Source organism: Protomyctophum bolini (genome assembly GCF_963924005.1).
Source record: "Protomyctophum bolini genome assembly, chromosome: 18".
Taxonomy (NCBI): Eukaryota; Metazoa; Chordata; class Actinopteri; order Myctophiformes; family Myctophidae; genus Protomyctophum; species Protomyctophum bolini.
In genome coordinates this window covers 13,779,396-13,923,574 of record NC_137879.1, presented here as the reverse complement: position 1 = coordinate 13,923,574, position 144,179 = coordinate 13,779,396, and the positions used below count along the sequence as shown (strand labels likewise).

The 144,179-nt window shown below is 42.0% G+C and overlaps 1 protein-coding gene across 1 annotated transcript; it reads right to left on the bottom strand.

Moving 5' to 3' along the window:
* Nucleotides 1-34,669: 34,669 nt before the first annotated feature.
* Nucleotides 34,670-138,875, bottom strand: LOC308333530 (GDNF family receptor alpha-1-like; the record flags this gene model as incomplete). Its single annotated transcript, XM_080789990.1, has 10 exons — nucleotides 34,670-34,804; nucleotides 37,594-37,784; nucleotides 40,352-40,486; nucleotides 47,604-47,713; nucleotides 52,475-52,647; nucleotides 53,343-53,521; nucleotides 83,530-83,613; nucleotides 84,129-84,452; nucleotides 85,184-85,292; nucleotides 138,816-138,875. The coding sequence occupies 10 exons, from the start codon at nucleotides 138,873-138,875 to the stop codon at nucleotides 34,670-34,672; spliced, it is 1,500 nt and encodes a 499-aa protein (XP_080646116.1).
* Nucleotides 138,876-144,179: the final 5,304 nt, after the last annotated feature.

Genomic DNA, 144,179 nt, shown 5'->3' with positions numbered 1-144,179 from the left:
ATTTGAACTTTTCAAGGCTAGAATAAAAAATAAAAACTCAAAAGCACCCGGAGACATCTGCTGAATGCCCAAAGGTGCCGTGGCGTAATGGTGTGGAGAGCTTGGCCCGATGCCTCTGCTACAGTCAGTTGGCCGGTTCAAGTCCCATGTCATGACATCAAGGTGCTGGAGGACCATCGGGAGTTCCTCCTACAGCTCAATGCTGCAGTAATTTGAACTTTTCAAGGCTAGAATAAAAAATAAAAACTCAAAAGCACCCGGAGACATCTGCTGAATGCCCAAAGGTGCCGTGGCGTAATGGTGTGGAGCGCTTGGCCCGTTGCCTCTGCTACAGTCAGTTGGCCGGTTCAAGTCATATGTCATGACATCAAGGTGCTGGAGGACCCCTGAAGAACATTTTCAATGTCCATCTAAATTCTAAAAGGATGGTTAAATATGAGTTCCCGGTAATTCCTTACATGCCAGTGTGGCGCAGGTGATAAACCGGGGGTTTGTAAACAGGACATTCAGGGTTCAAGTCCCCTGAAGAACATTTTCAATGTCCATCTAAATTCTAAAAGGCTGGTTAAATATGAGTTCCCGGTAATTCCTTACATGCCAGTGTGGCGCAGGTGATAAACCGGGGGTTTGTAAACAGGACATTCAGGGTTCAAGTCCCCTGAAGAACATTTTCAATGTCCATCTAAATTCTAAAAGGCTGGTTAAATATGAGTTCCCGGTTATACCTTACATGCCAGTGTGGCGCAGGTGATAAACCGGGGGTTTGTAAACAGGACATTCAGGGTTCAAGTCCCCTGAAGAACCTTTTCAATGTCCATCTAAATTCTAAAAGGCTGGTTAAATATGAGTTCCCGGTTATACCTTACATGCCAGTGTGGCGCAGGTGATAAACCGGGGGTTTGTAAACAGGACATTCAGGGTTCAAGTCCCCTGAAGAACCTTTTCAATGTCCATCTAAATTCTAAAAGGCTTGTTAAATATGAGTTCCCGGTTATACCTTACATGCCAGTGTGGCGCAGGTGATAAACCGGGGGTTTGTAAACAGGACATTCAGGGTTCAAGTCCCCTGAAGAACATTTTCAATGTCCATCTAAATTCTAAAAGGATGGTTAAATATGAGTTCCCGGTTATACCTTACATGCCAGTGTGGCGCAGGTGATAAACAGGGGGTTTGTAAACAGGACATTCAGGGTTCAAGTCCCCTGAAGAACCTTTTCAATGTCCATCTAAATTCTAAAAGGCTTGTTAAATATGAGTTCCCGGTTATACCTTACATGCCAGTGTGGCGCAGGTGATAAACCGGGGGTTTGTAAACAGGACATTCAGGGTTCAAGTCCCCTGAAGAACATTTTCAATGTCCATCTAAATTCTAAAAGGCTTGTTAAATATGAGTTCCCGGTTATACCTTACATGCCAGTGTGGCGCAGGTGATAAACCGGGGGTTTGTAAACAGGACATTCAGGGTTCAAGTCCCCTGAAGAACATTTTCAATGTCCATCTAAATTCTAAAAGGCTGGTTAAATATGAGTTCCCGGTAATTCCTTACATGCCAGTGTGGCGCAGGTGATAAACCGGGGGTTTGTAAACAGGACATTCAGGGTTCAAGTCCCCTGAAGAACATTTTCAATGTCCATCTAAATTCTAAAAGGATGGTTAAATATGAGTTCCCGGTAATTCCTTACATGCCAGTGTGGCGCAGGTGATAAACCGGGGGTTTGTAAACAGGACATTCAGGGTTCAAGTCCCCTGAAGAACATTTTCAATGTCCATCTAAATTCTAATTAAAAATTTACACTGATTTCCAGAAGGACAACTTTAAAGCAGCCCAGAAATTCACCATGTTTGTGTGCCTCAATGGCCCAATGGATAAGTCAAATGATATCCGTACTCCTAGTAGAAGTGTGCCGGTTCGAACCCGACTCACTCCTAGTAGGCGGTGATGGTTCAAATCACTGACACCTAGAGTTGGAGTGGCCCAGTGGATAAATCAGATGATATCCATAGAATACCTAGTACAAGTATGCTGGTTCAAATCACCAACACCTAGAGTAGGAGGAGAGTAGGGGGCAGGTAGGAGGAGAGTAGGGGTCAGGTAGGAGGAGAGTAGGGGTCAGGTAGGAGGAGAGTAGGGTTCCGTTAGGAGGAGAGCAGGGTGGTCAGGTAGGAGGAGAGTAGAGGTCAGGCAGGAGGAGAGTATGGGTGAGGTAGGAGGAGAGTAAGGTTCAGGTAGGAGGAGAGCAGGGTGGTCAGGTAGGAGGAGAGTAGGAAGACAGTAGGGGTCAGGTAGGAAGAGAGTAGGGGTCAGGTAGGAAGGGGAGGGGCCAGTCAGGGAGAGAGTAGGAAGGAGAGGGGTCAGGCAGGAGTAGAGTCGGAAGGGGAGGGGTCAGGCAGGAGGATAGTAGGAAGGGGAGGGGCCAGGCAGGAGGAGAGTATGAAGGGGAGGGGCCAGGCAGGGGGATAGTAGGAAGGGGAGGGGCCAGGCATAGGGATAGTAGGAAGGGGAGGGGCCAGGAAGGGGAGGGGCCAGGCAGGGATAGGGGAGGGGCCAGGCATTAGGAGAGTAGGAAGGGGACGGGCCAGGCAGGAGGAGAGTAGGAAGGGGACGGGCCAGGCAGGGGGACAGTAGGAAGGGGAGGGGCCAGGCAGGAGGAGAGTAGGAAGGGGAGGGGCCAGGCAGAAGGAGAGTAGGAAGTGGAGGGGCCAGGCAGGGGGAGAGTAGGAAGTGGAGGGGCTAGGCAGGGGGAGAGTAGGAAGTGGAGGGGCTAGGCAGGGGGAGAGTAGGAAGGGGAGGGGCCAGGCAGGGGGAGAGTGGGGAGGACCCAGGCAGGGGGAGAGTAGGAAGGGGAGGGGCCCAGCAGGGGGAGAGTAGGAAGGGGAGGGGCCAGGCATGGGGAGAGTAGGAAGGGGAGGGGCCAGGCAGGGGGAGAGTAGGAGGGGAGGGGCCAGGCAGGGGGAGAGTAGGAAGGGGAGGGGCCAGGCAGGGGGAGAGTAGGAAGGGGAGGGGCCAGGCAGGGGGAGAGTAGGAAGGGGAGGGGCCAGGCAGGGGGAGAGTAGGAAGGGGAGGGGCCAGGCAGGGGGAGAGTAGGAAGGGGAGGGGCCAGGCAGGGGGAGAGAAGCCAAAGGGGGTCTTCCTGATTTTTTTTATAATTTTCAAATTTCAAGTAGTAGTAGTAGTAGTAGTAGTAGGGACAGTAGTTTTCCTACTACTACTACTACTACTACTACTACTACTACTAGAAATTTGAAAATTATAAAAAAAATCAGGAAGACCCCCTTTGGCTTCTCTCCCCCTGCCTGGCCCCTCCCCTTCCTACTCTCCCCCTGCCTGGCCTGGCCCCTCCCCTTCCTACTCTCCCCCTGCCTGGCCCCTCCCCATACTCCTGCCTGGGTCCTCCACACTCTCCCCCTGCCTGGCCCCTCCCCATACTCCTGCCTGGGTCCTCCCCACTCTCCCCCTGCCTGGCCCCTCCCCTTCCTACTCTCCCCCTGCCTGGCCCCTTCACTTCCTACTCTCCCCCTGCCTGGCCCCTCCACTTCCTACTCTTCCCCCTGCCTGGCCCCTCCCCTTCCTACTCTCCCCCTGCCTGGCCCCTCCCCTTCCTACTCTCCCCCTGCCTGGCCCCTCCCCTTCCTACTCTCCCCCTGCCTGGCCCCTCCCCTTCCTACTCTCCCCCTGCCTGGCCCCTCCCCTTCCTACTCTCCCCCTGCCTGGCCCCTCCCCTTCCTACTCTCCCCATGCCTGGCCCCTCCCCTTCCTACTCTCCCCCTGCCTAGCCCCTCCACTTCCTACTCTCCCCCTGCCTGGCCCCTCCACTTCCTACTCTCCTTCTGCCTGGCCCCTCCCCTTCCTACTCTCCTCCTGCCTGGCCCCTCCCCTTCCTACTGTCCCCCTGCCTGGCCCGTCCCCTTCCTACTCTCCTCCTGCCTGGCCCGTCCCCTTCCTACTCTCCTAATGCCTGGCCCCTCCCCTATCCCTGCCTGGCCCCTCCCCTTCCTGGCCCCTCCCCTTCCTGGCCCCTCCCCTTCCTACTATCCCTATGCCTGGCCCCTCCCCTTCCTACTATCCCCCTGCCTGGCCCCTCCCCTTCATACTCTCCTCCTGCCTGGCCCCTCCCCTTCCTACTATCCTCCTGCCTGACCCCTCCCCTTCCGACTCTACTCCTGCCTGACCCCTCTCCTTCCTACTCTCTCCCTGCCTGGCCCCTCCCCTTCCTACCTGACCCCTACTCTCTTCCTACCTGACCCCTACTGTCTTCCTACTCTCCTCCTACCTGACCACCCTGCTCTCCTCCTACCTGAACCTTACTCTCCTCCTACCTCACCCATACTCTCCTCCTGCCTGACCTCTACTCTCCTCCTACCTGACCACCCTGCTCTCCTCCTAACGGAACCCTACTCTCCTCCTACCTGACCCCTACTCTCCTCCTACCTGCCCCCTACTCTCCTCCTACTCTAGGTGTTGGTGATTTGAACCAGCATACTTGTACTAGGTATTCTATGGATATCATCTGATTTATCCACTGGGCCACTCCAACTCTAGGTGTCAGTGATTTGAACCATCACCGCCTACTAGGAGTGAGTCGGGTTCGAACCGGCACACTTCTACTAGGAGTACGGATATCATTTGACTTATCCATTGGGCCATTGAGGCACACAAACATGGTGAATTTCTGGGCTGCTTTAAAGTTGTCCTTCTGGAAATCAGTGTGTAAATTTTTAATTAGAATTTAGATGGACATTGAAAATGTTCTTCAGGGGACTTGAACCCTGAATGTCCTGTTTACAAACCCCCGGTTTATCACCTGCGCCACACTGGCATGTAAGGAATTACCGGGAACTCATATTTAACCATCCTTTTAGAATTTAGATGGACATTGAAAATGTTCTTCAGGGGACTTGAACCCTGAATGTCCTGTTTACAAACCCCCGGTTTATCACCTGCGCCACACTGGCATGTAAGGAATTACCGGGAACTCATATTTAACCAGCCTTTTAGAATTTAGATGGACATTGAAAATGTTCTTCAGGGGACTTGAACCCTGAATGTCCTGTTTACAAACCCCCGGTTTATCACCTGCGCCACACTGGCATGTAAGGTATAACCGGGAACTCATATTTAACAAGCCTTTTAGAATTTAGATGGACATTGAAAAGGTTCTTCAGGGGACTTGAACCCTGAATGTCCTGTTTACAAACCCCCTGTTTATCACCTGCGCCACACTGGCATGTAAGGTATAACCGGGAACTCATATTTAACCATCCTTTTTGAATTTAGATGGACATTGAAAATGTTCTTCAGGGGACTTGAACCCTGAATGTCCTGTTTACAAACCCCCGGTTTATCACCTGCGCCACACTGGCATGTAAGGTATAACCGGGAACTCATATTTAACAAGCCTTTTAGAATTTAGATGGACATTGAAAAGGTTCTTCAGGGGACTTGAACCCTGAATGTCCTGTTTACAAACCCCCGGTTTATCACCTGCGCCACACTGGCATGTAAGGTATAACCGGGAACTCATATTTAACCAGCCTTTTAGAATTTAGATGGACATTGAAAAGGTTCTTCAGGGGACTTGAACCCTGAATGTCCTGTTTACAAACCCCCGGTTTATCACCTGCGCCACACTGGCATGTAAGGTATAACCGGGAACTCATATTTAACCAGCCTTTTAGAATTTAGATGGACATTGAAAATGTTCTTCAGGGGACTTGAACCCTGAATGTCCTGTTTACAAACCCCCGGTTTATCACCTGCGCCACACTGGCATGTAAGGAGTTACCGGGAACTCATATTTAACCAGCCTTTTAGAATTTAGATGGACATTGAAAATGTTCTTCAGGGGACTTGAACCCTGAATGTCCTGTTTACAAACCCCCGGTTTATCACCTGCGCCACACTGGCATGTAAGGAATTACCGGGAACTCATATTTAACCATCCTTTTAGAATTTAGATGGACATTGAAAATGTTCTTCAGGGGTCCTCCAGCACCTTGATGTCATGACATATGACTTGAACCGGCCAACTGACTGTAGCAGAGGCAACGGGCCAAGCGCTCCACACCATTACGCCACGGCACCTTTGGGCATTCAGCAGATGTCTCCGGGTGCTTTTGAGTTTTTATTTTTTATTCTAGCCTTGAAAAGTTCAAATTACTGCAGCATTGAGCTGTAGGAGGAACTCCCGATGGTCCTCCAGCACCTTGATGTCATGACATGGGACTTGAACCGGCCAACTGACTGTAGCAGAGGCAACGGGCCAAGCGCTCCACACCATTACACCACGGCACCTTTGGGCATTCAGCAGATGTCTCCGGGTGCTTTTGAGTTTTTATTTTTTATTCTAGCCTTGAAAAGTTCAAATTACTGCAGCATTGAGCTGTAGGAGGAACTCCCGATGGTCCTCCAGCACCTTGATGTCATGACATGGGACTTGAACCGGCCAACTGACTGTAGCAGAGGCATCGGGCCAAGCTCTCCACACCATTACGCCACGGCACCTTTGGGCATTCAGCAGATGTCTCCGGGTGCTTTTGAGTTTTTATTTTTTATTCTAGCCTTGAAAAGTTCAAATTACTGCAGCATTGAGCTGTAGGAGGAACAGGCCTTGAACATGGAATGTCTGTACTGAAACCCATTTAATTTAATCATTTAATGATTTCAAAGATTATTTTTCAGGCAAACATGTCCACCCTAAGATGAACCTAAGTAGGCTAGGATGGGGTTGGTAGGTTTAAGTATGTAGGACTAGTAGCATGCCAAAGTTTGTGCTATTGCCATAGAGAATGCATTGGGCTTTTAAGTTAAATAACTCAGAAACTACAAAACATTTCAAAGTAAAAACTTCCAGGATGTGTCTCCACAGTAAGGCGAAAAATAAAAAGTGTGAATGGAGTTTCTAGGTGAATGTGATTTTTGAGTGCCTATAAAGCTGCCATTGAGCCCCATGTTAAATGTCTCAAATTTGAAAGCACTATATTTCTAAAACTATGACACATTTCAAAGATTCCTTTTCAGGAAAACATGTCCACCCTAAGATGAACCTAAGTAGGCTAGAATGGGGTTTGTAGGTTTAAGTATGTAATGCCCATAGTCCAAATCCATACGGCATACTATAGCGCGCCGTTTTTCATCATTTTTGAGGATTTGAAAAAAATGACGAAATGACAAAAACGATGGGTTATAGCCCATGTTTTTTTAAATTTTGAAAAAAAAAAGTTAGCCTCGTTTCTCATCATTTTGGACCGTGGGCTATAGCCCATATCGTACGGCATACTATAGCGCGCCGTTTTTCATCATTTTTGAAGATTTGAAAAAAATGACGAAATGACAAAAACGATGGGTTATAGCCCATGTTTTTTGAATTTTTGAAAAAAAAAGTTAGCCTCGTTTCTCATCATTTTGGACCGTGGGCTATAGCCCATATCGTACGGCATACTATAGCGCGCCGTTTTTCATCATTTTTGAAGATTTGAAAAAAATGACGAAATGACAAAAACGATGGGTTATAGCCCATGTTTTTTGAATTTTTGAAAAAAAAAGTTAGCCTCGTTTCTCATCATTTTGGACCGTGGGCTATAGCCCATATCGTACGGCATACTATAGCGCGCCGTTTTTCATTCTTTTTGAGGATTTGAAAAAAATGACGAAATGACAAAAACGATGGGTTATAGCCCATGTTTTTTGAAATTTTGAAAAAAAAAGTTAGCCTCGTTTCTCATCATTTTGGACCGTGGGCTATAGCCCATATCGTACGGCATACTATAGCGCGCCGTTTTTCATCATTTTTGAGGATTTGAAAAAAATGACGAAATGACAAAAACGATGGGTTATAGCCCATGTTTTTTGAAATTTTGAAAAAAAAAGTTAGCCTCGTTTCTCATCATTTTGGACCGTGGGCTATAGCCCATATCGTACGGCATACTATAGTGCGCCGTTTTTCATCATTTTTGAGGATTTGAAAAAAATGACGAAACGACAAAAACGATGGGTTATAGCCCATGTTTTTTGAAATTTTGAAAAAACAAGTTAGCCTCGTTTCTCATCATTTTGGACCGTGGGCTATAGCCCATATCGTACGGCATACTATAGCGCGCCGTTTTTCATCATTTTTGAGGATTTGAAAAAAATGACGAAACGACAAAAACGATGGGTTATAGCCCATGTTTTTTGAAATTTTGAAAAAAAAAGTTAGCCTCGTTTCTCATCATTTTGGACCGTGGGCTATAGCCCATATCGTACGGCATACTATAGCGCGCCGTTTTTCATCATTTTTGAGAATTTGAAAAAAATGGCGAAATGACAAAAACGATGGGTTATAGCCCATGTTTTTTGAAATTTTGAAAAAAAAAGTTAGCCTCGTTTCTCATCATTTTGGACCGTGGGCTATAGCCCATATCGTACGGCATACTATAGCGCGCCGTTTTTCATCATTTTTGAAGATTTGAAAAAAATGACGAAATGACAAAAACGATGGGTTATAGCCCATGTTTTTTGAAATTTTGAAAAAAAAAAAATAGCCTCGTTTCTCATCATTTTGGACCGTGGGCTATAGCCCATATCGTACGGCATACTATAGCGCGCCGTTTTTCATCATTTTTGAGGATTTGAAAAAAATGACAAAATGACAAAAACGATGGGTTATAGCCCATGTTTTTTGAAATTTTGAAAAAAAAAGTTAGCCTCGTTTCTCATCATTTTGGACCGTGGGCTATAGCCCATAACGTACGGCATACTATAGCGTGCCGTTTTTCATCATTTTTGAGGATTTGAAAAAAATGACGAAATGACAAAAACGATGGGTTATAGCCCATGTTTTTTGAAATTTTGAAAAAAAAAGTTAGCCTCGTTTCTCATCATTTTGGACCGTGGGCTATAGCCCATATCGTACGGCATACTATAGCGCGCCGTTTTTCATCATTTTTGAGGATTTGAAAAAAATGACGAAATGACAAAAACGATGGGTTATAGCCCATGTTTTTTGAAATTTTGAAAAAAAAAAGTTAGCCTCGTTTCTCATCATTTTGGACCGTGGGCTATAGCCCATATCGTACGGCATACTATAGCGCGCCGTTTTTCATCATTTTTGAAGATTTGAAAAAAATGACGAAATGACAAAAACGATGGGTTATAGCCCATGTTTTTTGAAATTTTGAAAAAAAAGTTAGCCTCGTTTCTAATCATTTTGGACCGTGGGCTATAGCCCATATCGTACGGCATACTATAGCGCGCCGTTTTTCATCATTTTTGAGGATTTGAAAAAAATGACGAAATGACAAAAACGATGGGTTATAGCCCATGTTTTTTGAAATTTTGAAAAAAAAAGTTTGCCTCGTTTCTCATCATTTTGGACCGTGGGCTATAGCCCATATCGTACGGCATACTATAGCGCGCCGTTTTTCATCATTTTTGAGGATTTGAAAAAAATGACGAAATGACAAAAACGATGGGTTATAGCCCATGTTTTTTGAAATTTTGAAAAAAAAAGTTAGCCTCGTTTCTCATCATTTTGGACCGTGGGCTATAGCCCATATCGTACGGCATACTATTGCGCGCCGTTTTTCATCATTTTTGAGGATTTGAAAAAAATGACGAAATGACAAAAACGATGGGTTATAGCCCATGTTTTTTTAAATTTTGAAAAAAAAAATTAGCCTCGTTTCTCATCATTTTGGACCATGGGCTATAGCCCATATCGTACGGCATACTATAGCGCGCCGTTTTTCATCATTTTTGAAGATTTGAAAAAAATGACGAAATGACAAAAACGATAGGTTATAGCCCATGTTTTTTGAAATTTTGAAAAAAAAAGTTAGCCTTGTTTCTCATCATTTTGGACCATGGGCTATAGCCCATATCGTACGGCATACTATAGCGCGCCGTTTTTCATCATTTTTGAAGATTTGAAAAAAATGACGAAATGACAAAAACGATGGGTTATAGCCCATGTTTTTTGAAATTTTGAAAAAAAAAGTTAGCCTCGTTTCTCATCATTTTGGACCATGGGCTATAGCCCATATCGTACGGCATACTATAGCGCGCCGTTTTTCATCATTTTTCAGGATTTGAAAAAAATGACGAAATGACAAAAACGATGGGTTATAGCCCATGTTTTTTGAAATTTTGAAAAAAAAAGTTAGCCTCGTTTCTCATCATTTTGGACCGTGGGCTATAGCCCATATCGTACGGCATACTATTGCGCGCCGTTTTTCATCATTTTTGAGGATTTGAAAAAAATGACGAAATGACAAAAACGATGGGTTATAGCCCATGTTTTTTTAAATTTTGAAAAAAAAAATTAGCCTCGTTTCTCATCATTTTGGACCATGGGCTATAGCCCATATCGTACGGCATACTATAGCGCGCCGTTTTTCATCATTTTTGAAGATTTGAAAAAAATGACGAAATGACAAAAACGATAGGTTATAGCCCATGTTTTTTGAAATTTTGAAAAAAAAAGTTAGCCTTGTTTCTCATCATTTTGGACCATGGGCTATAGCCCATATCGTACGGCATACTATAGCGCGCCGTTTTTCATCATTTTTGAAGATTTGAAAAAAATGACGAAATGACAAAAACGATGGGTTATAGCCCATGTTTTTTGAAATTTTGAAAAAAAAAGTTAGCCTCGTTTCTCATCATTTTGGACCATGGGCTATAGCCCATATCGTACGGCATACTATAGCGCGCCGTTTTTCATCATTTTTCAGGATTTGAAAAAAAATGACAAAATGACAAAAACCGATGGGTTATAGCCCATGTTTTTTGAAATTTTGGAAAAAAAAGTTAGCCTCGTTTCTCATCATTTTGGACCATGGGCTATAGCCCATATCGTACGCCATACTATAGCGCGCCGTTTTTCATCATTTTTGAGGATTTGAAAAAAATGACGAAATGACAAAAACGATGGGTTATAGCCCATGTTTTTTGAAATTTTGAAAAAAAAAGTTAGCCTCGTTTCTCATCATTTTGGACCATGGGCTATAGCCCATATCGTACGGCACACTATAGCGCGCCGTTTTTAATCATTTTTGAGGATTTGAAAAAAATGACGAAATGACAAAAACGATGGGTTATAGCCCATGTTTTTTGAAATTTTGAAAAAAAAAGTTAGCCTCGTTTCTCATAATTTTGGACCATGGGCTATAGCCCATATCGTACGGCATACTATAGCGCGCCGTTTTTCATTATTTTTGAGGATTTGAAAAAAATGACGAAATGACAAAAACGATGGGTTATAGCCCATGTTTTTTGAAACGTTGAAAAAAAAAGTTATCCTCGTTTCTCATCATTTTGGACCATGGGCTATAGCCCATATCGTACGGCATACTATAGCGCGCCGTTTTTCATCATTTTTGAGGATTTGAAAAAAATGACAAAATGACAAAAACGATGGGTTATAGCCCATGTTTTTTGAAATTTTGAAAAAAAAAGTTAGCCTCGTTTCTCATCATTTTGGACCATGGGCTATAGCCCATATCGTACGGCATACTATAGCGCGCCGTTTTTCATCATTTTTGACGATTTGAAAAAAATGACGAAATGACAAAAACGATGGGTTATAGCCCATGTTTTTGAAATTTTGAAAAAAAAAGTTAGCCTCGTTTCTCATCATTTTGGACCATGGGCTATAGCCCATATCGTACGGCATACTATAACGCGCCGTTTTTCATCATTTTTCAGGATTTGAAAAAAAATGACAAAATGACAAAAACCGATGGGTTATAGCCCATGTTTTTTGAAATTTTGAAAAAAAAAGTTAGCCTCGTTTCTCATCATTTTGGACCATGGGCTATAGCCCATATCGTACGGCATACTATAGCGCGCCGTTTTTCAACATTTTTGAGGATTTGAAAAAAATGACGAAATGACAAAAACGATGGGTTATAGCCCATGTTTTTTGAAATTTTGAAAAAAAAAGTTAGCCTCGTTTCTCATCATTTTGGACCATGGGCTATAGCCCATATCGTACGGCATACTATAGCGCGCCGTTTTTCATCATTTTTGAGGATTTGAAAAAAATGACGAAATGACAAAAACGATGGGTTATAGCCCATGTTTTTGAAATTTTGAAAACAAAAGTTAGCCTCGTTTCTCATCATTTTGGATCATGGGCTATAGCCCATATCGTACGGCATACTATAGCGCGCCGTTTTTCATCATTTTTGAGGATTTGAAAAAAATGACGAAATGACAAAAACGATGGGTTATAGCCCATGTTTTTTGAAATTTTGAAAAAAAAAGTTAGCCTCGTTTCTCATCATTTTGGACCGTGGGCTATAGCCCATATCGTACGGCATACTATAGTGCGCCGTTTTTCATCATTTTTGAGGATTTGAAAAAAATGACGAAACGACAAAAACGATGGGTTATAGCCCATGTTTTTTGAAATTTTGAAAAAACAAGTTAGCCTCGTTTCTCATCATTTTGGACCGTGGGCTATAGCCCATATCGTACGGCATACTATAGCGCGCCGTTTTTCATCATTTTTGAGGATTTGAAAAAAATGACGAAACGACAAAAACGATGGGTTATAGCCCATGTTTTTTGAAATTTTGAAAAAAAAAGTTAGCCTCGTTTCTCATCATTTTGGACCGTGGGCTATAGCCCATATCGTACGGCATACTATAGCGCGCCGTTTTTCATCATTTTTGAGGATTTGAAAAAAATGACGAAACGACAAAAACGATGGGTTATAGCCCATGTTTTTTGAAATTTTGAAAAAAAAAGTTAGCCTCGTTTCTCATCATTTTGGACCATGGGCTATAGCCCATATCGTACGGCATACTATAGCGCGCCGTTTTTCATCATTTTTGACGATTTGAAAAAAATGACGAAATGACAAAAACGATGGGTTATAGCCCATGTTTTTGAAATTTTGAAAAAAAAAGTTAGCCTCGTTTCTCATCATTTTGGACCATGGGCTATAGCCCATATCGTACGGCATACTATAGCGCGCCGTTTTTCATCATTTTTCAGGATTTGAAAAAAAATGACAAAATGACAAAAACCGATGGGTTATAGCCCATGTTTTTTGAAATTTTGGAAAAAAAAGTTAGCCTCGTTTCTCATCATTTTGGACCATGGGCTATAGCCCATATCGTACGCCATACTATAGCGCGCCGTTTTTCATCATTTTTGAGGATTTGAAAAAAATGACGAAATGACAAAAACGATGGGTTATAGCCCATGTTTTTTGAAATTTTGAAAAAAAAAGTTAGCCTCGTTTCTCATCATTTTGGACCATGGGCTAAAGCCCATATCGTACGGCACACTATAGCGCGCCGTTTTTAATCATTTTTGAGGATTTGAAAAAAATGACGAAATGACAAAAACGATGGGTTATAGCCCATGTTTTTTGAAATTTTGAAAAAAAAAGTTAGCCTCGTTTCTCATAATTTTGGACCATGGGCTATAGCCCATATCGTACGGCATACTATAGCGCGCCGTTTTTCATTATTTTTGAGGATTTGAAAAAAATGACGAAATGACAAAAACGATGGGTTATAGCCCATGTTTTTTGAAACGTTGAAAAAAAAAGTTATCCTCGTTTCTCATCATTTTGGACCATGGGCTATAGCCCATATCGTACGGCATACTATAGCGCGCCGTTTTTCATCATTTTTGAGGATTTGAAAAAAATGACAAAATGACAAAAACGATGGGTTATAGCCCATGTTTTTTGAAATTTTGAAAAAAAAAGTTAGCCTCGTTTCTCATCATTTTGGACCATGGGCTATAGCCCATATCGTACGGCATACTATAGCGCGCCGTTTTTCATCATTTTTGACGATTTGAAAAAAATGACGAAATGACAAAAACGATGGGTTATAGCCCATGTTTTTGAAATTTTGAAAAAAAAAGTTAGCCTCGTTTCTCATCATTTTGGACCATGGGCTATAGCCCATATCGTACGGCATACTATAACGCGCCGTTTTTCATCATTTTTCAGGATTTGAAAAAAAATGACAAAATGACAAAAACCGATGGGTTATAGCCCATGTTTTTTGAAATTTTGAAAAAAAAAGTTAGCCTCGTTTCTCATCATTTTGGACCATGGGCTATAGCCCATATCGTACGGCATACTATAGCGCGCCGTTTTTCAACATTTTTGAGGATTTGAAAAAAATGACGAAATGACAAAAACGATGGGTTATAGCCCATGTTTTTTGAAATTTTGAAAAAAAAAGTTAGCCTCGTTTCTCATCATTTTGGACCATGGGCTATAGCCCATATCGTACGGCATACTATAGCGCGCCGTTTTTCATCATTTTTGAGGATTTGAAAAAAATGACGAAATGACAAAAACGATGGGTTATAGCCCATGTTTTTGAAATTTTGAAAACAAAAGTTAGCCTCGTTTCTCATCATTTTGGATCATGGGCTATAGCCCATATCGTACGGCATACTATAGCGCGCCGTTTTTCATCATTTTTGAGGATTTGAAAAAAATGACGAAATGACAAAAACGATGGGTTATAGCCCATGTTTTTTGAAATTTTGAAAAAAAAAGTTAGCCTCGTTTCTCATCATTTTGGACCATGGGCTATAGCCCATATCGTACGGCATACTATAGCGCGCCGTTTTTCATCATTTTTGAGGATTTGAAAAAAATGACGAAATGACAAAAACGATGGGTTATAGCCCATGTTTTTTGAAATTTTGAAAAAAAAAGTTAGCCTCGTTTCTCATCATTTTGGACCATGGGCTATAGCCCATATCGTACGGCATACTATAGCGCGCCGTTTTTCATTATTTTTGAGGATTTGAAAAAAATGACGAAATGACAAAAACGATGGGTTATAGCCCATGTTTTTGAAATTTTGAAAAAAATAGTTTGCCTCGTTTCTCATCATTTTGGACCATGGGCTATAGCCCATATCGTACGGCATACTATAGCGCGCAGTTTTTCAACATTTTTGAGGATTTGAAAAAAATGACGAAATGACAAAAACGATGGGTTATAGCCCATGTTTTTTGAAATTTTGAAAAAAAAAAGTTAGCCTCGTTTCTCTTCATTTTGGACCATGGGCTATAGCCCATATCGTACGGCATACTATAGCGCGCCGTTTTTCATCATTTTTGAGGATTTGAAAAAAATGACAAAATGACAAAAACGATGGGTTATAGCCCATGTTTTTTGAAATTTTGAAAAAAAAAGTTAGCCTCGTTTCTCATCATTTTGGACCATGGGCTATAGCCCATATCGTACGGCATACTATAGCGCGCCGTTTTTCATCATTTTTGAGGATTTGAAAAAAATGACGAAATGACAAAAACAATGGGTTATAGCCCATGTTTTTGAAATTTTGAAAAAAAAAGTTAGCCTCGTTTCTCATCATTTTGGACCATGGGCTATAGCCCATATCGTACGGCATACTATAGCGCGCCGTTTTTCATTATTTTTGAGGATTTGAAAAAAATGACGAAATGACAAAAACGATGGGTTATAGCCCATGTTTTTTGAAACGTTGAAAAAAAAAGTTATCCTCGTTTCTCATCATTTTGGACCATGGGCTATAGCCCATATCGTACGGCATACTATAGCGCGCCGTTTTTCATCATTTTTGAGGATTTGAAAAAAATGACAAAATGACAAAAACGATGGGTTATAGCCCATGTTTTTTGAAATTTTGAAAAAAAAAGTTAGCCTCGTTTCTCATCATTTTGGACCATGGGCTATAGCCCATATCGTACGGCATACTATAGCGCGCCGTTTTTCATCATTTTTGACGATTTGAAAAAAATGACGAAATGACAAAAACGATGGGTTATAGCCCATGTTTTTGAAATTTTGAAAAAAAAAGTTAGCCTCGTTTCTCATCATTTTGGACCATGGGCTATAGCCCATATCGTACGGCATACTATAGCGCGCCGTTTTTCATCATTTTTCAGGATTTGAAAAAAAATGACAAAATGACAAAAACCGATGGGTTATAGCCCATGTTTTTTGAAATTTTGAAAAAAAAAGTTAGCCTCGTTTCTCATCATTTTGGACAATGGGCTATAGCCCATATCGTACGGCATACTATAGCGCGACGTTTTTCAACATTTTTGAGGATTTGAAAAAAATGACGAAATGACAAAAACGATGGGTTATAGCCCATGTTTTTTGAACTTTTGAAAAAAAAAGTTAGCCTCGTTTCTCATCATTTTGGACCATGGGCTATAGCCCATATCGTACGGCATACTATAGCGCGCCGTTTTTCATCATTTTTGAGGATTTGAAAAAAAAGACGAAATGACAAAAACGATGGGTTATAGCCCATGTTTTTGAAATTTTGAAAACAAAAGTTAGCCTCGTTTCTCATCATTTTGGATCATGGGCTATAGCCCATATCGTACGGCATACTATAGCGCGCCGTTTTTCATCATTTTTGAGGATTTGAAAAAAATGACAAAATGACAAAAACGATGGGTTATAGCCCATGTTTTTTGAAATTTTGAAAAAAAAAGTTAGCCTCGTTTCTCATCATTTTGGACCATGGGCTATAGCCCATATCGTACGGCATACTATAGCGCGCCGTTTTTCATCATTTTTGACGATTTGAAAAAAATGACGAAATGACAAAAACGATGGGTTATAGCCCATGTTTTTGAAATTTTGAAAAAAAAAGTTAGCCTCGTTTCTCATCATTTTGGACCATGGGCTATAGCCCATATCGTACGGCATACTATAGCGCGCCGTTTTTCATCATTTTTCAGGATTTGAAAAAAAATGACAAAATGACAAAAACCGATGGGTTATAGCCCATGTTTTTTGAAATTTTGAAAAAAAAAGTTAGCCTCGTTTCTCATCATTTTGGACCATGGGCTATAGCCCATATCGTACGGCATACTATAGCGCGCCGTTTTTCAACATTTTTGAGGATTTGAAAAAAATGACGAAATGACAAAAACGATGGGTTATAGCCCATGTTTTTTGAAATTTTGAAAAAAAAAGTTAGCCTCGTTTCTCATCATTTTGGACCATGGGCTATAGCCCATATCGTACGGCATACTATAGCGCGCCGTTTTTCATCATTTTTGAGGATTTGAAAAAAATGACGAAATGACAAAAACGATGGGTTATAGCCCATGTTTTTGAAATTTTGAAAACAAAAGTTAGCCTCGTTTCTCATCATTTTGGATCATGGGCTATAGCCCATATCGTACGGCATACTATAGCGCGCCGTTTTTCAACATTTTTGAGGATTTGAAAAAAATGACGAAATGACAAAAACGATGGGTTATAGCCCATGTTTTTTGAAATTTTGAAAAAAAAAAGTTAGCCTCGTTTCTCTTCATTTTGGACCATGGGCTATAGCCCATATCGTACGGCATACTATAGCGCGCCGTTTTTCATCATTTTTGAGGATTTGAAAAAAATGACAAAATGACAAAAACGATAGGTTATAGCCCATGTTTTTTGAAATTTTGAAAAAAAAAGTTAGCCTCGTTTCTTATCATTTTGGACCATGGGCTATAGCCCATATCGTACGGCATACTATAGCGCGCCGTTTTTCATCATTTTTGAGGATTTGAAAAAAATGACGAAATGACAAAAACGATGGGTTATAGCCCATGTTTTTGAAATTTTGAAAAAAAAAGTTAGCCTCGTTTCTCATCATTTTGGACCATGGGCTATAGCCCATATCGTACGGCATACTATAGCGCGCCGTTTTTCATTATTTTTGAGGATTTGAAAAAAATGACGAAATGACAAAAACGATGGGTTATAGCCCATGTTTTTTGAAACGTTGAAAAAAAAAGTTATCCTCGTTTCTCATCATTTTGGACCATGGGCTATAGCCCATATCGTACGGCATACTATAGCGCGCCGTTTTTCATCATTTTTGAGGATTTGAAAAAAATGACAAAATGACAAAAACGATGGGTTATAGCCCATGTTTTTTGAAATTTTGAAAAAAAAAGTTAGCCTCGTTTCTCATCATTTTGGACCATGGGCTATAGCCCATATCGTACGGCATACTATAGCGCGCCGTTTTTCATCATTTTTGACGATTTGAAAAAAATGACGAAATGACAAAAACGATGGGTTATAGCCCATGTTTTTGAAATTTTGAAAAAAAAAGTTAGCCTCGTTTCTCATCATTTTGGACCATGGGCTATAGCCCATATCGTACGGCATACTATAGCGCGCCGTTTTTCATCATTTTTCAGGATTTGAAAAAAAATGACAAAATGACAAAAACCGATGGGTTATAGCCCATGTTTTTTGAAATTTTGAAAAAAAAAGTTAGCCTCGTTTCTCATCATTTTGGACCATGGGCTATAGCCCATATCGTACGGCATACTATAGCGCGACGTTTTTCAACATTTTTGAGGATTTGAAAAAAATGACGAAATGACAAAAACGATGGGTTATAGCCCATGTTTTTTGAAATTTTGAAAAAAAAAGTTAGCCTCGTTTCTCATCATTTTGGACCATGGGCTATAGCCCATATCGTACGGCATACTATAGCGCGCCGTTTTTCATCATTTTTGAGGATTTGAAAAAAAAGACGAAATGACAAAAACGATGGGTTATAGCCCATGTTTTTGAAATTTTGAAAACAAAAGTTAGCCTCGTTTCTCATCATTTTGGATCATGGGCTATAGCCCATATCGTACGGCATACTATAGCGCGCCGTTTTTCATCATTTTTGAGGATTTGAAAAAAATGACGAAATGACAAAAACGATGGGTTATAGCCCATGTTTTTTGAAATTTTGAAAAAAAAAGTTAGCCTCGTTTCTCATCATTTTGGACCATGGGCTATAGCCCATATCGTACGGCATACTATAGCGCGCCGTTTTTCATTATTTTTGAGGATTTGAAAAAAATGACGAAATGACAAAAACGATGGGTTATAGCCCATGTTTTTGAAATTTTGAAAAAAAAAGTTAGCCTCGTTTCTCATCATTTTGGACCATGGGCTATAGCCCATATCGTACGGCATACTATAGCGCGCAGTTTTTCAACATTTTTGAGGATTTGAAAAAAATGACGAAATGACAAAAACGATGGGTTATAGCCCATGTTTTTTGAAATTTTGAAAAAAAAAAGTTAGCCTCGTTTCTCTTCATTTTGGACCATGGGCTATAGCCCATATCGTACGGCATACTATAGCGCGCCGTTTTTCATCATTTTTGAGGATTTGAAAAAAATGACAAAATGACAAAAACGATGGGTTATAGCCCATGTTTTTTGAAATTTTGAAAAAAAAAGTTAGCCTCGTTTCTCATCATTTTGGACCATGGGCTATAGCCCATATCGTACGGCATACTATAGCGCGCCGTTTTTCATCATTTTTGAGGATTTGAAAAAAATGACGAAATGACAAAAACGATGGGTTATAGCCCATGTTTTTGAAATTTTGAAAAAAAAAGTTAGCCTCGTTTCTCATCATTTTGGACCATGGGCTATAGCCCATATCGTACGGCATACTATAGCGCGCCGTTTTTCATTATTTTTGAGGATTTGAAAAAAATGACGAAATGACAAAAACGATGGGTTATAGCCCATGTTTTTTGAAACGTTGAAAAAAAAAGTTATCCTCGTTTCTCATCATTTTGGACCATGGGCTATAGCCCATATCGTACGGCATACTATAGCGCGCCGTTTTTCATCATTTTTGAGGATTTGAAAAAAATGACAAAATTACAAAAACGATGGGTTATAGCCCATGTTTTTTGAAATTTTGAAAAAAAAAGTTAGCCTCGTTTCTCATCATTTTGGACCATGGGCTATAGCCCATATCGTACGGCATACTATAGCGCGCCGTTTTTCATCATTTTTGACGATTTGAAAAAAATGACGAAATGACAAAAACGATGGGTTATAGCCCATGTTTTTGAAATTTTGAAAAAAAAAGTTAGCCTCGTTTCTCATCATTTTGGACCATGGGCTATAGCCCATATCGTACGGCATACTATAGCGCGCCGTTTTTCATCATTTTTCAGGATTTTAAAAAAAATGACAAAATGACAAAAACCGATGGGTTATAGCCCATGTTTTTTGAAATTTTGAAAAAAAAAGTTAGCCTCGTTTCTCATCATTTTGGACCATGGGCTATAGCCCATATCGTACGGCATACTATAGCGCGACGTTTTTCAACATTTTTGAGGATTTGAAAAAAATGACGAAATGACAAAAACGATGGGTTATAGCCCATGTTTTTTGAAATTTTGAAAAAAAAAGTTAGCCTCGTTTCTCATCATTTTGGACCATGGGCTATAGCCCATATCGTACGGCATACTATAGCGCGCCGTTTTTCATCATTTTTGAGGATTTGAAAAAAAAGACGAAATGACAAAAACGATGGGTTATAGCCCATGTTTTTGAAATTTTGAAAACAAAAGTTAGCCTCGTTTCTCATCATTTTGGATCATGGGCTATAGCCCATATCGTACGGCATACTATAGCGCGCCGTTTTTCATCATTTTTGAGGATTTGAAAAAAATGACGAAATGACAAAAACGATGGGTTATAGCCCATGTTTTTGAAATGTTGGAAAAAAAAGTTAGCCTCGTTTCTCTTCATTTTGGACCATGGGCTATAGCCCATATCGTACGGCATACTATAGCGCGTCGTTTTTCATCATTTTTGAGGATTTGAAAAAAATGACAAAATGACAAAAACGATGGGTTATAGCCCATGTTTTTTGAAATTTTGAAAAAAAAAGTTAGCCTCGTTTCTCATCATTTTGGACCATGGGCTATAGCCCATATCATACGGCATACTATAGCGCGCCGTTTTTCATCATTTTTGACGATTTGAAAAAAATGACGAAATGACAAAAACGATGGGTTATAGCCCATGTTTTTGAAATTTTGAAAAAAAAAGTTAGCCTCGTTTCTCATCATTTTGGACCATGGGCTATAGCCCATATCGTATTATAGATTAGTTTCAGGTGGGGTAATCTAAACACAGCATCTTAACACTGGTTGTCAAGCTATTTAGTATTTTTTGCAGTTTCCCTGCTTGAAAGGGATGGCACAGACCATATGGAGATTGTTACTGGGTTTCACTCATACAATGACCACACAGTTTCCTTCTTTTTACTCTTCTTTACTTTGTAGTTGAGTACAGTTGTACAGGTATTGTGTAAGTCAGTTAGTGGGTAAGTCAGGTAAGGTGAAAAACCTTAAAGGGAAAATAAAAAAGAACTAATGTAAGTATAATGCACATTCAATCAATACACATACTTTACATGTTCTAAACACCTAAATATCATTTTTACTTAAGTGTCTCTTAATCAACTCATTTCTAAATCAATTCATTTTTTGCTCAATTCGTTTCTAAACAGTTTTTAAACATAATAAACTCATGAAATGTAAATTAAATAAACTGAATTAATTAGCATCATTGAAACGTTTTTATCAATCAATAATCAATTCAAATGTATTTTAAATCAAATGATCATGTTCATTGTTCATGTCCAATTGGCCATCATGTTTCCTTTAACTTCAACTCAAGTCATCATAAACAACAACAAACAATAACAAGTGTCCATGAACTGGCATGCAACTGGCATGATCTGTCACAGATATACAGTTCTCTCACCGGCTGTCTCTCCAGCATTTATATGGCTGCACCGTTCTGCTCTGCTGTTTGTGTGTGTTGCTCCTGTTTGGATGCACACTGCTGTTTCTCATGGAGGTTTGTGTGTTTCCTGTGTTTGGCCAACGCCCTACTCTCAGGTGCAGTGAATGCACTGATGCTGATTAGTGAGGCAATTGGGGAGTGAGTGAGTGAGTGACAATCAGCAGAGTGTCAGTGGCAATGATTGTCAGTCCAGATTTAACCCTTTGCTCTCCATTTCTCCAAGTTGACTTCACACTGGTGAAATAGTGAATTTCATATTTAATGTGAACATACAACAGGACTAAGGTTAGCAGGTTACAGCGCTGTAGGGCTTCGAACCCTATATCCAGGCAGAAGCTTGGATAGTACACTACCAGCGCTTTCTTTTGCTTTGCAACACCATGGTCCAAATTCACAACGGCGTTTACGATGATAACATGACGTGACGTGCTAGCGGAATTTACGTGGATTTCCCACATTTTAATTTGGAATTCAAGGAAATGGCCGTGAACTTGACGCTCACGTAGGTTGGTCGGAAACTCCGTCAAATCCTCTTTAGGTGGCGTAGACATTTGCGGAGGCATACACTTGCGTATAGATTTATTCAGAAGGCTTTAGTCTTCATGCTGAATCAATAAATTGTTCCCAAATCTCAGATAAAATATGTATGCATGTGTCCCCAACATATTGGTCGATCAGCACATAAAGAAATGATAGCCTATATAATAAATGATGAGAAACGAGGCTAACTTTTTTTTTCAAAATTTCAAAAAACATGGGCTATAACCCATCGTTTTTTTCATTTTTTCATTTTTGTCAAATCATCAAAAATGATGAAAAACGGCGTGCTATAGTATGCCGTACGATATGGGCTATAGCCCATGGTCCAAAATGAAGAGAAACGAGGCTAACTTTTCTTTTCAAAATTTAAAAAAACATGGGATATAACCCATCTTTTTTTTCATTTTTGTCAAATCATCAAAAATGATGAAAAACAGCGCGCTATAGTATGCCGTACGATATGGGCTATAGCCCATGGTCCAAAATGATGAGAAACGAGGCTAACTTTTTTTTTCAAAATTTCAAAAAACATGGGCTATAACCCATCGTTTTTTTCATTTTTTCATTTTTGTCAAATCATCAAAAATGATGAAAAACGGCGTGCTATAGTATGCCATACGATATGGGCTATAGCCCATGGTCCAAAATGAAGAGAAACGAGGCTAACTTTTTTTTCCAAAATTTCAAAAAACATGGCCTATAACCCATCGTTTTTTTCATTTTTTCATTTTTGTCAAATCATCAAAAATGATGAAAAACGGCGCGCTATAGTATGCCGTACGATATGGGCTATAGCCCATGGTCCAAAATGATGAGAAACGAGGCTAACTTTTTTTTTTCAAAATTTCAAAAAACATGGGTTATAGCCCATCGTTTTTTGAAATTTTGAAAAAAAAAGTTTGCCTACGGATATCATTTGACTTATCCACTGGGCCATTGAGGCACACAAACATGGTGAATTTCTGGGCTGCTTTAAAGTTGTCCTTCTGGAAATCAGTGTGTAAAGCAAAGTGTCACAGTTTTGACCAGGATTTGAACCCTGGACCTGTGGCTCTCAATGACAGCCTCTCATCACAGTGAGCTAACTGCTGGATACTACTACAAAGCTTTTTTGTTTGTTTTCTTCTTCTGAAATCGGTCTTGAACGTAAAGATATGAGTCAGGTTCGAACCGGCACACTTCTACTAGGTATACTACGGATATCATTTGACTTATCCACTGGGCCATTGAGGCACACAAACATGGTGAATTTCTGGGCTGCTTTAAAGTTGTCCTTCTGGAAATCAGTGTGTAAAGCAAAGTGTCACAGTTTTGACCAGGATTTGAACCCTGGACCTGTGGCTCTCAATGACAGCCTCTCATCACAGTGAGCTAGCTAGGAGGATCCGGAACAATTCTCTCTGTTTTACCCCTGCCCTTATTGGCCGCCCAAAAGCATGCAGGCTCCCATTGGCCCGTGAGTTCCAACCTCTCGGCCAACGGGAGATTGCCCCTGTGTTTCGATCGCGTTGCCACGTCTGCCCGTATCAAGCCTGGCTTCGTCCACTGAAAACGTTTTTATTTCGGGAACATTTTTCTGATTTTATTTGACTTGATTATGTTGTTCTTATTTGCTTGTTGTACTGTCCTGTTTTAATTATGATTGATTTTATTGTGTCACTGTACAGCACTTTGTAACATTGTTAAGAAAGGTGCTTTATAAATAAAATGTACTTACTTACTTACACAAGGCAGGTCGCTGGTTTCCGTGGCAAAACATGGCAACGACCCAGTGCGTCTCACAATGTTGTGATTTCTCTGCATGCATGCAATTAAAATGAATGACCATTAGGTGTCGTCAATGCACAGCGTCTGATCAATAGTTGAAATGTCAATTTTGATTGATTGATTGATTGAAATATTTATTAACAGTTTGCAGAATTACAGTAGGCCTACATTTCAAGCACAAACTCAATACAAAGACTGTTAACTGTGAGTGGACGACCCAATTAAGCCTTACACTTGTTTACCAAAAGGGCATTGTTCAATTCATCAAAACATTTAGAGACAAACAAATAGACACTTAAATCAAATGTAAAATTCTACAGTGTAAAGACACCAATTTAATTATAAATGTCAATAAAGTTGAATATCTAAGAATATCAATTTAAAATGTATTATCCAATACAAATTTCCTTACCATTTTTAATGTTTTAGTTTTGTATTGCTATTTTTATTTGCTAATTGTAGATTGACCTACTTTTTGTTTCTGGCATTCCGCTGCTTGTTATTTTTTATTTTATTTTCATGTGAAGTACTTTGAGTTGCATTTTATGTATGAAAGCTACTCATGGACAATTAGGCAGGCAGGCAAACAGCTACTCATAGACAGGCAGACAGACAGCTACTCATGGACAATTAGGCAGGCAGGCAGACAGCTACTCAGACAGGCAGACAGACAGCTACTCATGGACAATTGGACAGGCAGGCAGGCAGACAGACAGCTACTCATAGACAGGCAGGCAGACAGCTACTCATAGACAGGCAGACAGTAAGACAGCTACTCATTGACAGACAGACAAATAACTACTCATGGACAGACAGACAGACAGGCAGGCAGGCAGGCAGGCAAAGAGCTACTCATGTTATGTTATTATAACAGCTACTCATGTTATGTGCAATAATTTGTGCAGTTATGGAAACAGCTCTTTGTGTTTATGCAAGAAAATGTAACACATTTATTTATTTACATATTGTGTGCATGCACATTGTACTTTGATACATTTTGCGAAAATAAAGCAATTGAAAGAGAGAAATTATCAAGTATCATTAATGTCGTAATTTTATCTACTGGCCCCTGGCCCCTTGCCATTTTTGTAATGTGGCCCACAGGTAAATCTATTTGAGTATCCCTGGTGTAGTCCACCATTGTGTGTGTGTGTGAATGGGTTGAATGTATCAGCAACACATGTGTGGTGGTTGTATTTGGTCTACAAGGCTACCATCTCTTGTGTATGTATGTCCAACCAGTAGGACCACTACTATGGTTGACGTGCATGAAGCTCAAAATGCAGTTGATCTTCTGTCTTCTGTTCTAGCTCAACAGAAGACATTATGGATCGGCAGCTTTGACCTCACAAAATGTGATGAGGTCATATTTGGGCAAGTGGCTACGGCCGAATGTACCCCAACGAGTGATATTCGTGCAAAACGAATGCTTGGAATGGGTTCAGAATCCGACCAGAGCTAGAATAACCCTGCATGCTACTTAAAGCATCATTCAAGTTTGAAGTCTTTGCCTTCTATAGGTTTTCAATGGTCCCAACGTTCAACCCCTGAATTTACCATCATCCACAATTCATATACAATCAATTAGGATGACCATAAACCTTAAACGATTACTATTGCAATTTATTTTGGGTCACCCCCTTTTTTAGCTTAGATTGACTGGCCTATAACATTAGTAGCGGCTGGCAGAAAAGGGTTCATGAAAACCCTGACACTAGAGCAGGGAAATGGCCCAGTCTGTTCACAAACGGCGAGTTTCTGTTCTATTCTAGAGCGAAGAGTCCAGTAAATGCCAGAGAGAGAGAGATTACGTTAATTGTCCGTCATGTTAACAAAGGCTGCCCTATTTGTCTTTTTTCTCCGTGGCCATGAGTCAGAGCCCATTGACCATGGAAAAGAAAAGCCATTTGCGGTGGAATTCCATGTGTGTCCATGTCTCTGTGGCAAGAAGTTTAACCCCCCAGCATAGCTGATGAAAGAAAATGGCCCTTGACTAATGGACCAGTCAATGGTCCCTGAGATGGAATGTCAGCCAGAGTGACAACCGCTAAAATATGTTGAGGTTTTCTGACTCTTAACAGACAGCCTAACAGTGCCCAAATGAAATGTCAACAGACTGGCTACAAAATCGTGTGTGTGTGTGTGTGTGTGTGTGTGTGTGTGTGTCTGTGTGTGTGTGTCTGTGTGTGTGTGTGTGTGTGTGTGTGTGTGTGTGTGTGTGTGTGTGTCGTTTGAAAGCACTATATTTCTAAAACTATGAAACATTTCAAAGTTAATAATAATACTAAGGGAAACATGATGAGAAATGACTAATGAACAAAGTAAAAGAATATGGAAATGAAATGTATAATGAATATTATATGAATATTACAACCCATATCACACAGGAAAGTGTATTTATGAAACTAATAATAAAACGATCAGCTTAAATACTAAAATAGACGTGATATACATGATGTATAAAAAATGTAGGTAGGCACTGGCTGTGAATTGCGAAATTGCGGAAAAATGCGAAAAAAACGATTTCGGCAATATTTCGGCTATTTCCGCAATTTTTCAAAAAAATTCAAAATTCAAAATTCCGCAATTTCCGCAATTTTGGAAATTTTGGAAAAAAAAGTTATCCTCGTTTCTCATCATTTTGGACCATGGGCTATAGCCTATATCGTACGGCATATTATAGCGCGCCGTTTTTCATCATTTTTGATGATTTGACAAAAATGAAAAAATGAAAAAAAACGATGGGTTATAGCCCATGTTTTTTGAAATTTTGAAAAAAAAAGTTATCCTCGTTTCTCATCATTTTGGACCATGGGCTATAGCCTATATCGTACGGCATACTATAGCGCGCCATTTTTCATAATTTTTGATGATTTGACAAAAATGAAAAAAAGAAAAAAAATGATGGGTTATATTGAAGCGTGCACCTACACACGCACAGGCGCACATGCGTATGCACACCTGGACCTGTAAATGAACAACACAAAAACTAAGGCACTGGTGTCGGACTTCTGGTTTACCGGAACGGGGTTCAACTCCCTGCAGTGCCCTGCTCAATTTGTTGTATTTACCGGAAAGGATGGGAAACATTAGCAAATTGTGGAGTGTTAGAAAAAAAAGGATGGGTTATAGCCCATGTTTTTTCATTTTTTTGAAAAATTGCGGAAATTGCGGAATTTGGAATTTTGAATTTTTCCGCAATTTTCCGCAATTTCGCAATTTTTCAATTGCGACTGTAAAAGACGAAACGGAAGTGGCGAGGATGCTCCACTTCCGCTGTATCCGGATACTCATGAGACCTTTTTCGTTAGCCCAGACCTTAGAGACTGTATGATGAAGCTTTTGGAAATCGCGGAGGCAACAGTCTGGTAACGCGAGACTAGTGTAGATGGGACAAGGAGCAAACCAAGTACAGAGCCAAAGGTCAAGGTTACCAAGTATTAAGTGGTTAAAGGTCTGAAAATGCATATTACAACATGTATCCACATATTATTAATAGAAAGTTATATTAACAAACAAACATTAATTTACACTGATGACACTGATGACAGTCTATATGAACCTATCTATTAAATATGAAAAAGTTCTTTATAACGTTCTTTATAATGACATGTCTAAAAACATATAGCCTTTTCTTATGTTTTTTGAGGGGGGGGGGATGAAAGATTTTGGAACAGTTCTAATGCCCCAAAATAGCGGGAGGGAGGTTTAAAACAGTGGTATTGTATGCATACATAGCACAAAAATGTGGCAATTTTCATCCAGTTTGCGTTTTCCTGTGACACATCTAATAAATCTCAAGCCGTATGTGTGTAGGACAAGCATTCCATCACGCTCCAAAATAGACAAGTCACACTCTGGGTGAGACAATGGACGCGTCACCCCCCCGCCGGCCGTCTGTCCGTCCGGCACTGTCCTCTGAGGCCAGCGTCCTTGTCCTGCGGTGTCACTGACGTGTGATGATGTGCTCTGACTGACAATAATGCTGCGTTGTCTCTGCCTGCCAGGCAGGCACAGTTTGTTGCAGTAGCGAATGCAGGAATTACAAGTTGGCCAGGCGAAAAGCTGACAGACATTTGCATGTCTATATGGGAGGGTCACACCGCACGGAATGGGCACGTCCGTGAATGGGCGAGGGGGCCAATGGACGAGCAACATGCTGCCCCATTGTTCTAAGTTTCGGGGATTTCGTGTCTCTCTTTTTTTTGTCGGTCTGCAAAGGAGAGGCGAGATGGAGACTTGGCCAGAGACGACGGCCTGGTCTGGCCTTATTGTGAATAGGCCTCTGCTTCGTTGACTAAAACTATGACGAAAGATGTTCGTCGACTACCTTTTTTCACTGATGAAAACTAAATAAAACTAAGCTATATGATGACTAAAACTATTTTTATCTTAGGGAGGGACTAGTGGAGAAGAGACCCAGTAGAACTAAAAGACAAAGTCATTTTATGTTTGGTTGCGCTCGCATGTTGCACTCTAAAAATAGCAGATCTACAAGCTCACAACGAACGTGTCGCCCTGGGTTGTGAGCTTGTAGATTGGCTACTTTCAGCATGCAACCAAGTGTAAATCAGGCATTACGACGCAATGCATCAAGGTCTGCCAAAATACATTTTAGTCGACTATAAATCACATGATATTTTGTCAAATAAAACTAGACAAACATTAAAACATTTCAGAAATTCAGATGACTAATGGCTAAATGAAATCTTATTCAAAAGACTATATGACTAAATTAACTCAATCAAAATATGCTGTCAAAAACAACACTATAACCGACACCTGTTGTATGGCCTAAACCTAAAGCAACACACTAGCTGTAGCCAGACCTTGGCAGACAGGCGCGGCCGTTTTATGCTGTCTGCCGGCGTCTTTTCCGGGTTTTTAGACAGCTGGTTGATGGAAAAGAAGCTCCACCTGATGTCTGGATAAGGAGCTGTGCTGAATCCTTGGTGAGGAAGGGTCTAATCCTTCGAATGTTAGAGTGTAAACCCTCAGGATCGAGTTACCGCTGTATGTGTACATTGAATGAGAGCTGACCAAGGTTCTTGGCTTATAATATAAACTAGAGGCGCTATATGCCAGCTATTAATTTCAATGGAAGTTGCTCAGTGACGTTTGAACCACCCAGGAGAACGCTCTACTCCATGTACATGCCTGAATCGATCCAGGAACGTGTTAAACCCATCTGCTGTTGTCATTGTATGATGTGTCGCAGTGTCAACAATAGCCGATATGAAGCTCACAATACGTGTTATCCCTGTCCCTGATGTGATGCATTAAGCTTGTATATCGGGCTATTATCAGGGCCAGAAACAGCTTCTGGTAAATGCCTTGTCATCTGTTGTTTGCCGTAAATACAAAAATCACACCTTTGAGTAAGGGAATGACATTTTAATTCCAGATGGAAATGGTATCAATAATATTGAATGAACAATGTTTTTCATAATAATGACAGTCTTATTTGCTATGCTGGGGGTTGTACAGCCAACAGTATATCATCGTTTGTGTTATTGATGCTACAATCTTGACTAGGAATCTAAACCAAACAATTATACTCTTGTGTACAAAACCAGGTGTAATGATTTTTCTACATGAGGATTGTATAGTGTAGCAATAGCCGACTTCTTCATGTGATGAAACTTTATCAAACTATTGTTATACATTTTTTCCAATGAAAGACCAATTTAGATACAAATAGGACTGTACATGGACTTTTATTAGACACCACATTACACATTCACGAAGGATGTTCAAAAATTCATAAATATTATCATTTACACGTGTAGTGTATTGTTTCAGTGAATTCCTCCAAAGTGGGTGTGTATATCTTGGTCCATGTTTAAATTTTCTATGCCGTTTCCATCTTATTAGCATGTTCTCTGACTTAACACTATTAGCCACTCGCACATTCTTTTACACATTGAAACACCTGTCTGTTTAGTCAGCAGCCCCATTAAGTCTCTTTCCTGACCAACCCCAACCACTGTGGTCAGAGGCCCCTTTTCCACTGGGGTTGAACCGGTTCCGTCCGTCCGTCCCCTCCTCCAAATTTTGAACCAGTTTAGAGTGTTTCCACTGAAATTGAATTGGTTACGAGTTGGAACCAAATATACCTCTGAAATGGGAACCAAAGTGGGCGTGTCACTATCTTAAAGGTTGAAAGATGCAGATGTGATCTTTGGTGGTAAAAGCAAGCGGAACATCATCATAAAAAATAAAATAAAAGAGAAACTGTAAATGCCATTGAAGATTGAATTTCCCCTGTGAAGTGGACACTTCGACCAGTTATATTTGACAGATTGCTGACCGAGCCTGAAATCAAACCAGGGGCAACTGAGGACTCGTCCACGAAGTGTCCATTTCACGGTTACACACCATGCAAGGTCTCTAATCATTCATCTATGCCACCCCCGTTTTCCATGGTTCTGCTTTAACCCATTTTGGGGCGGGAACCCCTTTTGGTGTTAGCATTATGTTATGCTTTAGCTATTGAAAAATAGCAGATCTACAAGCTCATAGCACACCACTCGGTGGCGCGCTATGAGCTTGTAGATCTGCTATTTTTTTTAATCAAAGAACGACTGACATAGAAACATAGCTTTTTCAGAAAACTGTCAGGATGTAGAAGACATTTTTTGAATCTGATCTCAGGTCAGAATGGGTTAAACTGATGTGGACTGGTTCGCAGCCGGTTCCATGAAAGCACCACGGTTCCAAGAATCTAGAATGGAATTAGTTGTAGAACCACGTTATTTTTGGTGGAAAAGGGGCCTATAGAGAACTGAACGTGAGTCACAAACTAACTAACTTTGGGGGCAGTGGTGGAAAGTAAAGTATAGTTACTCAAGTAGTGTACTCGAGTACAATTTTGAGGTAATTTACTTGAGGCCTACAGTATGTCCATTTTTCAAGACTGCAATTTTTGAAAGATTGACAAAAAAGTTTGGACAATCTGAATTAAAGTTTTACTCTAAGTTTTACCCGGATTAGCAAAGCTCTCCCCTCCTACCAGAGTCAGAAAGCTGTTAAACCAATATACTTTGTCTTACAAAGAATTTGCCAAAATAGCAGATCTACAAGTTCACAACATAGACTGGCCATTTTCACTATTACTTTAAATGTATTGATTTCTTTATTTTTCAAATGTTTACCTATAATGGCATAAACCCAACATAACGGCGCCGGGTTCAAAGTGGTTAAGTTAAGTTGAGTCTGGAACAGGACATATCACACTGTCAGAGCTGGTATGTGGACCTCATGTCTGCTATACAATTACTGTAATACAAGTGGTTCTCAAACCTTTTAATTCCAAGCATCACCATAACTCTGAGTGTACAGATTGGAACACAATGAACCCGTATAAGGGTCCATTTGGTTACATTTGTACACGCAGACCTGTCCATTTGGAGTCCCCTCAAGTAAACCAGAGGCACCCTGGACCTCACTATGAGAACCACAATAATGCATTACTTTATAGGCTACAGTACAATGGAATCACTGTTCATCAAAAAATGATAATGAAGGTCAAAATTATGTTGATTTCGTAAAATATAGGAATCATTAATCGGACCGTTAATGGAACCGGGATCGTTTAAATCCTAAAGGATCCCAAACCAAAGCTAATACATGTTTTCGGTGCTGGGTTATTGTTGCAGAGGAGCTAGGTTATTGTTGCAGAGGTACTAGGTTATTGTTGCAGAGGTACTGGGTTATTGTTGCAGAGGAAAAAAAAGCTTTGTGTTTCCAGCTTGTGAAAACATTAATAATGCCGCCAAAAATATAATCACATAACAAAAAGAACCATCACCCATTGATTGACTGTACATCACATGTTACATCATACAGTAGTTACACTGGAGAAAGCTGGCACAGAGCAGCGACAATAATAATATAACTTCCTCATAAAACACAATTAACAATTATGTTACAAGCTAAAGACGGCGTACTATGTTAGAGAACAGTACAATAACATGTAGTCATATGTACAAAACATTTTTCAAGAGGTGCATTGGAAAAATAAAAGAAAAAAAGGTTAATGCTACCTTTCACTGGGTCATTTTCTTCAGGATTTGTTAGAGGAGCATTATGTTTGAGATAAAGATCTTTACTTTTCTATGGTGCAAACATGTCACAGCGGTGGTTTTCAAACATTGTGTGCCATCATGTAGACACACCGATGGACTAGTCAAAATCTTAAAGCAGCACTATGTAACCTTTTAGCAACTATAGCGTATTATGTCCCACAAAATTATAAAGTTACATCTTTAAGCAATAACAACCAGTAAGGGCGAGAAGCGACCGCAGGAACTAAAGCATGAAAACTTACCCTGTGAGCTTGGAGGTCTGCTGTTCTTGCCCGTTTTCTGTGCGCAACATCTATGCGTGATCAAGGAGCCGTGATCATACAGGAAGCACTCCCTCTGCGACTGGAGGTGGAGTTTTAGAGACAAATGCTTTGAGAATTGCTATTATTGTTTACACACAAGTTGACAACATAATTAAACCAAGGTATATATTTCAAGAGTGTGAGATCACAGTAAACATCCATCTTAAACCTTCTTCTGCATTTTTACACGTCACTGCTGTGACCACTGTAACAGTGCATCTAATGAGCGGTCGGTTTCTTTTGCGCCAGAACTGCGCGCGCCTACAGGTTCTTGTCAGTGATATGTTGTCTGGAAATGCGTCAATAGGGGAGACAATGAGTTACATCCTGGCATTTGTCAAGGCATCGAGGCAGAACTGCCAGTCAAAGGGAAGACTGGCCAATCACAGTCCTCACCGGACATGCTTGCAGAGAGACTCTTGGGTTTGTCTTGAAAGTGGCCACTGATACCCCAAACTACATAGTGCTGCTTTAAGTCACACCGTTTTTTATTGTGAATATGTATGCTGATGTTTTTTGTAGAATAGAAATGTGCCGCTGTATTGGGAAATAAGTGTGCGCGAAGCACTGATATAGTAAATCAAAACAATAACGCATAACCTGTTGTGTATATATTGCAATAATAGTATCCTCTCATAATTGGTACTCAATAATGCTCATAATAATATCGCGCCATTTCTTCCTCAGCACTTCTAACTTGTACGTTGGCAGCAATGGGAAGCATCTGCAATCTTGTTCTTGTTACACTGACACTTTGGTTTTATATAGTGTAAATATGATATACTGTATCTGATCCACCTGGGTGACGGCAGACTGCTGGGCAAGCGCTGGCGCTTTGGCATGGGGGGTCAGATCAACATATGGAATGAATTCTGTACTGGCCATATATGGAGCGTGTCTCGAGTGTACAGGGTTTGATGAGGTCAGATCAACATATGGAATGTCAGAAAAGGTCAGCTCTAAGGGTGATCTAAGGGTGGCAGCGGGGGGGCAATGTGGAAATAGAAGCCATTGTTCTTGCATTAATGAAATAAATACTAGTCACACCGATGATGTCACTGGTATGGGCAGGTTTCTGAACTGTCCACAACCCTCTTCTGAGATGAGTGGTAATCCGAGTAGACATGAGAAATAGTGCCACAGTATAATGAGCATTATTGAGGACCAAGTATATGAAGACATTGAAAATGGGCGAAGCATCTGTATCATTTCAGCTATATATCGTACATATTGTTTTCTTCAGAAAACTCAGTAACAGTAGTTCTCAACATTAGCAGATATACAAGCTCACAGTCCGTCACGCTTAGCGTCGCGCTGCGAGCTTGTACATCTGCTACTTTTGAAGATTATTGAAAAATCTTGAAAGGTTTAAATTTAAAGAAAAATCTTCTGTTGAAGGTGGCCCCCCGCCAGAAAACATTTTCAGATGTGGGTCAAATACTTGGCACGAACAAAAGTTTGAGAACTACTGATTTAGAATGCATTCGTAGAATCGCCCCTCAGAACTTAAAGGGTAAAAGGGAAAAACAAGTCAATGATTCATTGTGAAGTCTGCCTTGCTTAACTCTCTGCTCAGTTCAGACGAAGGTATCACTTCCAGACGGGCTACAGTTCAGCAGAGGTCTGGTGTAGTACTGTATTGTATGTGGATCAGGATGCACTGCTTGCAGTCAAGATGTGCACAGAGTCATCCTGAAATTCCAAGGAATTTCCCCCGTAGATTCCTCGCGTCCACTGCTTAGGTCAACCGCAGAGCACAATAGTGTTCCAAATAGTTCACTACGGAGTTGACTTTAGAAGTTCCCCCAATGTCACTTTTCCACCAAAAAAACAAACAAAAAACAAGCCTCGCAGGGGTCTGCGTCTCTGAAGATGCCTTCCTGTGTAATCTGCCTGCAACAGATCGGATATAGGTATAAGCCCGTGAGAGGCCACAAAAAAAGCATCCTTGAATTTGAGCCTGTTTTTTTTGGCTTCCTTATCTCCGCCACCGTCTTGCCTGCCTGCCTCGTTCCCCCCTCGTTCCCCCCCCCCCCCCCATATCCCAGGGTGTCAGGCACATGTCCAAGAATTTCAGATGAGTCAAATCATTGTTGGGAGTAAAAAGTGGAGGTGTTTTTCTTTAAATCCATGATGTGTCTGGAAAGATCTACAAAGGCCTGGGGATCTTAAAATCCTTTTACAACGATGGTTCCCCCCATGTGGGGTCGGTTCCATTCCTATTCTCCCTGTACACCTAAATCTCTTCGCGAAAACCACCGATCTACAAGCTCATGCCGTGTTTGTAGCTTGTAGATCGGTTGTTCTTTCAGAACGTGTCCCCCCCCCCCCCCCCCCCCCCCTCCACCCAGAATAGGGGCGCTAGTTAAATTGATTTGTGTAAATTAGGGAAACAATATCATGGACGTGAAGGTGAAGGTTAGGGAGAACATCAGAGTAGAGGAGCGCAGCGAGAAGAGATCCGCCGGGGAATTCCTCGCCAGGTTGTTGGAATTACTGGGATCGTCCGCTTGAGGATCCTGAAGTAGGTAAAAGATACCAACATTTAGTGATGATGGTAGTTTGGATAGACCGTAATGTCTTTATAATGGCATACTGTCAGTGTTGTCTCTGGACGCTTTCAATCCCTTACAGAACTTGTGAAATGAAAAATAAGTTTTTCACACTTTTTAGACCATATCCAGAGTCATCATATGAGCATACCGGTACCTAACAATGGATGCCAAAACAATGGGAACATTTCCATTTTTGTGGGTTTTTCAAATTTTTAATTACTTCCTTTGAACGAAAACGTGATGCATGATGACGTGTCGAGCGTCACATGAATAAAAATGAATCTTGATTTCATTCCCCTGTTTTAATCCCATCTCTGCACATCCTTCCAAACACAGCTGCTTCTGAATACAGAACTACTCCTGATTTAATCCCATCTCTGCACATCCTTCCAAACACAGCTGCTTCTGAATACAGAACTACTCCTGATTTTAATCCCATTTAAGATGACATCCAGACAATTTATTACTCCTTTTAAACTTCAGCAGCACGCTAAAATATGTATCTGTAAAACATTATAGGTTAGAAATAAGACACAAGTTTTGCTGCCTATCTATCAACAAACAATGCACGCCTCGCGCATGTAGCAGAGCTACGTCCCATAGCCTGGAAGCAGGCGACGTTCTGACGTTCTATGTCAACAAAGAAACGACAATGAGTGGATCCTTATGGGAGGCACGCGCATTGTTCCTCACGATGGGAAGAACGTAGGCGCTGTCTAGCAGCCTAGGCAGCACGGAAGGCTAGTGTTGAGCTTCGGCTGCATGGTATTGATAGAACCCTTACTACATGCCATTTGACGGGTATGGCGACCTCCGGGATTAAATGTTAACCCGTCATCTGACGGGTTGCGAGGCGTTTTAGCGTGCATCGTGTTAAGAGTGAAACTACAAAGTAAAATGCTCCAAATAGCCATAGCACCCTGTCTTTAAGTTTCTTTTTTTTCTTTCTAGCCCATTTTTCTCCCCAATTTCATAGTTATGCCAATGAATTCCGCCCCCACACACATTCTGTATTCTGTGACAAACGCCCGGCGTCCCTCCATTGAACACGGTATGTGTATGTAATTGCGTTCATATAGACAAGGCCGGATGCACCACGGTGGATTCAAACCCCCAGACTCTCTGGTGGTGGCAATCAACCATACACATATTGAATACCAAATAAATATCAGCAGTTGCAAAAAAAAAGTTGTTATGATTTAACAGAATGTAGGCTACATAAAGAACAGTACATCAATAGACCAACACGATCTAAAAGAACAATGATAATTCTTACCACACAAAGACCACTGTCCATGGTTTGATTGGACTTCAGTTTCTGGGCCTAGAAAGAAAGAAAGAAAAATCAAACAAAATAAATCATAGGGTTTTTTATATGGTGGATGCATACGTACAGTATAGTAGAGTAATGTGTACAGTATAAGGTAACCTTTTCTCTTTGGCTTTGATGCCAAACTCAGTGAGTTGTGAACATTCCATTTATTTATTGTGAGAAAGTCACCGCGTACATAGAGGCAAATGAAATTTATGATAATACGCTCTTTCACACAGACCTCTCCTAGCTAAGAGCAATGTGCACCTCACATATTGATCGTGTGTGTGTGTGTGTGTGTGTGTGTGTGTGTTTGTTCAATCAGCTTTGTGACAGTTAAATAAATTAAATTGCCCCCCGCCTCCCCACCAACCATCTCTTTGACACACACACACACACACACACACACACACACACACACACACACACACACACACACACACACACACACACACACACACACACACACACACACACACACAGATGGGGAGATGGGGTTCAGGGGGATGATAAACCGACTCTGGAGCACTTGGGGGACATGATACACAATAACCCACACAAAGAATGGTTCCTGAGCAGAAATACTTGGACCTGGATAGTGAAAGAATGATTAATGGCTTCTCTAGCTCCCCTTTTTCCTGGGAGAATCTCTTCTGCACTGATAAATCATATTATCACTATTAAAAGCCAATATGATAAATAGCCGTCCTTATAAAGAGTGTGATATCATCTAATTTAAACAAAATAATATATAAGGCCTATTGTATTTATCAGAGAGTGGGGGGATTGTTTGGTTAAGGCCATAAAGTTTGGCCGACACGAGCGTGCCCCCCGACCCCCCAGAGTCTATTCAAATCAAGTCATTTACTGCACAGTGCAAGCAGAAACAGTACTTTTTACAGTACAGGATCATGACTATTAGGGCCAATACAATCTGAAATCTCCTGGTTCGGACATTGACTGACTGATTGATTGACTACTTTATTAACACATTGCGAACATTACAGCAGGAAAGTACATTTATTATTAATGCTATACTTTTAGGTATCAACACGTAATAAAAACCAATGTTATTTATTTAATTATCTTATATACATTATATCCACTCTGGTATCTTGTGTACACACCCTGTATTTATTTCTCTCTCTTGCACACACCACACACCCCACACCCCTCATGAAGAGATCTCGTTAAGAAGAAGTCCTTAACGCTATATGGACCAAGCTAACTGGCAACTGACAATAACTAACGAACGGCAGTTTGCGCCGGTTACAATGCCTTTTTTTGTGGTGAAAAAAAAAGCATCCGCGTTGGAGATAAATCAATAATAGTGGTGGATCTCGAAAGATGAGTAAAAACGCTGGCAGTAAAGTGAGTTAATAATGACTTAATAATCAGTTAGTTGATGTGTAAAGACTAACATAAAGCAGTAAAACCTCACCTGTAAGTTGCCACAGAAGTGGTAGAGCGGGTCGGCCTGTGCGTCCAGGCTGTTGGAGGAGAAGGAGTCCTGCAGGGTCTTGCTGCTTCTGTCTCCAGCCTTCTGAGCTGTGCCCACCGTGGGCTGGATGGGGGGCTGCGGCTGCCACACGCCTACATCAGTGCCATTTCCAAAGGCCTGAATGGCATTTCCTGCACACGCACACACACACACGCACACGCACACAAAATTAATTCATGGAGTTTCGGCTATAGACAGATGAAAACACATTCAACAAAGCTATTTGTCTAAAGACGAATAGCGAAAATAGACGATCTCTCCACAAGCTCACAATTTGCCGTGAGCGTGTAGATACGGGGGAGTGTATTTTGTGCTTAATGTTTGCCTAAAATACAAGTAGACCAGTGTTCCCCAAACCTTTGTAGCCTCTCCCCACCCGGGACCCAAACTACTGAAAATAGCAGATCTCCAAGCTATAGTCTGGGAGGGAAGCTTATAAAAGTGTATGCAAACAAGCCACTTGACTAGGGGGCGAGCACAACTTATTTGTCATGGGCTTTGAAAATCGTATGCCCATAATTTTTTGTACATGAAATCCCAGCTTATAGGCATTTTAAGTTCCCGGCAGCCATCGTGGATGCCATCTTGACAATCATGCCTTTCCAGAAGTATTTTTATACAAAAGGTTTAGTATGTGATTTAGCACAGTAATTCGCAAACTTATCAGGCCACGACCCCCCAAAATAATGACAAATTAAATGGGGACCCCACACCCTGACAAGCACTTCTAGGAGTTGTTGAATGTAGGAGTTGAGGCAATACATTTTGTGTTTGACTTGGTTCCACAGATACATATTGTGAAAATAGCCGATCTACAAGTCACAATGCCTCGAAACACAAGGCGCTGTGAGCTTGTAGCCCGGCTATTTTCCCAATTTTTGCCGCTTTCGTCCCAGTAGCTACCCTCAATCAGTCCCACTAGGGAAAAACCAGGGGCACACAATCCGTTGGAACTATTCCAGAACTACTCTGCCAGGGCTGGGAGGTACACTTCTGGCACATGGAGGGACTAGCACAAGACAGTTCATTCAGGAGTGGTGGACTGAGTAGTTCTGTAATCAAAATCAGCTGTGTTTGAAGAACGTGCAGCCAAGGGAATCAAACAGGTGAATGAAATCAAGATTAATTTAGTTTGATAAGAGTTTATGTATGTCATCACGTAGGACATTTTCGTTCACAGGACATAATTAAAATTAAAAATCCAAATTCAAAAATCATCAAATTCACCTAGAGTAGAGAAGGCCCCTGTGTCGTCCTCCCAAAGGAGTAACACCTCTGGCTATACTATGATCAAAGAAAGGTTTTAGTAATGTGTCACCACATTGTGGAATCAGGGGTGGTATGTCACGTTTACTATTATGATATATGATATGTCCGTATTCGACAGTCCAATATTTCCGTAACAGAACCCAGCTCATGTTGACTTTTGTCAACTATTTTCTTCATCTATGGATTCTCCATTCTTCTTAATACAAGGAAAAATAACTAAACTACTGTCCATGATTTCGAGGCTTCACAGGGTGAGTAATTGATAGGAAAACAAATTAAGTCATTTTAGGAGTGAAGTCTTTCTTTTAAGTTTCAGTTTAACTCTCATTGAAACCAGGAACCAGGAAATCATGTGATCGCAAAAATCAGCTGCTGTCCGCTCCCAGCAGACAAATTAATTATTCTTTTGGCGCAAAAAAGAAATGTGTATTGTCATTATTTTTATTTGTCAACTCGGCTGTTAGCTTTTCCCGAGGCGTACAGGTCTTTAAATAAATACGTTTTGAAACGTCTATGGAAAAATGAATGAGGGAATCCTCGCGGGTGTCCTCGCAGAGGGCAAGATTGCGACGCTCTTATTTGCTAACCTTTTAAGTACCGGTAGTCAGAATATGAGAAAGCCCTGCATTCCCTGTGCGACTGCGAAAAAAATCCCTAAAATCCTTTCGGTAGTTAGAGCCCGTTGAAAATGGAACAGGAAGAAAGATATGAGCGTTTTAGAAAATCCTTTACCCAGGAAGTGGATGGACATAAAAGGTTTCTGACCGACACCAACGATATGCTCAAGTACAGGCCCGCTGGGGTGAAAACTTTAAACTTTAAATTATCACTTTAAATGAGAAGGCCCGCTTTGAGTGGGCCTGCTCACGTGAAAGTATTACAATCTCAAAATTGCACAGTAAATGTACTTAGTTTACGTGACATTATGTCCGATTGATTCACTTCCTGTACATGTATTTAATGATCATCATCGACGTGCACTGTCCTGGAAATAAACAAATAAAGTCAAGTATAGTTACTTAGCGCCCACATCTCTCCACTGGTGACATCAAAAAGGTATTTGAACACTATGTAAACCTCAAATGCCCCACAGTGTCTGTGTTCAATATTTGAATGTGTTTTTAAGATAGAAATCCATTCATTATCTCAATTATGCATGAAAGCCCCCGGAGCACGAGGGGAAGTGAAGGGGGAAGGAATAAAACAACAACATTCATCAAATAAATGAAGGACTCATGTTTACAGTTATCTTATATTTATCGCTGAATTTTACCCTCCGGGGTCAATAAGGTGAAATCTAATCCAATGGGATTACAATTTACAGTTCATTTCAATAATTTGAATAATTGCCCTCGGGCCTTAATGGGTTATTGAACCTGATATTTTCGCTACGAACGAGAGACTTGAAGGGGGTTATATTGTGACTCACGCAGACATCGGTTGCTGGTGAAGAACTCTGCAAACTTGTCGCACTCTGCCTTGCTGTTGCCGGCGTTGCTGCAGTCGCACCAGGGTGACACGTGGATGGACGGCGAGCGCACATAGTTGGGGGTGATCACCGTACCTGGAGGAACAAACAAGAGTAGAAAATACACTCTATATTATTATTTCAGGCAATGACTAATGTGGCTGCTGTGCCATTGGAATGAAATTGGGCCGCTTATTTTCATCCTTCATACAGTAGGTGTTACCAATGATATGAATTATGGCTCTGTTCCATTCTGGTTGAACAGAGTCAGGGTGCTGATATTGTGCATGCTGACTCAATGGAAACACTCTGCTATACCAGTGGGTCTCAAAGTGTGGTCCAGGGACCCTCGTGGTTCCTTGAGGAGGTTCCAAATGGCCCGGGTGTCTAACTGTGTGTGACCATTGCGGGGCCGAGTATTTTTCAGAGTTTGGAAGCGCTCGTTATCAGTAAAGCAACATCCTGCTGCCTCCTGCATTATGTGCAAATTAAAAACGGGTAGTACGCAGGGCCGTTGAGTGATATCCAAAAGCCACTTCCAAACTCCAACACTAGGGTCAGACTCTCATTGGCTTAGGGGGAAGTCAATTATGACTAGGTCGCTAATAAAAAACGAGCCAGTTTGTCAGGAAATAGCACATAAAATATATACGGTGGATTTTCTTATGAAACAAACACTGCAGATATTAAGATTCAAGCTTTTCGTACAGCTGCAATGTTGGTGAGTTTGATGTACTTGTTTAATACAATCAGATATGACTTGGATGAATGGGCTGTCAATGGGAAATTGCACGGTTTGCACCTAGTTACCACCTTGCTGGCAAGATGGAAGCAGTCTGCATATGGTCAATAGGCCCATGGCCTATTGTGTTTGCTGGAGCGCACAGTCAAGCTGAAGGCACCGCGAAGGTATCAAACCCCAGTCTCGAAACTTTACTCCTGCAACACCCAAACACCCTGAGGGCTCCTAGTTTGAGGACGATAAAACTGGTGCTTTCAATCAAATCTCATGTCAACACATTCCCACGTAAGGTGAGCCCAAAGCACTGCCGTGGATGTGACATTGCTTGTGTAGTTTCTAATGACAACGAGTACGTCTGACTCATGGTAGTTCTCACAGAGTTACTTGAAGTCACACAAGATAAAGCAGTATTTTACAGTCCAATATTTCCATAACAGAACTCCGCTTAGGGGTGAATTTAGAGGTGCAACCGTTAATTTATTTAAACAATAATGACAATGAATCGTCAATGGATAATTTAATAAAATTATGTATTCCTGTCCTTAACGACTGCAACTGGTCCAGAACGCTGCTGCTCGTCTATTGACTGGTACCAAAAAGAGAGAACACATAACACCTGTGTTGGCCTCCCTTCACTGGCTCCCGGTTTCTTTTAGAATAGATTTTAAAGTCCTCTCATTTACTCTTAAATGTTTAAATGGGCTGGCCCCCGAGTATCTCTCAGAGCTTGTGAAACCCTACACCCCGGCTAGAACGCTGCGCTCCGCTAGCTGATCAGGTACTGCTAGAGGGCCCAATAACCAAGAAGAGCACTAGGGGGCGCACGCTCTTTTGCGGCAGCAGCTCCCAGGCTCTGGAAGAGCTTGCCCCTTTATATTCAATCTGCCCCGTCTATTCATGTTTTTAAGTCTCACCTTAAGACTCATTTTTTCTCCCTGGCTTTTATCCCTCCTGTCTCCTGAGTCCATTTAATGTTTGCTTTATCTTAGCTTTTTTGTGCGCTTATTTTAACTTTTCATGCTTATATTTGCTCCCTGCATCATGTCATCATTTCTTGTTTGCATTTTGTGTTCTCTTGCTTGTCTCTGTTTTGCCACTGATCTGTACAGCACTTTGGTCAACCTTGGTTGTTTTAAAACCGTATATAATTTGATTTGAATCATCATATACGAGTTATGATGCTACTGAGCTTTATTCTAATTATTATTATCTGTCATATTGTACGTATTAAATTATGAAGTATTATTCACAAACTGGGTATCAGGAATCACACCTGCTGAGGGTTTTTGTGCTATACATTTTAGCATAACGTTTGACTGTACGGCCTGCACTGTTAATAAGCACGCTGATAAAGCATTCAATCAATCACTAAGTGAACTAAAAATACGCTAGATACGGTAAGTTTAAACTGCATACATGAATCTATGAATCTATGCTGAGATTGCTGATCTGACAGTGATTAATCTGTTCTGAAGTAAACCTCATGGGGGGAAAAAAAACTAATTATGATTAAGATGACCTACAGCTCGTTTAGTAATGGATTAATATTATCAGTAGATCTTGTGTCCCCAAAACATGGCAGGTAATTTGTGCTGGAATTCTTCCTCTACAAAATGATACACGACAGATTGACAGATTGAACAGTTATAATATAGGCCTACACATTATTCTGTTTTAGTTTAGTTTATTTTGGTCATTGAGAGAAAAATAAACACATTAATACAAAAAAAAGACACAACACAATAAACAAAGCACACACACACACACGCACACGCACACGCACACGCACACGCACACACACACACACACACACACACACACACACACACACACACACACACACACACACAATCCTTCTCGACTGGCCTACTTGGAAGTTGGAAATACCTGCCCCACCCACATATTATGTCTGTGTCCCTTTTATGCCCATATGGAGTTCTTTGTCAGGCATGCCTGCACCCCCTGCAGTGGTGTGGAACGCGTGTGTTGAATTTGAAGTCGGTGGGGTGAATGGTTCTCCAGTTGCGTGCAAGCCGTGCATTACACACAGACAGACAGACGTACAGAAACTTGGTGCATTTATAGATAGATAATATCCATCACAATTCTCTCTTTTTTGTGTTATCCTTTAAGCTTTGATGTCTGACTGTACCTCGTGCTGTACTTTTCTGACTAGTAAGGTATTCTATGCAATCAATCAATAGGATAGCAGTATTCAAGTGTCCCGCATTCCAGTATCATTTATTTTATTGTATTACTGTCTTTTTTTAAACATCAGCAACAGTGAGCAATTCACCCTTTGTTAAATCCCGCCCGTGGTTCTGGTTCTGCCCCACTTCGCACCCATTGGTTGCTGTTTCGTGGTTGGACAAAAATCCTCTCTCACCTTCCACTACCATTGAAATAACAGGTTTTTCAGTTGCTTCGTATTGATATTCTGTGCATTCAATTCTTATTTTAAACTTCATGTCAGTAAAAAGGAACATCACAGGTGCAGCATGGTGACTGGGCATATCATGTTTGTTTTTAGTTTTTTCCTAAAATTCAACATTTGGAACCAGGGCGGAACAAGGCAGAAAGAGCCTGCTGGTTAGTCAGTCAGGTACCAATCAGAAGGCTGACAAAGGGTGAATTGTTCAGTAGAGAGGCTTATATAATGCCATACTTTATTTTGCTATTTTTGGGGGGTTCTGTGAGGTCGCTACATGAACTATTTACTTTTTCATTTACACATGAGGGCAATACTTTATTCACTCTTCACAAAAGTTGAGCTGATAATCCATGAGGCAAGGGAATAACTTGGGAAATTGTTTCTGCTTGGGAAACAGTGGTCTATACCAGTGGTTCCCAAACCTTTCAGGTCGAGACCCAAAAAGTAGATTAGTGAAGTGTTACTAGTGAAAAGTGCACAACGCGTCGTGAGCTTGTATATCAGCTATTGTCTACTACTTCTTAAACATTTTATATATATGTGACACAGGCCAGCACTTTGGTCCTCAACTCGATTTTTACAGATTACAGATTATTACAGATTATTAAAGTACAGAATGTAAGCTTTCATATGATGTATCATTCAATGAAATTGGACAATAATTTAAGGAGATATGACCATCTAAAACTTGTTGAAACAGAAAGCAGATACAGATGCAAAGTAGTTAATTTGGCCTGCAAAGATTCATCAGAATTTAGCACCTCTGGAATGGGTGTGACAATAGATGCTTGTCCACACCCCTAATGTCTTGCATAATCACTCCCCCACCCACTAACCACTCCCCCACTAGGTTACCTGTCAATGACAGTTGAGTGGACACTTAGGTGTCACACTTAAGTACATGTTGTTTTACTTGAGTTAAAATAAAGAAATGTAGGACTGAAGTTGTTTAGTGTATGTTTTGTAATAATACAATCTAAAAAGTAACTAGTAGGCTAACTGAGTTTTCAATGGATATATGCTATGTAGTTTTAGACAAATGCTTTTACATTGTGTGCACTGAAACAAAGGGCAGAAGAATGAGATCTTACACCTGGCTTTCATAAACAAAAACTTTTATTTGTCCAAAGTTTGAAAATACAACATGCACAATAAAGTGGCCATAATAATGGTAATAAAAGGTACAATAAAAGTATGCACAATAAAGTGGCACTATTTTCAATAACATAATATATTGGCCTATATAAAATAAAGTGGCTGGTATTTTGTTGAATAAAAAAGAAAAATGTGTGAACATTACTCTGTGTAAACTTTTCACAAGCAGCACTATTTAAAAAGAAAATACAAGTAGCTGGCAATGTCTTTGCATGTTTCAAGTGTGGAAACGATTCACAAGCAGCACTATTTTCAACAACAAAAAATAAAGTGTCTTTGTTCAATCACAGTGCAACTCAAAAAAATAGCTGAACTACAAGATTGTAGGGTGGCACTTGGTACTGTGCTATGCTATACTCACTTCACACGGGTGTGATTATTTAGCATACATTTACAAATTATGATTAAAAAAATAGCTGAACTACAAGCTACAATGACAAAATGTAACAAGCATTTGTTGTAAGTGTTGTAATGCGAATAAAACAAATAAAACAATTACATACCATCTTCCATGGCAGCCTTGTAGAGACGCCACACTGAGGCTTTGGTTACATCACTTGAAAGCAACTTCAAACTGTAGTCTCTGTGTCCAGGGTGTCGTCCAGGCAGAGAGATGGCATGGATTTCTGCATAGTTTGTGATGAATGTCAAGATCCGTTTTATGTCATCACTAGACAGAAACTTCTTGTGTGTTCTGGGACCTTTCTTCTTCTGGCGTGAAGATATACCATTCTCCTTGTAGTGTTTCACAAGGGCTTGGAGAAGGGTTTTGCTGATCCTGGACAAAACGACATAAACACTTTGTTACAAACTAACCCAACAAAATAATGGTAGGAAATACGCAAATGCCTATGGTACAGTGTACAGCCTGGTTTCTATTTACTGTGCAAGGCTACATCCGTTCTAAAGCCCGCCCATTGTATCCGCTAATAATTTCCACGCATACATACACGCACACAAACTGTTTCCGTATCCTCTCCATACCGGATGTTTTACTGGTTAACAGCAGTATTATTTAACAGGGCACAATAGTGATCCTCTGTCCGCACAGAGTTGAGCAGCGCTTACTGCCACATAGTGAGCCATACATACATACTGGCGTTATTCTCACACACACACACACACACACAGTTACAGTAACAATAAATAAGTATCAATAGCATAGATTAGACTGTAACTCACCCATAAAGAAAGAGAAATGTAGCACGGCAAACCACGACGGTGTTAACCATGTACGTGGAGCGGGTGATCTTTCGCTTCCCGTTGTATTGCTTTGTGCATTGTGTCAATTCGGAGTCATTCATGCACGTCTTTATAATTCCCAAGAGAAACATGTCTTTCTGATCCTTCGACAAGGCTGCCATTTCCATCCGTGTATCGCAAATCATTTCTGGGTCAAGTTTTTTACTGCAAGACAAAGGCTCATGCTCTGAATTCTCCTTTCGTCTTTCTTGGCATCGGCAATTAAAGTTTCGTATTTTCTCAAGTTCTACTGGTCGGTCGGTGTCCACTGCAACATTCTCGATTTCTGGTAACTGTAACAGCGATGCAATGCCTACATGCACCCCTCCGGGAGCAGCGTTTCCACCCGTCTCCTCGTCCTGGTCATCCTCGTTGTTGTCAGAACACACGCTTGTGTTGACTCGATCAAAAAATATGTCGTCGTCGTCGTCGTCATCTCCATCGGATTCATCCTCCGACTGACACCCAGGGCCGTGTATAAAAGCCATAATGAAATCATTCAGAATGTCATCATCTGCTCCTCCATTCAATGCATGGACCAGACGCGCTGTTGCATTAGAGTTACTAGCCATCTCGAGTTGAATAATAACTGATGCTGTGTTTACAAACACACAAGTGACACAGCTGTCAGAAACAGCTGTACTTATGGGCGACGCCCAGAACGTGAAACCTGAGGACAAAGACATTCCTGAGACCAATCGGAACAGTCATGCAAATCTTCGGAGATCACTTCCCCGCCCCCAAACTGCGTTAGATTTCCCCCAAAAAACAAGCCTACTTTGACATATAAATGTATACGTTTAATTTGCCCAAATGAACAATCTGTTGGAATAAAAACCTTCTTCAACATTCAAACTGTCTTAATATGAAAAAAAAAGAAAATCACATTAAAAAAAAAAACGATTTAATTTCAACCATTTAGACCATTTCATTCTGGCGAGTTGAGGCACTTTTGGCTGGCACCTGTCACATAAAAATTGGTCCGAGTCACAGGTACCCCCCCCCCCCCCCCAGAGAGGACGTATAGGGCCTGAGTCCTACTCCTCCTCCCAGCCAACACTCCCCACTGACAGGTGGTTACCCCCTTAGAAAGCATAGACATATTTTGACAGCAGGAATTGCCTGTCATAATTTGACCCCCCTGTATTAGGATGTATGAGGATGTTGATATTCATTCACCCACAAATGGGTCCCAACCCACTGCTTGGGTAATCCTTATTGAATGGTAACTTACCAATGAGTCCAGAGTAGGATCCAAAGTGATACACTTTCTTCGTTCCCGATCCGATCCAGATACTGAAGTGAATACCGATACCGGTGTTGTGATATTGTGTTGTGTTTATAGCTACTAGCTATATATCGTATTGTGTTTGACTCCTGACAAATGTGCACTTTCAGTTCGGGCAACTCGAAAGCAAACTCCACATGCCCCAACATTTTAATTACCTGCCATAATGTCAACCCCTTACACCTGTGTCGGATCGGTGGTTACGGTTAGAATGGCATATTCGCCATATATGACCCGATATGACAAATAAGAGCCGATACAGATACTTTTCCGATAACGATACAGTATCTACAGTACACATCTCTAGTCCACTCCAGAGTAAGCCAGCAGCAGACTGTATTGGATGGTAACTTACCAATGAGTCCAGAGTAAGCCAGCAGACAGTCAGCATAGCTGTCTTTCAGACAGCCTGATATGGAGCGAACCTCCGGTTGACAGTTGCTCAGAAAGTCTGCAAGTCTTGACCTAAAATAGAGATAAACATAAAAAGATAGTAATTGACATGTTTTACAAATATGGGTGTCCCACAGTACACCCCCAGCAGTCCTTAGACTGGAGCGGGTGCATTTTGAATTGAGCGCTGAGTGGATTTTAAAATGGATCAGAACAGCTTCCGGAGCAAGCACTGTCCTCCGCTCCGAGCCGCTCAGTGCACACGGCACACACTTAAAAAGGAACAACCTGCGCTCTCGCAAAACCAAGTGGACGTGGTTATGAACCAGTACTTAACCGTGTCAAGTTTAGTATCTGCTTCAGTATCAAAGACGCATGCCGATATCAATCGCCTGTTAGTTAAAGTGAGAAAGCTAGTGAACGCAGTGTCGCAGTGTTTAGATTATAAACAGAAGAACATGTTTAATCACCAGCAACACTTTTTAAACACAAATGTTTATGCTCTGAAGGCCTTCAGGCAATAATGCTGTCTAATTAGCCAATTTCAGCAAAACAGCTTTTTTTTTTTTTTCCTGAGCGAGAGTATCAGAGCGGAGTGCCCGTTGCACAAATGAAGGTGAGCACTGAGTGAGCGGAGACCGTAATTCCTATCATTATCATTGGCATTTTAATAGTGTAACTTAGGTCTAGAGTCTAGTCTACACGTCTAGTCTAGGCATGTGAATCTCGTCTCATCTCACGATTCGATACGCATCTCGATGCACTGCCAGCGATACGATACATTAGAGATACATGGAATCCCCTGGCGATACGATGCGATACGATTCTCCCTCTTCCCGATGCGATGCGATGCGATAACCATTTAGTTCAAATCAATGCGATACGATGCGATTCACCCCTCTACCGATACGATTTGATGGCGATTCATCACAATAGAAAGGATTTATATTAAAGCTCTATTAATTTCCCAAAACATGTAAAAATGCATTACATTTAAATTCAAAGCAATTTATTGTTTTACTGTAGGTTAGTATTATAGCTCTGCATCTCAAACAACCCAACTTATAGAATTCTGTAAGTAAACAAAGGGTCTGCTCTCTGCTGGTTATTGTGGAATTGTTAGATTACTAATAATCATAGGCTATAGTATAATTATTATATCTCAAAGGTCAATTTGAGGTTTTGAGTATAGAGGTTTCAAGAGATTAAAATGTAATAGCCTATCGTTCATCAATTAATGTTACCAACATATAAATAGAAAAGAAACAAATAAACAAAACAAAAATTACAGGTCACACTTGTAGTGCTGTCAAACAAGTCTATGTCTAGTTTAATCTGCAACAGTTTTATAATATAATTGCCTATATGGGGGTCCCTACTTGATCTCTCACTCTCAGCTAAGTGGTCCTTGGCTTGACCTGAAAAACATTGAAGACCCTGGCCTGCATGTATTATTAACGTTATAAATACATAGCAGATGTACAAGCTCACAACGCGTCTCATCCACGCCCCGCTGTGAGCTTGTGGATCTGCAATTTTAGGCGTGCGACACCGTCTTGCTGCAGAATATAAATAAGGCTTCTATCCCAGAGAACAGCAGGGGAAAGCTGGACAGTGGAAAGTTGCTGTGGCGTTGTTGTTGTTGTACACGTGTGTGCAGACTGAAGAAGCTTTCTTTAATTACAAATTGATAATGATCGCGACGCAGATTTGCGTCGGATAATCAGCAAGCACAGCTGTGGAGTGTGGCTCATTACCAGCAGTCCAGCACGCAGCGCTACAGTGAAAAGTCAACTGATCGACGGACAAAGCTACTCGGACAGCTATTTTATAAAGCTAAAGAGTAAAGGTGGTGCTTCTTGTTTAATGCGTGGGGCTCACTTCTGTTAGTCGCGGGTGCTATTATAGTCTGAGTCTGTCTGTTCTCAACGTGTCTCCTCTGCGGGAAGCACCCTCTGCACCGTCGTACGGTAGCTTCTGTTCACTGACTGTGGGCGCGTTCGGAAATACCACACCGGAGCACACTCTCCTATTAGTTTGCATTGCACAGTGGGCTCAGTGCGCTATTTCCGAACGCGCCCTGTGTCTGCGCTGCGACTCGCGAGAGGCCTTTTTTTTTCTTCCTTTCTGATGGTACGTTGAATGCGCCTCGGAAACACAGGATAGGGTGAAATTTACCATGAAAAAACAGTGCAACCACGGATTTTACCGATACAAGCACTCCGCGAACGATCCATCGAGATTTCACCCGTCAATTCTACCGACACACAGTGAATGAACCGATTCACTCGCATCGCGCACGTCATAATCGATGTATCGATACGTATCGATTATTTTCCACATGCCTAGTCTAGTCTACACACCTAAGTTACACTATTACAATGCCAATGATACTTACCGTAGATAGACTGACGGGTGTCAGTTGTTTGTAGGCTATATGTATTATTTTTTGTTGTTTTATGTTGTGATGTTTTATTTGGAGTCGACCCAGGAAGACTAGTGACCGTGGCAGCGGAAGCTAATTGGGATTCAAATAAAGAATAAAGGGTCAAAGCGGTGCTAATCATTTCTGACTAAATGCATACAAGTGAGTGTGTGCATAGTACTACGTGTGTGCACGGCGTGCACACACGTAGTACTATGCACACACTGCACTGTGCACTGCACGTGCATGAGAGTGGAGTACAATGTAGAAAGACAAATTCCAATAGCTCTGTGCAAATGGACAAGGAAGTCTTTTCTTTTCTTTGGAGTCAAATCAATATTTCTCTCTCTCCCTTGAGCTTGTTCAGTGGATAATAAACAAGAGTTTGATAATGAAAACATCAATTATAACTCCCTGCATGCTGGCTCCAGTATTTGTCAAATTATAAACTTTTAAAGGGGATGGGAGAGGTCCTTAGTCTCTCGCGACATACTGTCTATTCCAGATGGTTCTCAAAGTGAGGTCCGGGGACCAAAAAGAGCCAATTTCTAAAGTGTTGTCAAGTAACATATATTACTTTAGGGCGGCGGTGACTCAGGGGTAGAGTTAGGCTCCCCTAGAGTTGGTGTCGAAGTGTCCTTGAGAAAGACACTGAACCCCTAATTGCTCCTGATGTGCTGGTTGGTGCCTTGATGGTTTCCGCTGCCATCGGTGTATGAATGGGTGAATGTAATGCACAATCTATATAAAGCACCTTGGATAAAGGCGCTATATAAATGCACCATTTACTTTCAGTAATATTATTACTTTTTTCCAGTAAATAGTTACTTTTACATTTTGAGTAAGAATTATTGACTTGAACCTTGACTTTAGTGGTGTCGTCTCCACCACAGACACATTGGTAGGCGTCATCATTGTATAAGGGGGCAGATAGAAGAAACCTCTTATCTCCATAGTTACAACCGACCAAATAAAAGCCTACAACTTTTTTCTCAAAATTAACTTTTTTTTAAATACCTTTTGCAATGAGTCTGCATGGGTGGACACATGTATAATCATAATAATTAATGTTGTATGTGTATCTGTAAACCGTTCAGAATGTGGATGAATTGATCTCAAAATGAGGTTTGCCTCAAATAGGATAAACCACACGATACAAGCTTCTGTAATGACCAGGACTTTAATAATGACCGTCTGTCCAGCAGTAATCGAGGGTGTGTATTGCGTGCGTACGTGCAGATAAAGTGATAAAGGCTGTTCGGTTCCCCAATAAAAAGCCGGAGGAAATCTCTTTTGGAAATTACCATGAGAGGCGGACGCCATTCAACGCCATTTGCATTTGAACAGCATGTAATTATTGGAGAGTGCAACAACATTCACATGTGGGTGAAGGTGGGTGTTCCACAAGTGCAGTCGGCCCGCTAGATAACCAGCTGCATTATACAGTAGCTGCATATCCCATTCTGATCGTCCTGCTGATGTGTGTGTGTGCGTACACTGTAGGTAGGAAACAACAAATAACAAATGAGTGACTTATCTATTAGCTGCTGCTTCAATCTGGCATATTATTGTACAAAATTACACCCAGTGTGAAGTGAAGTAAGCGCTGCGCCGCTGCCTATTACCGATGGGTTCATTTAATTGAGCAGCATTATGTGAACCACAGGAACAATATTAAATCTCTTTACATTCCAGCTCGAGATCGTCTTTGGACGTCTTTTTTAATATATATTGCTTACGCTTCACAACTCTGTTCTGCAGTGAAAAGTGAAAAGAGTAAGTGAAAAGTCTGCTGTCAACGGGAACAGAGTTTTTAGAGTCCTAATATCTCAGATTCTTCTTGCAATGACAGGCTGCTTTTTTTGATCAAACCAAGCTTTTTTGCGGCTCATTTCTATAAATGATTACAAAATGTATGATTTGGTTGAATTAAATAACATTTGCGGGACTTGATACATAGTGATTTGCTGTTTCTCCGTTTCCGAGAGAAACTGCTTTCAAAATAAGGTGGTTCCCCGTTTAAATGAATGGTGGCGTTGAAGGGTTAGCTTGAAGACCAGTTTTTGTGGTCAACAGTGCAAATTCTGATTTAGTTTTAGTCATAGTCTTTTGAATAAAATTCCATTTAGTTTTAGTCGACTAAATATCGTGTGATTTTAATGCAATGTTGTGATCTTGTAGAACTTTCCAGAACACCCGAGCACAACCAAAACATAAAATGCCTCTACTACTCTTCTACTGAAACTCTTCTCCATCTCCACCCATTTTAGTTTAGTTTTTATTTGTTGACACCATTGCCAATATATGTATATATTTAAATTAGTTCTCGTCAGTAAAACAAAAGGTAGTCGACGCACATTGTGCGTTATAGTTTAGTAGCCATATAGCCTACAGCTGTAGAAGTGTACCTGCAGATGTAGTTGGTCTTGCATGAGTTCTGCACCGTCATACAGTTGGGCGTGTCTTTGTCCTCGTAGGAGCAGATGGGGACGATGGTCTGCCGCCTGCGCTCTGCGCACGCAGACAGGTCCCCCGGTGGACACGAGCAGAACAGCATGCCATAGCTGTGTTTAGGAGGGACCTTTCGAACACGCACACACGCACACACACACACACACACACACACACACACACACACACACACACACAAAAACTATAAGTCAAGGTCAAGGCTATAATAGTTTTGGAATTGTCATTTTAGTTTAGTTTTAGTATTTATTTATTTTCTAATTCATTTAAGTTTTTAGAGCCGATTTGCTATAGTTTTTATCCTTAAAAATGCTAATAGTTTTAGTAAGATTGGTATGTCGGTATTAGTTTTGTATACTTCCACCTTGAAATCTTGTTTGAAATGACCATGCAAACCTGCCTAGCAGCGCCTACTGATGATGTCACTGGTAGACAGGTTTCTGAACTATCCAATAGCCCACCAATGAGACACAGAGTGAGTAGACAGAAATGGTGCCAGAAATAGTGCCAAAATTGTAGACTGTAGCTAGTTGGTTGGTCTACTATTTTTTGACAAGCGACACCGGTGTACAACTAATTATGAATCAGTATGAATCATAAAGATGCCAGTTGGTATTATGTAACCTGACTCCAGGATCCAAATGGAAAAAATAATAATGAATGGAGAAAAAAATCAGATTGGAGCGTGTGTGTGTGTGTGTGTGTGTGTGTGTGTGTGTGTTTAAGTTCACTTAAATGTCTCTTCTGAGGGAGCGGGGGGTCCCAAATACATATGATTTTGGGGGTCCTGAGAACCACTGTATTTACCTTGTCAAAGAACTGCCGCAGGGCCTTGTGGCACTTGCGTTTGTTGCAGACCTCGGAGGCGGACACCCGGGTGGTGCAGGGGTTAATGTAGGCAGAGCGGTACTTCTTACACGTGTCGTTCAGGTTGCACGCCTTCGCTGCGTTCAGACAGCTGTTCTCCTTGTTGGAGGGAGGCTCTCCTAAAAGGGAGGGAGAGAGAGAAATGTATTAGGTACACTATAGTACTGTTTCCCAATCAGTGGGTCGGGACCAACATTGGGTCGCAGACCAATTTGTATTGGCTGCGACTTGCGAGTAAATAATCGGTGCTAAACTAATGCTAGTTCCTTTCATTAACTTATGTCATACGTACTCGCTATACTGCTTCTGAGATCTTGATAGGTGGTGAAACTGGTGGATCTGTGTCTGCAAAGGAACACAACATGTCAACCTGCTGCATCTCCTCACTGTAAACAGTGGTGACCTTTCAGACTGCAGGTTGTACACAGATCTGCGCCAGCAGCACCGCCTCCTAATCTACTCAGACCGACGCTGGTTGTGTAGTTATCCTTTCTTCCTTGCTCTCCTTGCACTCTAATTACTCCCAACACTTATCCTGTCAGTGCCTGACAAATGTTCAGGCCACTTGCTCCGACTTTGCGCTTTTGTAAGTCGCTGTGGACGAGGGCACTAAATTGGAAACGCAAATTCAAACAAGTTGTTCTTGTTCCACCTCTGTTCTCTTCGTGTCATGCCTACAATAGCAAAGATGAAAATTGGCTAATATGGCTGGAGGGCGGGTGGGCGGACCACACTATCATGGTCATGTCAGCATGACATGTCGTCGCCATTACTCCGACGGTGCGTTGATTACCAACCCTGTCTCTAACTCTAACTGCACGCAAAGCCACGCTGTCAGACTAATGATCAGCAGTGTACAGTAACTAAGTACACTTAAGTACTGTACTTAAGTATAATTTTAAGGTATTTGTACCATACTTCAGTATTTTCAATTTCCAATACTTTTTTCTTCTACTCTAGAGGTAAATATTGTATTTTTACTCCACTACATTTATTTTAAAACATTAGTTAATAGTTACTTTGTAGATTTTAATTATTATTACAAAATATTTAGAGAGAGAGTGTGTGTGTGTGTGTGTGTGTGTGTGTGTGTGAGACGTGTGCATATGTTTCAAGGCTCTGACTGGCTGCTGTCCTTCCATTTTTGTCACGGTTCGAGTCAAGACAGTGTAGGAGGACCCAAGTGCAAGATGAGAGGCAGAGGCAGCTCGGTTCAAATGAAGATATTTATTATCAAGCCTGATGAGCAGGCAGTCAAAACATAGAATAAGGAGTACAAGGGGAAACACTAAACTGGGAAAACTAGGGGATCTGAAATACAGGGCAAACGAGGAGTCAAGGAACAAGATACTATCACAAATACTCACAGTGACAAATAATAACGAACCAACGGAGAACTGAAAACACAAGGGCATATAAATAGACATGGACTGACTAGACACAGGTGAAATACAACAGACAAATCAACACAGGGATTGGCTGGGAGAGTAACAGGACACAGGTGGGGAACACTACACTAATCACAGGGTTAGACAAGGCAGGTAAACATGGGCAACACAGGAAACCAAGAGACACTAGATACTACAAAATAAGGTTCACAGTGCAAGGCAAAACTAAGACACGAGGAAAATACAAAACATCAAGATCACAGGAAGACAACAGAAAGGTAAAACAATAACAAAAACCAAGAACAGGGTACACAAGAAAACATGACACGTCACAGAACGTGACAGTGCCTCCCCCTCAAGGGATGGCTTCCAGACATCCCTAAACACAGCCCAATACATCGAGCAGGGTGGGTGGTGGGGGTCTGGAAGGAGGGGCACTGGGACACGGGACCAGGGGCTAGAAAAAAAAACTGGGGCACAGGACCAAACACTGACTGGCAGGGACTGGGCAGGGCAAAACAGTCAAAACACAGAAACAACTACACAAGCAATCACACAGACAGGCAGGCGGGCAAACACACAGACAAGCACACAGACACCAGGTGGGGCAAACCGAGGGACAGACAGATCAACTGACAGACAGTCAAACAGGCGGACAAACAAGCAGTCAGACATAACAGGGGGGTAAACAGGTTAGCAGGGGGACTAAAGGACTGGGGGGTAGACAGACGCACAAGTAGACTGGCATACACGCTCGCAGACATACAGACAGGGAGACAGGCAGATAAACACATAGGGAGATCTGCTAACAGGGTTGTAGGAGGACCAACTACAGCCTTGGCCACAGGACTGGGCGTTCTGGAGTGGAACTGGGGGGCCCTAACAGACTGGGGACACAGAAACTGGGGTACCTGAGAACAAGGAGACGTGGGCATAGGGAGAGTAGAACGGGGGTCAGGTGGCTGGAAAGTAGTGTCAGGGGCCAGCGGCTGGAGTGCAGTCCCGAGGTTCTGCTGCTGTAGTGCAAGCCCGGGCTCTGACAACCGATGGTCAGGCCCGGGGTCAAGCAGCAGGGGTTCCTCCTCATCTTCGGCCATGACAAAGGGTGACAGTTCACAAAGTTCGACGGGTGAGTCAGCAGGGGAAGCTGACAAGGGAATTGGCATGGTGTGGGCGAGGACCGCCAACGTGGTTTCAGACGGACCGACGGCGGGGACAGCCGAGGGGGGGTCCGGCAGGACGTCGGCGGGGACAGCCGAGGGGGGGTCCGGCAGGACGTCGGCGGGGACAGCCGACGGGGGTTCAGGTGGGACTGCAGGCGGAGGAGCTGGGGCTGCGGACCAAGGAGCTGGGGCTGCAGGTTGAAGAACTGGGGCTGCAGGTCGAGGAACTCGGGCTGCAGACAGGGCTGCAGGTCGAGGAACTGGGGCTGCAGGTCGAGGAACTGGGGCTGCAGACAGGGCTGCAGGTCGAGGAACTGGGGCTGCAGACAGGACTGCAGGTCGAGGAAATGGGGCTGCAGACGGGGCTGCAGGTCGAGGAGAGCCGGGCAACGGAGTGCCGGGCGGCGGAGTGCCGGGCGGCGGAGAGCCGGGCGGCGGAGTGCCGGGCGGCGGAGAGCCGGGCGGCGGAGTGCCGGGCGGCGGAGAGCCGGGCAACGGAGTGCCGGGCGGCGGAGAGCCGGGCGGCGGAGAGCCGGGCGGCGGAGAGCCGGGCAACGGAGTGCCGGGCGGCGGAGAGCCGGGCAACGGAGCGCCGGGCAACGGAGTGCCGGGCGGCGGAGAGCCGGGCGGCGGAGAGCCGGGCGGCGGAGTGCCGGGCGGCGGAGTGCCGGGCGGCGGAGTGCCGGGCGGCGGAGAGCCGGGCGGCGGAGTGCCGGGCGGCGGAGTGCCGGGCGGCGGAGAGCCGGGCGGCGGAGTGCCGGGCGGCGGAGTGCCGGGCGGCGGAGTGATGGGAGGCGGGAAAACTGGAGTGACTGCCTCCTGGGGACCAGGAAACAGAGCACCACGGCTCTCCCATCTGAAGAAAGCCAAATACTTGGCAAATACACAGTCACCCCTCCAATATTTATGAAGGGACTCTAGGAAGTCGGAGTCTTCATAAAACACCTCCCTAGTTACACCAAAATCCTTCCAGGTAAAGGGTAAGCAGGGCTGTTGAACAGGCTGGGAAGGAGGGTGGATCTCTGGCTGAAGAGCAGGGGGACAAGTGGGCTGACGGCTTGCAGACCGGAGGCTGGTAGGTGCATTGGACATGGCAGCCCACATTCCCTTTACAATGCCATCAAGCTTGCCTGCTAGGTCTGGACGGGAGTAGGCCACCCGGAGAGCTTGCTTCAGAGCCTCGATCTTCTGTTCAGCACTGGTTGATGGACGATTGCAAAACTCCATAATAGAGACCATCGACTGAAGAACCTTGGTGAAATCATCCTCCTCTGCCTTATCTGCTGGGTCCATGTTGGTTGGTTCGTTCTGTCACGGTTCGAGTCAAGACAGTGTAGGAGGACCCAAGTGCAAGATGAGAGGCAGAGGCAGCTCGGTTCAAATGAAGATATTTATTATCAAGCCTGATGAGCAGGCAGTCAAAACATATAATAAGGAGTACAAGGGGAAACACTAAACTGGGAAAACTAGGGGATCTGAAATACAGGGCAAACGAGGAGTCAAGGAACAAGATACTATCACAAATACTCACAGTGACAAATAATAACGAACCAACGGAGAACTGAAAACACAAGGGCATATAAATAGACATGGACTGACTAGACACAGGTGAAATACAACAGACAAATCAACACAGGGATTGGCTGGGAGAGTAACAGGACACAGGTGGGGAACACTACACTAATCACAGGGTTAGACAAGGCAGGTAAACATGGGCAACACAGGAAACCAAGAGACACTAGATACTACAAAATAAGGTTCACAGTGCAAGGCAAAACTAAGACACGAGGAAAATACAAAACATCAAGATCACAGGAAGACAACAGAAAGGTAAAACAATAACAAAAACCAAGAACAGGGTACACAAGAAAACATGACACGTCACAGAACGTGACAATTTTGTCCTCATCATGTCTCACCTCCACACATCTGTCCTGTCCCTGACACCGTGCCCCCGCACGCACGCACACACACACACACACACACACACACACACACACACACACACACACACACACACACACACACAACACACACACACACACACACACACACACACACACACACACACACACACACACACACACACACACACAAATTAAAATGTTTAAGTGTTTGGCAATCTTTAGCCCCAAGTCAGGAGCTAAAATAAAGTGAGTTCGTAGATCAGCTTTTCTCAGTATGTGACAAGTATAAACTAGACATAACTCCAACCCCTAAAGCACCTTGAAAGAATCCATGGTCCCCAGCTAAATTATGAACCAAATGGACCCTTTAACTCTTGAGAGTGTAAAATGAGTCCATTTGGTTTCATTTTACGCTTTCAAGAGTTAAATTGTTAAACATATGCATTACTGTATTTACAAGAAGTATACACATTTAGGAGATGTAAAATAAATATTATTCCGACATTTGCCTATTATCACTCACACACACTATGGTACCAACGTCAAAACAGCATGGAATTGTGCCTCAAATCCTATCCAAAAAGAACAACATACTTTGTTGTCATTCTTTAGGTTGGGGCTGAGAGGCTAAACCTCAATGGTGGTCTGTATGTGGCTCAAATGCCAAATACATTACCTTAAAGGTAATTAACCTCTAACATGTTTAATCCTAACCCCAACCTGAATACCCAAACCTCTCAAGTTACGTATAGTGTGTGCACGCACGCAAACACGCGCACACACACACACAATCATAATAATATAACCAAGTGTGAATGTGAAGATCAAGTGTATGTATGTTTATTGTGTACATTCCTGAGAGTTTGTGTGTGTGTGCGTGCACGAGAGAGAGAGAGAGAAGGATAGAGCGAGATCATACAAAAGCATTGCAAACATGTCAGATGATGTCACACAGCATTTTGTCTGTCACGACATCATATACTGTAGCAATAGCAGCATCTAACATATCTTCAAATACTGTGACGTTACCATATTATCCACCACAATTTAAACACAAATACATTTGCCTTTTTGTCTGATATCCTCTAAATGATGACCTTAGCTACATTTCAACCCATAATCTAATAACAACGCTCATTACTGCACCAAATCAAATCATGAGAGAACTCAATATCACCCCTCACATCTGCCAGTAACTGTGGCCCTGTGGTGCAAAGGGCTTTTATCACTGGCACAGTGAGAGAGAGGATTTTTTGTTTAAAATAAACAATATATAATATATATTTTAAATATAGTAAAATAAAGTGTATAAGTATATAAGCTTACACCTGCATGGGACAACCAGCAGCACCAGTACCGTAGAAATGCATGACAGACAGGTGCGTCCATGCAGCTCTATATCCGCTTTCTGCAGTTAGGAGACAGCCCCTAATTGTTAAAAGACAGTTATTAAATCGGAGTGACTTGTGGTTTCTAAAAGTCTGGTGAGGTCCGGAGGGCATTAGGTTTCACATCACATACTGTACATTACAGGTCGTATACAGTATGCCATGGTCACCACATCATAATTAAGGGGGAAAGGTTAATTGTCGCTGTACGTTTGCACATACTGTACCTGCAATTTGAACCCATCCCATCTATTAACCACTTAAACCCTATATACTTAGTTGACCGGATTCCCCCCGGGCTCCATTTGCTGACTATTCAAAAAGAGAAGATATACAGTACAAGCTCATTGCACGTCACTTCATGCATTTGTCTATAGAGAGAAAATAATGTATTGTGAAAATAAGCATCGTATTTGGACAACAAAGTTAAAGTGCCACTTCATCCCTTTTGCAACCAGATCTTATTTGAATGATGCTTGGGAGACAAGCAACACTTTCCTGGGGTTTTTACGTGGGTAATATGAGTTTTTAGATATTTTTGTATTTCAAAGTATCCATGGGCTCCATGATGTCATGGACACTGGGCTCACTTCCTTCCTGGACTACAATTCCCATAATGCTTTGATCCACTGCTCCTCCTTGTGGATAGGGGGAGGGCTGTTTTACTGAGACAACATGTAGTCCAGGAAATAAGTGAGCCCAGTGTCCATGACATCATGGAGCCCATGGACACTTTGAAAGACTGAAATATCTAAAAACACATATTACCCATATATAAATCCCCCAGGAAAGTGTTTCTTGTCTCATTAAAATAAGCAAAAGGGGTGAAGTGGCCCTTTAATCTAAGGAACAACTGTGTACTTTAATCTGTAAAAAAAAAAGAAAAAATAAAGATGGCTGTCCGTAGCCAAAAACATACATACATACATTTGGGTGTCCTTGACAAGTTTTAGAAACCCTGCCCGAACCCACTGCTACCTAGATAACATATAAAGTACAACTTCCTTATTATCGTCAATGGATGTTTCTTCATGAATTAATGCCATGTTTGATCATCACAAAAATGGCAATCTGCAAGCTCACAATGTGTGCTACGATACGCTGCATTGTGAGCTTGCAGATCTGTTGTTTGCAGGGATACCTGCATATTTAATGGCATAAAACCGTGCATATTTTCTTACGTTTCTGCATATTTCACAACTCACAAATTTCTGCATAGTTTCAACTTTTCGCATACGGTAATTATTTCGCAACTTTCCTGAAATGTCACTGCATAAAATCACGTAAAAACCTGCATATTTCATGACGAAGCATTTTTCTGGAGGGTCTAAGCTTCTGATGCAAGCCTATATGTTCCATCTAACATGTATGGGAGTGGTGGTAAATGGCCTATAGCCCTCAGTGGCACATAGACGCCTGTGAAAGAGCATATATTACTGCCAATAAGCGGAGTTTCACGACTCGAGTTTCACCGACGTGTTATGAGCGAGGCGGACATCACAATGGGGGACCATAAGCATCTCATATTCTCTGTATTAGCAAGCACACCACCTGAGGACACAATCATCATTAGTCTCTTAGGATTAGGATTCCCATCAAGCCATTATGTCCGAGTGAAACATAGCCGATCTACAAGCTCACAACGCATAACGGCCGTGACACGCTGTGAGCTTGTAGATCGGAAGCCAAGTATTTAACTCAGGTTTTTTTTCGGGCTGCCCGTCGGCGTGTCTGAAAAGGTTTTTTGTGTCAGGCTGATTTTTTTAACAGGTCACGGGGTCAGATTCCGCAGTGCTCGCCAGCCGTTGTTGTTGTCACCTGTCACTTATCCTGGGTATCAAAGCTTGGCCCCGGTGGCCTGGCTTCGGGGGGTTGCAACGTGACACTGAGGGGTTTGTTCTGGAGAGAGTAGGAGAGAGAGCGGTGGGGTTTGAAGATGGGAGGGAACACTTTCGCCTTCTGTCTCTGAACCGGTGGGGTTGGGATAGAAAAGTGGGTTGTTAGCAGAATGTGAAAATATCTTGGGATATACCAATACCGTACTAACTGCCAGCAGCCCCCTCTATCCGCACGCACGCACTTTTTATGAATGACATTTGTACAATTTGTGAAATTTTTTAGCCCTAACCCTGACTGACACCACAAATTATAATAGTAATAATTATTTGGTCCGTACTAATTTCGTTTGCACATAATATAATACAGTACATGACATTAATGTTGTCCATGCTATAGGAGAGCCGATCTACAAGTTCACATGAGCTGAGCTCATGCGAGCTCGTAAATCTGTTTTCTGTGCACGACACCGGCACACAACTAAGCCATAACTCCGAGCCTAATCTCTACCTAACATTTTTAAACAATACAGTATGTCTCACATTCTTCTATATTTGTGCATGGGCCCTCGCACACGCATGCACAGCTACTGTAGAGTACAATGCAAGCGCTGCTTCTGGGAAATGAGCCCATATTTCATGGTTGGCATGTTAGTCTAGACTCCAGAGAACAGTGTAGAGAAAGTGCTCATCATAATTACCATAATTCTACAGTGACATTTTCGCTCTGTTCATTTAACTGGACCCCATTTGACACTGTCTGGGTGTCTGAGTTTGAGATGTACAGTACACCCGAAGAACCATGTCGTCAAATGACTCAAATGTAGCGACGGACATTCTAAAATACCGGTGGTGACGCTGGGTCGATTCGTCTCATTCGCTGGATGATTCTATACCACTCCCCATCTACGCGTCGTGTTGTATTCAATGGCCGGACGTACCATTGTCTGCGCCTCGCCCCTCGCCCTCTCTCTCTCGTCTCCTTGCAATACGTCTTCTCAAAATAATCAACAATATCATGTCTTCCTCCGCATCCAGACAGACGGGTTACTCTGACAGAGCCCCCAAAACATCTGACTATGTGTGTAGATGTGCCTTAGGCCCACAGATCCCCAGAACTCTGCCGGTGATGCGGGACCATTTGGTTCCATCTGTACACTCTCAGAACTACAGACACGTAATGGGTCCATTTGGTTCCATCTGTACACTCTCAGAACTACAGACACGTAATGGGTCCATTTGGTTCCATTTGTAGACTCTCAATGTAACTTGTCAATGCTCAGCCTATATCTGCCTCCCTTGCAAGACAGATTGTAATGTCTCCAACAAGCTCCTGGTTTAAGTAAAGGTTAAACACGCATATCCGTTTTATGAAGTATTGCACTGGCTCATTTTTCAGACAGCAGGGGACAGGGTAATTATTACACTGATTGTTGGCACAATGACGTAAAAAAACCCAAAAAACTATTGAAGTCAAATGGCAGCAGCTGCTGCCCCATTAACCAGGATTAATGGACAGATCAGATTGATAGCAGGGTTGGGAGATGGCATGTGGGGGCTAAGTGTAACATAATAGTGCAATATTAACGCTCAGAATAAAGGAGATATTTCCTTTCAGCTGTGGTTCTTTGAGGGGTCCTTGGGGGAGGGGTAACTTCCAACGTATTGATAGTCAGGGCCGTTTTTATGCACAGGCAAACTAGGCAAATGCCTATGCTCTGTCATGGGGGGGGGGAATTAAAAAACTTCAGTGCACAATGCAAGGAATAAATGCATTCGCCATGTATCCGAAGGAAGTCTGATCCAATCATTTTTAGATTTCTCCAGTTTAATCCTGAGTTTAAGTTTTGTTGTGTTCAAGATCAGATTTTAGGCATGTTTAAGCCTCCAGGAAAATCCGTGTTGAGGTTCTTAATCCACTGTTTTTCATTAAAACTTTGTCCTACTGTGCAGTTGGGATTGTGTTGAAGTCCAGCGCATTTTAGAGCTTCAATGCCGTGAGCCATGAAATGTTACACAAATCTTGTGGTTGTCTTTTTGGCATTGTTAATATTGTATCTGTGTTGTCCCAGCCTAGTACTTATTGTTTTACCCGTTTCTCCGACATATTGTAAACCACATTTTTCACATGTGATTAAGTAAATGCAGTTGCTGGTTCTGGCTGTTATTTGTTGTTTAATCTCTAACACGCGTGAGAGACAAATGTCAACACGGCCCTGATAGTTATAGCAGCCAAATGGACCCGTACAGATCTGTAACTCTGTTTATTGTCACTGTATGGAACATGCAACAAATATAAATAAAAAATGTCGTCGAAGGAAATACAGGATGATAACATTATGCCATAAACTGTGTCCGTCATCAAGTCATCATAGTGTGTTAAATTAAAGCATCCAATACTGTACACACAATAATAAGTCTTATTAAGATAAGGGGAGGCCACGGGGAACCATCCACTGCACTTGGCATCATAAACAAAGAGAACAGAGTGTGTGTGTGTGTGTGTGTGTGTGTGTGTGTGTGTGTGTGTGTGCTTCACCAATGCCGTCACAGTTCTTGGAAGAAGCTGTATTCCAGTCACTTAATCGTGACGCATAATATGGAGAGAATGGGATTATGAATAAAAGTGTAAGAAAGTGTGTGTGTGTGTGTGTGTGTGTGTGCGTGTGTGTGTGTGTGTGTGTGTGTGCGTGCGTGCGCTCTGTTCATAACACCTGTAGCTGCAGTTAATGTAGAGGGTATGCACGTGACATCACCATACCCGGAAATTATGCTGGAATGCCTACTGACTGGCAAAAAACTACTTTCTGGCCTTGACTCGATCTGCCATTCACTTCATGCATGCGCATACCCTCTATTGACGGCATAATAAGTCATGTTCCATAATATGCAACGACAACAGATGCTAAAGCCTCGTTCCTGCAGCAACGCTTCGTGCCAATAATTACTGTAAAGCACACCCTCTCGTGTAATATTGCTTCAGTAAACATCCCTGGACCTAACGCTATAGTATGTCGCAGGGACATTGATATTGACACCGACAAGTTCAACCCTTGATGCTGCGTACAAAGCAAGGATGCATTGGGTCCTATTTGTATAGTATTTGGTACAGTGCCGTATCCAGGGAATAATCAGCAGGGGGGCATTCATATTTCCAAGGGGGGCACTTGATTTTTCAAGTTCACATCCATATATAGCAATTAAGCTCTCACATTGGCCTATACAATAAAACAACACAAAAGGCTTGGAGAAGGGCTACAAGTATAGGTTCCAATTATACACCAAAACAAATAATATAGCCTAATTATTGTAGCCAACAGAACAAACAAACAAACATAGCCTATATACTGTCATGTGGAAACACGATCGCATCGCACCAACAACACAATGAACACAATGAGCATCTCCACGGCGGGAGGAAAGTAGAAAAAAAGACTATAGCCTATGCACCAACCATTAATCACCAACAAATAGTTGAGCATTTAGGCTTATAGTGTCTTTTATATGTGGCCATCTCCACGGTAGGGGAATACAGTGCCGTTTCTACGGGGGGGCACTAGGGGGCACTGCCCCCCCAGATAGACTTTGTGCCCCCCCAGTCCAGAACCCTACCCCACCATTATTTTTAATGTTTTACAGGTTTAAAATATATATAATGTGTTATTTTCATGTTCTTTGTGTTTATAATAAATTTACATTTTCTAATTAATTCATAGTAATAAAAATGCAATAATAACAAGTACACTGGCACCTATAGTCGGTGCACCTAGTCGGATTCGTTTTGATGCAGCGCACCAAAAGCTACGTCATTACCTGTGTGACTTCAGTCCATGCTTCAGTCACAGTGAAAACAAACCCAAACCGGTAAAATTGAATCATGGATATTAGGAACTGGCTCAAAGCCAAAACACCAAACTCTATAAACCCACCAGCACCTTCAGAAAGGCAGACTGATGACGATACTGAAACCAACACCATGTCGCCTCATCGCCTGTTGTTGTTAATATTGCGGGGAGTCGTTCGAGCACTACTAAATGCACAACGAAATTCGGTCGTCGGATGGGGTTCGCGAGTGTCGGATAGCATTATTCCAGTGAGGCAGAGGGTTGCTGTAGCAACTTCCACAGCAGCAGCTCAACTTTCGGACCTCCACCACCACCGCATGCTTCTCCACCAGAGGTTCTTGGTTCTGGCACACCGTCACTGAATCAGGTAAAACGGGACAAATACCCAAGTAGCCTTCATAATGGCAAACGTGCAATCTGCAGACGCGCAGATTCCCCCCCCCCCCCCCCCCCCCCCCTTTGCCTCCCGACATAAATACACTATATAGACTTGTTGTTTTTGGTTGGTGCATAAACTTTTACTCATATTCCCCTACCGTGGAGATGGCCACATATAAAAGACACTATAAGCCTAAATGCTCAACTATTTGTTGGTGATTAATGGTTGGTGCATAGGCTATAGTCTTTTTTTCTACTTTCCTCCCGCCGTGGAGATGCTCATTGTGTTCATTGTGTTGTTGGTGCGATGCGATCGTGTTTCCACATGACAGTATATAGGCTATGTTTGTTTGTTTGTTCTGTTGGCTACAATAATTAGGCTATATTATTTGTTTTGGTGTATAATTGGAACCTATACTTGTAGCCCTTCTCCAAGCCTTTTGTGTTGTTTTATTGTATAGGCCAATGTGAGAGCTTAATTGCTATATATGGATGTGAACTTGAAAAATCAAGTGCCCCCCTTGGAAATATGAATGCCCCCCTGCTGATTATTCCCTGGATACGGCACTGGGGGAATATGAGTAAAAGTTTATGCACCAACCAAAAACAACAAGTCTATATAGTGTATTTATGTCGGGAGGCAAAGGGGGGGGGGGGGGGGGGGGGAATCTGCGCGTCTGCAGATTGCACGTTTGCCATTATGAAGGCTACTTGGGTATTTGTCCCGTTTTACCTGATTCAGTGACGGTGTGCCAGAACCAAGAACCTCTGGTGGAGAAGCATGCGGTGGTGGTGGAGGTCCGAAAGTTGAGCTGCTGCTGTGGAAGTTGCTACAGCAACCCTCTGCCTCACTGGAATAATGCTATCCGACACTCGCGAACCCCATCCGACGACCGAATTTCGTTGTGCATTTAGTAGTGCTCGAACGACTCCCCGCAATATTAACAACAACAGGCGATGAGGCGACATGGTGTTGGTTTCAGTATCGTCATCAGTCTGCCTTTCTGAAGGTGCTGGTGGGTTTATAGAGTTTGGTGTTTTGGCTTTGAGCCAGTTCCTAATATCCATGATTCAATTTTACCGGTTTGGGTTTGTTTTCACTGTGACTGAAGCATGGACTGAAGTCACACAGGTAATGACGTAGCTTTTGGTGCGCTGCATCAAAACGAATCCGACTAGGTGCACCGACTATAGGTGCCAGTGTACTTGTTATTATTGCATTTTTATTACTATGAATTAATTAGAAAATGTAAATTTATTATAAACACAAAGAACATGAAAATAACACATTATATATATTTTAAACCTGTAAAACATTAAAAATAATGGTGGGGTAGGGTTCTGGACTGGGGGGGCACAAAGTCTATCTGGGGGGGCAGTGCCCCCTAGTGCCCCCCCGTAGAAACGGCACTGATTTGGTATGACCCGGCCGGGGCCTCAAACCCTGACCTCTCAGTCTCAGGGTGGAGTCTCTAACCAGTAACCACAAGGCCACTGAGCTTGTACATCAGCCCATAATGTATTCTTGTTGTGGCGAATCGACGACATGATGCAGCATTTAACAGGGTTTAAAAGGACAACTTTAGTTTTTTTCAACCAAGGTTCATGTTTTAGGTTGTTATTAAAGAAAGTAAAAGAATTTTTTTTTCTTTCGTTTTAGGGATTTTAGCTGGTCGAGCATGGTGCTAAATATATATTTGTTTACAAAATGTTACATCTAGCCCCCTGTCAAAAACAGCTAAAATCCCTAAAACGAAAGAAAGTAGCAAATGAAAAAAAATTAACACTCATGTTTTACTTTCTCTGATAACCTAAAACATGAACCTTGGTTGAAAAAAACTAAAGTTGTCCTTTAACTGCTACATTCATAATGTATTTTTGTAAGGTTTGGGTCTAGGGCAGACACCACATTTATCTTTTGGGTCTCAAGCTAAAATGTTTGCGAAACACTCTCGTAAAGCATGGCATGGTTTGACTCTATCTATGCATACAATACACGGAAATACACTTGGCCACTAAATGGAAAAATGTTATCTTTCACTGCAGTCAAATGCATCATTATATCTTCTAAATTTTTTCCAATGTTCAAAAACCTTTGAATACATCGATTTGCATATTTGTAAACAGGTCTTTAGAGAGCACGGAAAACCATAGCGTCAGAGCGACATTATAAGTCAAGTCCTAGTAACAAACAATCAACATGCACTTTATGCACGCAGACAGCAGAGCGCTCCTTAGCGACGCGCCATTAATCTTTTAACCTGTGGCAAGTTATTACATGCACTTTAACAACGCCACAACAATTATGGGCAACTCACTTTATCTGCAGACAACAAAAGGACAGGCAGAATATGGCTGAGGGGACAGCAAAATGAGCATGTAATTAATGTTCACCTTCACTGCAGCCACAACACCACTCCTCTCTGGGAAGGATGTTCTGTTCTCTCGCGTCACATTCAGAAGGCAGCTAGTATAGCTAGAAACTGGTGACCCCCAAATTGAGGCATATTAGCCTGGTAAGCCCGCGGACCCCCCTCCCCATTTGAAAATATATACCAGATGGCTATAGCAGTGATTTATTTCAAGGACCTGCCAGTTTGATCAAAACTAGACTAAAATGTTAGGGAGGAACTAGTGGAGAAGAGGTCCAGTAGAATTAAAATGAAAGTAATTGCGCTCGGGTGCTGCACTCTGACAATAGCAGATCCATAAGCTCACAACGTCTCATGCTTCGGCGCGTTGTCAGCTTGTAGATCTGCTATTTTCGGCATGCAAACAAGTCAAATATAACAGTTTAGTGTTCTAATTCTAAACATGTATATGACTGACTTTTGATTGTGTACTGAAACACATATATAAACGTGTTTAAAAAGTGTAACCGGCGATTAAACATAATCTTCTGTTTATAATCTAAACACACAGTGAACCACCAGCTGCTCCTAGACACCCTAGCGGATCTAGGCATCGGTGGAACGGCACTAAAGTGGTTCTCTTCCTACCTCACCGACCGGACCTACCAGGTTTCCTGGAAAGGTCTGTTATCATCCCCCCGAACCCTCCAAACTGGGGTCCCACAGGGATCGGTTCTTGGTCCCCTCCTTTTCTCACTGTACACTAAATCCCTTGGCACTATCATCTCTGCTCACAATATATCCTATCACTGCTACGCCGATGACACACAACTGTTTCTATCCTTCCCCCCCTCTGCCACTCAGGTGGAAGAGCGCATCACCGCATGCCTGGCTGACATCTCACAGTGGATGTCCTCCAACCACCTCAAACTGAACCCAGACAAGACTGAGCTTCTCTTCTTCCCAGCTAAGTCCTGCCCTATGCGGGAGCTAACTATCTCCATAGACAACGCCCTGGTAACGTCTGTCCCAACAGCCAGGAATCTTGGTGTTGTCCTGGACAGTCAGCTCTCGTTCAAAACTCACATCACAGCTGTCACTCGATCCTGTAGGTTCACACTCTATAACATACGACGAATTAGACCGTTCCTCACCCAGGAATCAGCCCAGCTCCTAATCCAGACAACAGTCTTGTCAAAACTTGACTATTGTAACTCCCTCCTTACTGGCCTACCAGCATGTGCACTTAAGCCTCTCCAGCTGATCCAAAATGCTGCAGCTCGCTTGGTCTTCAACCAGCCAAAATTCTCACATGTCTCCCCCCTGCTCCGCTCCCTCCACTGGCTCCCGGTCGCTGCCCGCACAGAATACAAAACCCTGATGCTGGCATTCAAAGCAACCAAAGGTATGGCTCCCCCATATCTTGCAAGTATGATCGAACCCTACAAACCCTCCCGCTCACTCAGATCAGCCAACGCAGGGAAGCTGGAAGTACCCTCACTAAAAACGCCGGGACAACGCTCCACACGTCCCAAACTCTTCTCCCTTCTGGCTCCAAAACTGTGGAATGCACTTCCCATTGCAGTCAGAACTGCAGCATCACTCCCAATCTTCCGCCGTAGTCTGAAAACCCACCTTTTCAGACTCCATCATGGCCCATAGCACTTACCCCACCCCCTTAGATAGCAATTCTAGTAGTCATAGCACGTCATAGTACATATGTGTAGCATAGTAGTATAGATGTATAGCTTATATGTATAGTTTCATTATAGATATTCCACTGTTACTTTCTTAGCTACGCATGTTTCATGATAAATGTCTTTATGTGATGTATTCCCATGCTTTTGTTCTTGCTTAATGTAAGTCGCTCTGGATTAAGAGCGTCTGCTAAATGCCTAAATTGTAAATTGTAATTGTAAACACTGTGACACGTTTAAATAGTGTTACAAATAAGTGTTCAGAACCTAAACCCTTGGATTTAGTCAGTGTGTTGTTGGGTGACAGTGGCGTGCACTGATCCGTCATCTGAGCTGAAATTATCGTTGACCTTTGACATGTCGCACATCTCCCTGGGCTGTATTTTGCGTATCTTAAGTACCAGGTCTTATTACTTAACTTAAGACCTGGAAGAGTGATCAATGCCATTTGGCTATTCTGAGTGGCCAAAGAGCATTGACCACGCCTCCAGGTCTTTAGTTTACTCAAGTTAGGGAATAAGACCTGGTACTTAAGACACGCAAAATACAGCCCGCAGAATACAGCCCCCTGTGTCTTATCATCCATGGAAATTAAAAAGGCGTATGCAGCTATTTCCCCAACCACCTGCACACACGCACGCGCGCGCACACACACTCTAAATAAATCCATTATCTCCATACTGTACGCGTCAGGACTAAGTGACTTGAAAACAGCTTCTTCCAAGAACTGTGACAGCATTGGTGAACTCATAACTTCATTCGAGCAACGCACGCACACGCGCACACACGAACACACACACACACACACACACACACACACGGTCCCTATAGGGCTCCCAAGTAAAATGATTAATATGAACCAAATTATGGTCTGACTATCAAAGCTTCGGCTCCATTCTAACCCATTACAAAGGGGGAGGGGAATTGATTTTCCCTAACCAATCACTAGAGATCACCGTAAGTTCGGGGCCACTCGTCACGCCAACCTGTTACAGCATCATTGAAACGTGAGGGACATTTGAGAACAATGGGGTTTAGATCAGTGGTTCTCAAACCTGTGACCATGCATGTTTGCCCGGAATCCAAACTAGTGAAAAGAGACGATTGACTATTTTCACTATTTCTTAAACAATATTTGTTTCTTGTTTATGGAATTTATTAGATTTTTCTTTTTTCTTTTTATTAATTTGTTTTGAATTCATGGAAGATTTTCCTTTTTGGGGGAATGTTTTTTTTAATTTTTTTGAAATAAAAACAAAAACCTAGCAAACAGCATAGAGCACCGAAGTCCTGACGTAACTCGCTCATCCCTTCGATTCCCCTGGTTCGCGGAAGTAATTTCTCTATGGAGAATAACATGGGGTGATCTTAATATCGTCTACTATAAGCGTTGTGGTCCAAAAATAAACAAGCTGTCTCGGCGTTATTGTCAGGGAGGTGTCTCTGTATCGTTTGCAACAGTCAGTCACTCATATATGATACAGTCTGCTTCTAGCGAAAATGTAACTAACGGTAATTCAGTAGCAGTAATAATTCAGTAGCAGTAACATTAGCATTTTCTCTCAGTCAGTTGATTCTTCATATCCATATGAGTGAAGCGGCCGGGATGACATGTTTTTTTTTCAAACACAGTTCTTATATGAAGCAATCTAAAAATCCTCCTATAGCGATTTCAATGCAACTAAACAAACATGAACCTGGGGACTTACGCCCTCTACTGAAAGTGACGTCAGACTTCGGTGCTCTATGGCTGTCCATACAAGGAGGAGAAGAGATGATCTACCCCATTCTACCGTATCTATCTAGCCCACCAAAACAAACATAAATTTACTTTTGCGTCGCATTATGGATAGCGACAGAAACATTTCATGGATATAATGAAACAAGTGTTCCCCTGGCCCTGTGCACAGCACTCACTTAACAAAAAACTGATCTGAAGCTGCACTTTCACTTTGTGTTGACTTATCTCCAGAGTCCTCAGTCCTGCAGCCCCACAATGGAGAAATTATCTCATCTGTCACTAACCTCTCTACAATGCCATGTTATTCAATATTAGTTTAGCACAAAATATAGGCTTTTCTAAACCAAGCCCTTATTCAAAAGTTATGTAGGCTGTCATTGTATTTTCTGTGAATTAACTCACAGTTTAACCCAGTGATCCTCAGCCAAGGACCCCCAAATTAAATGTATATTAATTAGCCTAGGTTTAGCCTAGATTTCTCTGGAAATCTGTTTACAATATTTTACAACAGTAGCTACATATATTTTGTTATTTAAAGCTGTGATTAGAAGCACTGTTCTGAACCAATGTTCGCCTTGAAATAAAATGTATCATCCTTAATCCTTAATTATGACGGGGGACTTAAAATCTTTGTTTTAATTGAGTGCCTTCATGCCCTGGCACTCGGCCTTGCCCCTAAAAGGATGAAATTCCAGGCCTGGTCCGCGGCCACATTATATATGGGTACCAACCCGGTGTATGGGAACCAGTGGTTTAGATCAGTACTTGATCTCATGTTAAGGACCCACAAAATTATACTCATTAGCCTGCGGACCCCCATTTGAAAATATATGACAGGGATCTCTCTGATAGTGAAGATTTTTACGGCTCTAGCAGTGATTCTCAACCATTTTCATTTCAAGGGCCCCAGTTTGACCTGAATTAGGCTACGGTCCACCTATTTAATAGCATTTCTACCTCTGGGACACCAATGCATATTGTACAATCACTGTTAATTTAACTCAGACAGTTTATATGCCATAGCCTGAGGGGACAATCAGCCGATTGACCCAGTCAGAGAACCACATCGCTGTGTCTCAGTTCAGTGAGTGTAACACATTGGAGGCAGGGCTGTCCATTATTACACCATTTAAATTGAGGATTCATTGTCACACAGATTATTGTGATTAACAATTTAATTGTGTTTTTAGCATTGAACATAATGGATACAAATTACAAATGTAATTTCCGTTTGCCTTTCAGGTTTCGTAATCAGAAATTGCACAGGGCAGGTATGACAAATAGCTTAAAAATATGAATATTTGACATAGCTATTTCGTCATGTTATACCTTAAAAAAGAGGTAGATTTGCTGTTTGATTATTTATTTTAAAGTGTGAAAATGTTTCAACGTGCAAACGAGTATTAGGATTCTGCAGAATAATTGCGATATCTCATGATGTAATAATTGAGACAAGCTTAAAACGCAGGCAGAGCTCCAGCCAAGCACTGAATGAACTAGTGAGATAATCATTTGAAGGAAACGTTTCAGTGAATTGTACCAGTGTATTTTACAACAAATTCTGATTTAGTCTTAGTATTTCGAACACATTTAGTTTTAGTCCAAGTCGGCTAATATCATAAACCTAGTCTTTTAGTCTTAGCCAACAAAATGAACACTGTACTGCTGTGTACTGTACTGAATGATAATTCACACAGCTATCTTAGCATTACTCCTCAGCCTGCAGCTGTCAGCTCCTGCACACAGCTCCACAACAGCATGGCAACGTTCCATGGTACTGATTGGTTCAAACCGGTATAAACTGTGTCAAAACACAGATGGCCTTATCTTGGCCACCCTTTATCCCTTATCACTAAACTTATTTGGCATTTTTGACTATTTTGAAAATCATTTTAATACAGTTCAACTAGCCGATCTATATCGACACAGCGTGACCTCGCCCTTTAGGGTGTCTTACTGGTATTATCATTCCGGGTGTCGGCACAAAAATGTTTGAGAACTACTGATTTAGAAGGCATTTTTAAAGAAAACAAAGAAAGTCAATATATAGATCTATTCAAGGTTTTTGCCCAACAACCACAATATCAAACCCTTGAAAGAGAATCAGCAGAACAGAAACATGTGCACAGACGGATCAAAGTCATAGTCCAGCTGAGAGATGACAACAATGTCTGCATGACAACAAGGACGACAACAAGGACTCATTTTAAACGCACGGGCGCACTTTATTTCATACCTGTCTAATAAATACTGCGGTGGAAGGTCAGTGGTGGAAAGTAACCAAGTACAGGGGGAATCTATGAAAAGATTCAAGGCCAACATAATTTTTGGGATAGGATTATAGACTGATTCATGGGATTCATGGGTACATGTGTTTTGGTTTGGATTTCTCCTTTAATCCATTTTGGGGCGGGAGCATTATGTTATACTTTAGCTATTGAAAAATAGCAGATCTACAAGCTCATAGCACGCCACCGAGTGGCGCGCTACGAGCTTGTAGGTCTGCTATTTTCTTTTAATCGTGAAAATGTGGCCCAAATGTTTAAATTTATTCTTTCACAGCGAGCGTTAACCACTGACATAGAAATATGGGTTTTTCGAGAGAACTGTCGTTCCCAGGTCAAAATGGGTTAAAAGTAACAAATGTGAATACTTATACCAGCCCAGAGGAAGGCAAAGGTATTCAACCCCCCCCCCCCCCCCCCCAAAGCCCCCCCCTCCCCCTCTGCGCTCCATGGCCCAGACGAACAGAGAGCACCCTACAGGCCGCGGCACCGTGTGGCGCTCCGTTGGGCCCAGATGAGCAGAGCACCCTACAGGCCCCGGCACCGTGTCGCGCTCCGTTGGGCCCAGATGAGCAGAGCACCCTACAGGCCGCGGCACCGTGTCGCGCTCCGTTGGGCCCAGATGAGCAGAGCACCGTACAGGCCCCGGCACCGTGTCGTGCTCCGTTGGGCCCAGATGAGCAGAGCACCCTACAGGCCCCGGCACCGTGGCACGGCGCCGTGTCGTGTTGCATCTCTCAAGGCCTTTGTGTTCATTGATTTATAAATGAGGCAGCGTTTAATTCCACAGTCCTTTTTTTCTCCTGGAGGATTTATTCCCTGCCGGGCCGTTGGCCGCCGTGTCACACTGCTTTCTGCCTCGGATTAATGAGCTTATAAACACTGCGGACCTTCCCTCCAGAGGACAGGCCAATGGGAGCGCAGCAGGAAGCGAGGCAGCGCTGGTTATTGACAATCATGGTGTATTTAGAGCTGCTAAAACATATTGATTATTTTCTGGGGGTTTTATTCATAGCTTTTCTTTTTTTTTTTACCCATTAAGACCTGGAGGCAGATTCTACAAATGCCTTCTTCATCAGTAGTTAAAAAAAATAGCAGATGTACAATTTTTCAGTGTGGAACGAAGTGGCACACTGTGAGCTTGCATATCTGTTATTTTTGTATACAATCTAAACCAACACAGATGCTTTTCCGGTTTTACTGAAATAACCAAAAAAGCCCTTTATTATTATTTATTATTATTAATTTTATATTTGTTATCTCCACCAGGACAAGATAGACAGATTTTTTATTTCATGCCGCTAGGGGTCCCCGGACCCCACTTCGAGAACCGCCGTCATACAGAACTGCAAACATTAAAACGATACTATGGATTTTGCATTAAAATAATACCGGAGGAAGAACCAAATCTCCAATTTAAACCAGGGAGAATGGCGTGTCTAACAATTTGAGCCAATTACCTCCATTGTGTGAACTTCTGGACCAGTGCTATCTTGGCACACTGTGCCCAAGGCTTGGCTTAGTTACACAGCAAGGAATGAGGTCACCTTATGCCAAATGGATTTATGAATAATATTTCCTGTTTAAGTGGATTTCTTTTCTCTCCTTCGCCTCACGGCCCCTTGGGCTGTTTACAGACTGCTGTACATTAAACAGGCTACTCTAACCATCTCAGCATCGCTATCCGTCTTGCTCTCTCTCCTCCCACGCCGAGTTTGGCCGATACATCATCACAATACCCGAACTTCGAGGGGAAATGGCTAGCATTAAGTTCCAGTGGTGGAAAGTAGACATTTACTGAAGTACTGTAGTAGAATTTTGAGGTACTTTACTTGAATATTTCCATTTACTTATTGCACTTTTACTCCACTAGATTTATTTGAAAACTTCAGTTACTAGTTACTTTGTAGATTTGTATTTATTATTACAAAACATACATTAACCACTTCAGCCCAATACCAATACATTTCAGGCATTTGAAAATAGCAGATCTACAAGCTCACAATGTGTCGTGATGTGACGCATTGAGCTTGTAGATCTTGAAATGGGACATTCTGCATAATGAGTACTTTTAAAGCACATTTTGATGCCAGTACGTTTGTACTTTTACCAAAGTGCATTTTGAATTCCGGACCGTTACTTGTAACAGTATTTCTATAATGCAGTATTGATACTTTTACTTAAAGAAATGTAGTACATTTTCCACCACTGTTAACTTCGACACGTCCTCGATCAAAGGTCTGCAAGTCATTTGAACGACGGTCCATACTTTTGAGTTTTGATTAAATTAAATATGTACTGTATGTAAACATAATTTGACTTCACCCATTTTCATACATCATCTTCATATATTTGGTCCTCACTAATGCTCATTACAAGATGGCAAATACAGAGGCACACAGCGACCATTGTTTTTCTGAGATGGATAGAAAAATAGGCAACCGAGAAGGTATTTGTTAGTTTGTCAATAGATATCACCACTGACTACACACCAGTAGAAAACTAGAAACTTTCTCTTCCTGGAAAGTCGGCATGCTGAAAGAAATAGAAACCGTTGTTCTTGCATTCATAAAATGAATACATCTTGTTTGAAATGACTAAACCTGCCTAATGCCTACCAATGATGTTGTTGGTTTCTGAACAGGCCACTTCTGAGATAATGCCTATTATAGTGAGGACTAATTATATGAACATAGGTCGAAAATGAGGCTTCAAGTACTCCTTTTAAGAGTTGTGACCTTCAACACAAACTCTCAGCACTCCCCATCTCCCTTGGCCTTGATGAACTGCCATTATTCTGTGTTTTCTTTTTCTTTTTTGTCTTGGTACAGTGAAGGTCACAGCATTGATCAGATGGTCAGAATGTCTGCCTTACTGGATTCCATTTGAGTGATAAAAGATGCTATTCTAAACCATATGCAGAGGAGTCACAGACCTTGTGGCGACATCATGGTATTTTTGGTGCGCGGTACAAAGACGTCTAAATTAAGCTTAATGCATACCACATACTAGCAAAAAAAACAATACCTTACACAGTGCTTTGGATACACTAGACTTGTCTTGGACAGAGGCATAGGATGTAATGATAAGCCTTACACATTACCAACACAATCTGTTAAAGACAAACAATGACCCATCCGCTGGTCAGCCACTAAGATGGGATGAATATCAATGTGCATATTATAATGTAATTGAAAATGCAACCTTATTTTGCCCTTCAAATCCTCTAAAGAACACAAACCAACCATTCACTAAACTTGAAACTTTAAAAATGTCAAACTAATTTGCTACATCCGTTCGGACTGGGCGAATATGGACAAAATCCAGTGTGATATTTTCGATGACTGTGTAGGTGACTACTGACAATTTCACTAAATATGTACACAGCGAGATTCATGGTAATCTTCAGTAATGCCCCATATATAATTAATAGGTTGACGTGCTGCGATGCGTTGTGAGCTTGTAGATCTGCTATTTTCAGCAAAGGAGTTTGGTGCAGAGGGACAGAGCATACCAAGTACAGATCCAATGGTCAAGTTTAAGTATTGGGGGTTTAAGTGGTGACCTTGTGGCGACAGCATGACTTGATTCAGACTTTGTTATAATAAATAAATAAATAATTTGTTAAATACCCGATCTAAGCTCACAAGCGAGCTTGTAGATCGGCTATCTTCGACGCGCGCCACCATCTTGAAAAGATCTCTAAATATGAGTCTTAATGCATACCGCATACCTGCTTCACTACGTCATATCTTCCATTTCTCATTTCTCCTGTGCAGACCAGAATGCCCATGGACACCACGTACTTTCAAAGGCATAGAATGTAATAATACAAAAACAACATCAATTGATAACACTGGTGATAGTCCTGCCAAACAAGTCTAATTAAGCCATCTATGAAATGTATGAAAACATGGAAGACCTCTGGTGTAGTCTATGTGGTTCTAATGCCTCACACCCATATTCTTCTGCCTAGACATATGTCATGTCCTAGAATGAGGAAGGAGATCAGCGTAACGTGATTCCTTGTTTGACCCCGCAAAAACCTGCATTTGTATCTTTTCTCAGAGAATAGGATTATTGGCAGAAATGCAGAAAGCTTAGAATATCTGGCGGCCCCATTTTCTTTTTTCACAAGAGCAGTGGTTGTTGTACCTGCACCACAATACTTCATTATATGTTGCGCTATGATGAAGAGGGAAAAGAGTAATGTATCAATATGTACATTCCCTAATGCAATTCACAATTATAATAGCAGTAATCCCATTACAAATAAAGTCCATGATCCCATGCATTTATTCACTCACTCACTCACTCACTACAAAAAGCCTATGGAGCACTTTCTTCTTGGCTGCCGGCTACTGAACATTACATAGCCCTGACTATGTAATTGGACCGATGACGAAGCATTTTTTAACATGCATAGATTTGTATTTGGCTTAGTTTTTAACAGATCACATTTAACATTTGGGTTTTTAACATTTTAACTGCTGAATGTCATGTGGCTTTCCATTGTAATTGGTACTGTAATTGCTGATTCAGTTGCTGAGTCAGTGGCCAAATACATATAATTTTGAGCGTCCTCGACACAAAAGTGTTTATGAACTACTGATTTAGCGCTCTATTTTTTTGTGATGGTACCTACCCTAGGGGGCACTGGGAGAACATGCAAACTCCACACAGAAAGGCCCTTTTGCCAACCCCACCCAGGGTATGGACACTGACGACACAGAGGAGAGAACACGCTCCCAGCGCCCACAGCGTCCCCAGCAGGAATCGACCGCAGGACCTTCTAGCTGTGAGGCGACAGCGCTACGGACTGCACCACCGTGCCCCAGAACTACTGATTTAGAAGGACTAAGGCCTCAGGTCTTAGTCCATTAAAATAATAGAGTAGAATAGAAATACTGTATTGATCCCCGAAGGGGAATTAAGAACCATGGCCACTCTCATCAGCAAATCACATCCAAACTGCAGCAAGCTGCCCACCTGATCAACACTGTAGAAGCAAAAAGAGCAATTTGCCAAACTCTGCGTGCGCCGTAGGGATTTGAAGTAAATGCAACGTCGTTAGATTTTGTACAGCTCTCATTTTTCTAAGACAACCTCTCGTCTCAGTTGCCAGGACAATAGATTGTCGCACTCCATTATCCTCTGAAAAACATGTACCGGAGCAGCGGGTACGGATCCATCAGTCTGAGGAACAGGTTCTATCCAAGCCCATCAAGATACAAATGTATTCTAAACTCTATAGACAAAAGGTATCCAAGTTGTACTGCTTGTCAAGGTGTAAATTGCAGACTTGGAAAGAAAAGAATCCAAGGCATTTAGATTTTGTCTTTATGGTTTTACCTGTATCACCAAAGAGCACCCATCTAAGAGCCACTAACAGATCTCTGCAGCGCTTCCATTCCTCTATTTCTAAAGTATTCTAAACTCTAACAGTTTTCTGAAAGCGTGTGCTGTTCTCAAACTTTTTCATGTCAAGGTCTCCCAAAAGTATATGAATTTGGCAGAGTATTTGTATTTGATGTTTATTTGCATCTGCACTGTAGAGGAAGCTGGAAATACAGTAGAGGAATTACCCTGCATGCCATGTTTACTGCCAGTCTGATTTCTGCCACTATACTCTACTATCCAGTGTATCCTCCATTTGACATTAAAAACACTTGGATCAACCTCTCACTTGTCAATCCTGGACTTTTCCTCTTGATCTCAAGCTAACTGCATCAGCTAAGGAGCTGTCCAGCACTGTGGTGCTGAATTATGGATGCCTGGCTGCAGGCACTGCAAGCCATTTCATTTTTTACATGTTTACACTTCTGGTGCGACTGAATCCTTCAGAATAATGGCGCTAGAGTGCCGCTTTTCCTTCTCTCCAAAAAGCAGGAAACAAAATTGCCCATTTCTACATTTCTAGCCTAGCGTAGGTCGGATTTCTCTTTAGAAGCGTTAATATTGTAACCATGATGCAGCATAAAGTCAGAAATTAGCCCAGAACATCCACGTTTGTCCATCCTGTGTCTAGGTGAGACATGACCTTTGACCCGATCCTGTGTCTGGTTTGACAATGTATCCCCTCAGCAAGCAGGTAGGCTCTATTAGCTCAAAGGTAAATAATCAAATGTCAACACTTGCTCAGACACTCGTGGGTTCAAATCCGGGGTAGAAGTGGAAAGTTGCATAGTGCAGCTTTACTTGTAATACATCATACTTCTTCCACCTCTGATGATAATACACCCTCACACCACTCTGCATTATTCTGGCTGACACAAATTCAAAGCCAGGAGCTAAATGAAGCTTGCAAGGCAAAGCAACTCGAATAACATTTACTTTACCAATGCTGTCCGGCAGCTGAATATCCACCGTCTAACTTGTAAACAAGTTAATTCTCCATTTCACCCCGAGAGTTCCAAGTCACGTGCTAACCTCCCCGTAACCCCACAGTGGTTTCAGGCCCAGCTGTAGCAGACTCTCTATCTCTTTTGGGTGTTCGACTTAAACTTGGTCCAAAGGGTTGTTAAAAAAAGTGGCTGTTACTTAAAAGAAAGAAGAAAACAACCCTAGGCCTGTGCCCTGTGCCATTTATTTTGAAAAGTCCAACTTATAATATACAGTAAAGTATAGACCAGTGGTTCTCAACCTGTAGGTTGGGACCCCCAGGTGGGTCCTCACATAGTGGCCCCATCTTGGGCATGCCTTACCCATAATCCCTAAAGGTATTTGACATATTTTACGTTATATTGAAAAACCATTTTGTAGATCGGCTATTTGAACTATTTTAAAATGTGTTTTTTTTTCCAAAAATAGAAAAACATGGCAAATAAGTTTAAGGATAAGGGGGTGATAAGGGGAGGGGTGGTGCAAGATATAGCTCATATTATTTATAAAAAACACAATGGTGGCGGGGTCCCCAGATGATCCCCATGTGATAGTGCACTGACAATTTAAAACTTTAAAACTTTTTAACTCAACATGGAAATTGTTATGTTTATGTGGTGTCATAATTTAATTTAAGATATGGCACACTGACTACCACTTTAGTGCAACATCATATGAGCCAAGTAAAATGTGTTTTAGTCTTAGCATTAAATGGATACTTTGTAGCTTTTGTACCCGTTTGGTATTCATGATATTTTGGTATTTCTTCTTCTTTTCTTTTGGTGGGGACTGCCTCTATGTTTCAATCAGGCCTCCTGACACCTGCTGGGGTGTCCACAGCCCTCCCAGTTTGAAAACCTCTGACCACGAATGTCAAAACTCACTACAGCAGTCCCTGCATGTGTTGCTGTGCAGCACCTGAGCAGTGTTAAGATGAATGCAGCAGCCGCCGAGCAGCACAAACACCACCAAATGAAACAACTCATTGAAACCCAGCGCATGAAACATCTGATCCCCCGATCTGTGCTACTGGCGGGAATGAGCACTCCCCACAGCAGCACTGCAGCCGTGAACAGCAGTTATTTTTGTAACTAGGTACCTTTTCTCGAGTACTGTACTTAAGTAAGCAAGCAGTAAACGCATACATCACACGCAAAGAGACAATGTGCTTAAGTAATCTCAGAATACAGTAGGTAAACCGAGAACCTAGCATCATTCTCTAAACAGTATAATCTATCCATATCCGTCCCGTCTGCGCTGTAATGCACGTAACTCGAGAACCGTTAGCAGCCCCCCCCCCCGCCCGACTTCAAATTCGACACACACGTTCCACACCCCCCCTCCCTCCACACAACACACACACCAGGCAGTGCAGTGCCCGGTGTCGAGACGGTCGGACCAACAGTTGTCCAGAACCCCGCCCAGTGCTCATGTTCCATATATGGGGCTGGCCTGTTCTGACATCACAACACTCAGACTTGGACATGCCTGACAAAGAACGCCATATATAGGAATAAAGGGACACGGAGAGATGGGTGGAACGGGTACTCTGACACGGCTACAAAGAGTATTGCATAGCCAGGGTGGGGCATGGATCTTCCACCGTTACCGACTCGGTGCTCTAGAGCCGGGCACCAGTCTAGTATCAATAAATAAATGATCTGTGATCTGTTGAGATTATACAAACTATATAGGCTGCCAGGTCAACAACCAAAGTAAGTAAAACAATCGACCACTTCCACTGCCACAGACAAAACAGAAATCAGCTCGTTGACAACCAGCTCATGAAACATCTCCATCCCAAATGATACTGCCGGAAATGAATGTTCCTCCCAGCAGTAACACCAGCAGCCATTAGGGAAAAACAAGTGTCAGATCTGTCATTATCACTTTGAGAGAGCTGAGAGTGAAACAGCACTGAATGACTATACGTTTTATATATAGAGAGCAGGTCAGAACGTCAAGATAAAAAAGGCTTTGGGGACTGATAATGGAGGCTGAGAGCTGAGAAACCTTGCAGACTGCAGCACAAAAATGGAAATCGCTGACGGAACCAAGCACATTCTGCACCTACCTACGTGTGGTCACTTAAGCCAGAGATTGTCAACCTTTTCAAATTCAAGGACCCTCCCGGTTTGATATGCATCAGGCCACATCGGACCCCCATTTTATTCCTTCTTCTTAAATTTGTGGGACTCCAATGCATCACCAATACACTATAACACATTACCAGTGGGGTCTATCAGGTAGGACTGAGCAGCCACCCGGTCATCAGATTATTGGCTTTAGGAATGCGAGAAAGAAATAATGCCCATAATTCAAGACTTCTTGGGGTGGGTATATTTGATAGAAAATGAGTCTTGGTGAACTTCTCCTTTAATTGAACTCTGAGAGTGTACACACGAGACCAAATGGACCATTTAGTTTCCATGTGTTCTGTTACAGACCCACAAAAAGGTCCATGTAGACCCCTGATGGGCCCCGGACCCATTATCTTCAGTAACGTTTACAAGGTAGAGAGGCAATTTACAATTCAAGCATTTATCCAGATAAACTTGAGTAAACAAGGTAAATATTATAATCAAATAAGAGTGAAGAGAGAACAGTGCAGTGCCTCAAGAAAATATAGCATGCCAGGTAAACCATGTACCTACTTCTGTCTAAAAACAACACCTAAATGACAATCTGCACATTTCAAACTATAGAATACCAGCTTAACAATTAACCTGGGATGCCTAAATAACATTTTATACACACATACTGTACGTCATATAAATGATATGATCGCCGACTACAAAATGTATGTTTTGGGTGAATTAAATAACATTCGTGGGGCACGTTTCATAGTGATTTTACACTTCTTGTTTCTGAGTGAAACGCCTTTCAAAATAAGACGGTTCTCCATAGAGATGAATGCCACTAGATGGTGGTCTCGGTGGCGAATGAGTTAACTATCTTGGTTGATGGGGTCTGATTTAGGAATCATGACATTTTGTCATCCGCTATTTCTCTATATCAGTGTGCAAGTGCATTCACAATCAGGAGGTAATTCACAACATCTGAAGAGGTGAGTGCTAGGGGGTGAGGTGGAGTCTGAAGAGGTGAGTGCTAGGGGGGGGACGTCACTGAGAACAGAACACACAGAACCCCTAGATGTTTTTACTCTCCCAACTAACTCGTGCCAACTCTCCAACGTCTGTTGGTTGCTAAAGACAGTGTGTTGAATTCATAATCATATAATTGAGACCAGGCTGTCATCATTGGGAGCAGACGAGGAGTTTAGACAAAGAATGTGTCCCCCTCTAGTGGCAGTGCATGAACAAACACTGTCAATAATAGAAACACCTCCAGTCCATACCTCCATGACAAAACATCCAAATTGCCTGATATTCAGGTATTAAAATAGCCACGCTAGATGTACACAAACAGATCAGGACAGAGAAAGCTACACAGCTGTGATTATTTCCATCCCCCATTACTGAGCAGGGGGTTTGGTTGGCAGTAAAATTAGCTTGAAGGGTGTCTATTCCATGAAACGCTTTTGAAAAAATTATAATTACACGTCGCGATTATTGTGGCAAAAATAATTGTGATTAATGATATTATCGTGCTAAACTTAAAATGCCACTTTAGTTAACCACTTGAACTGCATCCATATTCTGTGGTGGGGGGGGTTTGCTAAAAAAAGTTCTGACTTGGGATGAATGGATGGACTTGGAGCGTGTGTAGGCGTCGTGAGGAGATGTGTAAGTTGTAACATCATCTTACCAGAAATGATGGGAGCCAAGTGCAAGATGTCTGACAGCCGACTGTTGACCGCTTCATACGGTGACTCCTCCAACAGATCATTGCCTGGATACGAACAGTGAGCATCAATCAATAACGTGTGTGTGTGTGTGTGTGTGTGTGTGTGTGTGGAGGGGGGGGGGGTGGGTGGGGGTGTGTGTGTGTGCGTGTGTGTGTGTGTGTGTGGGGGGGGGGGGGGTGTGTGAGAGAAGCAGAGCGAGAGAGAGTCAGATAGACAGAGGAGGGTGGGGGAAAGAGTCAGAGAGAGAGCGCAGAGACACTGAGTGAGTGAGTGAGTGAGTGAGTGAGTGAGTGAGTGAGTGAGTGAGTGAGTGAGTGAGTGAGTGAGTGAGTATCTATTGCAATGCATGCTTTTTCTTTTATTAAGATACCGGTATCTGCTATTCATAAGCTTACATTTAAAAAATGTATGTCCACATCCAGATGTTTTAGCCCCTTTAATGGGAAATAAGTAGGCCTATCTAATTCCTGATGTTGTTTGAAGTATGGCTTTTAGGCAAACCAAGGATCAGAATAAATTATGGACTTCTTGAATCTTTATTATTAACAAAGTGTAATACCTTGCAAACTGTGGAATATGCTCCAGAAGATCCGCAGACAGTTCTTCTCCTTCTTCATGCCTCGCCGGCACCGGCAGTGGTAGAGCGGGCTCTGCTTCATGGAGTCTATGGCGCTCCGGCACTCGCCCTGCGCCTCCGGCGCGGTGACCGCGGTCAGGTTGTTAATGCTCTCCCCGCCGGCCACGCACTGCCTCATGGTACGGTACTTGGTGCTGCAGCTGGACTCCCGCAGGCACTGCTCACTGGCCTTCACGCAGTCCAGGCGGACGGGGAGGCGAGCCGTGGTGCGAGCATCCCCCGCACCCTTTAACGTGGACACTGAATCTAAAAGGGGATTCATTCAAGTTGACAAAAGATTATAGGCTGAATTTGTAGAGGTTTTAACTTTAGGTTAATCATGGCAGCATTAGCCTTGATCTAAGACTATATAGCCTACCATACATTTTGGTAATTTGCAAATACGACAGTAAAAGTCAGACTCGGTCGATAAAATACATGATCGTCTTGAATCCAAGGAACTTTATTGTTAACTCACACAGGATAGTAAATAAAAAATATACTAAAAGCATATGTTGAAGCCAAAATGTACCGATTAGTGTCGGTAAAAAACCTTAACTGAAAGTTCTATTGCATTCAGTCCATTTCATTCAGAACGTTTGCCGTGTGCATGCCGTACATTCCATTAATCATGGAACAGGAGCAGTGTTAGGCCTAATTCAATGTAATTATGAGTCAAACTTGTCAGATTACTCACCCAGCGTGCACAGCACAATGAAAACAGTCGCTAAAACCATCGCGCTTTGAGCCCACGGGCGTTTGTAATGTTGCAAAGTGACGGGCTTTCAAAACAATCCAACATCCAGGCACTTTATGTCCAAATTAATCCGTGCTGTTGCTTCGCGCTGAGAATTCTCCGTGTGCAAGTTACGATGCATGTTCTGTACACAGTAGATCCACACGCATAGAATCGTTGATCCAGCCCAGTAGCCCACTGGAGTCAAAACTCGGAGCAGAGGAGAAGAACGCGCGTGGAATCTACAACACGCAGCCTGTACCCTGACCATCAAGGACAGATCGTCCCACTCCAGCAGCTCTCGTACCGGGAGCAGTTGCGTTGAGGGTCCCTGTGTTGTCCTTGTTGTTCTGTCCCATCCACTCACTGCTCTGGACGGTTACCAACAGTGCAAAAATCACAAGTTGTCCCAAGGTTGAGGACGGACGCACCACGGGGTCGTGACTTGTGAGTCAGTGGGGGAAATCACAAATTGGCTGTGCGTAATTTACATTCCCAATTTTACATGTCTTCCATTAAAACAAACGAAGGTGTCAAACGCGCTATAGCTCCGAATGACAATTGTTTGTTTGTTTCGCCGGTAACGTGTTATTTGTTTGGTGGTGGATGCTGCTCCGCTTCCGCTCTCTCCAAAAGCGTCAAAGTGAATGGCGAGCTTTGAGTTTGAGAGACGGTGCGTCACAGCCGTGTCTGTGGCGTCGGGCGCTCAAGGGCGTGCGCGTGATGAAGTTGCGCAGCGTGCAGACACAAAACGCATGGAATGATGGACTTCAGTAGCCGACTCGACCTAACAATAGCCTAGGCTGGCTAATACTATAATATCGATGCTTGTGGAGGATGAAAAACACCAACCCTTAATTGGTATATAGCCTATCCAGCTGTCCACTGCACGGTCTGCACCACGTGTGCCATAATTATTATATAAATTGTTCTCAAACATGTCGATAGTCCGGCAGCCAACAGGCTTCTTTTGTTTAAAGTAGGAAATTTGGTGTGACAAATAAGTGCTTCTACCTGATTTAATTCTCCATGGTTCATGTGTATAGGAATACATAGTGCATTAGAGGTCACAGCCCCTTTAAATCTCCCCTTTCGCCCTAAATGCTGCGACACCTCCACCTCTTCCTTCTGTACTTCCGTCTTGGAACGAGGTGGGTGTCTTTGTTGACTTCTCTGTATAACATAATAAGAATTGTACTTGCAAATTGATTTATACAGTGTTTGTTTCACTCGGTTTAGAGAGGAGTCTTTGCACTACTTTGCACTACACTACTAAGAACTAACGTGGAGACGTCTCTGTTGTTATTCTTTGTCAGGTATGTTACGTTTTATTATTTGTTGTGTTACTGTCGCTCTGGCTTCTGTACTTCCGTCTTGGAACGAGAGAGGAGTCTTTGCACTACTACTAGAACTAACGTGGAGACGTGTCTGTTGTTATTCTTTGTCAGAATAAAGCGTGGTTTCCAAAGAGAGTTCTGGGTCCGTCTGCCTAAATATTGTAGGCCTACTATAAGCTATACATTCATGAATCCACTTGCTGAACGGCTGCCAGCATTGAGCATTTCTTTTTATAGGGGAAATACTGTATTTGACCATACCATAAACAATCTCTATAAGGCAAGATTTTCACAATTTCATTATGCTTTATTATGAAAACCCCATGTCAACTATGGGGTTTTCATAATTCTGAATACATTCCAAGAATTAGTTTTGCAAACACTCCTAAAAACGGCCATGACTGCACTGTTAACCAATCCATACTCTACTCCGTCTACTGGTTAAAAAGCTGAAAGCAATTGAACACTGCCCCCCCACCCCACCCCACCCCCCTGCCCACAGTGAGCTGTGGCGTTCCATATATGGCCTTTACTGTTCCTATACAGGCCTATTATTATTACATATTATGTAAACGACATGACATCAGCTTGTGACTGCATGCAACTTGTTCCTGTTGTTGCTGGTCTCAGACAGGAACAAACTGCAGGTTGAAAAGGCCCTCAGCCCTGAAATTGGTAGAATCGGCACTGGCTCGCTGATAACAAACTATTATTACACCTGGGAAAACGGAATCCATTCTCTTTGGATGAAATAGTAATCTCAGCAAGGCAGATGGCTTCTTTGTTAGAGTGAGTGCAATATTATCACACGAAAAGATGAAATTACCTACCTATAGGTTCCATGCAGGCAAATCTTTCCGGTGATAAAAATGGCCACCAACGTAATCAAAAACACCTTGAAGACCCTAACAGGAGCCCTTGGACAAGGTTTCTTCGGCTATACCTCTTGTATACAACAGCACCTCAAATGCCCTAAAAACAAGGCTCCAGACTTCCCAAAACAAAATGGTGAGGCTACTTGGCTACTACTTGGCCTCACTCCCTGAACCCACCTCACCCCTGCCCATTTTGACAGGCTGGAATGGCTTAGGGTCGACGACAGAGTACAGCATCTTGTAATGGGTCTGGTCCACAAGATTCGGCACAACACCAAGTTACCCATGTACCTGTCTAAATACTTCCTTAATGTCAACAAAGTCCACACCCACAACACCAGGGGGAGTTCAACAAACCATGTGCAACCCAGATTCAGCACAAACAAGGGACTAAATTAATTTTGCGGGGAAGGTGCCAGCTGGACCCCCATATACAAGATTTGTGTTTCCAAAACACCAAACCCAAAAGCCTAACCCTATTCCGATACTTAACCCCAGTAAAACTATGCCTAGCGCTAAACTTATTTCTAACCTTATTCTTTGTAAATCAAAACTTAATGCAAGAACCGCCGCACCGAGCGGTCAGTGGAAAAAAACAAGGGTGAGATGGTTTATGGGCGACGGTGCCCGTTACTGTTTGTTCACATTAAGCTGATTGCTGACGCTGTGAATATGAGTTTTCTGCATCGGGACCCCATGCATGGAACCTCTTCAAGAACCCCAGACCCCATGTTGAGAACCACTGCCATATATAAAGTAGCACCCACTCACTATAAGTGTTTTACTACTGTAACACTTTTATCACTGAACTATCACAAATGTGCCGTAGTGGGAAATGCACAATTGCACACGTGTTATCCAGCATCATTTACAGTTAGGCCTGTGTGGTAAAACATGTCTTCTGCATGTGTTTCTGTACAGAGGAATACAAGAACGCTCTCCCCAAATTTGCCACCACTTCACAACACTCGGCATGCACACCGACCGCTCAGTGGTGCTTAGAAATAAGTTTAAGGTTTAGGCATAGTTTTGCTGAGGTAAAGTTTAGGAATATAGGGTTATAGGCATATTTTTACTGAGGTTAAAAGGTCAGGTATAAGGTTATAGACTTAGGCATATAGTTTACTGAGGTTACATTTAGGAATACCAGGTAGAGACGGTTCAGAGACGGTTTGCTGTAATGGCGCCCACACGAGCTGTGTTTTGCCGCGAGCGTTCTAGTATTTGAGCTTTCTTGGTGGTGCCTCTCGTGGCTCAAGTCTGCCTCAGACGGCGCGCCTCCGTCATTGTCACCTTTTGTGCCTAGCCTACATCCTAACTTAATATTAGGAAGTGGTGGAAAAAGTACTCAAATGTTTTACTTAAGTAGCCTAAAAGTATAAATACTGCGAGTACATTTGAGTGTTCCACTTACTGCACCGAGCGGACCTTTGAAGTATTGTTTATATAACGGAGCTACTACCTTTAAACATTTGGAATCCGTGGCTTTTTGTATATAGTGATAGTTTAAATAGGTTTTGGAAAAATGAGAGATTGCTGCTATTTTGTTTCTTAAAGCTTTTTCCCAAGCTACCCTTGCAAACATGTTTAACATTGAAATGTGACATACAGTATAGCTCTGTTTATACACGATAATGAACTCCTACTGTACATACTTTCCCCATTTCTTCTTAAATTGTTTTATTATGTTTTGATACTTGCTTGGCAATATTAAATGTGTTCTAATGCCAATAAAGCTCCTTTGAACTTAATCAAACATATAATTAATAAATTAACCCAACAACTTTTGCAGGTATATGCTCTTATTATGAAGGAAGGCAGTCACACTTGTAGGCCACAGTGCTTGCAAGGTTGCAAGCATGATTTATTTGGAGAAAAGGCTCACTCAACTCACTATTTCAACACCACTACTAGACCATTAACTCAGAAACTTTTCAGTCAAAAACATTAAGGCCATTAGAGCCAAGGTCGTTCAATGAATAGAACCATTAAGGCTCTCTCAATAGCATCTTCTAGGAAAAGCTATACTTAAAAGCTAGACTTTCTCTCTATACCCCTGAGAGCACAGACTGTGTGACTAGCATCAACATGGCGCACTGCAACAGGCTAAGTGCTATATTGCTCACACAGCCGAAATTCTTTTTTGTACTGAATCTGACAGTGGACTACTGAATCGTTTACTTTTTACCGTAGGTTTTTACTCTCAAGTCTCAAACGGCGCTATTTCTTTTCAACAGTGAGGAGCATGGACAGAGTGGCGCTGGCTGATGACGTGCCGCAGAACGCAGCAAATCAGGCTGGAACCCAGGCTACCCATCACCACCCACCAGGCAAACCACTGTCCACTAAATCTGCAGGTGATTTTGTCGACAAAACATTTATTTTGGCAGGCCTTGATGGCATTGAAATGGCTGACTTTACACTTGGTTGCATGCTGAAAGTAGCCGATCTACACGCTCACAATGCACCGACAAGTGCGATTCGTTAATGAACAGAAAATTACTTGTCTTTCACTTCCACTGGATCTCTTCTCCACATTTTGTTGTTATAATATACAGTATATACAGTATATGTCGTCTTAGTTTTAGTCTTCATAGCTTAGTTTTTATTTAGTTTTCCTAAGTGAAAAGAGGTAGTCAATGAACATTTTTTGTCATCCGACAAAATCAACACTACCGCTTGTCTTATTGCATGTGTGTGGATATTGATGTTTTCTATTGCCATGCTTTATATGGGCACGTGCTAATGTCTGAGCCATATTAAAGTACAGCAAAAGGTATACTGTTAAGAAGCACTTGTCATTCTATACTCTGCCAAAGTCTGCATCCTTTTGAGGAAATTGAAAGCCTTTTCATAGGTGTGGGAATAGACGGCATGTGCCAGTGACAGTCTGTGCAAGCTAGCATTGCCTGTTTGTTATACTGCATGTGTTTTCATATTTGACTGTATACCCAGCAGACCTTGAAGTGTTTCTCGTGTCCTTTGATGGGTCAGAGAGCTGTTAATGCACACGTCATCCAGATTCTGTGCACACACCGGGGCTTTCTCAGACTAGCAAATCTACGCGGCGGGTATAGTTGAAGTTTGCGATATGCATGTATATCTGATTTATCGAGTAATGTCTGTGTGAATTATGTTAATGGTTGCAAGCTTGTCTGTGTTAAGCCGTTAAAACCCAGGAATGCAACGGTGTCATCTTAGATTTTAGTGTTGGCTATTCAATAGCAGTGTTCCAAAAATACTTTTGGATTTTTAAAAACAAATCTTCTCTTCTTGTGGGGTGTTGTCGTAAAACATTTTCAGGTGGCGGGGTATATCAATTTGGGAGGGGTCCAAATGTTTGAGAACTACTGATTTAGAAGATTAAATTTGTAGAATCGGTTACTTAAAATGCCAGAAAAAAAGGTAAGGTGGATACTGCATAGTGCTGAAATGAAGGTTCCTTTCAACATGGTGGACATGACGTTTGGAGCCTCTCGGCTCTGCATCAGACGTATGTTCGGGTGACACAGTGGTAATCTAGTTGCCCACCACCCCAGTCTGGGGTATCTACAGTATCCTCACCCCAGTCTGGGGTATCTACAGTATCCTCACCCCAGTCTGGGGTATCTACAGTATCCTCACGCCAGTCTGGGGTATCTATACAAAACAGTGGTAATGTAGCTGCCTGCCACCCCATTCTGGGGTATCTATACAAAGTTACAAACACAATTGGCCCGTGTTCAGGAGAGAGAAGCCGGGAGGGTGATACTTCTTACTGCATGTAAATATCCTACAGACTGGGGGCGACACCTGTCAGGAGGGAGTATTAGACGGGAGGAGTATAGAACGAAGGCTCTGTCCTCCTGCTGGGGGCTCCTCACTGGCAGCTTAGTCAATGGAATACAATAAAACAGCAGTGACAACACAGAAATGTGTGTGGCGGACTGGCGGAGGAAAAAGGGGGTAAAAGCCCAAATAATAATAATAATAATGGTCCTTACTCCTTGGAATGAAAAAGGTTTAAGACTCTGCAGATAAGAACAAACCACTGGCCATGAATTTAGCCTGAAGTGTATTGTTCACAAAGGCCTGCACGGTGTCAGTCAAGTGTCTGTAATGCATCTGCCCATGTAACTCTAACTGAGCAGCATGCATTCTCCTCCTCTGTGATTTGAGCAAAGAATAGCTTGATATGCAGTAGAGGCCCTACATTTAGCAGGAGGCCGTTCCGTCCGTGCTCGGCCGACGGTAGCGCTTTCATGGAATGTTTTAAAAGCTGATGCTCCCCACCAGTGGTGGACGAAATAATTAGTTTTTACTGAAGAAAAAAGTATATACTGCATGCGCACGCATGCACGCACTTTAAGTTCAGTGGCTTTGCTGTTGTTTGTGGTGTATGGTTCTTTGTTGAATGTGTTTGGTGAATGTACTTTGATTTTTAGAGAAAACCAAGCACTGCTGTTTTGGATGTATTGGAGCCTTTGAAGGCTCTTGTTATGGATCCTGATGAGAAGTATAGCACCTTTCATGTCATAAAATGCAACGCAAAGTGCTTTACAGGGCGGAAGAAGATAAAAAGTAAAAACACAAACGTAAAGTAACAATTAAGCAAGAAAATGTCATGCCGACGTGAGTGTACTACTATGAGGGCTTTAGTGTTTCCAGTGAGCCAAAATGCACTATCAGCACCCCAAATCTGTTTGACTAGAATGGAACAGAGCCTTAATTAGTATCATCTGTAACACCTATGAAGGAAGTAGGGAAGGGGCCCAAGTTCTAGTGTGGCATCGATCTCTTCAGGTGGCTATTTATGACTCTGGAACATATACTGTACCTCACCCAGGCTGTCTAATAGGCCGGATGTGGAGTGGACCTGGATGAAAGACATCATTGTTGTGAGCAAGTGGGGTGGTCCTTGAGGATTATTTTAAATAATCTAGTGGTCCAGACTTTAAAAAGGTTGAGAATCACTGATCCGACCCATTAAACCGGAATGTTTGGGAGGAAGCTGGAGAATGGCGTATACCCAACAGCTCCCTTTCAATGCACAGGTGGTCTTCACAACACGCTGTGTTTTCAGAATATTCCTTGGCTCAAGTTGGCTGGGTATGTTTTATTTCCTCTTGTATGAAAGATTCCAATTCCCCTTGAAGCACAAGTTCAGTTTCTTTCTTTCTTTTTTCTTCTCTGATTGCTTTCTCCTCTCTGTGTTGTCTCGGCTGTTTAAAGTTGTGCCCTCAATTTGTCAAGACTGCTTTTCACCAAGTCAGAAGAGAATGTATTTCCCTGCAGAGTACAAGACAGACGTCGAGTACAATACAAACATCTAGTAGAAGGCACAATTGTACATACTTTGTTGAGGCTTGTTGCGTTCAGCAACAATGGATGCACATTCCAAATAATTTATGTTTTTGATTTATTATATTTTTGCTTTAGTCCAGAGTCCAGCTGCAGGGAGTGGCAGGGAGACGTCTCTGACCGTGGGCCCCACCATCCGGAGATGTTCTGGGATGAAAGGGGCGGAAGGAAGGATGGCTCCCAGCTGATGACCCTGACAGCTGGTACTCGCAACGCTCAGACCATCCATCCACCGAGGATTACCAAAGAGGAGGAACTTGCAACACCTGTAAGTAGCTCTAGCAGATTCTGCTTGTAGCAAAGCATCTTCAATGTTTACTTCAACTAACAAGTGTCACTCGCCTGTCACACTGAATTGGTGTGTTTACGGCTTGAAGTGAACTGCCAGAACTTTCATTAATGTGAGTTATCCATAAGCAGTTAACTGGATAGAGATTGTGTGTAATTTTGGACAACATTGCTTGAGGTATGAAAGTGCACAATATTCATACTTCTGAGTTTCTAAGGTCTATAGACATAAGGAAGTGTCTGTGTACTGCTCTCATGCATTTGTGTTCTCAGTGAAGCTAATGGGCAGGCAGGTGATGGGCAGGCATCTTCACATCACATTGTGAACGTATGCATTCAGAATGAAGGTCAAGTTTACCTTAAGTAATTAAAGCTGGTCATGTTTGCAGCTGAAATAAATAACTCATCAGTATCCTAGTAATATTAAACTGAGGGCCACATTAAGTGAAGGTGGGGGCCGTATGTGACCCCCGGGCCGCCAGTTGCCCATGAATGACTTGGACCCTCTAGACTTTGTAAAACAGAGTTGCACTATACTTTTTCCATCTCCACCGACGACTCTCTTCACCAAAAATAGCAGATCTAGAGGCTCACAACACGTCACATTAGATCTGCCATTTTTGGTGAACGTTCCCCCCCAGAATAGGGCTGCTGTGGTTCAAGTGGTATAAAGTCAAGTATAAAGTTATTTACAGATACAATACACTGACTGACTTCTAGGCTGGTATTAATATACACTCACATACACTTTGTTATTTATGTAAAACAATTTAAAATCTATGTATGGATTAAGTATGTCCACATCGCAACTTTATTTGACCAGTAAATCTCTTCTATACAAGAAGGACTGCATGTACTGTAGTAACTCTTGGCTTGCTGGAGCTTGCAGAGAACCACGTTGTCTCACAGTATAGGTCCAAATGTGGTTTCATCAGACAACACATGAGAATCATATAATAACAGGAACAATCCAAACCCAGCAGGATCTGAAACGCATCCGTTTGACTGATGCCGTTATGACCTCTTACGTCGCTCAATTTACGTCATAGGGGCTCTAAACAAAAAGATGAATATTTGTGAGTATTTTCCCTTAAGGGCACAGTAACACCACACTTATATTCTATACCTATGAGGGAGGATTCTGCCAATGCATTTCAATTGATTCTTTTCATTATATATATTCTTTTGCAGAAATCCTCAAATGGCAGCAAACCGTTCCATTCCCATTGAAATGCATTGGCACAATCCGTCCTCATAGGTCGAATAAAAGTGCGGTGTGACCGTGCCCTATGACTGATTTCTGTGAGTCTGCACCTGTCCTTGATTCTGTCATCTCTTGTCAGTAAGCATGGCCAGCTCGGGACAAATAATGACCGTTATTATTATTAAGTACAGTATTTTATGAGGGGCAGCTGCCCCCTTGAGGGGTGCTGCCCCCATGAGGCCGATATAAATGCAGCGGATGCCCCTCACATTTTTAAGGCTTTATATTTTTTATATATACTCAATGCCACCAACATAGATTGATTGACCGGTGCCAGGCATCAGCTGGGCGGGACCAAACGGTTTGAATGACAGGAGAGCTGTGACGACTGATGGTCCGTTGCAGGGTAGCTGCAAGCTGCAGACACGCTGTGAGCTTGTACATCTGGCCAACGCTAAACTCTAAAATGACATGGATGCTTTCCTGGTTTTGATGGGTTAGAGCCCATGTTTCAGTCTTATCAGTGTGAATATAAAGATGATTATTTTGAGTTGAGTAGTTTACATACCAGCTAAGACACAATGCTTGCATTTCCTACTTCAGTTCTACACAACTGGGTTTTATCCAATGGTTGAAAGTAACAAAGTACATTTACTCATAAAGTTCCCACAGGTTTTACTTTTCTTGAGTACGTCCATGTTTCAATACTTTATACTTCTCAGAGGGAGATATTGTTGTATGATCATCATTATGATCAGAAAGCATAGGCCTACCTTAACTATATTTTATTTATTTAGACTTCAAAAATAGCCGCTCTACAAGCTTGCGTAAAATAAATCTTATTTCACCACTTAATAATACACTAACGGCAAACTAATAGGAATACTACAAAATCAGACCCGTCTGAACTGAGTGGTGCTGTTGGGGTGTCAGACTATTGGCTGTCGGACTATTGGCTGTCGGACTATTGGCTGTTGGACTATTGGTTGTCGGACTATTGGCTGTTGGTCTATTGGCTGTCGTACTATTGGCTGTCGGACTATGTAGTCTGTACTGTACTGCCTCTCATCATGCACCTGTACATGTACAACAGACACACATTGCTGTTCCTTGGAGTGGCTGCACCACTCGAAAATAATAATACAAAATATAAAGAAGAAGAATATTAAGAAGAAGGATTAAAAATGCTGGATGCAATAGCAATACAAGTTAGATGTGGGTCTTGGTTTTAGCAGCAGCGACAAAAATGTGCAGGCACAATTAGCAGATACAATATACCATGAAGTGCAGTGCAACATAAATATCTGGCATGTAACCAGCAAATGGAGGCTACCGCTGGACATACAGGTTGATGTGAATGAATAGCCTGTTATGTTAAAACAATTTAGCTAATGGACAGTCTTTGTGTTTGGCCAAAGTGGATCAATTAGGACCGTGATTGCTCAGTCAATGGTTAGTGTCCAGTGGATTATATTGTCTCTGTCTGATGGAAACCTCATATCTCCACGTTTCTTTTTAGGAGAACAGGCAAATAGACAAATTAACACATACATATAAATAGTCAAATATAATCAAAATAACAAAAGTAACAACAAAACGGTAATATACAAATATATGTATTATATGCATACTGCACAAAAATAACAGGGAAAATTACCTATTGATTTATTTATTGAATACTTTAATAGACAGAACTGTTAACAGCACGAGGTACAGTCAGACATTAGGGCGAAAGGGATAACACAAAGTCCTGGACATGTGTTTCCATTGAGGTTCTATATGTGTTCAAAGCATCAACAAAAATACACAACAAATATAAACACTATACTGTATGACCTATAACATCATCCAACATACGGTATGTATGAAGATATAATAATAATGTATCGCCATGTTTCAACTCAAATTAATCCCCCTACTTCATCATACTGTACGTGTACAAAAGTGTTGCACTCTTGTGAAAATAGTGAACATAGAAGATGTACAAGCTCACAGCGCGGAGCTTGTGGATTCGCTATTCTCACTGTTTTAAAACATTTTAACCTATTTCAACTGGGAAAGAATCTGCCATTTTTAACCACTTTAACTATTATTGTATTCTTTGGCTATTCAAAATAGTGGCACTCTATGAGCTTGTGGATCCGTTTTTTGTTTTGTTGAAAAATGGAAAAATATGAAAATCTTTGAATATAATTTTAATTTCTAAAGCAAACATATTTGACTCAATCTTTGCTTCTGGGGGTCCCAGGAAGAAAAATAATTTGATATGGGAATACGCGGCCAACCAACTACCTATCATTTGTGGGGTCCTTGACATGAAAATGTTTGAGCACCACTGATTTTTCAGAAAACGGTTAGAGCAAGGAAGACATTTGTAGAATTGACCTCATGTCTTAATGGGTTGAAATGATTGTGTTGAAATGGTGGTTTTGGACATACAAGGTTTCCACCTGACAGAGACGATGTACTGTATATCTGCAGCATCCTGAAAGCCATGGGGTTCAATGTAAATCACTCAGCAGAGCAGACTGTGCTAATGACAATGATTGATCTCTGTTGTTGTGGAGCGCAGCATCATGCTACATGGATGTAATACAAAACAATCATAATAATTAAAATGTATAGGGATACATTTTATTTAAATTTTCGATTATTGATTAGCCTAATCAAATAATCAGGAAGCATGTTTTTATAATTTCTTTATACATACAAAAATGTATCGTGTTGAAAGTGTTATTTTAGACTTTGTTGCACACAGCACAACAGTGTCGTGAATAATTGTGAGTGCGGTGACAAGCTAAACAGGCAAATCGGCTTCTATTCTTTGAACACCATATAATATTCACAAAATAGGGTTTAACACAAATTGATTATTTTATTAAATTCTCAGTTGATCATTTTTGATAATAAATTAAATTGATTAGTTCAATAGTCAAATGCCTGGGATTAAAGTCCAAACGGGGTGCATACTTAGACTAGTCATTGGTTAGACATGGGTTAAGGTTAGGTTTAGGTGTGCTGCCCCGTGGGAGGTTAGGGTTAGGGTGAGGGTTTGAGATGGGTTGTAAATCAAATCAGACTTTATTTGTATAGCACCTTTACAACAGCCAAAGCTGACCAAAGTGCTGAACAGAGTAAAAACAAGACAGTAGAAAAGAGACAAAATATAAAACCGAGCATAAATAGCACAGAGCAGGAAATCAATACAGGTAAATCAGGTGCAGTTAAAGGCGAGGGAGAACAGATGAGTTTTGAGGAGGGATTTAAAAGCCCCAATTGACTCGGCAGATCTAATATGGAGGGGCAGCTCATGTTCCAGAGTTTGGGGCCCGCAGCCGCAAAAGCACGATCACCCCTGCTCCTCTTACTAGTCGTGAGCTTGACCAGCAGCAGCTTGTCCGCAGACCTTAATGCTCTAGATGGGGCACAATTGGGTAGTAGGGAGAGAGTTGTAGGTTGTAGTTGTAGGACTAATGACTGGTCTAACCAATGACTAGTCTAACTCTGTTCTCTGATCAATGATTTAAAAAATAATAGATAGATAGATAGTGGTTCTCAAAGTAGCAGGCCAATTTTGACCACCTTTGAACAGCAACAATGTGTTTTTCTTGCATTTTCTTTAAGGTAGTAAAAGTAAGTAAGTCAATACCCATGCGTGAATGTCAGAGTCCAGTGTCTTCATTAAATATTCATGCATGAGCCAACATAAGCCTACCAGTCCATTGTGATGATGAGAAGTGATATGGATCGGTCTATGGAATACAGTATACCTCATTAGCATTCCAAAAAAGGCCCAGTTGATTTATGATGCAGTCAGCGTCACATTCAATGGAACTGTCATTCATATCCGTTCAAAAACCAAATAAAACCCTTCCCATTCCGCCCAGGAAATGCAATATGCAATATTTTCATGACCATATTCTAGGATATCATACATTAAAGATGGCATAGTGTACCGCATATCGTCGCTGTCTGGCAGAAACCTTGTATCTCCATATTAAAATTTTCATTTGATGTTTTCTCTCAAGCTCAAGACAATTATTAGTGATCTATAAGCTCTTTTATAACATTCTGAAAGTGAAAGCCCTTAACCGCTTGACACCTCTTCCTCTGGGGGGAAAAGACAACGGGACACAAGTGACTTAAATGACAAGCGGAGAAAAATAAATAAATAATAATACATGTATTTCTAAAACCACACAGATAATATAAATGGCATGATATATTCACAACAGGAAAACATTAATAAAAATGACAATGAAGATGAAAGAAACAACCGATACTCAACCGTGAGTGTGTCTGCGTGCATGCGCGTGTGTGCGTGCACAATTATAGGTTTAACTGGAATAAGTCTTATGGATGATGACCGGGCAAGGAGAATCTCTCTAGACCTCTAGACAGGTAGTAAGCTGGACAATGTTATTATTTATTAGCTTGTAAATCTTTAAAAAAAAATAGGATAATAATAATGTTGAACCAATGAAGGATATTACCAAGAGCTTGTAGTTAATAAACAAGAATAACTCCATTTGATCCATTGGAACACTGATTATGTTATTTTATGTTGTTTCCTTTAAAGTCACTTGTTTTGTTCATTCAAAGTTCCCACCTGACAGCGAAGACATACTGTACATGGATGTGGCATGATTTCTGAATTTAGTGTCTTAATAATTGCAGCTACAAGGAGGTGATCTAGTACCAATTACTTAAGCCCCCCCCCCCCCAGAGGAGAGTAGAACAAAAATAATCCATTACATGGCTGATGGCTGTTACTTGAACTTATAGAGAGCGGCTAAAACAAATGTAAAATCTATAGAGAAATTAGCTACAGGAAGAGAGCTTAGAATTAATTCACACCAGTGCTGCTTTTATTGCCACAAAAACTGCTTCTCTCAGCACAGCCTAATGTTTAAATTAAATTAAATTTATACCCCGCCGCATGGCTGTGTCGAGCACCGGGAAATAGCCGATCTACGAGCTATCGTGGGCTCGTAGATCGGCTATTCCCGGCACTTGCCGCCAACGGCGTGCGGCAAAGTAATTTGGCTCTATGCGACAAATTTACGATGATATCAATTTGGTCTGATGTGTCCCTGAAGAAGGCTTCCAAGCGCTTGCACCGCAAGAGTAGCAATTTGCATGGGTGGATTTATTAGGGGCTGATCGATATATGGTTGTACAATAAATGTATAGTTGGAACATCGTCTGTCCTGATGACTCTGTGCCTCCCCGGCATCCTGTAATCCAATCTACTCTGGAAGGAGGCCACACTTTAAAAAAAAATTTATCCCACAATTTTTTCACCCAGTGTCAATTATCTAATCATGTAATCCATGGGCGCTACACTCCCTCTGCCAACCTGGGGAGAGCAATGGACTGACCTCATACTTCCTTCCATGACGCTTCTTTTCACCTGACAAGAGATCAGGATTACTGCATGTTTTTTGTGAGGGTATACCTAAACTAGGGGACATGGGGAGCACATCCAAACTCCATACAGAAAGGCCCTTTCGCCACCCCACCTATAGTATGGGGATTTTACCACTGTTTCGGCGCTGTAGTGCCGAAATGATTTCGGCTCGTCAGAATGACGTCACATTGTAGGCTCTACAGCGCCGAACTGACTTTTATTCGGCTCTACAATAGGAGTATGAATCGGCCCTATCTCTCTCTCTCTCTGATGCACCAGTTTCATTCATTCATTTAAAGCCGGCGGCTCCATGTAACTCTTTTTTTGTGTCATTTTGACCGTATGGTAGAGTATGTTGATACAATACAATTGGGATTGGGGGGCGGTTGCATTTTGTCTCCCTGCTCTTTTATTGGAACATGTGAGATTGTGTCAAAGGTCATGTCTCACCTAGACACAGGATCTCGGATTTTATTTTGACCTGGTGGTCATTGTATTTATGAATTGTATGTGAATTCACTTTCTCATGTGTCTTCTCTTCTGAGTGCTGGGTGGGCAGTTCGCAGATCAGCGTGTTTGTCAATCACATGACCCTGAGCATGAGCGCAGACTCTGATTGGCTTTTCCATTTTTTGGTTTCTGCTAAAGGCCCACCCAGCGCTTTGGCCCGGGGATATATTGGGCAATGGGCATATGAGCTTCAGTAGGTATCCTACCTGAAATTGTGCTTTCCCCCCCCTTTTTTTTGTAATTCAAATGTTATGAATTCAAAATGGTGCATTTCTTGACAAATTGCAATGTACTTCACATTCAACAGTGTTGGAAAGTAACTAAGAAAGGTTATCTTTGAAAAACAAAGAAGGGTCCCGCACACTGTCAGAAACCTGCCAGGCAAGGGTCAACGTTTCGGTCCATTAGACCTTCATCAGGACAGACAGATTGTGAACAATTTGCCAGTCAAAATATATATCAGTTTTAATGAAAATGTTACACAGTATTGCTTTAAAACAAGAGATAATAGAGAAGCAGGCTGCACCTGGCCACAAGTGACGATACTGCCATCTTGTGGTAAAAGATGGATCATATCCGTGATGACTTTGAGCTGTTTAATGCTACACTGTCATGTTTTTGAAAGTCACAACTAACTTTCACAAGGTGCAATATACTGTAGTCTAGTGCGAGCCCAAAGTTGTAGTAGATGGTCTCTTTTCTGTAATTTTGCACGACACTGTTGTATGATCCACCACAAATAATGTACGCTAATTACCAAATCTGCTATTTTGCCAATCTTTTGCACATTTTATTTCTGAATGCCAAATTAGGGATGCCAAGTTGAAAGCGGGTAAAGGGATAGAACTTTCACCTTCAAAATTACTTTTTTCCCCCTATTAATTACTTACCCCAAGACTTTAATTCATGGATATTTTGTTGTTTTTTTTTGTCTCATTTCTAAGCCAATTATTTGACCTACTCCCTACCGCAATTTGCAACTATAGATTTAGTTTATAATGGGATGAATTGCGCTTGCGATCTGCTTGTATTAAATGACGTACGTTAAACTCACCAACATATTGAAGCTTGAATTATCCTCTTCAATCTGCCGAGCTTTTGTTTCATAAAAATCCACCGTAGGCTAGACATGTTATGACTCATCATAATTTATGAGCAACTTTCTGTCAAGAAATACTCTGCAGGTGATTCTGTGCTGGAGTTTGGAAGCACTCGTCGAAGTCACTATAAAGCGCATACCACCTGTTTCGAATTTGCACAGAATTTTCTGCAGGATGCAGCAGCGTTAGAAGAATGAGTGCTTCCAAACTGCAACACATAAATAATCACATGCACAGAATTTCTTGACAGAAACATAGCCTACGGTGGATTTTTATGAAACAAAAGCTCAGCAGATTGAAAGAGGATAATTCAAGCTTGGCCTAGAGCTGCAATGTTGGTGAGTTTAACGTCGTTTAGATCGCAAACTCAAATTGGATGAATGTCAATGGAGGGTATTGCAACTCTAGATTCATCCCATTATAAAAAGATATCTAGTTGAAAATTGCGGCTATATATACTCTCTAATGGAGACAAAAAGGAGACTCTTTGTGTTTTGGGTACCTCCACTGGTGGTCATCAAATTATTGAATGCGACTAAAACAAACAAACAAAGTAATACTATAGTTCAAGTCCCCTAGGTAGTAATCGAGAAGAACAATCTTTAACTATTATGCGGAAGTTGGAACTATCCCAATTAATGTTGTTTATCATGCATGGCAGATAGGCATCAGTATAGTCAGCAGTGGCATAGCCTAATTCCTTATTATCGTCAGGTGTCCAGAACTGTTGCAATTAAGATATTTAGTGTTGCGCTATTCTTGTGTGACACTCTTGTGCACTAATTTATGCAGGAAAAAACGAAATGCCGAATTATGGAGATGCAAGGTTTCCGCCCGACAGTGTCCTGCAGAGATTGTAGCTGCGTGGTAGGCGTACATGGATCGAGACTGCTTCAAGAGAAAAGGTAACGACAAACTAATTATTTTGGAGCTTTGGCCTCCTGCTGACTTTCCTTGTTTGAAAATGTTTACACCATTTCCTCATTTTCCTGTCCTGTCCTAACCAACCAACACTCCTGCAGTCCTGCTAAGCTTTCTGTCATGGGTTGAGAGCAAAAACACGTCACATGCAGTGTGACGTACCGTGCATGTTTGTGTACAAACAGCACGTTACCCAAGTGGTATAGTGTAGGGCCTACTCAAAACTGCAATTTGCAAAACTGGCGCTCAAATTGTTCAACACAGTCATCAGTAGCCTATTAGACTTTTGTAAATGGGGATTTGTAAATGATAATCTATGGCAGTGAAATTTCATATTGTTCGGTTTGACAGGCTGTTGAACAAGGCGAGCACCACCTGTCACATCACCACTTTACTTTGACACACTGCTGTCCCTTGGATCAATCCTTGATTTGTTCCTTATATGCGGTGCCTCTTTTTAACCTGTACTTTAACCTCATGCACATGTTTTGTCTAACCATATGTCTAAGCTCATGTACTGCTACTGTATTTTATGTCTAACCTAGCCCCGCTCGGAACCCTACGTAAAGTTTCTGACATTTAGATGACTTTACACGTAGGGTCCCGTCCCATCTCTCCCATGCTAACTGTTACACAGACGTACATAGTATACCTTCGGAAACGTCAGTGCTGCGGCTTTTGAGTGATTGTGATATGTTTCAAAAGAAGCATATAGGAGCTATAGGAGACAACAGAAACGCCTGATAATTGTCCTTTGGCGCAGAAGCCGTTAAGTATTTTTAATCTGTTTGACCGCTTTGGCAGCTCTGAAATTCTCTCTTCCTTCCTTCCTTGACTTCCTTATTGACATCCCATTGTACCGTCTCCCACACTGACAGTGGCTAGCTCGTTCCTTTTCCATAGCAGCCAGTTTGACATGAAACACAATGTTAAGTTAATTAAGGTTGAGCTCCACTAAGGTGAAATGGAGTCTATTTGTGCAATAGCGATGTGCGGCACGCACTGGAAAACACTGCTACAGTACATTAGCCTGACACTCGGTCTGAATTTTCATTTCGTTTCACTTTATTATTCATTCATTCATGAATCGGCCAGAACATATTTCCTTAATGGGTGTGGCTAGCGATTCAGGGCTGGAGCCAGGCTACTGCTACAAGTGCTACATGGAACTGAGCCGCAATTATGTTGATTGATGAAATCATCTGCTATCCATGTGAACATGGTCGCTGCTGATTTTTTTTAAATTTGTGTCTGGGTGGGGACTGGGGATGGTAATTAATGAGCTGATGGTCACTGCTGGGAGTGCTCAGGTTTAGTAGCAATAACCTCCACAATATAAAATAATATAGGCTAAAGTTAAAGTCCAGTAGCCTATTCAAATTTGTACTTGGTTACTTGAGTAAAAAGTACAAAAGTAATGATATTTTTTTTACTTTTGTACCAAAGCAAACCCTTAGGGTAAGTGATATTTTTTGGTTAAAACAAATCAAAATGGATTAATCTTTTTTGTAAATGGGTTAAAGCACAATATTGGATAGATACCTTTTTGTTATCCCACAAACTTTCGGAACCCTCTGTTAACTTTTCATATTTTTGGATGGCGGTACTGCAAAATCAAAACCTTGCCATAGACTAGACAAGACAAGACCAAGTGTTTGACACATTTGTCTGTGTACGGACATATTGACCCCATCCCTCTCCCTATGTATACACCCACGCTGTACAGTATGGCCACATACAGCAGAGTGTGTGTGATATTGTTCTCTCTCTCTCTCTCTCGCTCTCTCTCTCTCTCATGGCACTAATTAGCAAGTGAATCTGAGCCGCTATACCCCACATGAACAGTAGGGGTCAGTGTTGCACCACCACGAAGGGGGGAAAAACCAAAGCAGCAACTGAATTGAGGACAGGCCTTTCATAAGTGTGTGTGTGTGACTCACACGGCTGCCATTGTCTCATCACCGCGGGTCATCCTGGATATAATGAGTTATTTTTGGAGGGTTATATATCTTTGCAGCCTCCATTGTCTCTTCCTCCTTTTAATTGGGTCCGGTTGAGATTGACAAGGAAGGCTGACAGAAGCACTGGCGTGTGGAACCGAGCTTGTTTACTTTCCTCCGCATGCGGCTACTTCATATGACAGTCAGTGGTGGTGGAAAGTACATTTACTCAAATACTGTACTTCAGTGGAGTATTTCCATTCTCTGATGAGTCACACTTCTAACTCCACTACACCTTAGAGGCAAATATTGTACTTGTTATCTTCTTTTCTTTCTTTTTTTACTATTATGTGACATCTTTTTAGATTTAGAATCGAGAATAGTCCTACTACAAAACACTAACCACTCAAGGCTAAGCATACAATAGGGCAAGTGTAAGTGGTTAATGTTGGAAATATAAATGTATTCTATCGAAAAAAAACTGAAAGAATTAAACTTGGTCAAGCAAAATCTTGATACATTTGAGTAAGCTACTTTTACATCGTTACAGAAAGTATATTTTGATGCCAATACTTTTTGTATTTAAAAAAAAAAAGTAATACAGGCATGCAGAGTACCTTGTGATATTGTTACTATACTTTTACTTTAGTAAATAACATCACAGTGCTTCTTCCGCCACGGCTTGGCAGGCAGGCACGCACACACACACACACACACACAGAGACTACAGAGTGAGGAATAGCCTTGCTTCCCGTTCCTGTATGGAATGGTTACCTTCAGAACGGTCACAGTAGCTGTGTTATTTGTTATGAATGATTGAACTGTCTTCATACTGTATATTTATTCATGTTTGAGACTGTATACTAGACAGTATGTTTTCCAGAGTTGGAAAGTAACTAAGTAGGTGTTCAAGTACTGTACTTAAGTAAACATTGAAGGCATTTTTTTTTACTTTACTGGAGTATTGTTGTTGCCTTGTGACGCATTGCGAGCTTGTAGATCTGTAAGCGTAACATTTATTAATTGACGTAGATCAACGCCAATGGTGTTTTATGTCTTAATGTCTACACACACACACACACACACACACACACACACACACACACACTTTGAGTGGCAGGTATGCCCACACATCCACTCAGAGACTTCTTCACATGTGCCCAGGGACACATTAGCACATCATGAACTCTATGCATCCGTGCACTCACTACATGACATCATGCACACCTCATACTGAGGACTGCAGTCGACAGGGGATGTAAGCTTTTCTGTGTTATCCTTTGGATTATGGGTCAGATGTAGTGTTCATTTCGTAGACTAAAACGATGAAAATATTTGCAATTAATTTCCTTTTACTCCACGACATCTCAAATATTGTACTTTTACTCCTACTCGTAAGCTAGCCAATCTACAAGCTCACAAGGTGCGTTGTGAGCTTGTAGATCTGCTATACTTTCAAAGGATTTGTATTCCTTTTAGAAATGGTATACTGTAAGTGGATTGCATGGATGCATGTATTGAGCACTTTTCTCCAAGTGCTTTAGATTACAATGTACTTCACATTCACTCATACACACTGACGGCAGAGGAAACCATGCAAGGCACCAACCTGCTCATCCGGAGCAGTTTGGGGTTCAGTGTGTGTGTCTTGCTCAAGGACACTTTGACACTTAATTTGCCAGGAGGAGACGCAAATCTATCCTGGAACCTTCAGATTCCAAGACGGCCGTCGGCCGCTCTACCTCCTGAACCACAGCCAATTTGAAAATGTGTGAAATGGGACCTTATACAGAATGTGTACTTTTACTTGTGGTACTTTAAGTACATTTCGATGCCAAAACTTTTGTACTTTTAATTCTACAATAGGTTATTGATATTTAAGTAAAACATGTGAGTACTTCTTCCATCCCTGGCATAGTATAGTGTAATGTATGTTTACAGTAGACAGATGCAGACCCCCAACCCCCCTGCCTGTGGTGTCCCCTGTCGACTTGCTCTGGCAATTACGTGGGCTTGCATTCCAGGTGATTGCATAATGTTACAGCATTTTCTGTGAGATCAAACTATACATTGCTTGGAGCCATGCGGGGATTGTTACAGTATGTAAGAGAGGCCTGTTCACATCCAATTGAATCATTGTTTAAGCCTGTGACAGAAATGTGCTGCAAGCACACTTTAAGCTGACTAAGGATTGGCGCTCACTCATCATAACAAAATTGGACACGGGCATCATTCCTGATATATCATATGATGATGGAATGTACTTGTACTTGAACCTTCAATCAGCTCAGACACCAACCTTCGGAATGGGCTCGATGCACACAAAATAACTCCTACTTCCAGGCCCCTTCCGTACTTCCTTCACAGTTGTTACCGATGATACTTATACAGTCATTAAGGCTCTGTTCTATTTTTTTTACACTCTGAGAGTTACATTCATGCATGGGGTCATTTGGAACCCACTCAAGGACACTTTGAGACCCGCTGCTGGTATAGCAGAGTGTTTCCTGTGAGCATGCACGATAGCAATAGAACATGCACAATAGCAGCACCCTGAGGCCACACTCACAGTATGGAATACAATTGTCTCATGATTGTCCTTGTGATTGTTCTTCCATGTCACTTCCCATAGGACATGACTTGAAGCTGTTTTGTCACCCCCTAGCTCCCCCCGTGACAATCACAGACGACAAAGACATTCCACAGACAACGTTGCAGACTCTATGCTGTCACAGTGCGAGGCAGGAGAGTCAAGGCAAACGTATGAATGCGGAAATTCCACAAGTGCTCTTCAGAAGTCTTGGTCTCACTTTGTAAAGCTTTCTGTACACTGTTGTATACTGCTCACCTGTGGAGTATCTACAAGGCTAGTAGCATGCAAAAACTAAAGGTTGCATATAATGATGCATTACGGTTGCTATTGCTACCAAGATGGCACAGTGCCAGCCAGTTGTTCATGATAGTAATTGACCTATAGCTAAGCCCCTCCCCGAACTGCTATGGTCCAATCACAGCTAAGCATAACATGGGTTAGACAAACCTCTCCACCAATAGTTTTCCTATATGATAAAACATTGTTTTAAAAAAGAAGTCACACACACATTTTCCCAGTGCATATGGCAGGCCTTGTTGACAGATTTGGAAGAGATTTTGAAGGTCTGATTCCAAAAATGAACCAGTATTTAACGTGTAAAATCCATGATAATTACATTGGAATGAATGAGCCTGGCTGGAAAGTGTCCAAGTGGGAGTGTCTAAGTGGTAGAGGGTGGGGCTTAGCTAAAGGTGAATTAATGTGTCAATTAGAAGAGTCTGACAAGTTCTGTGTCATTATGATTTTAACCAACCCTGTGAATGTGATATGGACCCCGAGTCTGACATAAAGATTGAATTGAAGTGAGGCCTCAGGCCATAATGTGTGGTCATAATAGACATTACCAATAGATGCCAAATTGGCAAATTTGGCATTGCCAATAGATTGTGCAATGTGCATTCTTATGTCACAAAAACGTACTGAGCAGCAAGCTGCTATGAATAATCATTAATCATGATCTTATTCACCTGTGTGATTACCATTGCTTAGTGCTCCTCCACACACGACTGATTTTAATTAGAAGGACACTACAAGACTGCTGCTCTGTTGTGAATCACAAACGTTCCCGTTGCACTAAAATAAGGTATCGGAAAACATTTGCGGTAACGTGCTTTGCCACTGCAGTGCACAAGTGTGGATACAAGGCAGTGCCGTTTCACATAGCATAGTGACGATTTTAGTGTGTCATGGCGTTTAGACGATGGGTTGTTGTTGATGGCTGCAATGCTGTCCCATTGGCCTAGAGGTCGGCTAGAGGCATAGTGTGTGGTTGCCTAGAGACGAGGCAGCCAATCAGGACCATAGGTCGCTACTACAGCAAGTGAGTGTGAAAGCCAATGTGAGAGAAAATGGACCATCTGTGCTTACACACCAGCTGGTAAAAAAGCCACTGCAGCTGGACTTTAAAGTGACCCGACCCACTTAACACTATTGACCTCCAAATTTCTCCCCTGTTTGGTGATTCTGAGCAAGACACAGCACTCCTTCACAGGTCTTACCAATGATGCTAATGAAAGCTCACTTCCATTCTGGTCAGTCAGGGTACTGATGTTGTACATGTTGGCTCACATGGAAACACTCGCTATACACCAGTGGGCCTCAAAGTGTGGTCCAGGCACCCTCGTGGTTTCTTGAGGGGGTTCCAAATGGTCCCTTACTGGTGTGTAAACAAATGGACACTTTTATTTGGTTCCATTAATACACTATTTCCCTTTTTTATCATTACATTACTAAAACATTTCTGCAAAGGTCTACCGTGTATCATACCGCTTGTCTTAAAAGGGCCACTACTGTATGTGTGATGCCTTTATCTCAAATGTGTGATCTTTTTAATGAGATCAAAGCTTGGTGCCGCAGCCTTGCAAGTGATACAGCTGTAGAAGGATTAATCTTTGGTCTCTGGAGACATTGTGGTGGGTTCACACATTTCAAATGCGTCTGTGTTGGAAGCACTGAAAATGTTTTATTTTTGATTAAAAAAAATACTTTACACATTAATGTATTTTAAAGACTGGGTGACATGGCTATTTTGAGCATTTTATTTTGTAGTTTCAGTCTCAAACAGAAAGTTGTGCGTTTTTGAACCAATCAGAATGTCACATCCCTTCAGGCTATGGGACGGTGCTCTGCTCCGTGCGCAATACGTGCACGCACATGCAGATTGTTAATCTAAACAAAGTCAGAGAGAGACAGGCAGTCCAAAAAGAAGAATCCAATATATTATGAAAACTGCGTTCCCATAGATCACATAAGCCAGCAGAATTTTAATTTAATTTCTTCCCTTTTTTTTCATCGCACCGCAACCAGAGCGTCACAAGTGCATTCAGAACACAGTTGTATTCAAAACGGCGTCACCGTGAAAAGGAAATGTCAGCGCTGTGGGCATTTGAACTAGAAGGCACCAAAAGGCGATCTCCCGAGTGAGTTAAAATGTAGGCTAGTATACTAAAAAGCAAAGTAACTTGTGGGGAAGTATCAAAGTAATATGGAATTGCAACAATCATTGAATCGATGAATCGCAATATAAATTGAATCGGCACCCTACGTATGGAGATCGTATGGACTCGTCTCGGGCAGTGAATCGTCCCAGCCCTATTAAACAGGCAGTGTAATGTGTGCTGCTGTTCTCCTTGATACTTTGTGCTCTTCTAGTCCCATGGCCAATCACCCTGTTGTTGTTCCGCTGAACGTTCCTGACACGTACACGCAGGCCTACTCATGTCCTTCTGCAAAGTTGCTCTGAATATAGACCATCTGCTAAATGCCCCAATAGTATACTGCAATGCTGCATGACATTCACTATAGCTTTGGTAGTCAGTCAAAAAAATACAGTATGACCTAAATGAATGTTTATGTACATTATGTTGCCGCTGTCGGGCAGAAACCTTGTATCTCCCATTTTTGTAAATAAATGCGATGCAACATGTTTTACAAAAAAATCACACCAGTGTGAACTGAGTGGTGCAACCCCCCCCCCCCCACCTCTCTCTCTCTCTCTCTCTCTCTCTCTCTCATATTGGCAGGCAACACTGCAGCACTATCCCTCTCTCCGTTTCTGGCGCCCCCTACTGATACTAATAAGTCATATACTGGTGCTCAGATATACACATAGGTGTGTACACACGGACATTGCTGGTTGTAGGAGTGGTTGCACCACTCAAAAGGTATAAAGGAACAGTGTTGGACATACAAGGTTTCCACCTGACGCCGACAATATACATGGCTATCTTTGGACGAACAGCTTATAATCTTCGTCAGGAAAAGACGTTCTCCCTTTGCCTTCTAAAATACATTTGTACGCCACAAGCATTCTTGAATTTCCGCTCTGTGCTTGTGCATCTTTTTAAATACAAAGTCTCTGGGAATTCTCTTTGCATGCATGATTTATGCATTGTGCTGTGTGGAAACACAAGGCAGCTAGGCCCCATATACAGTGACCTAGTAACAGAGGGAGCCGTTCATGTCTGTGAAAGGGTGTACTGTACATTCAAAAGAGCACGTCACCCATTTTCAACAGTTCCTTCGTATAATAATGCTCATTTTAAGATGGCATCATTTCTGTCTACCCACTCTGCGTGGGGACTGCCCATAACTCTGCGTGGGGACTGCCCATAACTCTGTGTGGGGACTGCATGCCCATAAGTTAGACCTGCGTGGCCGGTTAAAACTCACCCATGCTGCGGTTAAAAATCACCCAAGGCTCCCGACATGCGTGACGGGTTACAACTAATCCGTGCTGCTGGTTAAAAATCCCCTGTGACTTCCTGTGAGGTTTAGTGTTTGGGGTAGTGTTACTAATGTGCTGACTAACGTGAGGTCGGACCAATGACATGTTGGGTTGTGGACAGTTCAGAAACCAGTGACCTCATCAATGGGGATTACGAGCTAAATTATCCCCGGTCAGACGACTGTGTCAGTTTCCCACTTCCGGAGATCAGTGTTGCTAAGTCTGCTTATCATAAGCGAATTTTTGGCTATATATTTTTGTATCAGATACAAGTTCAGGGTCCTTACCATGAAACTGGTTTGAGTGCCACTAATATAGCAACATATAGCTTTTTCAGAAAACTGCTACTGAATCGGGCTCAGGTCTTTGATTTTATTTTAAAAAAATTAATTATCCCACGATTTTGCAACCCATTTTTTTCACCCAGTGTCAATTATCTAATGTAATCCTGGGCGCTACACTTCCTCTGCCAACCTGGGGGGGGGGCAGCGGACTGACCTCATGCTTCCTTCTATGCATGAGGAGTCCAAGCTGCTTCTTTCCACCTGACAGAGGGGAGTTTCCCCGGCCGGACGTAGCGCGTGGAAGCACCCACAGTGTTCCCAGCGGGAATCGAACCCAAGACCTTCTAGTTGTGAGGCGAGCAGCACTACCAACTGCCAAACCGTGCCCCCCGAGCTCAGGTCTTAATACATATCGGGCAATGATTTTGCTTATTTTAATCAATAATTAAAAGCCATATATATATATATTTCTTTTTCGACACAAGCTCTTATCGTGTAGCGATATTTCAGCGATTGCAACAATAGAGTCCCATTCTATTTTGCTTGTAGAAGAAGTCCACTTCAGCAACCACGGAGCAGCTAAAGCTAATGTCAACATCGTCTAAGTGTCTTTACTAGCATTAATATTTTAACAGGGTGGCGACGTGGATGTACTATTGAGCCGCTAAACATAGTCGCTAAGTTCATCCGGAGCGATCTGAGCCGTAAATACGAGATAAAGGCCTAGAAATGCCTCCAGGCCTCTCCATTGTGCTCCAGGCAAAGCCAATCGAGCCGTGGGCTACCAATCGAACGGGAGCCTTAAGTAAGTACTTTTTATAATGTTATGCATTTTAATATAGGAAGCTAAAAAAAAAACACGTAAAATAAGTCCATGTCACTCTGGGAGTTCATGTAAAATCTGGTAAATCAGTCCTTGGTATTGGATGAGTTAAATCCTCCATTAGCTCCATGCAGCGGCATCAGGGCTGATCCCGGCAGGGCAACACGCGTACATATTTGTTTTCGATATCATTATTGTTGTTTTTGTGCTCTTGACAGCTTAGCATCGGCAATTAAAATGTGTTGATGATACCCTTAGCTGCGTAAACAAAAGCTAATTAGCCTATATGAATGATTTTAATGGGACCACAGCGCAACATCATTACGTGACATGGGGGTGTCCGTTGAGTACATGTTGGCGACGTCGTGGAGAAACCCCGTATCTCCACTTTTCTGTGGTGGAAATGCAAGTAAAAGTCTGGAATTCAAAATGTTCTTGAGTAAAAATAATTTTTAAGTACCAAAAGAAGAAAGTACTCATTAAGCAGAATGTATACAAGCTCACAATGTGTTGGCCAAAGTAGGGTTGAAGTGGTTAATGTATGTTTAGGAATATAAATCTAAATCGTAGTAACTAGTAACAATTATAGGGGAGTAAAAGTATAATTCAATTGGAAATAGTCAGTATAGTAAAATAAATACCTCAAAATTGCAATGAAGTACTTGAGTAAATGTACTTGGTTACATTACACCACTACACTCTTCATGCATTGCCTGTTTTCTGGTAAACTACCTGGGAACCCATCGGCACAAAAGAAGGGGTGGGAGGACAACGCCCCCTGCTGTTTTTAATTTTTATTTGAATTTGCCTCCCGGGCAGAGGAACGAACATAGAACATGAGTGGACAATAATCTTACCGGAAACACATAATGAGCTAGCCCACAGGTCTGCAACTCTGAGAGTGTACAAATGGAACCGTAAGGGTCCATTTGGTTCCATTTGTACACACTCAGAGTTAAGGGGGTTATTTGCAAATAAAACGTGTGAGAACCACTAGTACTAGCTGGACTAGTACTTAGTACTAGTACTAAGTGTCATACATATTCTGAAGAAAACCTGGACACACACGGACAAGACTAAGGCCTTGCCACGAACACATGTCCATGTATGGACATGTTGATGACCCCTGCTCTGGGGGCACCACCCAACCCAATAGAATGTGGATGGCAGGATGTTGGTCCGTTTGGACCGCCCCCACAGCCCTCCTCTGTGTGTCACACACACACACACACACACAAAATATAAATATTAAAAACATAGATACAGTACATACTTAAACCCTGAAGAGAAATTCAGGTATCGCATACCTCATACAGGCATACAGCAAGGCTATAGTTCAAAACACGGCACAAAAAAAGTGCACAGTATAGGTTAAAACTGAGAGAAGACAAATGAATTCATTACCATGAATAAGCCTAAAAAAATATGTCACTGTGTGTGAATAATTACTCCTTTTGTCATGATCACATACGAGCTTTCCACGCCACCGGCGTCGATATGATTGGGCATGCCTTGGCACTGTTTACGTCCCAGGTCGCTTTGCCCTCCAATCCCCACTCGGCATTCCCCCCCCACACTTCCAATTATCCTTGACGTGATTGCACACATAATGTGACACACAAGGGCACCCGCTCTGATCTGTCCTCCTATACTCCACAGCACACCCTCTGTGCAGCGCACTGGTGGGAAGGAACTATAGTCACGTTTACTTCAGTACGGTACTTAACCCATTTTAAACCTGAGAAATGTCTTCTAAAATCATGACGGTTTTCTGAAAAACCTATGTTTCTGTGTCCGTGGTTCTCAAGCTATTTCATGTCAAGGGCCCTCAAAATGTTATGTAATTGGCCGCCGACCCCTATCTGAAAATATTTTGTTCCAATATATTATTATTATTATTATTATTATATATTATAGTATTCACTTCACACGGGTGTGATTTTTTTTGTCTTTTAAATGTCTTGATGAATTGAACACACAGGACCTTAATGGGCTTATTGGGTTGTCCTCCTGTATTAGCATTCTTTTGGATAAATCTGTACTGCCTTTTCTTTTTTTTTGCAAACTGTTAATACATTATTCAATCAATCAAAATATCGAATTTTTTTAGATTGTTTTCTTTTATAGAAAAATAATAAATCAAGTGTTATTTTTTTTAAAGCTTTATTGATGTTTTATTTGATATTATTATTATTTTTAATTTCCCCAAATCGGGACAACCAGGGTTAACGTGGTTAATTTGTTACATAGTTTATGCAAATGGAACCCTGGACCCTGGACCTTTTCAGTGTAGTGTTTGTAACCGTCAGCAGGCCTGCGCAAACAGGCTTGCTGACGCGCATTGGGTGGGCTTGTTAGTACGTGGCGGTATGTTGGCCTCACAGCTGAATCACCCCAGTGTAATTTGACAGCAGGGGTCATTCATCGCCATGCTGGCTTGTGGTGGACATTGTTGTCAAAATGCCACGGACAACGTCGGACGTACACAATGAGTGGAACATAATATTGCCAGGAACATATAAAGAGCATGGCTTTTGGATTTAGTGCACTGTCAGAGTTGTAACACAATGTGATTATTTAGATATTTAAAATCCCCAAATAGTTGAAGTATAACCGTAGTTAGGGTTCAATCGGTTAAACAGATTTTGAACACATTTTCTTGTTCATCTTTTAAACTAAGGGCCGATTCATACTCCTATTTTACCGCTGTTTCGGCGCTGTAGTGCCAAAATGATTTTGGCTCGTCAGAAATTTTCAGTAGCACCGAAGAGCCGACTTTAGGACGGTACCCGCCCCCCGAACCTCAAATGACGTCACATTGTAGGCACTACAGAGCCGTACCGACTTTTATTCGGCTCTAAAATAGGAGTATGAATCGGCCCTAAGGGAATCATTTTGGAGGTGCACAGCACCGTTGATTCCGGTCGTTGTTTCTGGCCACCCGATGACGTAATGTTATTAACGCTCCGACTGGATCAGAAACTACTTGTGAGGACATCAACATTATAGGAATGCCATTTTATTAATGCCTTTTTTTCTTCCATCATATTCCTAAAGCAGACAATAGCTAATCTAAAGGCTCCCAATGCGCCACAGAGCTTATAGATCAGCCATGCTCCATGCACAGTACAGTACAGGGACACAACTATGAATCTGACATAACTTCAACCTCAATAATGTGTTTCTCTCGCATGCCTGCACACGCACACACGGACCCACATGCATGCCTGCACACGCACGCACGGACCCACATGCATGCGTGCGCACACACACAGACACATTTCCCAGGCATGTTTAACATTTTACAATGTTATTACTGTTACTTTACAACAACGTTACGTCAGATACAGTTTAGCTACAGTTCAATATTCAATAATTCATTGCCCCATCGTTCCAGTGGGATGTTTGCATTGTGACTGATGTTTCTATGCCTGTGTTTTGTTAAATGTTCCTGGATTTGCTGATATAGGCCATGTGTGAGAGCCTTTTGGAATGCCTGCTATGGTAATTAGATGTGGCTATTCAAGCTAGTAGCTCAGCATGTACAGTAGATGGACGGCATTTATAGAAATGGAGAGCAGACCTTTTTTTGTTATGAGTTAGGAGTTTTTTGATCATTAACACAATGAGTGTCGCCTGCTTGGTTGCCAATCACGCTCACCAGGTAATCAGAAAAGACCTCTGAACATCGCCAATTAGCATCACCAACAGGTGGATTTTTGCAAAACACATTTTTGGAACAAAATGCCTCAAATCATCCAATTGTAAGAAGAAATGGCACCCTTTTCACATTGGCCTATTATAGCCTAGTCCTATTTTAGTCATCTGAAATGTTTTACCTTTACTCTAGTTTTATATTTTAACAGGGCTGCCATATTTCAGAAAATGTCAAGAGTGAGACTCTATAGTGTCTTAATGCGTTCGACGCCGTCCGAAGAGCAGCGGCGAAAATAATTAGCCTTTTTTAATGTGGATTTGTCCCGTTTTAACGTTGATATTTAACCTTAACATTGATGTCTTCACCTCCATGCCAGCTGCTCTCCCTGCACTGACAGCCTCCTCATGCTTAAAGTAGAAATGAAAAAGATATCTATCTATCTATCTATATGCTCAGACCCGCAGCCAGCCAGCAGGCCACACACATAGTGCTCAGACCCAGCCAGCCACACACATAGCTCCGTAAGGGAGTGGTCAGTGGTTGCACCACTCAAAAAATCTTCAAAAAACTGAAGAGGCTACTGGAGATTGGATAACCTGATTTGGACATGATCTGATGGAGGACAATGTCACTATGACAGAAAGAGAAGATGGGTCTGGCCAGTGGCCACATTCATTCACCCCATAATCTCAGTGGAAATTGGGGAATATGTTGTGAAATAAAAAGTCAGAAAACTGGAATGTGGGAAAATGCCTTATTTTTACATTTTCTTAGTTCAAACACATCTGTGGGCTCTCTCTCTGAACAGAAACAAGTCGCGATGCGCCCCCCCCCCTTCACTTCACGCACACACACACACACACACACACGACTTTGTCCCTATAATGTGCACGCACGGGCTACTGGCACCGTTCCACTTCACTTCCTCATATCACGCAAGAGACGCCAAACACCTAACTTGTTGTAACTTGTGGGGTCTATATTGTCTTCCATGAAAAATGGCGATTTGGTCCACTGTTTACCCTCCTACTGCATATGCTGCATGAGATCTCATGCGGCTATTTTACCGTTTGTGAGGACGCACACATGAGCGCGCGTTATTACGCGGCGGAGCCGCGGAGAAAATTGTTATTTATAATGCGTGTGAAATGGCACGTGTGGCGTGGTGCGTGGTAAAGGGTTAAATTGCGTGACTGTCACGCAAAGGGTGAGACATGGCAGCCCTGATTTTAATATAATCTTAATATCATTAGATGTAGTCAACAAGTGTATTTTGGAGGCCCTTGATGGCGCACTTGGTTGCATGTTCACAAGCTTGTAGATCTGCTATTTTCAGAGCACAATGCAATCAAATGAATTGTATTTTAGTTCCAGTGTATCTCTTCTCCACTAGTCTCCCCCTATATTTTAGTCTAGTTTGTTTGTTGATTAGTTGACAAAATGTTCAATACATTAGTCTTAATCATCATAGCCTAGTTGTCGTTTAGTTTTCATCAGTGAAAATATATCAAATTTATATGCATTTGACTACGGACCTCCCATCTGAAAATGTGTTGGAACCCCGTCAAGGACCCCACTTTGAGAACCACTGGTCTAGAGATAGTGGTGTAATGCTCTCTCTCTCTCTCTCTCTCTCTCTCTCTCACACACACACACATACACATACACACACTCTCTCTCTCTCTCTCTCTTCTCCCCCCCCCCCACATCATTCCCATGGTCTCAATTAAAAGGGAAAAACAGCCGATGGACAACATAGAAATGCTCTTCTCCTGAATCATTAAAGTGCTGCTTTGGTCGAGAGAAAAACATTATGAATATAATATCCTCCATGAATATCGTATTCTTTACATGTCGCCTACAGAGGTTGTACAGTCACGTTGTTGTTGGGACATTCAAACAATGAGCCAAAACATGTGATGGAAAATTTACTGAACCCGCACATTCATATGCTCCAAAAGGCATATTTATTGACGACATTTCTTTATTGACGACGTTTCGAGCCAAGGCTCTTCACAGATGAAGAGCCTTGGCTCGAACATTGTCAATAAATATACCTTTTGAAGCATATGAGTGTGCGCGTTCCCTTCTCTTTTCCTATGTCACTTTTTGAACCCAGCACCTCCACGAAGTGATGTGCGTATTTTACAATAGTTTCTGTATGGAAGAAGTACTCACATTGGTTACTTGAGTAAATGTACCAATATACCCTATTGTAGATGAATGGTCTATTACAAGGACAAGTTTGGTATTCAAATTTTACTTGAGTGAAAGTACAAAAGTATTAAAGCATAAAAAATGTACTCAAAGTACCGAAAGTAAAAGCACTCATTATGCTTATATGTTTTCAATTGTATCAAAAAGACTTTGAAAATAGCAGATCTACAAGGTCACAACGTTTTGGGAGCTTGTAGATCGACAAAGCATATAATGTGTATATACTGTAGGTCTGAAGTGGTTTTGTTATAATCAAACTAGTAACTCAAGTTTTCAAATAATTTGTGTGATGGAGTAGAAGTAAAAGTTTTGAAAATTAGTACTCCAGTAAAGTAAAAAGGAAGGGGAAAAAAACCCTCAACATTGTACAAACAAACAACGAAGTACTTCAGTGAATGTACGTAGTTACTTTGCACCACTGAAACAAAACACGATAGGTTGCATAAAGGTTTGCTTGCTGGAGTGCGGGATCGCAATCATTCCTCCATTAATTTTGTCCCTCTCCTCAGCCAATACTCGATACTTGAGCCAATACTCAAGCGATCCTGGATCTCTGCCTTATACTGATATCTACTGTATATGTCTGGGGAAATCAACATTGAATGCAGGAGCTAGAATGCTACGGCCATTGTTGTTATTTTGTGAAAACTAAGCCTGATAACATCCCGATATTAATATGAAGGTGTATAGTTTAATATTTCCTGTTACAGTAGGTAGCTTAATATCTTACTGTAAGCATGTAAACTTTGCCAATAGGGCATAGCAATGGCAGCCATTTTGTTGTGCAACTCGAATATATAGGACATTAATTTTTCCTATAGACATTTCCAAAAACCTTTGTATCAATTATTTTAAGCCTATAATCTTCGTCCATGGCAGTCGAGCGTTGGATGACGGAGATCTCCATCCATGGCAGTCAATTTAAAATAACTTGCTCAGACAATGCATGCAACACGACGCCATGTTAAAAGCCTATTCAGACTCCAGTGGTCACCTGAGCACCTCTTCACTAAAATGGTTGTTTTGATGGCAGTACTCATAGTCTATCACCGTGCTCATATGATTATCTCCTAACCTGATCCATGGCCAACAATTCCTCAATTTTGTCCATTGTTTTCCCTCTGCTTTCTCTCTACTGCCTATCTGCCTCTATTCTATTCCCTTCTGGTCCCTTTCTGTTCCTTTCCTATTCTACAGTATATACAGTAGTCTCTCTCTCTCTTTCTGTCGCTGTCTCTATTATTTCATTTCTTTGTTCTCTCGCTGCTCTGTTTCCTGAGTTTGTTTGTTTTTACGACGGGGAGCTTGCAAACCCAAGGGGGCCACCCTCCCAACTTCTAGATCTAGACCAATCACATTGCCCGGAGCGAGTCTCAGTGACCACTTTGGTGGTTAGTACAAACAGAGAGAAGGGCTGCATGGGGAGAGCGGTGGTTTTCTCTTCACTGCAACTCGGTGACGTCATGTTTCATTTTCCGGTGCTAACATCACCTAAAACTGGAGTATGAATACGCCTTAAGTGGTCAGATGGGTGGACCCTGATTCTATACGGCCACCCTGTTCATGTAATAAGATAAAAGGAACGCAATTATCCCACTACAGTACGACTGAACAAATGTTTTCAATTTACACTGTAAGATGCTTATCATTTGTAGGGGGATTCAAGCCAGTTGGCCAGATAACTGCCAATTAATTTAGCCGTCGATTACACAGGGAAAAGGCATGAGTCTTTTTTTTAAACTGCAGTTCTGTCGTGATACAATTCTGTTCAGGCAATTCAGAATACTATAGTGGTGGCCGTTGGGCACTGGCCTACTTGGAACGATGCAAGTTGAAAGTGCATGGCAGTCTGTGTCCTTTTTATGCCCATATATGGCGTTCTTTATCAGGCATGCCCAAATGTGGAGACTATGCAGATGTAAGAATAACATCATTGTGATGTCAGAACAGGCCAGCTCCATATATGGGGATCTAGGAGATCAGGTGTGTTCAATTGGCTAATTTGGGCAGTGCTCGGTGTCAATCGACACTAGACATGATGTCCGGTGTTACTGGTGGCGGGCATGCCACCGTTACTTGCACACAGATAGCACCGTTTTATTATTCTTTTTAATACTAGACTATTTATTTTCTTGTGTACCCTATGAACCACTTCAGTTCATTTTTGTGTGGCACCCATGTGCTTATAAGCAGGTTATCAATACTTTAGTCAGATAACAGGTTGTATCCTGCTACCCTAATAGACAGGGGTACATAAGCACAGTGGCCGTTTATCCAACAGCTTTCTCCGACCGAACCACACTTTTACCACACATCTCTATATGCAAAATAAATTCGGCACACTCCCAGAATACATATAGGCTACATTTAATTGAATGAAATGTCTTAATTACTCTATAAATATTGTTTTACATCACCACACGATCCCATGGGACAACTTTCTGTGACGTCAAAATCGTCATGTTTGCCAAACTCTCCACCAGCACAGAGCCTCCTCCCCCTTTCACTGCTCCTCTGTGCTGTGTGTGACCGACCCACTGTACTACTAAACGGACTCGCCCACTCTACAAACAACAACAACGTGAACAACAAAGTGAACAAACAAGACTCATGCTTGCCACCGCCAACAACTGGACTGGAATACATCATGCCACGACGAAAACGCTCCGCACTTTCTCAATACACGCCACACGCCAAACGTTTGCGAGCCAGTCACGCAAAAGAAACCAAAACAGGTCATTACAGCATGTTGCATGCGTGTGCTTCTCAGCTTCTCCAAACATTTGCCTGTGCGTGCTTCTGTGCGTGCTTAATCATTTGCACGCCCGTGCATCGTTTGTTCTTTCTGTGCTTTTCCCAAATCACATCGTGTGTGTGTGTGTGTGGGGGGGGGGGGTGTGTGTGTCGCGTCGCCCTCCAGCTGCAATTGCGAGTGTGCGCTGTGTACTACTGAGTTTAAAAACACAGCTGAAACATGAAGTGGAGTCTGTCCAACGACGTCGAGTCTGTGGGGGCTATATGAAGAATTAAATAGCCCCTTTTAGCCCCCATGAGGATTTTCGTGGACATTTTATATTAACATTACAGATTTTCTGGGAATTATTGACACTCTGTGACTCTGTCACAGACTGCATACTAGCGTATTTACACATGCTCTGGAATTCCGCCGGCTGTTCAGAGGTGTTAAAAGTACTCAAATGCTAATCGGGTTTCTTTTGTTTTCACCTAGCCAGGTATTATATGCCTACAGTAGGCTACAGTGCCCATAGGCGGCGGGTGTGTAAGGCAGCAACACTGACACTTTCAGCGGAGTGACTCGAGAAAAGACCCATATCGTCCAAAATAGGCTAATCAGTCGTTGTCTGTGTATAGGCTAATTCATTGGTAAAAGTATGCTAAATAACTCAATTTTAGACCATTTGGGAAATAAATAAATCCGCGGCGGAAAGTACAATGTGCATGCACACAATATGTAAATAAATAAATGTGTTACATTTTCTTGCATAAACACAAAGAGCTGTTTCCATAACTGCACAAATTATTGCACATAACATGAGTAGCTGTTATAATAACATAATAACATAACATGAGTAGCTCTTTGCCTGCCTGCCTGTCTGTCTGTCCATGAGTAGTTATTTGTCTGTCTGTCAATGAGTAGCTGTCTTACTGTCTGCCTGTCTATGAGTAGCTGTCTGCCTGCCTGTCTATGAGTAGCTGTCTGCCTGCCTGCCTGTCCAATTGTCCATGAGTAGCTGTCTGTCTGCCTGTCTGAGTAGCTGTCTGCCTGCCTGCCTAATTGTCCATGAGTAGCTGTCTGTCTGCCTGTCTATGAGTAGCTGTCTGCCTGCCTGCCTGCCTAATTGTCCATGAGTAGCTGTCTGTCTGCCTGTCTATGAGTAGCTGTCTGCCTTCCTGCCTGTCCAATTGTCCATGAGTAGCTGTCTGTCTGTCTATGAGTAGCTGTCTGCCTGTCCAATTGTCCATGAGTAGCTGTCTGTCTGTCTATGAGTAGCTGTCTGCCTTCCTGCCTGTCCAATTGTCCATGAGTAGCTGTCTGTCTGTCTATGAGTAGCTGTCTGCCTTCCTGCCTGTCCAATTGTCCATGAGTAGCTGTCTGTCTGCCTGTCTATGAGTAGCTGTCTGCCTGCCTGCCTGTCCAATTCTCCATGAGTAGCTGTCTGTCTGCCTGTCTATGAGTAGCTGTCTGCCTGCCTGCCTGTCCAATTCTCCATGAGTAGCTGTCTGTCTGCCTGTCTATGAGTAGCTGTCTGCCTGCCTGTCCAATTCTCCATGAGTAGCTGTCTGTCTGCCTGTCTATGAGTAGCTGTCTGACTGCCTGCCTGTCCAATTATCCATGAGTAGCTGTCTGTCTGCCTGTCTATGAGTAGCTGTCTGCCTGCCTGCCAGCCAGCAAGTTGGTTAACAGAAAATAAATTGTTATGGCTGAGTAAAATAAAATACAATAAACACAATTTGCCTGAAAATAGATTACCCAGCTATGACCTTTTTCATGAAAAAAATGTAGTAGTGATATGGCTGACTGAGTAAAATAAAACAATCTACCTGAAAATAGATAGCTATAAGTGAAGAACTATTAATGGCAGCTGGGTTTCATCATTCAAATAAAATAGAATTCTGTCCGTTTAGCTATAAAATTATGTCAGGGAATAGGGATACACAGTATATGTCTTTCATTTGCATTGCATCTCCCCCCCCCCCGCCCCAAGCTTTTATTTTCGTTCGAGTAATAGTACAACTCTAATAGTATTACTTATAATAATGTAATTAAAGATAACTTCATTCAGATTTTTTTATTTTTATTTCATTTTCCAGATTTTTTTTTTCTTCTTTTTTTTAGACTTTCATTGGTGGGCCAGTCATAATGGTCCCGCGGGCCTGATGTGGCCCGCGGGCCTGAGGTTGAGTATCACTGCTGTAGCCTACCCAAAGTACCAGTGAAAACATCAACTTATTTTTTTCCACCGCTGTGGGGGGGGGGGGGGGGGGCCTGCGGGGAGGCGGGGCTGCGGGTAGCCCCCATGAGGATCATCAGAACTATTCGGTTCTGAGTCTGTCAACTCCCGCAATTTCCTTCTTCCCATATTGCGCTGCAACGACACTAGGATTGAGCCCCCCGAAGGGGGGCGAAATTCTAGTTATTATTATTATGAAGAGAACAGAAGTGAGTGCTGCTCTTCAACAGGGCTACAGGCAGGCAGGAGCCAGAGCAGAGCTGTCTGAGGACACACCAGCATGGTGTCAGATTTCACTTTCGCTTTAGTTTGGTGACAGGTCTTAGCTGCATTGGACTGTAATGATTTCCTGTTCTTGATCAACGCTGATGAAGGCTATGTGAGCTGAAACACGTGCGTCTCGGTGAGGAAAATATAATGATGAAAAGAGTTCTGCTGGTTTGTTTATCTTCTAGTTGTATTTTTTTTTTACCATGCCTGCCTTTGCTGCCTAAAGCCTCGACGTAAGTCACTTTGGAAATTAGATCTAGAAGTGCAATGCTGCAAGCCCTGTTGTAGTTTCTGTTTCTAAACTTTCTGGATCAATGCCAGGCAGGTCTATTTGGTGTTACCGATGTTGAGAAGCACGGTGGAAATGGTGGGGAAATTCTAGAACTGTGACAATAGAGTATAAAGAAGGATAGAGACTGAACTGGCGTGAAGCTCCTCTTCGGTGCTACTGGGTTCTGACGACCCGAATTCATTTCGGCACTACAGCGGGAAAAATAGGAGTATGAATCGGCCCTAATGCCTGTCGGACTGAACCCCAATTCAAGGTGACCCTATGATATTTTATTTTCAATAGAAAACGTACTTCCGTGACCCAGTCAGGGTACAGTGGATCTCAACCTTTTCACTTTTTGATGCAGTGATCGTCTTTATCTTTGCTTTGGGACGCCCAGGTTGGGAACCTCTACAGTATGTGATCCAGGACAGTGCATCCATGGTTCTACACTAGAGCATTCCGTTGTGCGTGTGACTGCTGCTGCTGCATGCATGTGTGAATATTTGCTGTCCAAACGTATTAATGCCAACCCTGAAATGAATGCTGCAAAACCTCCCCAAAAATATGTAGCCACATTTATCACCATAATAATCATGTCACATTTAATATATCGCACAGTGCCTTACTGCCTGTTCTAATGCAGGTTGGGGACATTCTGCCATCCAATACAGAAGTCACATGGGGCGTAAATGTCACCTGCGTGTCCTCTATAAACTCAATTATTAATCATACGCGATAAACATGGGTCGAGTTTATGACTGTCTGAGACTTCTTGAAGTAAATGCTGTGGCAGTTAATCAGACGTGTGCACAAAAGTATGTGCATGAGTACACACACACTCGTACACAGAAGTCATTACTGTGTGTCAGCGTGATGTGTTAATACAGCTGTCCAAATCGGTCCAAGTTGTAATTAAGGAAAAAGAACACACTAAACCGTTACTGAGTTTTGTGGACTCACTTGACTGACACATAAGTAAACACTGTATTTAATAGGGGAAGCATGCAAAGGAATAACCTCCCAGTCAAGCTCCGCCCGGTGTAGACTTTTAAAACACAAATGGTTAACTAGAAAAAGTGCTCCTTGGAGGTCAGGTAGGTTATTGTGGCCTCCAGATGGCGCTATAATAGGCCAATGTGAAAAGGGTGCCATTTCTAACTAGGCCTTTCACTGCAATCGGATGATTGGCGGGATTTTGTTCCAAAAATTAGTTTTGCAAAAAATTGGCTACTGGTGGCGGTATAACGGTATAGCGGTATAACGTGCCCATGTGGTAATGTGTGTGAGAGTTGGAAGTGTTCGTTATCAGTAAAGCAACCTCCTGCTGCCTCCTGCATTATGTGCCAATTCAAAACAGGTGGCACGCAGCCAGGGCCGTTGAGGGATATCCAACAGGCACTTCCAAACCTGCAAGGATTTTCTTGACACGAAGTAGCTCATAACATGTCTACGGTGGAGTTTTATGAAACAAACACTTTGCAGATAGAGGATAATTCAAGCTTTTCGTACAGCTGCAATGTTGATGAGTTTGACAGTGTTTAATACAATCAGATGGGACTTTTCTGTTTGGATATATGGGCTGTCAAAAGGAAATTGCAACTAGTTACCACCTTGCTAGCAAAATGAACACAGTCTGCATACTGTATGGTTAATTGTATTGATGATTTGTATTTGCACTGTTACTCTGTGCAGTGTTTTTATTGTGGAAGATTATACTCGGATGCATCGCGATATAAAATGTGTCAAGGGAACTTGACTTATCGGCATCAAAATATGCTTACAGTACCAAAGTAAAAGCACCTTTAAAGATAGAACAGCACTAGTTAAAGGTAAAAATGAGTAAATGACACACTGATTTGCATGTGTACGTTATTCTTGCATTGCGCTACATTACATTCTGTTATACTCACTTATTGTATTGTTTGTGTTGTCTAACGCTGCAGCGCTCCCTGCAGTGCACTACTCTCTGTGTATTCCCCCTGGTGTAAAAAGTGGATGGACAATAAAGATCTTATTGAATTGAACGTGAAACCTTACCCCTGTGACACCAGCTGTGAGCCTGCAGCTTCATACCGGTAAGCTATAGGCTTCGCTTCTGGCCCAGAGAGACGGCAGAGACATTGTTAGATGCACTCCATGGGGAACTGGGCTACATTTCATCCCTGTCAGTTGGAAACCTTGTATGTCCAACAACAGCTACTTCTCAAGCAATGGACAAAGAAATTATAATATATCCTCTGTTCCAATCTAGCAGCAAAGAAGCTCCGCTGGTTATGAAGCCAATAAGGAAACGCTTTTCAGCGCTGCAGTTCTCATTAATGGCCTAGAGGTGTCTCTAATTCCCCTCCTGCTGGCTGCAGAACAATTTCCACGCTATTGATTTAAATGTGGATTGTATGATTTTATTACCTTAGTAAACGTTCTCATGAGTACTTTATGCGCTAGTTTTACAGCCTTCAATTACCATTATGTGTTTTTCGTAATTTTTTTATTTAATGATAAAATAGGGTAGGCCTATGCTTCTAGGTCTTCTACTCGCTCTACTGAGTGAAGACCCGCCCTCGCGCTGTCCTTCCAGCCAATAGTATTAGTTTCCGGTTGCTTTTCGGCACCGGAAGTTTCAAAATGGTGGATTTGAATTAGCCCAAAAAAGTGGCTTCAAAACCAATGTGTGATGTCACCGTTTAATACTTTTCATTGGTTAAACATTTATAACACGCACAAACGTATTGGCCTACCACACACGCTTAACCACTTTGAAAAGGAAAAAAAAGACAATCTACAAGCTCACAATGCATCACATCGCGACCTAATCGTGAGCTTCTAGATAGGATACAGGATATTTCCGCCACTTTTCAGGCGAAGTACTGTAGGGCATTCAGTTACAACAAAAGAAAGAAATAATGAGTTGAAACATATTGGAGATACAAGGTTTCTGCCCGACACCAGTGACTTTGTACTCAAAGCCATCCTTGCTTCGTATTTTCCTGCTTGCCTTTGCGGTTCAAACCGCATCCCTTATGTTCCCCCTGATGCTTAACAGCCGTCCCAGCCATCTATTTCAATTACAACTAACTATCTTAATATGGAAATATGGCTGCTTTGAGGCCCTTATGATTGCTCGGGACGGCATGCTGCGTATGTGTGCAGAAAATCTCCGGGACCTTTTTGACCTAGAAAAGATAACACGATGCTTTCTCTTTGTTTGTCTGCACTCTCAACAAAGGTCTAATTTACAAAGAACTCGGCAGCCAGCATTTACATTAACCGAGAAAACCACAGAATGCTGAAAAGAGTATAAAACATACAAACATGAAAAGAGCTTTTTTTTCTGCAGTCGACATACTGTAGTGGCTTCTGATGTCATAGAGTGAATGAATTAATTATGCCATTTGGTTTAAACTGAAGGCATCACAGAGTGCATACATAATGTCATCGGTTTTACCACTTATACCATAATTATGGGCCTACTTCACTGACTGACCGGACTCAGAGTCACACAGGGGTCTATACTGTTTTTTGCTCAAAATATCTGATTAGCAAGCTCATGCCACATATTCACACTGCTTCACGCAGCGGCATGCTGTGAACTTGTAGATCTGCTTTTTTTTGTGGAAATGTCAGCCTATATTATATACTGAATATAATCCCTGCTAACCCACCAGTGCATCCACGGCAACGCCCCCCCTACCTCAAGGAACTTGTCACCCAATCCTCAACCCGCTCCCTCCGCTCCTCAAACACCTAACCTCCTCAAACCCATAAAGAATAACCTATGCATCATGGCTGACCGGGCCTTCTTCTCGGTCGCCCCCGAACTGTGGAACGCTCTCCCCGCCCACCTGAGAGCCCCACAGTTGGTTATGTCTAAATGGAGTTTGAACGGCTTGTATATAGGAAGGGGGCAGGGCAGCTAATAGTAATATCAAATATCTAAATACTGAATTGAGCAACTTAAAAACTGCCTGGGGTGTTCACGTAAGCCATGAGTAGAAGATAACATAACTCATTTTTTCCCCTTTTTTTTTCTTTTTTTAAGTGAAATATCCCTTCAACATACTACTATACTAGTGCTACTTTAAATCGTCAGATGGTGGGCCATGGATGCTTTACTTTTCTTTCCAAGTGGGCCCTGATCCAGAAAAGGTTTAAGTTACATAGTGAAAGCAGTATTTCTGAACACTTAACAAGCCAACTGGCAACTACTTTCCTACTAATTTTCCCCGGCTCTTGATTCTCGTTATTGATCGAATCACGATAATAATTAATGGTATTAATTATAGGAAACTGAGGCTGGGACGCTCACACACGAGCAGCCCAGATCTCTAGCATCATGCGTGTCGGTAAATAGTAATACCAAAACTGCCGGCGTGACAAATCTAAAGATTTATATTTTGCATCACAACCAGGTGTCCGTTAATAATATTGAGCTCCAGTCTCTGAACGGGGTACATTTTGTGCCTGTTAAAACCAGTTCACCACCACTTCAGCCTTCAGCGGAAGACACAGTAATGTTCCGGGTGACTGGCTAGGAGATTATGGGTCAGTCATATAAAATACTACTACAATCATATCTAATGGAATGGATTCAGGATCCATAGAACACTGGAGTCTGAAGTCAAGGTCCTCCCTCGGGGTAATAAAGATATTTTACCATTTAAAGAAAATCATATCACCTTTTTTAAAGTCACTATAAGGATGGAAACATGAATAAAATATGAAATTATGGATGCTCCGTTGGCCAGGTGGCTCTGTGTTAGTTATAGCCTAGGACTGTCTGCGATTTATTGTCGGCGTTGTATTTTCAGCCTCCTTGGATGAATTAATAATTGGATTTTTCTTTTTCTTTAACACGGTTCTTGTCATGTTTAAAGAATAACATACGCGTGTGTGTGCGTGTGTGTGTGTGTGTGTGTGTGTGTGTGTGTGTGTCTGTTTAAAAAGAGGGTATTTTTTTAAGATGGCATTCACACCAAATAAACAAACACATTATTATCCTCCAAAAAAAACGGTGGTTTTACTTCACTTCAAAGCGCACCAGAGTGCGGATCATCGCAGGTATGAATGAATCGCATTAAATATAGCGGATGAAAGAAAGAATGTGCCATTGTGGGATGAAGAAGTTGGTATTTGGCACACGAGGAGGAAGGCATTTATTACGCGGTGACACGTAAAGATGTTCCAATGGACAGACAACGTGGTCTAATGAAGATATATAAGCCCTTACAAGATAGAAGCAAGACGAGAGAGCTAGACTAGGCATTTATAGTTAGATGATCGGATTGTTCTTGTGGTGTTTTCCCCCGTGCGTGCGTGCGTGCCTCTGCTGCATCAAATGGTGTCTCCCACTCATGCAGGGTGAAGGAGAGAAGCATGGTAGGCCAAAGATATAGATTGTTGCGGCTAATGGCATTATACAGTAGATTGCGTTAAAACAAAAAAGCAAAATAAAGGTCAGATGCAACACATCACTTCCTGGGGATGTGAGCGAGGCCTAGTGCCTTGGTCAAAGACTTTTTGCAGGGCAATACAAAAATGAACCTTAATACATTAGAGGCTCTGAACTGAGCTACTATAAACTGAGTTCAAATATGATTATTTTGGTCCGTCTCTGCCTAAAATTGAGCGCCACTGAACTACAGTAACCTCGCTGTTTTGACCTAGGCCACCGTTTCTCCTTGCCCTCTATATGGCTCACCTTAGTATATTTGTTCTATTTGTTTCTTATTGTGTATTTTTGGCTATTGTGTGTTTGGAGTAGTGCAGTGTAGTGTATAGAGACCCCTGGGGTTGATGTTGCTCTATGAATAAATAAAAGCTCACCTGATCCGATGTGATGCAGTAACACACACTACAAGATTCTGACTGAGCACAATCATTGGTATTCCTAGCACGCACGCACAATAGAAATCACAAAGAAATCACCCCACCTAGACTGAAGTCCGGGACATAATTATTTTGTTTTGTATATTGTCACTGTCAGGTGCACCTTGGGCTACAAGTATGTCCAAAACTGTCACATTTCCGGAAATTGAAAATGTGATGAGCTGTAGACTTCTACATTTACATCTATTTTTGCGTGGGCGAGTCACTCTGTGGTCCAGCCACCATGTGGCGCAGATGCACAGAATATTACATACACTCACAAACAATTTTATTGGATCGTGACATTTGTCATTCAAGGTGAGGTCACTGGCACTGCCCTCTGAGTATATATATCAGTGGGCCTCACCTTGTGACATCATTCCTCCATCTTTCTGCTGTTTTTACCTACCTTGTTGAGAAACGGCTCACTGCCGAACACGCCTTTGATGTTTTGTTTTTTTCTTTTCAGAATAGCCCCTTTTTATATTTACTGTCTTCCCCGACACTTTTAAGGCAACACTCACTTCCGCTGTGGTCCGCCAAAGAAATGTTTCCCTGCCGTCCGCTGCCATTACAAGCGCAATCTTTGGCTGCTTTCTTTTCTCTGAATTGAGGTTCAGATTGAGGAGATTAAACACAACAGCGCTATACCTCGAGGTTACAATATCAACGCTCCTGATTACTGTTGAAGTTACGATCTGCAGATTAGTTATAGACGATTGTACTTCCGGTTCATTTAGGGGTTTTCAAAATAAAAGACCCCGTGCATCTGGCCGGCAGGGAAGCGACAGTGCCGGAGTTCAATGGTGGCAGTGAGCACTAATGTTATCATATGGCACCGTTTGTCTCTACCCACTCTGTGTGTCTCTTATTGGTGAGCTGTGGACAGTACAGAACCCTGCCTACCAGTGACATCATCAATAGGGATTCCAAGCTAATAGAAATTACAGCCTTTCTCTTCCTAAAGTTAGCATGTATAAAGCCATTGCTGTTGCATTAATAAGAAATGAATGACATAAGTGAAGTTGAAATGATTGGTAGGCAGGTTTCTGATCCATCTGTCCACAGCCCTCCACTGATACACAGAGCGAGTAGACAGAAATGCTACCATCGTATAATGACCGTTATTGAGGATCAATTAGGCTATATGAAGATAGGTTGAAAATTGGTGAAGTGCTCCTTTAACCCATTAAGACGGCTGGGAAAGCATCTGTGTCACTTTAGCTTTTAATCACTTTTAACCACAATTTTAAACTTTGGCTATTTTTGGAAAATCTAGAAATGTTTTGCAAATATTTGAATAAGCAAACATTTGTACAGTAACTAAATATTTTGCTTCTGGGCCGGGTCCCTGGAACAAAATAGTTTGAGATGGCGGTCAGCGGCCAAATACATTGTACAACCGTGGGACTTCTTGACATGAAAAAGTTTGAGAACCACTGACGGTTTTTCAGAAGACATATTTACTGTACATGTAGAATCGGCCTCAGGTCTTAATGGCTTAAGAGACGTGCACCCTGCTTCTGAGCGGCTGAACCCACATTGCACACAGATACGGGGAAATCAATGGACGTTTGACAGTCTTGGTTTCATCCTACTGTCTTTGATCATTATAGACTTAGCACATGAAAATGCCAGCTTTGCAGCTTAGCGATATAGCTGCATTATTTGTGAAAAGAACATCAAACTATCACACCGTTCAAAACACCTTGAATAAATAATGCAATTTTAGATCTGACAAAGGATCTAAATGTCAGATATATAGTTTGAATTAATGTACAATGTATGCCTGAGTGCACCTTTTGAAGGTGGAGTACATTTTTATTTTGTTAAAATAAGTCTTACATTATAGCTTATACAGGTAGTAATCATATGCAGTGTTTGTTACAACTCATTAGGAAACAGAAAATACATTTCCAGCCAATTTCACCCAATCACAACTTAAGCGATAATTATACAGGATAAACAAGTGATATTGGAAGTGAGTAGGCAGACGGAAATTGGAACTGGATTGGTAGTAGTAGTACACAATACAATGTATGCTGGTGAATGGGTACTTTCTGCTGATTTGCTGAAATAAAATGTATTCTTTGTTTATTAAAGAGATTGCAAGACAGATCTCGACATCTCTTTAATAAACAAAGAATGCCTACATCGAAATGATTACTGTCACCTACATTTGAAAAAATCACAGAATATTTTGTGTCTCTCCATTCCGTGCACGAGTGCTCTCAAATGACGCGCGCGCGTCTGTACGCGACAATCGTTTGAAAGTTACAAGCTGTTGAAAACTGCTCGCGGAGAGCGAGCAGTTTTCCAATGGACTGCTATTATAGTTGCAGTGCTCTAGTCTAAAGTGACTGCAGTCTCATTTCTCTCCACAATTGAATATGATGGAGTATGATTAAGGATTACTTATGTGAAAGGATTACTCTCACATTTAATATGGTACACACCATACCTGTAACATTCATTAGCCCTCAAAAAACAAACACAAAATAAATATTTTTCCAGGGGCTACAAGAAAGGTCCCCGCAGTTAAATATCCCTGAAGTAGGGCGTTAAAAACACAAAAAGTAAGAATATGGAGATAAGAGTTTTCTGCCCGACAACGAGTCAGTGACGATATGCGGCTGTGGGTTGAGCCTGTTTTAATTGGACAGATAGATGTAATGTAAACATCTCTGAAACCGTAACGCTCGGGGGGGATCTTTCTAAGTTTGTCAGTTAGCAGCCTGTGATTCCATTTATGCTTCTTATTATGCTCTGCAGCGACTCAACACACTGACGTAAACATTCATATTATGATGATGTATGCTAATCCTGCTATTGATTATTCTTTTAAAAGCTTATGTGGTGTTGATCTCACGCTTCTCTTTATGTTATGTTTACCGCCATGTTTGTTTTTATGTTTATCCCAGTGTGTTATATTTTTATGCAGGTGTGTGTGGTATATTCCTCGCTGACGAGGGCAAACCTAGTATAAAGCATTACTTTTTCGGAATTAAATGATCATAAAGATCATTTATTTCAATGGATCCAATTTCACTTCGAATGTAGCGAAAACTAGCAAATTTCCGCTACTTTTGAGTGACGCTGTATTCAAATTGCATGCAAATTGCATGCAATGTATAAAGCAGGGATTTATTTTACAGAATGTTACATGTAGCCTGTTTTGTAATAATAAAGAAAATATCTATCAAATAATGGCAGTGGAGTAAACGGTACAATATTTGTGTCAGTCAGAGATTTATTATAAATGCTGCAGGGGCAGCTAACAGGTGTCAAAGGAGCATAATATCCATGCCAAATGTATATATATATATATATATATATATATATATACCGGTATACACATTTTTAAGTGAGTCTTCCTGTTCTCATTCACTATCGTCCACTAAATTCATGTTGAGTGGGAAACGGATCACCCATAGATTCATGTTTTTTCTTTCGTGGGACCCTTGGGCCTTGTATAACAAAGTATAGGGCATGCATTTACAAAAAAAACATTTAAAATATGGAGATATAAGGTTTCATGTGCTGTACGAGTTGCATGTCAAGCCAACCACTACCTACGAGGTATAGGCCTAAGCCAGCTAAGCGGTGGCTTAGGGACACCTCATGCATGCAAGCAAGGAATAATGATGTAATGAATTATGTAATTAATGCAACGCTCGGCTAGGCTCGTCCACTGCCATGCTATAAACTGAAATCTTAAGACCCTTTTTAGAACATAGCCCCCACATGCACTGTTATTGGTTAGCGAAATACAAGGCTCACTCCTATGCCATATTTCCTGTCTCATTTGCCCAGGCTTTATTTAGTTTGTTTGTTTTTCCCAAGGCTACTGGGAACTTAATCTAAATGGAACAACGGTGTAGATTGAGGGTTATGCAAGGATTCCACCCGACAGCAACAGCATTATGCTGGCAAAACAACTATTAAAGCAGCTTCTTGAATCAGATTATAGCTCAACAGGCAGGGAGATTTGGCTGTGGACATTTCGCCTGCTGTAGAGTGGAACTCATCTGAGCACGGTGCACAAAGACTTAGTATCCAACTGAAACCTTTTACTCTCTAGGCGTACACGTGTATAGCATGTGCAGTTTGATTTTGTTAACGAGTTTTTTATTTGTTTTCTCTCTGTCTTTTTCACTTGTCAATGTGAAGGTTCAACTTTTAAAATGTGCTCTACAGATGAATTGGATGGGGTCGCTGCAGATGGCATGGTGGTACACCATGAGAGCACCTGTGTTTTTTGGAAGTACAGTTCAGTAACGGTGAATAACTGTCAGAACGATATTCAGCTAGTTGAAGTTGTTAAATGTTAAGAGGACAATTGAAACTTTGAAAGTTGTTTGTGTCAGATTCAACGGAACCATCTTCGCCTGAAACGAGCTGGGTTGTTCTGAGCGTAGACCCTTGAAGGCATGTTTATTTAAAGTAAAGTTCTATTTGCTGAAAAGTAACCGTTTTGGACAAACAAGGTTATGTAATGTATTTAGACGAGTGGGCTACGGCTATGTTTTATGTTAATTTTAATTTGCCCAGACAGAGTGGGCTTATGACCATGTTTGCGTTAATTTAATGTGTTTAGGTAGAGTGGGTGGTTGGCAGTGTTGGAAGAAGTAGTTGCATGTTTTACTTAAGTAAAAGTATCAATACCGATTTGTACAAATTTACAATTTAGGCATTTAGTAGACGTTCTTAATCCAGAGCGATGTACAGTAAGCGAGAACAACACATGGTGATACATCAAATACTGTACATAGCTAGTCATCATAAGAAACCTAAGAACCTAACATCTGTCTAACAATAGAATATCTGTACAGTGAAGTTGAGTATACAATATAGAGTGCTGTCTGCTACCCTCCAACGGAGCATTAGTCTTTTAAACATTACTTACATGCGTCTCATAGTTACACGTTGTGAGCTTGTAGATCTTGCCGAAATATATATGCAGTAGGGCTGAAGTGGCTAATGCATGTTTTGTAATAATAATCAAAATCTGCAAAATAGCTAGTAACTAAAGCTGTCAAATAGGCTAAATATAGTGCCCCCGGAGGCACTGCTGGTAACCAGGGGCTGATAGCCAGCCTGACTGCAGGGAGGGTGGGTGTCATAATCCAGGCTCTGTTGATGCTCCTGGTCATGCTCATATGAAAATCATTCATAGCCTGGTTGCTTTGGTGTGGAATTATAATTTCTGGAGCTCATTGCTATGTGTGGTCTTTCTTGTTCAAAGTCATGCTCCTATGAAGATCATTCATGGCCTGGTTGCCTTGGTGGGGGGTATACTTTCTGGAGCTTATTGCTCTGTGTGGTCCTCTTGTTCAAAAGTCCTAATTGTCTGTGGGGCAGGTCTCAAACTATTGTCATGTAAACTAAAGGAAACCCACATTGATTTTTTTTATAACTCCCCCCATCTGAAAATAGAATGTGACAAAGAACCCATAAGAGTGGGGGCGATCTTCCATTCGCTACAGCACTGTTTCCCTCTAATGAACCCATTAGGGGGAATATAGAACACAATGTATTATTTTTAAAAAGATCGTTTTATATTCTCACCAGTTAAAAGTAGGTTTGGGACCCAGAACCGGAGGCAAAATGAAGGAACCGGAATCGGGATGCTGGGAAACAATACAATAACCCCTATGGGTCCATCTATAGTCTCAGTTTCTACCGGAATTGTTGAAATCCTAAAGGCTCCTAACCTTAGATGAACCCTAACCTAACCCCAGCTCAGCAGAATTAATTTCCATCTATTATCTTAAAAGTCTAATATATAGTGATAGGCAAGTTTGGTATCCAGGATAGGAACGCAGAAGGACAGATGGTGGTAGACTTTGCAAAGAGGATGGAATTTGTTTTATTGAATACTAGGTGGAAACTGAAAAAGGAGGAGTGCTGTATGATTTTCAGGGAGGAGTTGAGACAGGCTCATGGTGGTCAAGGGCAAAGGGCATACAATGAGTTGTATGCTAGGCTGGACAGCAAGGAGGGAGATACGTGTTTACAGGTTAGCAAGACAGAGAGATAGAGATGGGAAGTATGTACAACAGGTTAGGGTGATTTAAGTATAGAGATGGAAATGTTTTGGCAGGTGCTGGAAGTGTGATGGCAAGATTGAAAGAATACTTTGAAGAGTTAATGAACAAGGAAAATGAGAGAGAACAAAGAATAGAAGAGGTAACGTATTGAACCAGGAAGTTGCAAAGATCAGTGAGGATGAAGTGAGGAAAGACAGTTGGTCCTGATGACAGACCTGTAAGAGGTATGGAAGTGTCTAGGAGAGGTGGCAGTATAATTTTTGACTAGGTCGTTCAACAGGATCTTAGAGAATGAGAGGATGCCTGAGGAATGGAGGAAAAGTGTGCTGGTGCCAATTTTTAAGAACAAGGGTGACGTGCAGAGTTGTGGAAACTACAGAGGAATGAAGCTGATGAGTCATAATGCAGTTATGGGAGAGAGTAGTGGAAGCTAGACTAAGGCCCTTTCCCAATTCGTTTTTTAACCCTAGCCCTCAGCCCTTGCCCCTTCCCCTTGTTCCTACATAATGAGTGTCAAGGGGTAGGGAGATGAATCATCCCCCTAGGAATCGGAATGTCCCTTATAGATTGCTACGTCATCGCTGTGCGACGCAATTGTGCGACGGAAACCCTTGGACGTAAACATCCCGTTTCAGTGTTTATTGGGTAACTTAGCAACCGGTTTCTTCTTCTTCTCTGCGTTTTATGGCGGATCGCACCAACATAAAAGTGCATACCGTCACCTACTGTCCTCTTTCCGCGCCGTACTGTACTGTAGTGTACATTATGGCAGTACAATTGAGATAACCCTTCCCCAAACTTTGATGGCATTTCTGTCTCTAGGACCCCCAATTTATATTGTAATATCAATGTTAATTAACTCTGAGAGTGTACAAACTATCATTTAGCCCATAACCCACTTTGGAAACTACTTTCCATTTGATTTAAGCTGTAGAGAGGGAACGTAAATATAACATTGCTGTGGTTATGATAAAATAAATATATTGTAATTTTGTCTCATGTTGGTAGCCCACCATCATGTATGCAGAATGTAATTCACCTGCTCAACAGTTGTACCTGATTCATTGATTATTGTCTTAACAGTTTGTATAGCATGGGTACATATATATATATATATACAGGGTTAGAAAAAGGAAAAACAATTTACAGTATAGAAAGAAGGGGCTGTGGTCACTGTTCATTGTTTTTAATATCATTAAGAACAGAGTAATTTTCTATCAATGAAAATGCCATCGTGATTCATCTCCATCCAATGTACAGTCTGCACAGCAGCTTGCAATCTGTTCCATATGGTTTGCCTGGGGAAAAACACAACACCATTGCTAATTAGTTATGTACGTTTTGCAACTTGTGGGGATTAGCTTAACATTGGTCATGATAAAACCATCACTGCAGCGAGTAGCCAACGTTATGCAGTGACAGCGTTATGTAGGTACAGTAGGCTATTTCACGGCTTTTAAGAGCTCCAAAGCTTGCATCCGAGTTGTATCACCGGCGCACCAGCGCTAAATAAAAAAGAATAAAGCGCCGATGCGGTGCCAAATGAATGGGTAACGTTGTATGAATGCAACACCGTATCATTCATATCGTTAGTTCACGTGAGGTAACGTTAACCTTTGCTAGAGATTGCGATATTTTTGGCGATGCAGATTGTTAATACATTCAAATAATATTGGTTATTATAATATTTTTCCATAATAAAGGACATAAAAGGCTTCTTACCTCGTCCGCCTTTCAGCCCTCAGTGATGTTGCTCCGTTTTGAGTCCGGTCGCGATGTCCCTTCAAACGAAGGGGATTCTACCCCTCGCCCTCAGCCCTAACCCTCGCTCCAAAGAGAATTGAGAAAACCCTTCCTCCTCACGTGAACGCGCATAAGCAAGGGCAAGGGCAAGGGCTAAGGGCCAGGATGAAGGGGGGAATTGGGATTGAGCCTAAGTGCCAGGCAGGAGGCCTAGAGGAAGACCAAAGAGAAGATTTATGGATGTAGTGAAAGAGGACTTGAAGTTAGTTGGTGTGAAAGAAGAGGACAGGGTGAAATGGAAGCAGATGATTCGCTGTGGCGACCCCTGAAGGGAAAAGCCGAGAGGAAAAGATGATCTTAAAGTCTAATATTAGAGTCCACCTATTATTTATCATACTATAAATGCGCCACGTCTCTGTGTGCGTGTGTGTGCGTGTGCGTGTACGGTTGTAATGCACGTAACTCGAGAACCGTGCGAGTTGTAAAATTCAATTTGTAGCACCGGTGTGACTACAGAATTTGACTGTTCAATCGTGATCAAGACAAGGCTCTACATACAGCAAGTGCACATGCTATAGTCGCAGCTCTATACCTACATTTATATTCTGTAGTACGGCGGTGTCGTTCACCAAAAAGAGCAGATCTTCAAGCTAACAACGTGTCGAGGCTCAATGCGGCGTTCATTTGAAGATCTATGCCCCTTTGCTCCCACCGCCCCTCCTTGTGTCGCTGCTTCGTGCTCTTCCCTGTCACTGCTGTCAGCAGCGGCAGACAGAAAAGAACACAGAGCGAACGCAGCAGGATAGCATTAGCATGATAGCACAGATTCAGAAGGAATTGCTTGGACCCCGACACGTTATTTGCAAAGTGTGTTTGTAATGTTCAAAGTTCAAATGTAACTTGATATAACTTTTAACCAAACGCGGGTGAAACAGCGTGCAGCCGTGCACGCACAAGCGCACGCACATGGAGTGGAAGGATTGATCTTTATCAATGCCTTTCACCTGGGCCAGGCTCTGCCAGTGGGCCTAATGAGGCCAACTCATTTCACCTGTGCAATTTCCAGCCTCTGCCTCAACCAATTGAGGCTCAACCAATCAGGCTCTGCCAGTGGGCCGAATTGATTGCCAAGTACACTGTTCAGTTTGCAGTCTTCACACACACAGGCACACACACAGATCTCCATGTGGGACACCGGCTGACAGTTTAAACGGGTGCTATGACAACGTATATCATTAGGTTCCCAAGTTGCATCGTCCCCAAATAGGCCGGTGGCTGACTGCGACGGGCACGTACAGGTCTAGTTATTCTACAATGAGATTCCAGAACAGTTTTTTTACACACTCCAGGCATGGACATACCAACAACAAAAAATAAATAATAATTAAGCCTTTGAGGTGAAATTGAAATGCGTGGCAGAGCAGCACTCCAGAGCGGCACTAACAGGAAAACAGGTGCACGCAGCACCCATTGATCTGGGTGCTTGCTGGTCAGTGCTGTGTTAGCATCCTCGCATGTTTATACCTTCATTTGATGCCAGCTACTTTGAAGCCAGCCAGCCCCCAGTAACACTGTTGGTCATGAATGTCAATGTTGAAGAGCTAGTCACCACCAGTGGTGGAAAAAGTAGTTTTTTTACTTATGTAAAAGTATCAATACTGCAATGTATACAAGTACTCTGTACCAAGTAAAAGTGCGCTATTTAAAATTACAAAAGTATTGGCATCAAAATGTACTTAAAGTACCAAAAAGCGAGCAAGCGCGCCTGCCCCTCTAGACCAGAAAGCATGCCGTCTAGGCCAGGCTAACTTGTGGGGGACTGTTTCCCTTCTTTGTTTTTGTTCACAGGGCTGTGCCTTGGAATCTGGTTGTCTCCTGATGCTGCAGTACACAGTGAACAGTCCATAATGTGGGTGGGTGCACTGGGTTCAGTCATGAATATTGTTGTTGGCCCTCGTCAAAGACAGCGAGCGGTTGTGAGCAATGTCCTTGATGGAACGCAGTGACGACCCAATGACTTTCCTTGCTGTCCTCACCACTCTCTGCACAGTCTTCCAGACTGATGCCTTGCAGTTGTATTGTAGTGCTCGAGTACTCAAGCCCATTTACGTTAACATTATAATAAGAGAGCTCTATATATACAGCTATCTTTTTGAGTGTAGCTGACGCGCCTGCCTGCTCTCTGTGTTTTCTGTACCTACTGTATCAGAAAAAAGAGAGAAAAAAAATCTGGTCTCGACTCGCACTCTCCAACACTCGGTCTTGACTCAAACATTACTCCATTTATAACAAGCTCGTTATGAGCAACATTGTGAGCGTAGGCTATACTGTAGATCCGCTATTTTCAAAATATTTTTAAACATTTGAAAACTTGAAGCAGGACATTCTGTATAATGACTAGGCTACTTTCTACTTGCAACAGAGCATTTCTATGTCGCAGTATTGATACTTTTACTTAAGTAAAACATGCACGTATTTTTCCACCACTGCACTGCCGTGTCCTCCATGAGGAGTGGCGTGTGGCTGTGCTGGTTCAGTTTGAAGTCAATCATCTCTTTTGTCTTGCTGACATTAAGGAGCAGATTGTGTGTGTGTGTGTGTGTGTGTGTGTGTTGCACCGGCCCACCAACTGTCTCGCATCACTTCCCTGTGTAGGCGCTCTCGTTGTCGTCCCTGATGAGGCCCACGACTGTCACGTCGTCCACGTATTTCACCACGTGGTTGATACTGAACCTGACGCAGCAGGCGTGGGTCATCGGGGGTGAACAGCTGAGCAGTGCACTCAGAACACAGCCCTGGGGAGAGGTGCTCAGTGCACTCAGAACACAGCCCTGGGGAGAGGTGCTCAGTGCTCAGCCAGATATGTTGTTGTTTCCGACCCGCACAGATTGAGGTCTGTTTGTTAGTCCGTCCAGTATAGCCAGTTACACAGGGGAGTGCCCAGGCCCAGGGGGTCCAGTTACACAGGGGAGTGCCCAGGCCCAGGGGGTCCAGTTAGTCGACCAGTTGGTGGGGGATAATAGTTCAAGGTTCTAGTTTATTTAGTGCCCCCGAAGGGAAAATTTGGTTGCAGCATAGACAATGAAACAGTACAAATAAAACATAAACAGTTCACATAGCAGATACCAGAGTACAAAAGTGCACATAACCATTAAAGTGCATGCGTTACAGTGCTATGCGATGGGTCATAGAAAGTGCGTGTGCACAGACATTTGGCACAAGAGCAATACAGTAAAAAGTGCTTATCATAAGGTTATCTCCTTGATCTACCCACAGCAGCTTTCAGTGTGCAAATAGAGACGGGGACAAAGGAATGTTTGTGCCTGTTTTTTGTGGCACAGGGGGCTCGCAAGGGACGGCCGGATGGGAGATGTTTGTACTCTCCATGTAGTGGGTAAGCAGCATCAGATCGGATACACAGGGCTTTGTTAAGCACCTGTTTCTTGTGAGCCAATTATCTTAGAGGCCACTTTTACAATTTTCCCTAGGGAGTTCTTGTCTCTGATGCAGAGATTACCATACCAACAGATAGATATTTGTAGCTGGGTACAATATCTACTGTCTGTCCATTGACAACACTCTTCTGGGGGAATTGTGGGGAGCGTCTAAAATCTATGCATAGCTCTTTTGTTTTAGAGACATTAAGCTGCAAGAAGGCGTTGTAACACCAGGATAGAAAGTCGTCTACCACTTGCCCGTGACAGTTCTCATCATTACTTAATGATGAAACTGTTGCGGAAATGGCTAACACAATCGTTGGTATAAAGAATGTAAAGAAAGGCACAAAACACAACCCTGGGGCGAGCCAATAGAAGATGTCAGGAAGCTAGACAGTATCTCGTTACACCCTTACAGCCTGGCATGGATTTTACTAAGGTGTTTGTCCGGGGAGATTAAGTAAAGTGGCAAGTGCATCTGGAACGCCCCTTCCAGCCCTATACGCAGACTGGAGGGGGTCCAGTAGGTGCTCAGTTTTTGCCACGAGCACAGACTATTAATCATAATCAAGGAAGTTAAAGCAACAGGTCTGAAATCATTGAGCGTTTGGGGCTTATTGCTCTTGGCCACCGGAACTATAGTGGACTGTTTCCAGAGGGATGGCACCTTCTGCTGGAAAATAGATGGATTAAATATATAATAAAAGATAGGGCCTAGTTGTTCAGCGCAGGTCTTTATCAGGTGACCCCCAATATTGTCTGGGCCGGGACTTTTCCCCAGGCCTACAGCCTTTAAAGGACTTGATAACACTCTGTTCATCAAAAAAAGGTTTTAAACGGGGGGCTGACTGCAGACTGTTCCTTAACTCACAATGGTTATTGCTGAAGTCATGGACATCAAATCTAGTATAGAATTCATTGAGGCTCTGAGCCGATTGATAATCAGAGGTAAAGTTGGGCAGCTCAACCATTTTCCTTTCTCCCTCTTTCACCCCCGTAATTGTTTTCATCCCTGCCCACAGGCAGAGCCCAGGTTGTTTTCATCCCTGCCCAGGCAGAGAGCCCAGGTTGTTTGATTTGAGTTAAGCTTCAATTTAGTTATTGTACTTCATTTTACCAGCCCTGACTTCTCTTTTAATTTCTTTTTGCGAATTGTGTAATTCTAAAAGGTTCCCCTCCTTAAAGGCTCTGTTCTTCCTATGAAGAAGTGATTTGAGGGACTTATACCATGGCTTGGATTTGGGATACACTTTGACACATTGAAAGGGGATAACAATGCTTACGCAGTATGAGGTCCAACTAGTGACAACATCAGTCAACTTGTCAATGTCAGCGGATGATTCAACAAACATCCGTAGAGTCAAGGAGGCCCTGGAAAGTCTGACGGGCATCATCATCCTTCCTCCTTCCAGTTCTTATAGCGAATACACTGCACTTTACCCCTTTATAATACGGTGCGGTAGACAGGAATGAGGTGCACACAATTGTGGTCAGATGCACCCAGGGGCGGGAGGGGTAGTGATTTATATGCATTATGTATATACATATGCCTGTAACACAGACTGTAACATGCTGGTGGAAGTGTCTTAATGTGTTTTTAACGAGCACTCAATGGCACTCAATGTGTTAACACAAACAACGGGGCTCACTGGTCCAAGTGTATTATTTGCCTAGTATATGCTATCGTGAGCCAGTGTGGCCGAGCTGGGCACCGCTGTCATGACTTATACACGAGTAGTTCACCAAAACAAATGACTTATTTTCTATCTAATTACACACCCGATGAAGCCATGAATTCACGGAGATAGTTTTTTTGTTTTTAGTCGCATTCCTGAGCCAATGTAGATGACCGGGTGGCTGGTCAATAGGAGACTCTGGAAATGTTTTGGGTGAGCTATTCCTTTATTGCCTTACTTCGCCTTATTTCAAAAGCGGTGTATATAGGCCTAGTCTTATCCGTTAGATCCGTTAGAAGTTTTTTTTTTCCTATTTTTTCTTTGTGCCAGTATACTTTGAGGCAGCCACTGGTCATGAATACCAATGTTAGAGTCACACATGCTAGGCTTATCAGAACCCAGTGTGGGGGCACAGCATGCCACTACACTGCATGCACTGTCTGCAATCTGCAAACATGCTTGTACATCTGCTACTTTTTATATTTCTGAATTAGAATCCTGAACATGTCTTGGCCATAATTATGAGGTTTCCACCCGACAGAGACGATAAGTAGAATCGGCCACAGGTCTTAATGGGTTAAGATTCTGTCCCTCTGTGTCCCCCGGCGGGAATGGAGCCCAGGACCTTCTAGCTGTGAGGCGACAGAGCTATTGACCGCGCCACCATTCCCCCTAAAACGTGTGCTATGACAACGGATATAAGCGTATTGCATACTCGGGTGGGATATGCATTCTCGATTTTCATTGTTCTCAACTTGCATCGTTAAGTAGTCTAGTGTAAGCAAGCTGCCATCGTATAATCATACCTATTTACTGTAAATTCAATCAATAACAAAAAACTGATTCTAAAACGGTTAGTCCTAATACTTGATTCTGATTAGCTGGTTTCTGATTAGACCATGTACTAAATCTCATGATAATTACACCTTAAATCAGTTTATATGGATCCAAGGTGTGTTACAGTGATCCCCCATCTCTGCAGCTGAACTAGGGAAGGGGAGTGCTTGATTGCGTGTCCTGTTGTCCCTCTTGGGGGTGAGGACGAGACTCCAGAGGCTGAAATGCCTCTTCACGGGGGCACTGGGTGATGTGTGTGTATTGAGTCGAAGAAAGATCTTCTTGATCATGGGGAATTTATTCAATACATCCATCTCGAAAACTGACTTGAGAAATGTCCGCTATTTCACTGTCCACCGACTCCGAGTACGTTTAATGACCAGCTACCCACTGCAAAGCTGTTGAACATTATAGGCTGCTCCTCCCTACTCATTTCTGCCTTTTTCCACTCTGCTCCTATTAATGTCCCAGGCCAACTATGCTCCTAGATCAGTTTTGTGAACTGCCTCATGGGACACAAAATAATTTGCTTGTAAACCTCTCTCAGCGTCTGGGTGTTGGTCAGCTTCCACGACACGCTGCTGTTGACTTCAGAATACCCAGGAACCAATTAAGGGGAGTTAGATATTCATTCCCATTGAAATGTGGGGTCAGAAACTGCCGTGGTTTTTACTTCCCCCCCCCCCCTTTAAGTGTAACTACTTGTATTTGTTGTTCATGTATTAATGAATACCGTATGCTACAACTATGCTATGTTCATGAATTGAATACACTAGACCTGTGCCCGTCGGGCACCGGCCTACTTTGGAACGATGCAATTTGGGAACAATGAAAGCATACCTGTTGTAACCGTTACACCCGTTTTAACCGTCTGTCTGTGTCCCTTTTGTGGCCATTATAGAGATCTCTGTATCTGTCTGTCTGCCAGTAACTCTTTTATACCCATATATGGAGCTCTCTATATCTATCTGACCTTGTCCCTTTATGCCCATAATGGAGATCCCTGATGTTGTCAGTGTATATATATATATATATATATATATATATATATATATATATATATATATATATATATATATATATATATATATATATATATATATATATATATATATATATATATAGTGGAGTAAAACTACAATGTTTGCCTTTGATGTGTAGTGGAGTGAAGAAGTAAAGTTAGAGTTAAAAACTTTCCACCGCTGATGCAATCCAATGACAGCAGTCTGTTAGTGGTACAATGATCTGCACACTTCTCTGCACTGCACCATTCTCCGTGATTATTTAACTCTGACACAATGGAACCAACGCTGACACATGACGTAATGATGTTATCGCTGCAGCATGCCATAAAACATGGCATATTTGTCTTTCAGCACACAATGCATGATGGTACGTATGTAGCCTGTAGGGTAAGTTGAAGAGAGGTCAATGCATGATGGCATCTTTAGGAGAGGTCAATGGATGCTGGTACTGTATGTGTTACCATGTCTACGCTCGGACGTAGAAAAGGATATACGCATTGTGCTTTTGTAAATGTTAAATGAGGACACATTGTGAGTTTCATTCCCAGTTGTCCTTCCATCAATACCCTCCAACAACAAATAAAAGCAGCAAAGTCTCTTGACTGGATTCAACAGAATATCTTATCTGACATTCAATTTAAAAAACATTGTCCCTCACTTCATTATGGAGTCTCTGGGATGACATTAAATATTTTTCCCTTTCAAAAACAGACGCCATTGTTTAAGCAGAATTAATCAGCAGGCATGCAGCCCTCTCCCGTCTATTGTGGGGGCTTGAATAATTATGTTCAGATTCAGAAGGAGTTTATTTAGGGGGAATTAAAGAATAGAAGTAATGATTAGTGGAAGTGATGTCACGTTAATTCGACAAAATGTTCAAT